Genomic DNA, 144,179 nt, shown 5'->3' with positions numbered 1-144,179 from the left:
ACTATAAATGGAAACATTTTCGTTAAGCAATTTTAAGAACATTTTAATGTAAGGCACTGATAGACTGAGGGAAGGAGAAAGTCATAAGTCGGTTTGAGATTCTAAAGACCTGCAAGAGTTTTACAATATTTTTCTGCAGTGACCAGAAGAAATAAAAGCTGCTGTTAAGTTTTATACTATCAAATTTACTGCCATTTACATAGCAGCAATCCTTGATAAAACCTTTTTAAAAAATTATTTAGGAGTGTTGCTAGTAAAAAACAAGCAAACAAAAAAGTGTTTTTAATGTTAGTGATCAAACACATTAGTCTTTAAGCTTCCTATCAACTGGGATTATATCTACCTGTGTCATATTTTCTTCCTAGGGCCTTGCATCGTACCTCGAATATGGTAATGGCACAGTATTTGTTGAATATTTTCAGGGAATACATGTGTAAAAAGGGTACTGTCTTCATTATTCATTTTCAAGAAATTTAGAAATATGAGCATATCTTGGTCTACCTTTACCCAGATTTTTACTGTCTGGGTACCACCTGTAAATCAAGAGTATGGATGGAGTTATTACGGGGTCAGGGAGGTGAGATCATGGATCAGACTGAGCCAGAAGAGACACCACACAGGGGTGTCACTGGTGAAAACACAGAGCCGAGAAAGAAAAAAGAAAGCCCTATCTAAGAAGATTGCTGGGTTTGAAAGGAAAAAAGGTAAGAGAAGAGGGAGAAGTGAGACAATATCTGGAAAGAAATCGCCCGTGAGTTCAGAAGGCAATGGAATAGGGAACACTTATTAATTTGTAGTGGGAAGGTATAAATCTATGCATATTGACCATGCAGTGTGCTGTTTTTATATGGAAGTGTCTACTTTGTGGCGCCTTCCCATTGGATGGACGCTGGTGGCAGAGGCAGGGAAAGAATTTATCCAAGGCCGAACAAAGAGATACAAGTTAACTGAATACACCTCCAGGGAGGGACAGGCAGGACAGCAAAGGAGAGACGGTCTGCCATGAGGTGATGGTGAGGGCCTATAGTAATAGGGGGCGGTGAGGAAGTATGGGAACGCATGGAATTTTCCCTTTTTGGTAATCTTAGGAACCGTCCGTGGCTCGTTGTAAGTAGTCCATTGGTCCGTTAGGACCTATGGCTGTTTCCAGGTGCATCACTTCATGAGACTGTTTGTGTCAGTTTGGTGGTCACTGTGGGCCCTTTTGCCTTGTTCAAGTTTTCATTGCTCAGACTTGTTGCCTAAAAGCAGCCTCTACATACCTCTTCCAAGGAATAGAAGAACTTCCAGTCGCACTAAACCAGACCAGACATTCACAGTTTACTCTGTGTAGTACTTTGATGGAGGAAACTATTTCTGAGAGCAAGAGACCACCCTCTGCTTGCCTGTGGGTCTAAGGAGAGTAAGAATCATGTCATTTCTCCAACCACAATCTAGTTTCTTCCACCCTCAGTGGATCTACACAAGCTTCTGCTGGGGAAACTCATCGGTATTAGAGAGGACAGGCCTGTTCATCTAAACCAAGAATGTCTTCCACCATCTTAGATCTGCCAATCCAGTTCTCTCCTCCATTCAGAGGATGGGGTCCATTTAATACCTAACCCTAAATTCCTCCCACTTCTCAAGTCTATAATACCTGAACTTGAAAAACACATAAGTCACACTTCCTTCACAAAAAGTTATTTGGCATGTCCATCCATCTATCCATCCATTGATGCACATATGCATGCATGAGTGAATTATTTTCAAAGTTAGGGCTCTTGCCATAAAGTCACAATAAAAGTGTGACTTTTAATAAATAAATAAATAAAATAAAACATAAAGTCTTGCCATAAAAAAGGTGACTTAAGTTATTTCAACATCTCCACCCTTTGCCTACACATATGAAGATGTGTTGTAGTTTCGAGAGTCATCACAATGAAATAAAGTAAGGGAAAATAAAGTACAAGAAAATGCCAAGTTTTATTACGACTTATTTGTTAGAGCAAGCTGTGAAGACAGAGTGCCTAGATTGGAATACTTGCTCTACCATTGACAAGTTATGTGAACATGTTAGATATAAATAACAAGAGAACCTCAGCTTATAAGGTTTGGGGACTATTACTTTAGAGCAATAGCTGATGCATAGCATTTGCTAATTTGTTAAACATTGTGATGGACAAAAGAATATAAGACAGCCTCAATTTTCTAGTAGGAAACAAGGTATTTGGAAAGGTAAGACATAGAAGTTCCGTCACAGAGAAGTTAAGTATCTGTCTAAAGGTACCAGGATGAAAATGAAGTCCAGTGCTGTTCAGTCCTTGTGTCTAGGGGATATTTATTTGTTCTGACACTGGGGGTATTTATTTGTTCTGACACTGTCTCTTTATTGGCTCTTCAATTTATTTTTACGTTTTTGCTTTTGACCATCCTCTATTACATGTCACATGTTCATGCCACCTCAGCCATTTCAATCATGACTGATCTCATGCAAAAATCACCTACTCTTATTTTCAGTGGGTTTTAGGCACAGGAAGACTGGTTAGATCTGAGTTCAGCAAGATGGCTTGGCTGGCATTCATAGCAGACATCCAGAAAGAGAAGCGATTGTCCCCCTTTAGTGCCACAATTTTAACAAACGTGAACCACTAAGTTGAACTTGAAAATGATTTGCTTTGAGAGAGCCAGGGTTCAGCGCTCTTACCTCTAAGAAACAGACCACTGCATTCCAGGGCTGTGCCAGAAACTCATCTTTCCCCCTCTGGGATTTGACTTGAGGCTGGAGATGTAGGGCAATTTCTGACAGAGGGCAGAATACCCATGTCAATCTTGTCTCTCTCCATAAACCAAGTTTCTCAATCTACCCAAACATCAGGAAATGTGCTCATTTCAAGTTCTGGATCATTTCAGCTCTGAATTACGGGATTGGCGTTCCTCTTGTGGATTTCAAAACACACACCCACACCCACACACTCCCGCGCCCCCCCTCCCCCAACACACAACTAATACAGGCTTTAGGTTAAGGCTTTTAAATGACGTGTCCTTCTTTCTCCAGCTCCTGTATGTCCTTCCTCCCCGCCCCCCACTTTGACCTCTTATTTGTTTACAAGCCTTGCACTTCAAGCCCACTGAAGAGCTCAGGTCTTTTTACTTGAAAAATGACTTTCCATTCAGGAAGGAAATTCATAGGAGCAAAAAGGCTTAGCTGAACCAGTACTAAACATCTTCGTGTCCCAGTGATTGAAAGAACTGGCACTTGGGCCATCCCTCACATTATTCTCTGAATGCCATGACCAAATGTAAAAGTGAGAGGATGCTTGGGGTTGGTTCTTGTCTTTGAAAAGCAATGCTCCAGGGACAAAGAGGCTCTTTTACTGGACAGTAATGACGGCCACGAGGTGGGAGCCATAAACCAGGCAAGGCTGGGCAGTGTGCATGCTGACATTTTTCATTCCTGATATCCCACAAATATTTCCAGCTTCAACAGAGCCTCTGTGCAGATGAAAGGAACGTTTTTGTTTCTTGATTTTGTTATATTATGTTTGAAAATTCCTACCAGCCTCCCAATGACCCATTTGGAGATAGCCTGGCAAAACTATTTTTCACCACCTTTATATCCTCCCTTTTATAAGCAAAAAGAAACACTAATATTGGTGTTGTTTCCTGTAGGTAAATGAAATCCATACTTCAGCCTTCCCCAGACTGCCTCGCCTTTTTGTGTGTGGGGCTTAGAAATCTCAGGAGCTATTGTTCAGCCCGGCCTGCCCACGAGCCAGTCTCAGTGATGTGCAAGTAAGCAGATTAGATCCCAGACATTAAAATTAAAGGGAAAAAATTAAAAAATAAAAGCCATGGCCAACTTCTGTAAACATGAATGACCTATTCTGAAAGAAAAAGAACAAGCATTTTGCACAAAGACAGATGGAGATGTGTGGGGGGCAAAACTACCCAAGTCAGCAGGGGATGGATGTATGGGATGGATGCACTTGTCAATGACTTCAAAAAGGAGCTACAGTGCAGTTTTTTTTTAATGGAAGAAGAATGCAGGATTATTCCATACCTTTGATACATTCATTCCTTATTTTTATTGTCTGTTGGCTTGTTTTTTCCATTTGGAGATAGTTTACAAGAATTTGTCCCCTTTGCTCCACACTCTCCCCATCCACCAAGTCATGCAACCTATCTTCTTTGATGGAAAACTCCATTTAGAGCCTCCCTTCCTCTCTCCCTCCCTCCCTTCCTTCCTTCTCTCCCTCTTTTCTTCAAATATTTTTTGAATGTGTGTTATATGACAGGCACGGGGCTCAGCTCAAAGGAACAAAACCATCAAAAATAATGACACAGGTCCTTCCCTTATAATTTATAAGCTGGTTGGGAGAGGATATAAAATAGATAATTATGTACATAAATACATCATTATAACTGCTATGAAGCAAAATCTAGGGTGTTATAGGAGTCTACACGGAAGATTTAACCTCATCACAGATGTCTGACCATTTTCCCTGAGGAATGGCATTTAAGCTGATACAGAAAGGGTGAGAAAGCACAATGAAGTATCACAGAATTTATGATAGAAATCTGTTTAGGACACCATGAAGGTGCAAAGAAAGGGAAATTCTACCTGGGAGAAGAAAAGAGGTATGGAGCTTTCTAAAGGAGGCTGTGTTTGAGCTGAATATTGAAACTCTGAAAGAACCTGAAATAAAATCATATTCAATCTCACCCGAAAATAATATTGACTTCCATTCAACAGGTGCACGCTTCTTCCCTGCATTTAGGCTGTCTTCACTTTGATGTCTGATCCTATGGATTTTTCCTGGTTTTCACCAGTGACTACCTCTTTCTTCACTTTGTGAACTCGTAGTAAGAGGAAGAAGTCACATGCACACTCATTTCCTTTTTTTTACTCACTTACAATAAACCCCAGTCATCCTGACTATGTTTGAAAAATATCACAAGGAAATGGTGGTAACAATAGTTGTTAGAATAGATTTATAGGTGAATTTTCCATTTTTTAGTTTGTTCCTATATTCTTCAAATATACATGCTTTTTTAAGCCAAAGGTTTATCTATTTCAATCTAAAATTTTTAGTGTTTATAAACAGTGCCACTATCAAGGCTTTTTACTATATTATCTTTGGTTGTATATAGGTCATCTGAAATGCATACTTCTTTAAAGCAAAGGTATTATGAACAAATTTCCAATAGTTGAGGCTTCCTTTACCTACCTCTCCTCTGAACTTTGTCCTGCTCTGTCAAATTAAATCCCCAAAACAGCCCAAAATTCCTATCCCCAAGCCATCTTGAACTCTTACTTTGGAGTGATAGTATTAACTGGATGACAGAGTCGGCTAAGTGATAATGTTCCACAAATGACCTTTCTCCCAGACTATGGCCTGTATATCACTGTACAGATTTTCCTCTTTGCCTTCACTCATGTGATTTATAGCAATCTTTTTGTTTTTTTCATTTAATTTAATTTTATTATGTTATGTTAGTCACCATACACTACATCATTAGTTTTTGATGTCGTGTTCCACGATTCATTGTTTTCGTATAACACCCAGTGCTCCATGCAGTATGTGTCCTCCTTAATACCCATCACCAAACTAACCCATTCCCCCCGCGGAAAGAGCCAAGATGCCCTTCAATAGACGAATGGATAAAGAAGATGTGGTCCGTATATACAATGGACTATTACTCAGCCATCAGAAAGGATGAATACTCAGATTTGCATCAACATGGATGGGACTGGAGGAGATTATGCTAAGTGAAATAAGTCAAGCAGAGAAAGTCAATTATAGCAATCTTTTTAATAAACAATTTGAGAATTTTTATTTAAAACTGTAAAATTAAGAGCATTTTTACTTAAAATTAAATTTATGCTATAAAGATAATGTGTTATATTTTTAATAGTAAAAATCATCAAGGAAAACCATTTTCTCATTTTACAGCCTTGTTATACTTTCCCCAACAGCTAAATTAAATCAGTTATTTCTCATTATTTTACCTCATCTGTGATATAAATAGCAATACTCAGCATTTCCTCAGTATTGGTTGAAAACTGACTATATATAAGGGCTATACCAGGTGCTGTGGGGTTGGCTCTGCCTTCTTAGTACAATGTCGTAGGTGAGTGGTAAGAACAGTTCTTGTCTGGCTCACAAGCTCAGTAAGAAATCATTAAAATTTGGCTAGAAAATGTCTATTAGCTGTTCTTTTTTTTTTTTTTTACTTTAATGTCATTTAACAGACTAAGGATGTTACTTTCTAAGAGTTTTTATCACTAAGTGGATTATAACTTTTGTCATTGCTTTGCATTCATTAAGATGGTTGTAAGTTGGGGCACCTGGGTGGCACAGTCAGTTCAGCATCCAATTCTTGGTTTCAATTCAGGTTGTGATCTCAAGGTCATGAGATCAAGCCCCAAGTCAGGCTCCCCACTCAGTGCAGAGTCTGCTTAGGTTTCTCTCTCTCCCTCTCCCTCTGCCCCTCCCCTTCCCCCACCACATGCTCTCCCTCTCTCTCTCTAAAATAAATACATAAATCTTTAAAAAGAAAAATATGGTTATAACTTTCTTTTCTCCTTTATTCTGTAATATAATAAATTACTTTGATTTATTTTCAAATAGTAAGTCCTTAAAGCTTTCATGCAATGAACCTGATTTTGTTGTGATTTACTATCCATTTGTATATCAGTGGATTTGATTTTTCTAAGATTTTGTTTAAGGGTTTTATGCCTATGTTCATGAGAGAGAAATTAGCTTGCAATTTTCATCTCTTGTAACGTTCTTTTAAGATTCAATGGGAGTCGGGCGGTTTGAACAAGACGAAGACAGAACCGAAGCCGGGCACAGGCTGTGGAGTGGTCCCACCGAGAGCCGAAGATGGCAGTGAACGTATATTCAACATCAGTCACCAGTGATAACCTAAGTCGACATGACATGCTGTCCTGGATCAATGAATCTCTGCAGCTGAATCTGACGAAGATTGAACAGTTGTGCTCAGGGGCTGCCTACTGTCAGTTTATGGACATGTTGTTCCCTGGCTCCATTACCTTGAAGAAAGTGAAATTCCAGGCTAAGCTAAAACATGAATACATCCAGAACTTCAAAATACTACAAGCAGGTTTTAAAAGAATGGGTGTTGACAAAATAATTCCTGTGGACAAATTAGTAAAAGGAAAGTTTCAGGACAATTTTGAATTTGTTCAGTGGTTCAAGAAGTTTTTTGATGCAAACTATGACGGAAAAGACTATGACCCCGTAGCTGCCAGACAAGGTCAAGAAACTGCAGTGGCTCCCTCCCTTTGTTGCTCCAGCTCTGAACAAACCGAAGAAACCTCTCAGCTCTAGCAGTGCAGCTCCACAGAGGCCCGTTGCAACACACAGAACTACTGCAACCCCTAAGGCTGGCCCGGGTGTGGTGCGAAAGAATCCTGGTGTGGGCAACGGGGATGACAAAGCAGCTGAATTGATGCAGCAGGTCAACGTATTGAAACTTACCATCGAAGACTTGGAGAAAGAAAGAGATTTCTACTTTGGAAAGCTAAGGAACATTGAATTGATTTGCCAGGAGAATGAGGGGGAAAACAATCCAGTATTGCAGAGGATCATGGACATTCTGTATGCTACAGGTGAAGGCTTTGTGATACCTGATGAAGGGGGCCCACAAGAGGAACAAGAAGAGTATTAATGGCCTGGACCAGCAGAGCAACATCCGAATTCTTCACTCCAAATCATGTGCTTAACTGTAAAATACCCCCTTTTATTATTCTTAGAGGACTCACTGGTTTCTTTTCATGAGCAAACAGTACCTCTTCTTGGTACTTGTTCTGCACTTTGCAGAAGTTTCACCCCTTTTCCAATGAGTTTGAGTTAGGAGCTTTTACCCTGTAGCAGAGCAGTATTAACATCTAGTTGGGTCACCTAGGGAACAAAGAGGCTGACCATGGGGCTCACCGTGTGGATACTGGTAACACTGAGTGCTGGAAAAGGTGTTTTTATGTGATACACTGAGGTGGAAACCTCAGTAGAGAAATGTAAAGACTGATTTGAATTTTAAGCTAATGTGAAATCTTGGCAGAGAATGTTTTAATAAATAAATGCCTTAAGAGTAAAAAAAAAAAAGATTCAATGGGAAATGTTCTTTTTTTAAAATTATCTGGTACAGGTGTATAAGATTAATGTTATCTTTTCCTTAAATATTTGGAAAAACTCACCCCTGAAATCATCTGAAATTGATGAATGAAATTGACAGATGACTAAACAGCACTGGAAGATAAAATCATGAGTCACCCAACAAGCTAACAGGAAAATTAATTTAGGAGCCCAGGTTTCTAGGCTTCCAGTTTAGTGCTATGCTCACACTTGTTCTCACTTCAGTTGCAACTTTTATTATGCTATCTAGAATAATCAGAATTTGTTCTGGAAAATAGAAGCCATTCTAGATATTTTTAAAAAATGTAATTCAGTATATGGTATTAGATTCCCGGAGCAGATGGTTAGAGCACTTTCAGTAATTCTGGAAGTCCAAGGATAGTGTATGACCACCAATGGTCTCAGTTTCCTGTAGCACTGGGGTAACAGATTCTCAAAAGGAACCAGGGAGCCAGGAAACAAACCCCATATTCACTGTCTGTCATGGACCAATTGATTACTGATAGCTGCTGCCATAAAGTATGGCTTACTACTCTTCTGCCATCCAGATCTCAAATGAATGCCTCCCATTGGCTAAGCTAATAGAACACTGCTGGCCAAAGAGACTGTGTAAATAGTTTCTGAGAGTATTACTGTGAGGTACAAGGAAGAGTGTAGGATATTTCTGAGCAACAACAATCAATATCTCGCTTAATATCAGAGTTCGAAATGGACATGACACCCTTTTTTTTCTTAATGTACTTTGCTAATGCACTTTAGAGATGGACAATAACAGCAAATAGTCTTATTATATTGTTAACTATTTAATAAAAACTATTCCTCTTAAACCCTTTCTTATATTTACACATTTCAATCTGTAGTTTTAGTATTTTTTTCAGCAAAGATCAGGTAGATGATGACATTATCGAATCATTCTTTCGTGCACAGGTGTGTGTGCTTGTGTAGGCTATTTGATCATCAACCTGACATTTAAAGTACTTGCAAAATGTCACCTAAGTTTTTCTGTATAGCTGATAATTACCAAAAGGTGGTACCTGAAAGTTTTTATGGCTATACAAAGAGACCTGGGAATTTCAACACTCTTAAAAATCTCTGTGAAATGATTTCATTTATATAAGACAAAAAGGTCTTGCCATGTAACCTATATCAAAACAAATAGTGTGGACAGAAATATAAGTAAGAGATTACTAAATTTCAGAGGTGAAGAATCTGGAAACAGTCTTGAAACTTCTCTCAGAGAGACAATGTCTATATCTATGTACAGATAAAAATTTGCTTATGATTCAGTAGTCATGGATTTCCTAAAACATATCTGGTCATAAACTTCTTTAACCCAGGTTTAAAAAAGCCCTGATAACAAATAATGAAAGACAATGATCAAAGTAAACTGCAAACAAAATACTTTAACATATTTCTTTTTTCTAAAGATTTGTTGTTTGACTTTTTGGAATAAATCTCTCAATTCTCCATATTTTGTTTATGTACAAAAACTATCTTTATAAGACAATGTCTCCAACCACAGGGAGTAGTTACTATTTGGGGACACTTGCTGTGCCTTTTTATATTAGTTATTAGGTTTAATTCTCATGGTAACCCTATTATTTGTCTCTTCATGTAGATGAAAATACTGAATTTTTAGATAGTTTACATATTTTACAAGTTTACACATCTTGTTGCTGTTGGTATAGCTATTCCTGAGCAGTTTCAACCCAAAACCCATGTTCTCAACCATTATGTGGAATTGCCTCCCAGAGGAAGGTAGTGACATGAAGACATCTAAACTTAGTAGAAAGAACACAGGATTTGGAGTCAGATAAACCTTGTTTTGATTCCAAATTAAGTGCACCTGGAACTCACAATTTTTTTATTTTATTTTATTTTATTTTATTTTATTTTATTTTATTTTATTTTATTTTATTTTATTTTATCACAGTAGGAACACAACATGAGCCTACCCTTGTCACATTTTAAGTATACTATAGAGTATTGTTGACCACGGGAACAATATTGGACAGCACGTCTCCAGAATTTATTCATCTTGCTTAACTAAAACTTTATGCCCATTGGTAGCTCAGGGTCTTTTTAATTTCCCTGAGATTCAGACAAGGAAAATAAGTCAGAAAATTATTTAGAAAATTATAGAACTCAGCACATCCACAGTCAACTTAAAAACTCAGTATTTAAACAATTCCCTCTCCTCCAACGCCTTTCCCAAACATGCCAAAAGGGGGTGAAACTTGAGGTGAGAGAAAATACTGACACTTTGTTTATATGGTTTTAAACCACATGCATTATAATATCACAATTTCCCAAACTGTGCTCCACAAACCATGAGAGTTTCTTGAAATATTTCTCGAACTACATTAATATTTTAAGAGGTCAAATATATATATAGGAAATTCTGGGTTTTATTTAACTCTTCTTTGGAGAATCACAATACATATTAAAACATTAAACTCATTCCTGAGAAGTCCCACAATAAGGAAACTGAGTTAACTTTTTAAACTTACTTTATCAGGGATCAAAATTTAATTTTTTAAATAAAGAACAGCAGTTAATATCTTACCTGTTACTCATGTCCTGCAGAAGTTATTTTGGTAAATTTGGTGCTTTGCATACTTTATTTGGACTGTGTGTCAACTTCAGAATAACTAAAATGACAGTTACTTCATTTTTAAAATAGAAAAATTCAGAAATTTGCTTCATGGATATTTTAAAGGCTAACTAGGGAAAATTCATTATGAACAGTGGGTCCTCGGAAAAGACATACCCCATTATTGCTGCTTCTGAGTGATTTATAAGCAGTGCTTGGCTGGCTCAAGAAAAAGAATAAGGCTGAGCTTGTGTTTGTATCCACAGATGTATTTTGGTCACAGATTCCAATAACCCATCCAATATTGAATCACAAAAAGATGATTTTCTTTGGTTTCCGTCTAATTCCCCTGAGTCACCATGATATTTTCTAGGAAATAGTAGGAATTTTATTCTTGGAGATAGCTTAAGCATCTTATAAATTTATTTTAAGTTAGATTGTATTTTAATTCTAAATGTTGTTAGCACAAATATTTTATACTTTATAATTCTTGTTCTATTATTCTGACTTAGTTGTGATTTCCTATGAAAAAATTAAGGTGTTTTATAATATTACTTTTCTAGGCAATCCTTAAATTTCTTTTAGAAATAAGCTTTTTCAAAGCCATATTTCTTTAACTACATTATCTTTCTTGCCAAGAAACTCACTGTTAAGCTAATTAATTAATTTGTGTGATCTTTCATATAATATTTGAATGCCTCATGTGTTCTAGGCACTGGGATAAATGTCAAGAATGGGGAGCAAAATTAAGTTTTGTCTGCTTTTATAAAGTCTACAACCTAATTGGGAGATAGCAGATATAAATATAAAATGATGACATTAATAAGAATAGGTACAGGGTATTTTGTAAGCTTATAATTAGGTAGTTTTACTTATTCAGGGAGGTCCACAAGATTTCCAAGAGGAGGTAATAACTAAGTTCAGACCCCCAAAATGAAAGATTATTACATAAAGATGAGGTGAAGAGAATTTTAGCTTGTGGGAACAGCACGTGCAAAGACCCTGTGGTAGAAATGAATATAGTATATTTTAGAGCTGTAAAAGTCCAGAGGATCTATAGTAGAGAGAGAGGGAAATATTGGTACAGTTGAAGTTAGAGAAACAAGTAGAGACCAAATTATTCAGGGCTATGTTGGCCATGTTAAGAATTGTGTTCTTTATCCCCCAAATAATGGGAAAGCATTGAAATATTTTAAGCATTATCGGATTTACATTCTGAAATGATCACTTTAGCTGCAATGTGGACAACAGACTGATAAAGCACATAAGTGGATATCCATGAAGTACCTTTAAGAGAAAGAATGGTAGCTTGCACCAGGATAATGGTGTTGCAGAAGGAAAGAAGTGGAAGGAACTCATGACATATTTAGGATGTAAAGTTTAAATTTCCACTTGATAATGGAAAAGGATGGGAGCACTGTGAGAGAAGAAGTTGTCAAGCTTGACTTGAATGACTCTTAATATTGTGTTTTGAGGAAATAAGAGTTTGTAAGAGGTCTAAGTTGGTTTGAGGGTTCAGACTTCTGGTATATTAAGAAGATGTATCTATACTGTACACCTAACTGGAAAGCAAGGTATGTGGTTGACTAAAAGACCAGGGTCATTACAGACAAAAAAGCTTGGGCTCACATCTTTTTTTTCTCTTTTAATGGCCCTTACATCAATTTGGTCTATTATAAATTCAAGATGGTGCTGTTGATCTCATGGGACTTTTCTAACTATGAAATGAGATCTAGTATTAATTGCCTCCTATTCAATGGCTTGAGGACATGTGGTTGAAGACACGATAACCTGGAAGGTTAATTAAAAGTGAATGTTCAGGGGGTGAGGGTGGTAACTGGGTGATGGGCATTAAGGAGGGCACGTGATGTGATGAGCACTGGGTGTTATATGCAACTGATGAATTGTTGAACACTATATCTGAAACTTATGATGTACTATTATGTGTTGGCTAATTGAATTTAAAGGAAAAAAAAAAGTGAATGTTCCTGGATGTCACTCTAGAACCACTCAATCATGCCCAGTAATCTGTATGATTAATTCTTCAAATGGCTCTTAAATGGATTAAAGTTGGAGATAACACTCACTAAGTACAAGCTAAATAGATTTCTATTTCATTATTCATTTTTTACCCTGTGTTAAAAGCAATCACCTCCTCCTTAGGGAATACTCACCCTTTATGTTGAGGTCTGACTGGCTTGCAGTGTTTGTTATATATGTTTGGGTCCTATATGAGTTTTTTTACAAAAAGCTTTAAAAAATGTTCTTAGTTCTCATGTGAGTGATTTCTTAAACTATGTCTCATATTGGAAACAGATGTTTGTAAAAAAACTACTGCCTAAGGACATTTTAACACCTTGCATGATCCTTTCATTTCATTTGGGTTCTTTTTTAGAAAATCGATTTGGCTTTCCACTTTATAGTATATTTTGGTGTATATTCGACACTAAAAGTACATAAATATGGTAAAATGTTATTCTCCCAACCTCTTTCCTTAGCTGAGTATAAGATATATGATATTAGAAAAGAACTATGACTTGTTTGATATCTAATATACATTGATGAGATTAGGCAGAATTTCTACCTCGGGCTTAAATAAATGTGAGCTATTAGCTCTTTTGGACAGGGATGCAATATATTCTAGATTTAGCTGTGATGTGGTTGGAAAAATTAAAGGATTGTATAAAAAAATCTACTGAAAAAATGCAGAGTGTCAGTAACCAATAATACACTGGATGAGCTTACAGTAAATTGAACACTGTAGAAGAAAAGCCCATTGAATTTAAAAACACATCAATAGGCTTATACAAACTAAAGAACAGAGAGAAATATGATTTTTAAAAGCAGCAGAAATTGATAAAATAGAAAGTAAAAAAAATTTTGAAAGCCAAAAGTTAGTTTTTTGAAAATATTAATAAAATTTCTTAAATCATAATAAATAAGGCATTAAAAACAGAGAATCCACATATTTCTTTGGTTTGCAATGAAAGAGGAAACATCACCACAGATCCTATAGATATTAAAAGATAAGAGAATTGTATAAAAAACTTTATGCTGATACATTTGACAACTTAGACAAAATAGACATATTTTTTGAAAAATGCCACTAATCAAACTGCACAATAAGAAATAGGAAATGTAAATAGTCCTATACCTAATTTTTTAAATTAGATTTTTAAATAAAACCTCCTCCCCAAAGAAAACCTTGGTCTCAGGGAGTTTCACTAGTTTTTCTATCAAACACCTAAGGAAGATTAACACCAATTCTAGATAAATTGTTTCAAAAAAAACAAGGTACTGGAGAACACTTTTGAACTAATTTTATAAGTCCAGCAAAATTTGGATAGCCAAATCTGACAAGCATATTACAAGCAAGGAAAACTAAGACTAATATCTCTTATGAACATAGACGAAAATGTTTTTAACTAAATATTTAAAAATATAAAATGCAGCAATAATTTAAAAGGACAATATATCACAGTTAAATTGGAATTATTCCAGGAATGCAAAGTTTGTTAAATATTCAAAATTCAATTAACATAACTTGCCAAATAACAGGGGGAAAACTCTCAAAGATATCAGATGACCATCTCAATGAATGAAGGAAAAGCATTTTTAAAACTCTTCTACCCATTATAAAATACCCGAGCAAAGATCAATATAAAACTATATAAAGAGGATCTACAAAAAAAATCTTAAGTTAATATCATACTTAACAGGGAAGAGATGGAGTGTTTTCCCCTATAAGACTGAGAAAAAACAAGGCACCTATTTGCACTACTTCTATTCAAGTATAGGGTCCTAGCCAGTGTAATAAGGCAAGAATAAGAAATAAAAGGCATTCGGATTGAAAGACAGAATTACAACTGTCTTTGTTCACAGATGAAATGATTGTTGTGTGAAGAAAATCCTTAGAAATATACAAAAAAGCTAACAAACAAGCAAATTTATCAATATCACAGGTTACAAGGTAAATATACCCAAAAGTCAAATATATGTCTATATAATAGCAGTGCCCAACAAAGTTAGAAAATGCCATTCACAATTGCACCAAAAAGCATAAAATACTTAGAGATAAAATTTCAAGAATTTGTGCAAGATTAGTGCCCTGGAAACTATAAAAAAATGTTGAGGGAAATTTACAAACGCCTAAATAAATGAAGAAATATACCATACTTGTGGATTGTGAGATTGTTACCTTTTGGATCCAAGTTAAAGAACACAAATCATAGACATCTAGAATTGAAAGACCAGAGAGTCAACTCCTCATGCCTGGGAATGCAGGCTGCGGTAGAGTAGAAAGAGTAGTACTTGAAGTCAGAATTACTAGACTCAAGTTTAATAAATGCTCAAGTTGGCATTAGTAGGAAACTAATTAGTAGGAAACTCTGAGACAGGACTCTGCTCTAGGTCTTTCTTTTTTCCCCACTCCTCCTTTCTTAGGTCTCTCTACCTTTGGGCTCTTGGATAAGGAACTTAAACAATATATCTTTTCAATAATTTTATCTGTAAAATTTAGAAAATAAGTAGCCTCACAGGATTGTGATGGGTGTCAAATGAAACAATTAAGTAAATCCTTTATAAGTGCAGACATTAGGCATCATTGTTTTTGTTACTGTTACCACTTTTACGTTGCTGACAATCCACCCTTACACATATTTATAGTAATACAATCTTCAGAGTAATTACTGATTGCATATCAGTAAATGGATGCATAACTTGAGTTTTTCTTCTGTTTGCTCGAGAAACAACCCAAGAATTATGTTGATTGTTTTATTCATATCCTGTAGGGAATCTTTTGGCAATCCTGTCAACACCGCTTCCAAAGGAGATACAAATTCCATCTTCTCCACTTACACAATTACCAATGTAGTGTTAACCATGACCGTATCTGCTCTGGATCACTGTATAAACTTCCCATATGATCTCTTTTCTATTCTCCCTGGAAATCCAGGTTCTAGTCACACTGCTCCTCTTGTCGTTTTTCTAGCACACTGAGCATCTTTCTCTCATTGCTCTCAGGCCTGTGCATAGGGGACATACTGTTTTCAGGCAGGTCTACCCTAATATTTGTTGGGTTGAGGGTAACCCACAGACCTCATGTCTAAATGACCAGCTGACAAGCTAAGAAGAATATGTCGTGTTATCTTATATCCTCCAGATATGTCCTTATAACACAGAAATTATACTGTACATATGTAGAGCAATAGGGTTTATGTGATTGCAGGTGGGCAAAATATCAGATAATTGAATATAATGTAATTATTATTGCATGTCTCAGTGTTCTGGTTGAAGGGCTGGTGATGTTTAGATTAGTAATAGAATAAAGGCATACATATTTTATAAATTATTATATAATAATTCCATGAATCTCATTTTCTTCCCTTTACTTTAGCAATATCATTTATTGTGTTGTTGTACTCAGTGTGTTCATACAATTTGGAATGAATTCACAATAATGATTAAAAGGATCAAAAGTAAAATTTAATTGATTTGAAGTATACCATATTTGAACGTATTTAAAAAATACAATATTTGAATATGCTTTTGTCAAAATTGTAAACATTTTAAATATAAATATCAGTAATAATATATTATTTGTCATGTTTTTAAACAGTTATTTTTAAGTAAAATTATTAAAATTAGAAAGAAAAGGAAAATGATAACTTATGGTTATTAATTTAAAATCAAAATTATATAACATTTTAATATATTTCCTATAAACATTTATATATTTAAATCAATTTGAATGTTTTAAGTAGATATTAAATTTATATATTTAAATAAATAGTAAATAATAAAATTACAACTTTTTCGATTCTAAAGTTTACAGACTATCTATATCTCAATGTAAAAAACTGATGTAAGACATCATGAATATTACATTAGATCCACCAGACATAGGTATACATATAATATGACATAGGTATATATTGATATAGGTGGGGATGTATGTACGTGTATATGCATATATTGCAAATACTATCCTGATTTGTGAACACCTCCAGAAACAAAAATTTAAAAACAAGTAGCAAGAAAATAGACCTTATGTTGCACTAAGAAATGATTCTTTCTATGAGAGAATCTATGCATTTAACTGAGAAGAATTTGTAATTTTTTTCTTACCTAAGTTAGTTAGTTGCTCAAATCCTCCATAGACTCCAAAACAGTGTCCACTTCAACATCAACAGTGGACAATGCCAAACCGCCCCTGTATTTTTTGGAGGACAAAAGGCAAAGAGAGTTGAAGCCTTTTCCAGGGACCTGAATCCCACTAGCCACAAAGGTAGGCGTTTAAGGGCAAAACCAACATTGTGTCTGCAATAATGGTTGCAAAGTGACTTGTGTTTGCGTGTGTGTGTGTGTCTATGTGTGTTGTGATATTCAGACCGCTAACGTACCAAGTCTTGATCTAAAGTCCTACAGTTGGACCATAGTACCTTCCTTGACTTCCAAACCAACTGCAACTTCCTCACTCTACTAATCACTTACTTTTCTATACTCTCTACTAATTGTACTTTAGTTTCTTTCTAGTACTTCTCATGATTTGCCTTATTACCTTATAGTTATTACCTTACACGACCTTATAGTTTTCCCTATTTATAATTGGACTCCTCTCCATAAAATGTAAGTATAGAGGAGGCATTTTTTTTCTGCGTTGCTCACCAAAGTAACTTTGATAAAACAGAGTTTTGCACATAGTAGGCTCTCAATAGTTATTAACTGAATGAAGAAATAAACTATATATTTATCTCTGATTTATTGGGCATCAGAAAGAACTATGCCTTTAAAATGAATCATTCTTTCCTCATGAATATGCTCTTCCCTTTATCCCAGTTTTGAAATGTCATTTCCCACAAATATAGTCTTTCATTCTTCTGAAATGGTCCTTAGAGTAAAACATGAAGCAAGCCATTGTTCCTAGAAGTAAGGGAATATGAAATTATCAGAATATGCTACGGAGGACATTGTGTAATGTTTTCTCCATAGTATATATAGTATATCACAAAATTTCACTCCTTAAAAACTAACTGGAATTGTCCTTTATACGTTCAAATGAGTAAAATGGAAAAGTTTTTAACTTCTTGCTTTATTCTTCAAAAATACAATTCTTACTCTTCTAAAGGAAGAATTCCCTAAGGAATCACAAAATCTGAGAATAATACATTTCCGTAAGAGAGACCAGTTTCCAAATCTGTGATCATTTGAACAAGAACAGGTCAAAATCTACCTTTTTATTTATCTGTGGAAAAGGATTTGCTAAGCATGTAATACTGCCAAGATTATTTCAAACAGGAGGTTTTGAAAAAGAACTGATTTCACACACTTAATAGCAATTTGTACAGCACGATAATATGCTAACTTCCAAGATGTTTACCTATTTCCAGTGCATATCTGTTCAGGCCACATCTGGAAATTTGGTAAATAATCTCTATTATTGTTTGTGTCTGAGAGTATTAACAAACTTGCTTAAGTAAGAAAGTACTGCTGTACAATGTAAGCCACAAATTCACCTTTGCCGTTTACACACATATGTGCACTAACACACACTCACAAAGTGATTTTTTCCTTTATGAAAAATGACTGTTCATATCCTCATATAATTTAACATTACAAGAGAAAATGGGTTATTTCTAGAAATAATGAGAGCTCAGCTTCTGAGAGATTTTTTTCTCCACTTTTTAAGTTCATTAGGTAAGGAGAAAGACCTGATTAAAAGAAGATTTAATGTTTTAAATACACAATATATTCACACAGATATATACAGAAACACACACATACATGCAGAATTTCTTTTTCATCAACCTAGCTAATAATAATTTTCATAAAATATAACCGTATTCTTCAAGAAGAGACCCCATACTTAAAACCCCCCAAATCTAAAAATTGGTGAGATCCTGGTATATAGCACTTGATTAAAATTATAACATAAATGGACACATGTCTATGATAAATATTTAATCCTTCTGACAACTAAATGTGGTTTAATAAAAGCTAGATTTGAAATACCAGGAAGCACTCTCTTATATCTTTGTTCCTGCTGATATTGGTGAAGCACTATCATACCATCCATTTCCATCTTCCTTCATTTTAGACCCACTACCCCACTGCATACAGAAACCCATGCTTAGAGGAAATTCAAGCATGTAAGTTATTTACAACTTTTATCCTCCTGGCCCCCCATAGGCAAAGTGTAGCAAAGAGGTTGAGTTTACTCTTATTTTTCTATACTTTCTTTTGGAGTGATTCAATCAGATATTCACCAGATATTTATTGAGAACATTACGTGGCAAATATAATGTTAGGTGCTAAAGAAACAAAATTGACATATTTTCTGATTTAAAGGAGCTCACCTTATAGTGGGCTTAAAAATATGTAAACAGCGTGTCAACTATACTTCAATAAAAAATAAATAAAAAGTGACTTCTTTAAGTGTGTGTATATATACACACACACATTTACACAAATAATAAATATTTAGTACAGAAATGTTTGATTAATGTATACATGCTAGGAAATGGCTTTGCCACGTTACCAAAATGAGTTCGCAAACTTCGTTCACTTAAATACCATCTTCCCGATATTTGCTCTTTTTGAATATCTGACCCTCATGTATTTATTATTTTTCCATAGGTTGAGCTATCATTTCTCCCTAATTACAAAAAAGGAACATTTTTATAAGACTTGTATATAGAAACTTACATCTTTTGCCACAAAGGAAAGTTCCTTAAAAATAAATGCCATTTTATACAGTTATAGGCAAATACTATCACCAAATGCTGTCACCAGCTATATCTCCGAGTCTGAGACCTGCTCTCTCTAGGTTAGAAAAGGTAAAGTTAGCAATATCAGAGAAGTGCCAAAGATTCCTGTCATTGGACTGGGACTTCTGCCTGATTTGATCAGAAGTTCGAGAGGCATTGAAAAGGAAGAGATTTTCTCACTATGTAATTCAATACTACCTTGGTTTTCAGTTTGTTCTCTCTGTTTCACTTTCTTTTTTTTTGTCTCTGTTTTCTTTTCCCTGTCTTCCTGTAAGTCACTTGAACATTTTCTAGAATTTCATTTTGATTTATCTGTAGTGTTTTTGAGTGCCTAGGTAAACTCAAAATAGTGTAACATTTCCGTGGGTGCTCTGTTACATTGTGTCATATTACCCGCTATACAACTGATCAGTCTATCTGTGTCCTCATTTTACCAGTTTCTGTGAAGTATGGAAAGCTTAGCACCCTTTACTGTCTTTAACTCTCTCCCATTCGTAAAATAATTTTCTTAAAATATTTCCTCTACAAACATTCAGAACCACATCAGGCAGTGTTATAATGTTTGCTTCACATGGCATAATTTAGAAAACATGATTTAGGAATTCAGGAAGAGAAAAAAAATATCTATTGTATTCACACATATTTTTGCTTACTGTGTTCCTTCTTCCTTCCAAGGTTTTTGTTGTTGTTGTTGTTGTTTTTACATTGTTTTCTTTCTGTGTAGACACCTTCCCTTCATCATTCTTTTTGAGCAGGTCTGTCAGCAACAAAGTACCTTAGTTCCCCTTCATCTGCGAATGTCTTAATTTCCCATTCATTTCTTTTTTTTATTATTATTATGTTATGTTAATCACCATACATTACATCATTAGTTTTTTTTTTTTTAAAGATTTTATTTATTTGAGGGCGCCTGGGTGGCTCAGTTGGTTAAGCGACTGCCTTCGGCTCAGGTCATGATCCTGGAGTCCCGGGATCGAGTCCCACATCGGGCTCCCTGCTCAGCAGGAAGTCTGCTTCTCCCTCTGACCCTTTCCCCTCTCATGCTCTCTCTCTATCTCATTCTCTCTCTCAAATAAATAAATAAAATCTTTTAAAAAAATAAAAAAATAAAAAAGATTTTATTTATTTGAGAGGGAGAAAGAGCAGGGGGAGTGGGAGAGGGAGACACAGACTCCCCGTCAAGCAGGAAGCCTGCTGTGGGACTTGATCCCAGGACCCTGAGATCATGACCTGAGCTGAAGGCAGATGCTTAACTGACTGAGCCATCCAGGCACCCCACATCATTGGTTTTTGATGTAGTGTTCCATGATTCATTTCTGAAGGGTATTTTCCCTGAAACTAGGATTCTTCAGCACTTGGAAAAATATTGTGCCACGTTTTCCAGACCTTTATGTTTTCTGATGAGCAATGGGTTGTCATTCTGATTTTTTCCCCTGAAGAAAAGTACCGTTTTTCTCTGGCTGTTTTCACAATTTTTTGTGTTTAGTTTTCAGAGGGTCCATTATCATGTGTCTAGGAATGATTTCTTTGGGCTAATCCTGTTTAGAGCTTGTTTCTTGAGTCTATAGGTTTGTCTTGTGCTAAATTCAAGAAGCTTTCAGCCATTATTTGTCTGAGTACTTTGTCAGCTGCGCTCTGTCAGTCTTCCCTTCTGAGACTCCGGTGACACAAATACTGTATCTCTTTATTATAGTCCCAGAGTTTCCTTAGGCTCTGCTCATTTTCTTTCCACTCTATTTTCTCTCTTTTGTTCAGATTGGGTGACTTCTATTGTTCTGTCTTCTAGTTCCCCAATTCTTTTCCTCTGTCCTCTCTATTTGGTTGTTGAACCCATACACTGATGTTTTTATTTTGGTTATCGTATATTTTAGTTCTAATATTTACCTTTGGTTCTTCTTTAGTCTTTTCTTTTGCTGAGATTTCGATTTTGAAAATTTATCTCAAGCATATTTATAATGGCTTTTTAAAGTGTTATGATGGCTGCTTTCAAATCTTTGTCACATAATTCTAACATCTGTGTTATCTCTAAATTGGCATTTACTATTTTTTTAAAGATTTTATTTATTTATTTGAGAGAGAGAATGAGAGAGAGAGCATGAGGGAGGGGGAGGGTCAGAGGGAGAAGCAGACTCCCCGCTGAGCAGGGAGCCCGATGCGGGACTCGATCCCGGGACTCCAGGATCATGACCTGAGCCGAAGGCAGTCGCTTAACCAACTGAGCCACCCAGGCGCCCAGCATTTACTAATTGTCTTTTTTCAGTCATCTTGAGATCCCCCTGGTTCTTAGTATGCTAAGTAATCTTTAATTGAAATTCAGAAATTTTTATATTATATTATGAGACTCTAGGTCCCTTTAAAGATTGATTGATTGATTTGAAAGAGACAGAGTGAGCGAGAGAGAGAGAGAGAGCACGAGCAGGGGGAAGGGGAGAAGCAGACTCCCTTGCTGAGCAGGGAGCCTGATGTGGGACTCTATCCCAGGACTCTGGGATCCTGAGCTGAGCTGAAGGCAATGGCTTAACCGACTGAGCCACTGAGGCGCCCCTCAGGATCTCTTTCAACCTTCTGTTTTTCCTGGCATTTCATGATATTGCCCCAACTGCAGAAGGCAGAAGGGATGCCACATTGTTACTTCCTGGTGGAGTCAGAAATCCAGATTCCTCACTCTGCCTCACACATAAGAAGGAGGATTCTTTATTACTGCTGGTTGGGGGTGTTAGTTTCAGATACTCATGTGGGCCCCACTGACACCACAGTGGTGGGTGCTTCATTAACACTGGGTGCTAGTGAAAGTCCTGACCATTTACTAGCTTCATTTGACACCATCTTGATGGCTCAGTAAAGGTGTACCTAATTAGCATGGATGAGGATGAAAGTTCAGGTTCCCCAGTAGTCATTGACACTACCTACTCAGCATCTCTACCACCACCCAGGTGGAAGGGCTAGGATGCCTCGTTACAGCCTCACAAGGGTAAAAGTCTAGGTTCTTCATTTTGCCTCTGTTGGTGTGGGTGGAGGAAGAACCAGAGATTTTTTTCTGTGGTGTTTGGTTGGAGTAGAGGGATTATTGCCTAAAAGTTTTTTTCTGTCTTGCTCATCTGCCTCTTTCCTGGTTCTTTGACTAAAGAGAGCAAGCCTTTTGGAGGAATTTTTTTGTGTGTGTCTATATCCATTGGCATTTCCAGGTTACAGCTGTCTTAGTCTGGTCAGGCTATCATGAAAGAACACCACAGACTGGGTGGTCTATAAACAATATAAACTTACTTTTCACCATTCTGGAGGTTGGGAAATCCAAGGTCAAAGTGCTCGCAGATAAGGTGTCTGATGAGAGCCCGCTTCCGGGTTCATAGACGCCATGTGCTCACTCTGTCCTCATCTGGTGGAAGGGATTGGGGAGCTCTCTAGGGTCTCTTTTGTAAAGGCCCTAATGCCATTGTGAGGGCTCCATCCTCACAACCTTGTCATCTCTCAAAGACCCCACCTCCTGATATCATCACATTGGGAGTTAGGACTTCACCATATGGTTTTTGGAGGACACAAACATTGTCTATAGTACCAGCTTCTTTGGTGCCAAGTGTAGGATCCATGAGGCAAAAAGAAGACCCAGGGAACTCGCCATCAAGTCATTCCTTGGGTATCAAGTCACTAGTCAGGTTGTCATCTCTCCACCTCTCAGAATCTTCTTGTCTTTGTTTTTATATAATGTCCAGGGATTTTAGTTATAGTTACTGAGATGAAGCACAAGTCCAATTCAATACTAGTGAACCCCTTGTTGGACACCACCCAAAATTATTTCAAGTACCACTAGTACCTGCATTCCAACTTTGACCATATTCGTCTGAACTCCTTAAGATTATTTGCTCTCACCCATCATGTCTTTTAAAATAGTGTATCGTTTGGGCCTACCTTCCTTATTTGACCTAATTTCTAAGCCTGTATAATAGCATTGTGAGAAGTATACCAGATTACAGCCAAACAAACTGGATTTGTGTTTAATTTCTACCATTGTTAAAATGAGCCATCTTGCAGAATTTATTTAACCACCCCATGAATTAGGGTCTCCTTTGTGCATTGATTTTTTCAATATTTCCCTCTATACAGATTTTTTTTTTTTGGTGAGGTTAAAATGTAACAATGTATATGGAGACATAATGTCCTTGCAACATAATAGATGTTTAACAAATATTTATGGATTCTGATGTCTTTAGCTGCCACTTTCCCCTGAAATAAATAAGATTACTTTTACTATAACTATTGAAAAGAACAGTAAGAAGGTCTAAGTTGAAGGAGGGATGGACTAGATGGTAGAACTGAGTAAGTTACATCATTTTCGTGGCTAGCACCCTCAGGAAAAAAAAATGGAGGTAACCTTACTTGACTAGTTCTAGCAGTTGAATTTAGCTGATATGCTGTAAAAACACAACTTCAGTGGCCTAAAACATTGAAGGTTTATCTCTCACTAATTCATGTGCTGCTATATATCTGGAAGACCCCCAAGTAGCTGTCTTCCATGAGATGGTTCTGGTTAATGCCTACATTTCCACAGCAGCTACCACACATTGCCAAGGAAGGCTGGGAGCACTAGCAATTAGTGTAGTAGTTAAATGCTCTTCGCTCAGAAGTAGCATCTGTCACGCACACTTAAATTTCATTGCGCAAAATGAGTCACATGACCTGGGTCTCAATAGGCATGGAATTTCATGCTTATCTGTGGCTAAACGAAGGAGAATCACACATGTTGGTGGGCATCATCAATGCCTTTCACAAAGCCCTTCTGTACTGCGCCATTGTGAGGGATAAAAATGAATGATGTCTGTGGGGCATGTGACTCTTGATCTCAGGGTAGTGAGTTCAAGCCCCACGTTGGGAGTAGAATTCACTTACTAAAAAATAAATGAATGATGTATATATGGCAGAGGTAGCAACTCACCCCCCCCCCTTTAATGTTAAAAGGAGCAGGACTTATGCAGTAGGTGTGCAGTAGATATTTACTTTAGGAGAGACAGGAATCCTCTTTTGCTCCTGGAGGTAAATCTTAATTAATCTTCCAATCACAGCAATTATTTGTCTTGGCTAATAAGTACTGAAAGTCTCTTGCTACAGATTGCTAGAAAATATTCATTGCCATTTAAAAACAACATGTTTTTTTTAAATAAAATAAATTTACGATAGTTATTTAAAGTGATATAGCATTTATTTGACTTTGATGTATTATAAACTTAAAGCAAATTAAATGTGTACTCATTTTTATAAGTTAACCTAGCAAAATATTATTACAATGAATTCTAAGACCTTAAAAAGTACTTGTCAAAATAGCCTGCTAATGAGTGAAGACTTCTATCTAGAATTAAAATGTTTAGAAACTATAGTAACTGTTTTTGGCCATTTAGTGTTTTCTAAAACATTGGAGCCATAACTAAATAAATACACTCTCTATCAGTGTGCTGAAAGTACTGATTTACCCTCAGGTAAACATTTTAAACCAGAGACTTCTTCCCCTTCTAAGCTTGACTACATTTGTATTACTTGTAATGTATTAGAAACTAGTAAACACATTTTAAGAATATTTTATATTCATTTAGTCAATCCAGGGTCCCCATCATAATGGGGTTTAATGGATTACCTGTGCCTGCCGAGGGAGGGTACACACATGCCCAGCTTCTGGTGTAGCGTGCAGCCCCGGACATCTAAGGGCATCACAGACCTGTTATTACTCAATCTCGGGTGGCTGAATGCTACTTGTAAAGTGAGGACGCCGACAGCTCTTGGGTTGCATAACTAGTTAGCATGCCAGAGTTTCGTTCTTTATTGAAATTAACCAGACAAATTGTTCCACCAACTAACAGTGATGCAACACCACCCTCTTCTTCCTTTCTCCCTTTCTGACTTGGTTGTATGATAGTAAGAACCTGGGAGCCGTAGCATTCACTTTGAGATCTTGGGTGGGCAAGCTGAGGACAAAGTCTACCATGCTAAGAATGGCAAAGCAAAGAGATATTAGCAACCTGGTCTCTGATGATGCTATGGAACCACTGAATTAACTGACCCTACATATTGACCACGTTGCTATGTGAGATCGCAATTTCTTGAGTCACTTTCAGCTGAGTCTTCTCTTATTTGGACAGGGTTTAGGAACATCTCATGAATTATTATGCATATATAGAAAGAATTATACAAACCATTGGAGATATAGAGAGACAGAGAGAGATATCTAGATATTTAGTATCAAAAGGTTTTGAAATAACATATAGAGGTATATTGTTTTCTCAATCTTGCCTCAAATAATGAAAAGGAAATTGCAGTGTCACCCTATCTCCCCAACTTTAGGACTGCAGTAATTTCCTGTCCCCAGAGCTAAATAAACACTATCATGAAAATAGACGGTGTTTAGTAAAGGAAAAGTGCACTGACAGTTCTGCCTTTATGAGCTGTGTAAATCCAGAGAAGAAATTCCATCACAGAGACCAGTTGTTGACTGATTAGCAAGTGGTAACATCGCTGTGTGAAGAAAGGGGCGGGTTGTTTTATGCAGATCCCCAAGGCCTAAGTCTTCTGGCATGGCTAACTGGTGGTGCTCCTCCCTCAAACATTAGCTTTACCCTTCGGAAGGTTGATACTCCCAGTGGGTAAGCATTGACGTACAGCCAGAATGGTGTGTGAGATCAGTAATGCACTTTTAATCATTTTGGAATTTAACTTTAAGCTAAAGCCTCAATTAAGGGGATTAAAGGTAACTAACACATGCCTTACTTAGTCATCTTTTCTTACATTCCCCTAATATCAGCAGAATCATTCTCATGTCAGACTCTCTAAAAACCCACTCAGAGGAGTGTTGATCAATTCTTCAGTTATTTAGCAGATATTTATCAGGCAGAATGCTGGGTCATTTAAATGAGACAGAGTTAATGAGACCTGGCCCCAGCCCTCGGGGGGGGGGGCGGAGAGGGAGGTCACAGGGAGCCTGCCAGAAATGTAGAGAGTAAGGGAAAATAATGCAAGGTGATACAAGAAGAGAAATGACAAGGGTCTCAGGAGTGGAGTAAATAAGAGAAGAAGATGTTTCAAATCTAGGGGTGACCTACTTAGGGGAATTATGAAAGCTTTGTGCAGGCAGTGATCTTGTGATGGGTCATGAAGGAAAGGCTAAATTGAAACATAAGGAGATGCAGACATAGAGGATTTTAGCATCACAACACCGACTAAGAACAAAGGATTCACATTTGAACCCAAATGGGTTTATAACTTGGATTTGCTCTTAGTGACTGGACTCACTTTAGGAAATGAGTTAATCACTTTGAGTCTGTTTCTTTATCTTAAAAATGGGGATAATAATATTCACCTTATAAACTAATTAGAAGAATTAATTTCTAAATCCTGAGTAAAGGTACTGGTGTCTGACCTAGTTTTTATCTAAAATATATTAACTATTATGATGATTTGTACAAGGTTTCCTGAAGAGATGACATTTGAGATTGGTTCTAGGAATTATAACAAATGGAAATGTGGGTGAAGAGCATTATACATGACCGAACAACGTATTTGAAGACCCAGAGAACTCAAAGAACAGGAACCAGTGAGTGGTCTTTTGGAGAAGAGTGTACAATTGGGAAGAAATGGGAGAAATGGAGATAAGAGCCTATAGTGCAGGTGTGCCTCCAAGAATGGGGCCTGGGGACACCAAAATTCCAGTCACGACATCAACATACAGCTTTGCTGAGCTGGTTGGATTAGCATCCTAACACTAGAGCATGAACAGTAATACAGAATGTCAAGGTCAACAGTCTAACCACAGATACAAGAGAACCGTTAGAGTTGACCAGCATCACTGGAACAACCTTCCAACTGTGACTTCATCTTCTAAGGAGCTCTAACATAGAAAGTAACTCAGAGAACAAACAAAGTCTATTTACGGAAAAATCTGTGGGTATGATAGGCTGTATGTTAGGTGCTGTACTGCACGTGACACCCGTGCTGAGACTTTCTCCATCCACCACCTGTAGATCCATACAAGTACACATAGGTGATGTCACCAAGTATTCGTTACAGCTTAGGTCTTGCTGAACTTCGTTAGAGACTCAGTATCCTGCTCTACACAGCATGTGTGGCAGCCACTGGCACTAAGTTGGAGTTAAAACCTACTCATGCCCCTGTTTTGGTCTTACTAACTTGTCGGACCTTGAATATACTGAGACCTGGCAAAAGTAAAATTTTTGGGCTGTGACACTGAACACCAGGCCGAGAGATGTGACGGAAGAGGAGGTCAGAGAGATTTGAAGTTTGACTTGATTTACCACTGCTGGCTTTGAAGATGGCAATAAAAGGCCAGGAGCTAAAGAATGTAAGTAGCTTCTCGAAGACAGGAATGAACCCCCTAGCAGGCAATCAGCAAGAAAATGGGGACGTCAGTCCTACAACCACTTGAAACTGAATTCTTCTAACCACCTGAATGAGTTTGAAGTGACTTACCTACAGGCCTTCCAGAAAGTAGTAAAGCCCTGCTGATACCTTGGTATCAGTCTTGTGAGACTCTAAGCAGAGAATTAGCTGACCCTTCCTTGTTTTGCCCAGAATTTGACCTTCAAAAACTGAAATAATAAATTTGCATTGTTTTAAGCTTCTAAGTGCATGGTAATTTCTTAGAATAACAATAAGAAACTAATGTACATTTAATTGAAACTTTCTAGGAAATTTGTCCTAACTCCCAAGCACCATGAGAAAATACCCCACCACAATACCTTCACACCAGGCCAAGAAAGCATTCACTGAACACTCAAATGGGCAGAAAATTTGAGTTACCTCCAGTACAGAATAAAGATTAATGTACATGGACGTTAGATTACTGAACTCATGGGGCCATGGAATTCCCTTCTGTAAGTGGAGCTCCATGGCATATGAACACAGCTGCAACTTTCTAGTATAAAATTCCCAGTGTCAGTTCTAAAGGAATGGGAAGCAGGAAACAAAGGAAGTAGAAAACCTAATTAGTAAGATTAATTACGATAAGACCCACAGCTAGTTTTGGGCTCTGTATAGCTCTGGATGATAAGGATACAATGCATGAAACTACAGATAAATCCCCATATTCATGAGAATGATTATGTAACAGATGTTTCCCAGCCTGGGGATACAAGAGCATGGAGGGAGAGGTGGGGTGGGAAGAGCTAAGCTCATTCTATGGCTCATTGCACTAGCTAGATGGCTGGGTTGCAAGAACTCCAGCTGGCTTCCTCTTCTTGACCCTCATCCATACTTCTAGCACTTTCTGCTCCTGCCAGATCACTGAGGAGAGAAATGAATAAACTTCACCGTGAAGCTGAGGTTGAATGCAGCAATGTCATGTACACATTCCCTGGCCTGTGTAATGCTGCTCTACCCCCATGATCATTAACATCAATCAGCCTGTACTGAGCACTTACCACATGCCAGGCACTTGGTGTACATTATCTCGTTTAATGCTAACAATAATACCCTATGAGGTAGGTACTATTATTATTCCATTTTGCAGATGAAGAAACTGAGGTTTAGAGAGGATAAATTATTTGCCCGAGGTCTCAAACCAGGAAGTGATGACTGACCCCAGAAGTCTGACTTCTTTATCTCATACCAAATTCTTTATCTCATACCAAATTTTCTCCTGGTACAGGTGTCCCGAATCCTCCAAAGTGGCACCCAGGGGCTGGTCTGCTTTTGACCAAGATGAGAAAGGGGAGCAACTGTGAGTTGCGGGAGGTGGAAGATGCCTTGGGCTCCTCCGCTAGTGCTCAATCAGAAGCCTGGGACAGGTGCTCCCGTGTACCAGCAGAGGGCCCGGAGCAAAGGTCTCAAAGGTTCCCAAGCCCCGGGCACCTCTCCAGATCTGCCTTCTAGCCTCCGTTCTGAACGTGGGGCTCTGTCCTGACATCTCATTCTCTCTGCCTACCCTCCTGCTCCTTGTCTGCTCCAGAGAGAGGGTCTCAGCTTCCTCCGCATCGTGGCCTTTGGATGCTGCCTGTAGCAGGACTCGATTCTAGAGGCTCCTTGTCCCAAGGACCTTCCCTCCACCGGTGCTTCACCCAGTCTAGCCCAGGACCTTGGACCCGGAACTTCTGTCTCTGTCTTATGTTCCAGGCTCACAGCTTATTTGAGAAAGCAACGTCACAGCCCTTGAAACCATCAAACATTGTTATCATCAAACCGTAACTTCTCGTTGCCATGATCCTGCTTCCCATCCTGGAAACTCCGGTGATTTTAATTTATTCTCAGTTGGATGTGAGAGCAACTCCTGTTCCAAAACTGGTTCAGCTGCTTCTCCCCACTTTAGGTGTGTCTCTGGAAATGTATTCACTGGAGTTTCATCTACACCAACCTCCTGGATTTTTCTCTCCTTCGTTCACACTTTCCTCACCCAGAGGGAGTGTTTTCTTTTCCGCAGCCATAGCGCATGCACCGGTTGGAATGCCACCGCTCTCGGTCTACACCACAACACTTCCTTTTTAACCTAATCTGGCCTTTTAAAACAACCATTTGTTTGAAAAGTAATACATACACATGGTAAAAAGTTAAAACAGGGCAGAAAGATATGTAATGGATAACATACTTCCTTCTCCCTTTGACCAAAGAAGCCACTATTGGCTCTTGCTCTAGCTATCTAGAAATTTTCCATGCAGGTATACAAACACAGGTACACACGTGTGTGTGTGTGTGTGTACATATATACATATGCAAATATATATTCTTTTGCTTTTTTATATAAATGAAACATTATTGTAATATGCAACATATGATATTTTGTGGGGTTTTTTCCTGTGTTGGAGATAGTACCTCATCAGCATATGCAAAAAGCCTTACTTCATTTTATGGGGCACCTGGGTCACTCAGCCAGTTAAGCGTCTGCCTTCAGCTCAGGTCATGATCCCAGGGTCCTGGGATTGAGCCCCAAGTCAGGCTCCCTGCTTAGTGGGGAGTCTGCTTCTCCCTCTCCTCCCTCTGCAGCTCCCCCTGCTTGTGCTCTCTCTCTCTGTCAAATAAATAAATAAAATCTTTAAAAAAAGCCTTACTTCATTTTTTAACAGCTATATGATAAACATTATTTACCTAGATATACTTTAGTTTTTTCAAACAATTCCATATTAACAGACCTTTTAGTTGGTTCCTGTTATTTTTTGCCACTGTAGCATTATTTTAATGAACACTTATGGATAGCATTATTATAATGGAAATACATGTATGTATGAACGTAAATGTTATATACATATAATGTCTCCATTTAGTCTTCCAATTCCCACTCTTATCCCTTTCATATTATTATAAATTTATCTAATTATATTTATCTCAGTTTATTTATTTATACTTTGCTTTCGCCCACTAACCTGTAATCTAAGTACAAAGACTTTATGTATGTATTTTGTTCACTCCTGTATCCTTGGCACGTAAATCAGTGTCTGAAACAAAGGAAATATCCAACCATTCTTTAAACAAATGATTCAGTGAAGAAAGGCGCTTTCTTGCACATGATTTAGCATTACGTGTGGGACAAAGTCCTCAAAGTGGAGATGTGAATTTACAACATTTGTTGGTATTGCCAACTGTCCCCTAGAAGAGATTGTAGTAATGTTTAGTTCATCAAGATTTCTGAAGTCTTGTTTTCAGATATCTCCAACTCTGGACTCAGCTTTGTACCTAAAGTTATAAGGGGAGGGCCCTTTCTCCTGCACTATCACCCCTACTGAGCTCAGTCTCTTACCTCCAGGATCTTGTGGGCATATGGACACCCCAGACACATCAGATCTCTGTCCGCCACTTCCGCCACAGACGCTCCTGGGCCTCACCTGGGCCTTTGGTTGCTCACACTTCTGTTGCAGTCACCTAAGGGCTATGGACTCAGGGAAGAGGGTCACACAGGAATCAGGCTCTAACTTAGGCTCCCCCGTTCCCAGAGCATGACCTAAGGGATGTGTGTGGGGGGACACATCCCTCAGGTGTACCAGCACGGGGATGTCTTTTTTAAAAAATAAATCCCCGAACACCATGCTTCCTTCCCTCATAGCTTCTAAAAAGAAGCAAAATAGAAATGTCCACAGGAATTAAGAATATTGGAAACAATGAAAAAAAAATTGCTCTCTAGTGTAAACATTGCCTATTATATTTTTGAAGCAAGTAAATTCCAGAAAAAACATAAGGATTTAGTGTGAACATTCTAGGTCATTAACATATGGGAACTCTAATCTCGAGAAGATGAGCAGACTGGAAATATAAAATGCTGTATAGTCCTCTCAGCTGAAGACTATAGTCCCACAAAGTTTTCTTGCAAAGAAATTGCTGTTAAAACTTATGTAATATAAATTTTAAGTTATGATTAGGAGATATAGCTACAAATGCAATTATCGAAATACTTATAATACATATTGTGTGTATATGAAATAAAAAGGATAAATTCAATGTATTACCTAATACGATTGTCAATGATATTTTGTATATCTTAAAATAAGAACACCGGACCATGTAAAATTACCTTCTCTTGCTTGGTGGTAACTTTTTAAATTTCCTTCCCCCACAGTTTTAATGTGATGATTGTAAATTTGCTACACTTTTTTGGAAAAAAAACCATTCAATCTAAGATAGTACTTCTCAAACTATCTATGGAAAGGTGTCAATTTTTTTTCCTTCCCCAATCCATCCTTGACTGATATTTTTGTAAAATAAAATAAAGAAGGAATCACTAGAAGCATAAAATGAAAAAGCAAGTAAATACGTAAGAAACAAAAGCAACACAAGAAACCGAAGGAAGGCATACATTATGGCCATTTTTTACAACCAAATGACAGAAACGTAACATTATTTCCAAACTGCTGTACAAATTTCTTACAGCTTGTTCTCAATGTCTATCCTTCTCCAGCAGACAGATAATAAACCTCAGCAATCAGCCCTGTCCACAGACTACAAGAGAGGACTCTCCCAAGGGACCTATTTATTTTCTAGGGCTGGATTCCTTGTCCATATATTCAATTCATTTCAGACATTTTATGAAGTTTTGACTCATCTTTGGCACCCTATTTAAATCCTTTCTTTATTCCTCCTAGAAATTCAAAGTAACTTTTGACAGAAAAAGATTTGGAGGACCTTGATTTAATCCAGTGTCCAGGACGGAGCTGGCAAATTCCAGTTAGTAATTTCACTTCCTTGCTGGGCCACAGTGCGCAGCACTCCAGCCCTCTGGGGCTCTCTCCACTCTGAGTCTGCTCATCACTGTGGGCAGGCCCTCAAAGGCATTTCTAAGATTTTTTTTATTATTATTAAAATTCCTTTCTTTCTCCCAAAGCTGAATTGCAATGACTCCTACAATCCCACTCTCTTTACCTTCATTTTTATTTCTCTAATATTTTACTTCTCCACAAGAGAAGTGATAAAAGATTAGTACATGATGAACACAAAACTCTCCTGGTTGAGGAAGATAGAAGCAGATGAAAACTACTTATGCTAGAATCTCAAGTAAAGGTAGAACTCATGGTCAAAGAAAATTCATTTTAGGCATAAAAACATTTTAGCTAAATTTACGGAAGACAGATCTTTAATGGACTATAACAAAAATCACATGTTTGTAGAACTTCCTTGAAGCTTTTGGTGTTGGCATCTGGTAAGACTAGGCACGTCTGTACTGGCCGAATGGATCTTGGGTCTGATGCAATTTGCCCAAACATATGTTCTTATAAGTAGTTGAAAGTGGACTTTTAAGCTCTCTACCACCATATACAGCCAGCTGTGAGCTCTCCCTTGGAGAGATTCAGTAGAAAGCGCTATGGGGAAATCAAAGCATCCCAGCTCTGAACCCAGCTCTGGTGCTAACAATCTGTGTGAATTTAGCACATCATTTAATTTGGAACTTCTGACTTGCCATTTGTTAAATAAAGACAGTGACACCCTTCAGAGAAAGAGTGAGGATTGAAAGAAGAGGTATTGCTGAAATTTAGAAGCCAAGTCACCTCCCTGCAATGAAACAGTCATTGTTAATGACTTAATGAGATTTTAATCTGAGCTGTTCGTTGAACATATGCTGTCTGCCAGGCTTTGTTCTAAGTGCTTTATGGGAATTAACTCCTGTAAGTCTCAGAACCACATGATGAGGTATGTACTATATTCTGCATTTGAGCAAACCAAAGCACAGATGGATTAAATCACTTGCCCGGGAGCACATGTCTAGGAAGTCAGGGTGCCAGGATTTGAGCTAAGATCATTCCTGAGCTTGCATCCTTAACACTATGCTATGCCTTGTCCTGGAGAGCGTGTGATCTAATTAATACAGGCACCCAGATGTTGTTTTTCATTTTGATTGGCAAGTCCCAGCATTTTTACATATTGAATATTTTAAAAATCAATCCCTTGCTCTGAACTAATTCATACTGCTTTTATTCAGGTCATGCACTCGTACATCAATAAATGGTTGTTCGTTAATAAGACATTCTCAGGCATTAGCTAAATGCTGGGACTATCAGAGTGAACCAGGCACATTTGCTTCCATAATCATGCTTATTATCTCACAAGGAGAGAGAAAAAGAGATTATTTATGACTATGACCAGTTCCTTCTTATATTCTTTGCCTCCAGATCGTGTGCTGCAGTAATTAAAATTGCCTCTAGTCCCTAGTCACCTATGCATGCACTGTGTTTCATAATTCTGTGCCTCTTTTCCAGTTTCCCTCTCCCTTCTCTTTTCTCTCCTGGGTTGTACTTCTTTCAAGAATCCCTTCCTTTAGAACCTCTACCCAGACACAAGTTAAGATAGTCTAAAAGCAAATTCATTCCTTGATCAAGTACTGTGTTTTTTCATCACTGAATAAAGATGCTGTCTTACTCTGTTCAGGCTGCTATAAGAAAATACCATGCCATCCACTTAAATGAAAGAAATTGTGGGGGCACTGGGCTGGCTCAGTGGTAGAGCATGCGAATCTTGGTCTCTGGGTTGTGAATTCAAGCCCCATGTTGGGCATACAGCTTACTTAAAAAAAAAAATAAATGACAGAAACTTATTTCTCATAATTCTGGAGGTTGAGAAGTCCAAGATCAAGGCCCCAGCAGATTGGGTATCTGATGAGGATCCACTTCCTTGTTCATCCATGGCATTTTTTCACTATGTTATCTCATCATGGAAGAGAAGAGAAATCTCTCTGGGGATTCTTTTATCAGGGCCCTAATCCCATTCATGAGGGCTCCACCCTCACAACCTAATCAGCTCTTGAAGGCCCCACTCCTTAATATCATCATCTTAGGGGCTAGGAATCAACATGTGATTTGGGGGGGACACAAACATTTAGCCCATAGGAAGTGCCAAGGGCAGTATCTAGTACACCATCAACACTCAGCACATGTCTATAGAAATGAACCAGAGAGGATCACATAGTCTACCCTCTCTCCCAAGTGTGTAGTCCCTGCCTTGTTTCCTTCCCTCTTGCCTGTGAAGGAGGCTATTTATAACTATATCATAGGGAGTATAATCAGTATTTTTTCCAACCACCATTCTCAGCGCTTGCTGAGTTCTTGCTTCACCCTAAATTAAGCACCTGAATTCTAAAGATCCCAGAAAATTCACAGTGCTGATATCCCCATCATCCATATATTTGAAGATGAGGAAAAGAATTACGCACTTTCAGCAGGCATAGAGGGGGGATAAAAGCAATTGAGATGAGTGTGCAACAATATTGCATTCTTTTTTTTAAATCTTGCTAGATTGGGAGGGGTTAAACATATAATACAGCACATAATAATTAAATTTTATCATATTCTAGAACCAGATTTCACATACACTATGGGTGTTTGACAAGCTAGTTCTATTAATTCTTCTATATAATCAGTACATATTCTCTTTGTTCAATATATTGGGAAAGACCCAGAAATATCCAGCAAAGATCATGGCTGAAATGGTTTCTCCTATTCTACCATGATTTTCTACCAAAAATGGAATAGAAATCATGAGTCAGAAAACAAGTTGAAATTACATTTGTAAACTAACTAAAGAATTTTCCAATCCATTTGTCAACTGTTTCCTTTATGGTTACACACCCATCAATGAGAAAATTGTCATTTACAAAAATCTAATATAGATTTCCAAGGCTATTATTTTTTATAAAATTGTTTATTGTTGTATATGAAATAAAAAATAATGTACTGAGCTTTTAGTTACATGAAAATATGTTTAATACTTAAAGCTTAAGGGCAAGAAACATCATCATGCTTTTCTGCCTCAGCCTGAGAAAATAGAAATTGAGAGTATTCTGCAAGTTTTAGAAAAGTCTTATGGGAAAAGCCAATAAAATCAAAGAATCAACAGAATTCCATAGTACTCTTGAAGTTAAAATTGTGAGCTATGTATTCCTGTTTTAAGTCAGAAGCAGTATCTACCCTTCCAAATATACAGAGAAGGGAATCATTCCCCCCAAAATCAGTCACCTCAATCCTTCTGTATCCTGCAATAAAATGCGCCACAAGCAAATAAGAGCTTATTTACTGCTGCATAAAACTTTGGCTGAACAGGCAAGAAGAGGAGGTCTGCTTTCGATTTCAACCATCTGGAAACATTACATGTCAAAGCTAAGATCTTTCCAATTTTCTTGTAGGATAAGGAGCGTGTCTTCTCCTTAACTCTTATTCTGGACTACAAAGTGGATATCTGAGAAATGATCATCCTAGGTAAATTAACCCATGTGAGTGTATTGGTCCTTCCGAACTTTCAAAAACTTGGAGAAAAATATGAATAATGGCCTTTTTCAATGTGAAATCCCCACACGTTTTAAATTAGAGAAATAATTTGCAAAGTCATCACTGCTGTGTTTTGTAATCCCTTGTAAATGTAGAACATAGCTCTTTTACATCTATTTACCCTCAAAATTATTTTTCTTCAAAATAAATAAGAACCACTTTTTCTCAAGAATATCTGGGTAAGGAGATGTGCTCTGAGTTTCTAGATCAGCCCTCTGAAGTATAGTTTGACACTCTCCAAGTTACTTAACTCCTATGGAACTTCTGTTTCTCTTTCTGTAAAATAATATTGACCACCCACCGAACCTAAGGACATAGAGGCAGCTTTGGACACTGGCGTGTGTCAGTGCTGAGGGTGACAGTGTCACATAAATTCCAGGGAGGCAGTGTGGTCCGGTGTGGAAAGGGCTCAGTGAACCATCAGGAGACCAAAGGGTTTTGTTTTCAATTCAAAGGCTAAGTGGCCCTTGAGACTGCATCTACTCTTAGAGCCTTAGCTTGCCCCACAAGACAGTGTCCAAACTCAATCACTACTCAGCTTGGTTTCAAACTCTTTTGTCTTGCTTATTTTAATTTTTTCTCTTATACTCTCAGTAACTATCCATTTTCTTTTCCCAACACATTTGAATTTATCTTTTTTTTTTTTGCTTATAAAATATTAAAATTGTTAGATGATCCCAGAGCCCTTCTTGGGAAAAGTTAATGGAAATAATAAACGTAAGTAGCAGTAACTGCTTGGAGAGTTCTCCAAACAGATGAAGTCCTTTTGCTATTTTCAAGGAATAGACCAAAATGAAATCAGGTTTCTTAATTTCTCCCTTTTATTGGTCCTCAATTTATTCTGACCTTGAAGGAAAAGGTACTATATTTATTTTTTTAAGGTTTTATTTATTTATTTGACAGAGAGAGAGAGACAGCAAGAGAGGGAACACAAGCAGGGGGAGTGGGAGAGGGAGAAGCAGGCTTCTTGCTGAGCAAGTAGCCCGATGCGGGGCTCGATCCCAGGACCCTGGGATCATGACCTGAGCCGAAGGCAGACGTGTAAAGACTGAGCCACCCAGGCACCCCGGAAAAGGTACTATATTTAATCCCCCATGTTATTTTAATCATGAATTAAGGCAAATAAAATTTTGCACTGAGAACTGAAAGATCAATTTTACTCAAGAGATAATGAATAAAACTCATCCAATAAAAAATTTTAAAATAAACAGCAGTAAAGATCTTCAAGGTAAAATAGTCATATGAGTCACCTCTGACTACAGTAAATTCAAAGACGCAATCCTCATTCATATTGTCTTTATTATGGTTAGGGACAATACTACTCAAAATAAGAGGACTTTTGTAAAGTGCTTAACAATTCTATTTATTATTTGATGGTTTGAGGTTTTCATAATATTTGCTGTTCAGGGACATGATCTTTTTTTAAAAGCTCTGCAGCGCTTACTCTTCCTAAGCCAAAATAATTACGACTGTGGGTTTCAGGATGATAGATATAATACACTTTCAGATTGTTTCTGCTGGGTGCTTCCCATTTGTTTCTTAGTATGTTGATTACATTTAGTCCTGGACGCCATGTATAGACCCCCAGACATTGAATGGAGTATAGAATAAACACCTGTGACAATAGCCCCAGGTAGGTGTCAAAGTGCTCAAATGACCAGCAGCAGAGAGTACGGCTCCTTGGCAGGAGATTTAAGAGGCTGTGTTGACTTGGATCCAGTTGTGCTTTTTTTGGAGTGAACCATTGCATCTAATTTCCCTATTGAGAGAGGAAAAATATAGAAAAAAGGCAGTGGAACCGTAGGATGTTTTTAGTTGACATCGAGAAGTACATATTTTAAAATGAAGTAGACAGATGTATTTGATATTTAAAAAGAAACAAGAATAGAAAATAAAAGAGAAGACTTTAAAAGACATAGAAATGAAAAAGTCCTTTGCAGAGAATCATAGTACATAAATCAGGACTGTGCAAATTCAGTACTTAGTTATGGAAAATTTGCCATGTTTTTCTGTCTTGCAGATTCACTCCAAAGAATGAATAGACACAGACCAGAAATACAGACTAGTCCCAGGGGTGATCGAAGCTATAAAAATAAGTGGCAAGAGAGAAAAAAAAAGTAGCTAAGAAAACAGCGAGAATCTAGCAAGTGTGACAGAAGAACACAAAGGCATGAGGTGTCCACATCTTTCATGAGACGAATGGACTAGAGAAGCTAAAACATATCATGAGCACCCAGAGGATTAAGGACTGAAAAATGGAAGGGGAAAGGAAATGGGGCGAAGGACAAAAAGGCGGAGAAGAGCTATCTGTGAGGTCCTCTGGATGGAGTCCAGATGAGGAGAACCAAGGTACCCCAGCTCACAGGCAGGCAGCACCATTTCCCAGATACATGAATGAAACCAGCTTGGTTCTCCCATCCAGTCAATCCGCTGTTACCTGATTGCAACCGCCCAAGAGAGTCCAGGTAAGACCAGTAGAATCACCCTTCAACCCACAGAATTGTGGGGGGGGGGGGGGAATAGATTGTTGTTCAAAAGAACAGATCTATCTTTTTCAGTCTGTATACTCCAAAGAAGAGGCAAAAAATCCGTTTGAACTCTGTTATTCTGCATGTAATAAGAGCAACATTTTTCTTTTATTGTTTTGTTTTGTTTTACACCCGTAATCAGTCCTTTTGGCAAAAATATCTAGAAATTCCAAATAAGATAATTTTTCACCAAAAACATTAATTTGGCATTCATCCAGAAAGCAAAGCAGGTTGACTATCAAGGACTTTACCAAGTTTCTTTTACAACAGTTGCTTTAAGCTGTGGAAATTCCAAAAATACAGGTTCAGTAAGGAATTGCAAAACCAGGGCATAAAGAAATGTGTTTCTCCATAAATCCTGGTGAAAGTTCTGAACTTCTTAATGAAATGATCTCCATGTTGTGAAAAGAACCAGCGATATGAAATAATGGACAAATGCTTCCATGATAGGAGCATGTTATAACTTAGGACACTGATTAATAACCACCTCCTTAGATCTTATAGAATCAAGTACATTCGTGAGATATGTAAGTGTGGGTTCTTTGCTGTTCATTTTGATGTTGAGCTTTTTAAGTCAGCTTGAAGAATCATTATTTTCTTTGTGAAATGGAAATTATGGTTCTCATATTACACAAGAGTTCTGCCATGACAACATAATAGTCACAGAAAGAAACAAATCCAATCTTAAGCTACAATAAAATATTAAACCTCCTATTGCAGAATCCTCACAGTTACAATGGGCAACAACAGCTGGGATGATAGTGGGGGAGGGGACGATCTTCAAGACCAAGACTAGAAGACCAAGGCTGGCCCCCAAAAATGCAAACCAAGGTTTTTTCAGAGTGACCATTAAAAATCAGTTAGTTACGCCAGTTCAAACATAAAATACACCATTGTGGTGCACCTGGGTGGCTCAGTTGGTTAAGCATCGGCCTTTGGCTCAGGTCATGATCCCAGGGTCCTGGGATGGAGCCCCACATCACATCGTGCTCCCTTCCCTGCTCAGCGGGGAGCCTGCTTCTCCCTCTGCCTCTGCCCCTCCGCCCTGCTTGCATACTATCTCTCTCTCTCTGCCAAATAAATAAATAAAATCTTCTAAAAAGATACACTCTTTTGCCCTTTTCTCTATCTTTTTATTTTTCATTGTAATATTTTTGCTTCTTTTCCAGAGACCCGTTCAGTATATTTAACAGGCTCTCTCTTTTGTGTGTTGGTGGTTATAATGGAAGGTCTATAAAAGTGGGTCTTAAACATACATACAAACAAACAAAAACCACTATTCATCATTTTTGTTTTTTTTTTTTCAAAATTACCCTGGTCAAAACCTAAGCTAACCATTGCAACAAACGACTTGGAGTCAAGAAAGATTGAAATCACTCATGGTGATCAATAGCAACACAGGATGCTGAACTTTTTTCTCCCAATATTAGACCAACCATGCCATTTGGCACCAGTGAACAGCACTCCTATTACCTACTTCCCTTTAACAGAGTTGGCTATAAACTCTTCTCTAGGTGTTGCTGCCATCGAGGATTTGTCTGCATATTTGAGGAGGAGAGCCAGGAAAAACAGTCATCTTTGCCCAAGAACATAAGTCTATCCAGTAGTGGAATAAGCCAGGGATATCTAAATGAGCTTTGGGTTTTGCACTCAGCTTAAAAGTGATCCTTCCCTTGATCTTCTCAATGCATTTTCTTAAAGGTATTGAAAGCTGAACGTCTCTGAAGAAAGGTTTCTGCAAACAAGGCCAAGAACACTAAAACCTCAAACCCACGTGAATGGGTTCAGCTGTTTGTTCTAAACCTCGTACTCAGCAGTAGCAAGTCGGCTAACTCCACTCTTTCGCACACACCCACATGTTCTTGGAATAGAACGATACCTTGGGAGGGTTAAATAAATGGCCAGAAACCCCATAGCTAATGATTAGACCAGCAGAGTGAGGGTTAGAATATATTCCATCCCCAACTCCCGATCCTCAGTGCCAGTCTGTTTCTTCAAGGGCAGGACTCCATGCCTTGTCTTTACAGCAAGTTTCAACAAGATAAAGGACTGTCCCAAAGGAGTTTCATTCTCCTTCAACAAGATGAAAACACATATCGATTAAATAATAAAATACTGAAGTGGTCCAAAAGGTCACACATGGCAGCAAAAGCATCTTTAATATCAGAATTTCAGAGAAGGTTCCAGCTGTAAAAAACACTTACTATGTATTCTGGAGATAGTAAGTTGAACAGGCTAGCTCCTAACTGGTTATTTCATTTAGGTAGAGCAGAGAAGAGCAGAGACAGTCGGGGACTGGACTGAGGAGAGCCTGGACTCGTTGCCTGGAGTCTGCGATCTCTGATCAGGACCTTCTGCTACCTTGAAAAACACACACTCTCCTCCCAACACCCTGTGTACATTTTCCACGATCTGTCTATGGTGGAGGTTTTCCCTGCGTTTTGAAGTGATAGTTACTAACTGAATAAAAAGACGGCAAATTTTTTAAAGGTCTCAGAAGTTGCATGCTCACTAATAAAAACATATATTTGAATCTTGCCTCTTGGAGTTGGTGCCCCCAAATTATTTTTTCCCCTATTGGTGATTCATAGGCAGGGAAAGTGAGCACTTTTGAAAGTGAGGTGATGGAATGCTTAAGTTAGAGAGAGCTTCCTGGGGTCCCTGGATGACATCCACAAGCCTCCCTTGTGCATAACATCACCATCTGGAGCGGTATCTACCGGGTACTGAAGTTCCAACGACCCATGGTGATTAACATAACATTTTAACTTGAGGTGTATTAAACTGACACAGAATAGTCATTTCCTTTTCAGAAGCCAATCCTTAAGCTCAGGAACTTCTAATTTATCAACGGAGCTGCTGAGCCATTTAGTCATTCCTTCCAATGCTGAAGTCCTTTTGTGATAAATTATTTTACCTATGTGTTTACTTCTTCACCCTTTTATGCAACCCCAAGCAACTCAGATACAGTTTAAGTAAGTCACAGGATGCCCTGCAGTTTTCACACTGCCCTCCCAGATTTGTAAAATAAAAACTACGTTGAACATTTGGATGGAGAACAGACATAGGAAGAAAAAGCATCATTGTATCCATATTATTTGATTTTTTTTTTGTTTTTCTTTTTGGTTAAAAATATGCACCATACTGTACCTTTTTAAAAAACAAAGCGCATAAAATGGAAACTAATGTTACACTACTCATTATTGCTTATTTTAGATACATAAATAACAATTGTTGAACTGTTAGCTTACTGAGAGTGTCACCTAATAGCTATACGTTTGACACACACTGTGTGGACCGTTCATAGAAATACTTTTACCAGATGTTTGATTTGCTTTTATTCCCACAGCCAGCAGTGAGGGATAGAGTAAGACACAATGTTATTAAACTGGCTTTTGCTTGAACTCTACAGGTATAATTGAAATGGGGGAAATATCTTTCAGGACTTGACTCTAAGAAAAGCTTTGTTTCCCCTGAGTAGCAAGTAAGAATTTATTGTGGGCTCTTTAATTTATGTTGTTGACATTTTTGCCTTGGCCATTGGGGGGTGCAGAGTTAACTTGAGTCACTGGAATTAGTCAGGACCTTCCTAGATACATTTATTTGCAGCAACTTAACCCCAGGCTTCATTTGCTAGTCTTCTGTTTTATCCCATAAGGTTTTATTTTTTTTTTTAAACATGACATCTACTGTTACGGACTGAATTGTGTCCCCTCAAAATTCATATGTTGACAGCCTAACCATCAATGTGACTATATTGCTGGGGCCTCTAAAGAGGTAATTGAGTGAAGTATGAGGGTGGGGCCCTAATCCCATAGGACTGGTTTCCCTGTAAGAAGAGGAAGAGGAACCCAAGAGTGCTCTCTCTGTGCACGTGCAAGGGAGCACCCCGTGAGAAGGCAGCTTCTGCAAGCCCGGAAGCAATGTCTCGCCAGAAACCAACCTTGCAGACACCTTGATCTTGGACTTCCAGCCTCCAGAACTGTCAGAAAATAAATTTCCTCTGCTGAATCCACCCAATCTCTGGTATTCTGTTACGGCAACTCAAAGAGACAAAAATCCCTACCATAACTGTTTTTTTTTTTTTTAAGTAGTCAAACAAACCTTCGAGGTAGAAGAGTGAAATTGCACGAGGTAAGCCATGTAAGCCATCCCTTCTTTCCCTGTCTCCTTAGAGATATTGGTCTGTTTCTATAACCTCCTTGAGTGGTTACTGTGAGTGCAATATGCTTCAGAGACATTTACCCCTACCATTCCGCCTAATGTGCAGAAGTACTCTCTCCCTTTAACCACATCTTCCTCTTTTATCTGCTGTGTGGGTGAGGGGAGGGGGGTGAATTTATTTATTCAAATAATAAAATCTCAGTCCATGTTAACCCATTCTCATGTCTTGTAAATGTTGCAGCCTGAGATGTCAGTGGCTTGCTTGGCTCTCCCTCCTAATAAAAGCTGTTCCATAAAGGCCAGGGATGGACTCTGTTTTTAGTGGTTTTCTGGCTCACTTATATAGAGGCAAGGATGAGATGAGGAGAACATGCACTTGGGGCTACCTCTGGTATTTTATAGAGCACCTAAAAGCAAACACATCTCGCCACTTCCTTCTGAAGCAACATAAATTTTCCCAAATAATCCAGGGACATAAGAAAGTCATATGCACTCTGCTCTGAAAACCTTGTTACTAATTCTTATGAATGAATAACCATGACCTTATTATGCCAAGAGAGCATTTGTCCCCCAAAATGTCATCTCTCTAATGAATTGGCAACTCCACTGACCAAGAGAGACGAGAGGAAACGTATAGTTCCTCTCGCCACAATTACTGATACAAACTGAGTCACTCCTAAGAAGTAAAGATGACGGACAGTTGCAAAATTGCTTTCATAGCACTGTGCTATCAACTTCCAACATTTATAACATAAATTTTGTATCCAAGTAGCTTGCTATGTTAGGAGTGCTTGGTTGATTGACTGCCATTTGTCTTAGCTGCTATAACAAAATACCATAGATTGGGTGGCTTAAACAATAAGCATTTATTTCTGGAGCCTGGGGAATTCAAGATGAAAGAGCTAGTAGATTCAGTGTGTCTGGTGAGAGCCCACTTCCTGGTTTGCAGACGGCTGTCTTCTTGCTACATCCTTACATGACAGAGAGTATCATCATCTTTCATGGCTCTTCTTACAAGGGTACTAGTCCCATTCATGAGACCTCCATCTTAATGACCTAATTACCTCCCAAGGGCTCTACCTCCAAATACTATTGCACTGGGGATGAGGGCTTACACTTAGGAATTTGGGGGAAACACAAATACTCAGACCATAGCACTGTTTTGAAAAATAATGAGGCAAAGCACTGCTGTTGGAAGGGTTTCCTTGAAGTAGAGAGTGAGCCATCACTAACACTAAAGCTAGATGAACACTTTCATCTAGCTTTAGTTGTGTTGAAATGTTGGCCTTGCCTTTTTAAAAGAATATTTGAAATTCTCACAAAGTGACCTAAAAGGTCAAACTTTTGATCAGATGATAGGGTGAGAACTTCTAGTGAGACATGGCCAAAAGTGCACTCAGTAGATGCTATTGTGACCAGAAGGTCCCAGAGAGCTTATAGCTGTCAACAGTTTCAAGATTTCAAAGGCCAGTCTTCCTATTGCTTTTAATCCTAGACTTTTAAGAGCCACCAAATTTTCAAAATGGATACATTCTAAAACGAGCCCTCGGGCGCTCTCGGTGAGCTTAAGAAAATTGACTCTTTGGCTTTGGTACCTGGAAAAGGACAAAAATTTTCTATCAAACCATGGAAAGAAGCATGTGGTCCTGATTTAACTCAGGAAAATGAGACCCAAGACCCTCATTTTTAGTTTGCAGCTAAGATTCACTTCAATTTTACCACAATCTCTTTCAGTTCGAGTGATAAATGAGTCTCTTGGATAAAAAAAAAAAAAATTCTGACTCAATAAAATAAATACCCAATATGTGTGTAAGTGTGCACATACATATTTGTGTATGCGTGCATCTATTCATGAATGTATGTGGAGATAAACATCTATCTCCCAGATGAAAATTCACATTTACTTATTTTTAAATTTTTTCCACGTAAAACTGAATCATTTTTTCTGTTTTTCTTTCTCAAACATCATGCTCATACATTACAGAACTTCAAGGATACTGAGTGTTTTAGAGAGTTCTATCTTCAGCCATGCATACTAACTGGTTTTATCCCTTGGTACTGACACTCTACTTTATGAAATCATTACTTGGGTATGGTGACCTATAGCAACTACAATTGGGTGAAGATCAGAAGAGATGTATGGCAATAGGATGCAACTAGCATTCATTTCTTGTCTTTTAGGACCTAGATATATGGATTAGATTTGTGAAAATAACAAGTCTGAGGGTATCCTATTAAAACCCTTAAATAGGGTATAAATTAAATAGCTCGTGATGACAATTTATTAACTAACCATATATTTCTGGTTAACTACCTCTAAATGGCTTTGATTGCTTCTTCATCAAGAAAAAACATCATGCAACCCAAATATATGTATACATTTAGAAATATATTATATGTAGTACAAGATGTGCAAAAATAGACATTTAAAAACTATTACATCAAGATGAAATAAAATTACACAATTTTATTATTTTTAATAATAGTACAAAAACATTTCTTTAAATTTATTTATTTGACAGAGAGAGACACAGCCAGAGAGGGAACACAAGCAGGGGGAGTGGGAGAGGGAGAAGCAGGCTTCCCACCGAGCAGGAATCCCGATACGGGGCTCGATACCAGGACCTTGGGATCATGACCCAAGCCAAAGGCAGACGCTTAATGACTGAGCCACCCAGGCGCCCCAGTACAAAAACATTTTGCTTTCATTAAAATATTATTAACAATTACATTAATCTGAGTAGTACTGTCTCCCTTGTAGTAACGACAATGACTTTTCATTGGCTTCTCATAATAAATTTTATTTCTGGCTTATATTAGAGTCCAATGTCAGTATGCTTTCTGGGGTAGTTTTCTTTCATAACTCCAGGCTGAGTTCATATTGCAACACTGCAATTTGTAGCCTCCACAATCACTTTGAAAAAGGGAAGTAAAGGGGCGCCTGGATGGCTCAGTTGTTAAACGTCTGCCTTCGGCTCAGGTCATGATCCCAGGGTCCTGGGATCGAGCCCCACATTGGGCTCCCTGCTCCACGGGAAGCCTGCTTCTCCGTCTCCCACTCCCCCTGCTTGTGTTCCTTCTCTCTCTGTCTCTCTCTCTCTCTCTCTCTGTCAAATAAATAAATAAAATTTAAAAAAAAAAAAAGGGAAGTAAAATCTAAAAGATTGCACTAGAAGTTTTAAGGGCCAGGCTCAGATATTAGTACACGACTCTTCAGCGTATATGTCATTGACCAGAATTCAGTCAAATGACCTGACCTTACAGTGAGCAAGGCTGGGAAATGAAGTCTTTACCTTGTGTCCAGAAAAAGAGAATGATGGAGCGAACACCTAACATTGTTTCTGTGATAACAGTACGTATTTTTGTTATTATTACTGCATTTGATTAATTTGATTAATTTAGCAAGAGCAAGACAAAATTAATAAGCTTAGTATTTTATAAAACATTGGTTTAATACACCATATTACAGAAATTCAAAGATTTGGTTCTAAATTTAATTTATTTCATAACTGGCTTTAAGGTCTTGTGATTACTGAAAAAGTTATTTCATAAAGATATATAGATTTGAATAGGAGAAGAGAATTTGAAAAAGATGTTTTTGTTTTATGAGCCTTAAAACTCTTTTGCCTGACAAGGAATGCATTTTACCTTCTGACCCTATTGTTGTCTCTTAAGTCTGCGGCAGGCAAAGTAACTGGAACTCCAATGATTTCAGTTTTTTGCTAGTAAAGAATCTCAAAAGTGGTCCCTAAGCATTTATTTTGCCTTGAGAAAAATTTTGAAGAGTGCCTGCTTTAGTTCCAAATTTCTTAAAGCTTTGTTAGAAAAATCAAAGGGCTACATCTTACTAATGATGACATCATGCTGTTATTGACTTACAAACTATCAAGGCACAATACGCCCTCAAGAAGATCTTCATAATTAATTGAAATGGATGCAAATCCATAGTTGGCATAGTCTCCCAAATAATTTTAAATATTCAGGTTAACATCTTACTTTTATTTCATAGAATGGGGAATAAAAAGCTTGTTCTGGTAGAATGGGTTAGCTTTTTTGTCCATGTTCGATGCTGTTGTGCTTACATTGTTAATACTATCTTCAATTTTCAGTTTCTTAATAGGAGTATTTTAAGGCACTTGCACATTTCATTAGCATTAGATTTTTAAAAACTATTTGATATAATTTATAAATTCACTTAAGCAGGTAAAAGTAAACTGCAAATTATTGCAATGCATTTAAAAAAAAAGAAAAACGGAAGTTTCACGGCAAATCCCTCCACATTTTGGGACTTCCTCTCTTCCCTCTGGACATCTCTTGAGTAATAGGTGACCACCTGCTAGGTGACCTGTGTGAGGCCTCCCTTGTCCATCTATGTTTTAAATATTTGTAAAATAATTGACATGTTAACAAATACATACAAGGCTGAAGTTATTTTCTTCCTTCAACCTAATGGAGCATCTTAAGCATTCCCCAAAAGTATATATCCCACATTTGAAGCCACTCTTTAGGAACCTACAGATGATAAAAGTTTTTAGGATAGGTTAATCCTAAAAGTTTTAGGCAGAAGATAGAACTATATGTTTTTGCCTGCGTGTTCATCTTAGTTTTCTAGGTTAGTACTATTTTCTTTTTATTGTTTATCATAATCTCTCAGTGTTTACATTTTCTAAAGTTTTAATCTCACTCTGCATATTAGTCTAGGTGAATTATTTTTATGTGAAAAGTTCAGGGCCAGGAGTGCGGGGGAGCATGGGGATTTCAGCATGGGCCAGTAAGGCTACTTCTGCCTATGTACTAAAATCAAGGTTGCTTAGCTTTAGACTCCCATCCGCTGGCAAATTTATGTAAAGAAACAGAAGATGCCCTGTGTTTTAATGTCCACACAGTTTGTCATTAAAAAATAAGAAGTAACTAACGGCTTTCTTTTTCAACATTCCTCTGGCTATTTGGGGTCTTTCTGGTTCCATCCAAATTTTAGGATTGTTTGTTCCAGCGCTGTGAGAAAAGTTCATGGTATTTTTTTTTTTTTAAGATTTCATTTATTTATTTGATAGAGAGAGAGACAACGAGAGAGGGAACACAAGCAGGGGGAGTGGGAGAGGGAGAAGCAGGCTTCCTGCCTAGCAGGGAGCCCGATGCAAGGTTCGATCCCAGGACTCCAAGATCATGACCTGAGCCGAAGGCAGTCGCTTAACAAACTGAGCCACCCAGGCACCCCAAAAGTTGTTAGTATTTTGATAGAGATTGCATTGAATGTGTAGATGGCTCTGGGTAGCAGAGACATTTTTAACAATATTTGTTCTTCCCATCCACGAGTATGGAATTTTTTTCCATTTCTTTGTGTCTTCCTTAATTTGTTTCATAAGTGTTCCGTAGTTTTTAGAGTACAGATCCTTTACCTCTTTGGTTAGGTTTATTCCTAGGTATCTTATGGTTTGTGGGGCAATAGTAAATGGGATCAGTTCCTTAATTTCTCTTTCTTCTGTCTCAGTTTATAGAAATGCAACTGATTTCTGTGCCTTGCTTTTATATCCTGCCACATTGCTGAATTGATGTATGAGTTCTAGCAATTTTGGAATGGTGTCTTTTGGGTTTTCTACAAAAAGTATCATGTCATCTGTGAAGAGTGAGAGTTTGACTTCTTTGCCAGTTTGAATGCCTTTTATTTCTTTTTGCTGTCTAATTGCTGAGGCCAGGACTTCTAGTAGTATGTTGAACAACAGTGGTGAGAGTGGGCATCCCTGTCATGTTCCTGACTGTAAGGGAAAAGCTCTCAGGTTTTCCCCATTGAGAATGATATTTGCTGTGGGCTTTTCCTATATGGCTTTTGTGATATTGAGGTATGTTCCCTCTATCCCTACACTGTGGAGAGTTTTAATCAAGAAAGTATTTTGTATTTTGTCAAATGCTTTTTCTGCATCAATTGAGAGGATCATATAGTTCTTGTCCTTTCTTTTATTGTGATCTTTCACGTTGATTGATTTGTGAATGTCGAACCACCCTTGCAGCCCAGAAATAAATCCCACTTTGTGGTGCTGAATAATCCTTTTAATGTACTATTGGATCCTATTGGCTGGTATCTTGGTGAGAATTTTGACATCCATGTTCATCAGGGATATTGGTCTGTAATTCTCCTTTTTGGTGGGGTCTTTGTCTGATTTAGGGATCAAGGTAATGCTGGCCTCATGGAACAACTTTGGAAGTTTTCTTTCTATTTCCATCTTTTGAAACAACTTCAGAAGATAAGTATTAGTTCTTTAAATGTTTGGTAGAATTCCCCTGGGAAGCCCTCTGGCCCTGGACTCTTGTTTTGGGGAGATTTTTTTAAATTTAATTTTATTATGTTATATTAATTACCATACATTTCATCATTAGTTTTTTTTATTAAATTATTTTTTTATTGTGTTATGTTAATCACCATACATTACATCATTAGTTTTTGATGTAGTGTTCCATGATTCATTGTTTACGTGTAACACCCAGTGTTCCATTCAATACATGCCCTCTTTAATACTCATCACCAGGCTAACCCATCCGCCCACCCCCCTCCCCTCTAGGACCCTCAGTTTGTTTCTCAGAGTCCATAGTCTCTCATGGTTCATCTCCCCCTCCGATTTCCCCCCATTCATTTTTCCCTTCCTACTATCTTCTTCTTCTTCTTCTTCTTCTTCTTCTTCTTCTTCTTCTTCTTCTTCTTCTTCTTCTTCTTCTTCCTCTTCTTCTTCTTTTAACATATAATGTATTATTTGTTTCAGAGGTACAGATCTGTGATTTCACAATTCACAGCGCTCACCATAGCACATACCCTCCTTTGGGGAGATTTTTGATTACTGCTTCAATTTCCTTGCTGGTTATGGATCTGTTCAGGTTTTCTCTTTCTTACTGTTTCAGTTTTGGTAGTTTATAAGTTTCTAGGAATGCATCCATTTCTTCCAGATTGCCTAATTTGTTGGCATATAGTTGCTCATGATATGTTCTTAAAATTGTCTGTATTTCCTTGGTGTTGGTCATGATCTCTCCTTTTTTACCCCAAAGATACAAATGTAATCATCCAAAGGGGCACATGCACCCCAATGTTTATAGCAGCAATGTCCACAATAGCCAAACTGTGGAAAGAGCTGAGATGTCCATTGACAGATGAATAGATAAAGAAGATGTGGTGTATACACACACACACACACACACACACACACACACACACACACTGGAATATTACTCAGCCATCAGAAAGAATGAATACTTACCATTTGCATCAATGTGGTTGGAAATGGAGGGCATTATGCTGAGCAAAATAAGTCAATCAGAGAAAGATAATTATCACATGGTTTCACTCATATGTGAAATATAAGAAACACTGCAGAGGATCGTAGGGGAAAGGAGGGAAAACTGAATGGGAAGAAATCAGAGAGAGAGACAAACTATGAGAGACTTAACTACAGGAAACAAACAGGGTAGCTGGAGGGGAGGCAGGTGTAGGGATGGGGTAATTGGGTGATGGGCATTAAGGAGGGCACGTGATGTGATGAGCACTGAGTGTTATACACGACTGATGAACTCTACATCTGAAAATAATGATGTACTATATGTTGGCTAATTGAATTTAATTTAAAAAAATAAATTAAAAAAAAAGTAATTAGGGGCGCCTGGGTGACTCAGTTAAGCATTGGACTCTCGATTTTAGCTCGAGTCATGATCTCGGGGTCCTAGGATCCAGTCCTGCATTGGGCTCCACGCTCAGCTCAGTTGGGAGTCTGATTGAGATTCTTTCCCTTTGCCCCTCCCCTCTGCTCAAGCTCCCTCTCTCTCTCTCAAATAAATAAATCTTTAAAAAAAATAAGAAGTAATTATAATTCATGTATATAGGGAATTTCCTAAATTTATATCAGATTTTACAATACTTTGGGTAAAATGTTATTATATCTACTGAATATACCAAATACACTGTGGTGATAAAGAGGGGCTCTGAAGTTGGACTTTCTGGGTTTGAATACTGGCCATGCTACTTAATATGTGCACAGCTTTGGCAATTTATTTAGTGTCCTCAATTTTCTATCTCATAAATTTATTTGAAGTATAAATAATACACAAACTTGTATGCAATGCCCAATAGACAATGTGTGTCCAATATGTAGTTTTATTATTATACTAATAGATATTTCTAATATCTATGACCACTGCCACTGAATAGTATAGGGATAAATATGTATGCATGTGTGTATGTATGTATCCTTTGCAAAATTTCATGCTATTTTAAAATGTTTAAGTTTCTTGATTCATCCTTAGGCCACTGATACTAAAATCCTCCATCTAACTTTCATCATGACCATTGTCCCTTTTGTGCTATATAAATCTAAGGGTAAGAGTATGGATGTCAGAATGTGGGTTTCAATGAATCTCTTAGAAGACTTTGATAAGTGCCTGGAGCATTTTATTTTTTAAGTACTATTGATTATTTATGTATTTATATATTTGTTTTAATTTTTTATGATACACCCCATTATTATTATTGGTGTTGTTGTTATTGATCCATTGATAAAGCATTTCTAGATTTTAGTGTGGAATACAAAAGTAAATGCAAGAACAACAAAAAATTGTCCTGTTTGTATCACAGTCTGGCCCATGACTCAAGGTCAGTATTGAAGCCAACAAAGAAAAGAAAAATAAGCCAAGGTCTGAATTCATATTTGGACTGTTGCATTCTGGGTGTGTCATGGGGCTTCACAACCTTTTAGGTTAGATTACTTACTCTGTTCTCATTTCCCCATGCTCCATGTGTTTTTCAGGAAGAGCTTCCAATGGAAAAGGCACTGGTCCATACCAGCTGCAAGAAGTTTGTTTATAATGATCAATTTAAATGAGCAAACAGAAATTGAACACCTATCCTATGACAGAATCTGTGCTAAGTGGCAGTACACAAAACTAGGTCTGCCACTCAAAGGTTCAAACTACAGTTGAAGAAAGAGGAAGCGGAGAGGCAGAGAGGGAGGGAAAGAAGGAAGGGAAACAGGGAGGGATGTCCCATAAGACTTCCACAAAGATAAGCACTAAACAGAAGAACAAACAAATTGCAGTAGAAGAAGGGATATGAGCTAAATTGTTTCAATAGTCCAAAGAAGAAAAGAGTCCTTTTTTGAACCCACCTATAAACTAAGTTTCCTACTTGATTTTGAAATAGCAGAGGGACATCCAGGTTTCCATTTCTTATTCCTTTTATTGTAAAATTAAAATTATTTTTTTAACTCCTGAAGACGTGATACTACAAGTGGAGGTTGATTATCCTTGCTGAGTTTATAGTATATCTCGCCACTTTAAACAAACCCACCTCATTATATCCAGGGTATTAATAAAGCCAGAGTTCATCTAGTCTCCCCTATCCCTTTCAGCTTAAAGCAGGGAAAGGCGGATACTAAGGGGGTCTTCTTGGCAGCAAGTCGGAGTTACTTTGGGAAAGGATGGGGTACGGACAGGTTCTGGCAATGGCTGCTCAGGCAGAGCACGTAACAAGTCATTGAGATATATGCACTTACATTCTCAATGTACAGATGAGGAAACAGAGTCGGGAGGTGCGTTGTTCAGGTTCATGTGGCTGGAAAGCTCTGAACTGGGATTTGAACCCTGCTGGTCTTATCCCTAAGAAGCCACTTCTCATTTCTACTGTATCATAAGCATCTCCTCACCACGATTACAATCCTCCCAATAGGAGAAAGTCTTTTTGGACATTGAATTGCAAATAATTTTTATTCTATGTAAATTATGTTCTTACAGATGCTAGTTTATTATGGCTCAATTATTAGAAATGAGCAATAATAATGAGAAAGTGGAACTAGGATTTCATCTGTTAGGAGATGAGACATAGAACTTCCTAACTTAACAGAAGGTCGACGCTCAAGTTCTGCCTCCTTCATCGATGGATGAAGTTCAGAGAGGGTGATGTGACGTACACTAGTTCTCAGCTGCCTTGTCACAAAGCTGGTGTTAGAATCTGTATCTCCTGAAACCTAATCTGTCAGCACAGATTCTTCCCCCAGTCGGTCTGGTGGTGGTAGCAGCCATGTTAGAACTGGCAATATGTCGATCTTTCTTCAGACTTCCCTTGTCTGGCTAGGTCTGTGCATCCAGGAGCAAGTAAGACTCGATGCTACGGAATCATCTTGCACCTAAAACTATGCTTGCTTAGGAGCACGGTGTGCGTGCACATATTTTAGCACAGTTTTCCAAGAAAACCTTTTTGTATTACACATCACTCAAGGGATCTGATTGTTTTAGGTCAACACAGGAAAGCATAATATATCGCTTAAGAGCAAAACATTTGGCACCCAACAGGGTTTGAGTCCTGGGTCTGTCCCTCCTTAGCGATCTGCGTTTAGGCAAATTATCATCTCTGTGCCTCAGACTTCTCATATCTAGAATAAGGGGAATAATGATATGTCACAGAGTTATGGACATTGAAATAGGTATTATATGGAAATATACATTGCTTATATTGGGAATTTGTTCTTTTTTGTTATCAATCACATTTATTTATTCTATTGATGGGCAGTAAAGCTGTTTCTAGTTTGGGGCTATAATAAGCAAAGTTGCTATGAACACTTTTGTACAAGTCTTTTTGTGAATATTTATTTTCACTTTTCTTGACTAACTACTTAGGAGTAGAATGTTTGGGTCGTAGGGTAGGTGTGTACTTTACACTACTAGAAAGAGCCAGATTTTTCCCCAAAGTGGTTGTACCATTTTATATTACCACCAACCAACAAGGTGTGAGAGTCGAGTTGGCTTTGTTCATTTTCTTTATTATACATGTTTTTTTTTTTTTCATTGATTTCTGCTGTTGTCTTTATAACTTCCCTCATTCTTCTTCTTTCGGGGTTACTCTTCGCTTTTTTTCCCTACCTTAAGGTATAATCTTAGGTCTTCAGGTTGAGTTCTTTTTTTCCTTTTTTACTAGAAGCATGTAAAGCTATCCATTTCTTTCTGAGCACTGCTTTAGCTGTATCCCTCAAATTTTGATACCTGTTTGCATTCTTTTGAGTTAAAACTATTTTCTCATTTCCCTTTTTAATAAACTTACATTCCAGAAATTTTTTGACTTACAGAAAAATCGAGAAGGTAATACAGAGAGTTCCCATGTACCCCACATTCTGCTTCCCCATTATCAACATCTACATTAGTTGGTAAATTAGGTACAATTAAGGAACTATCTTTGGTACAGTTATTATTAACTAAAGTCCATACTTTATTCACATCTCCTTAGTTTTTACATAACACCTTTTTTTCTGTTCTAGGACCCCACAGGATATTACCGTACATTTAGGGATCCTATTGGCTGTGACAGTTTCTCAGACTTTCCTTGTTTTGATAACCTTGACAGTTCTGAGGAGGACTGGTCCAGTATTTTATGGAATGTCTCCGAGATGGGATTTGGCTGATGTTTTCCTCATGATCAGACTGGAGTTATATGTGATTTCTTTTTTGGTAGTGGGCTCTTGGTAAGTGTGCTTATGTTGTCCACAGGTCTGGGATTATTTCCTTGATGTATTATTATTAATAATTTCTAAGTTTAATTTCATGTGTAAAGAAAGCATGTTATTAATTATTTTTTTAAAAAAACTGAGACTCGAGCTATGGCCCTGAATGGTACCATTTTTGATGTATCATTTTGAAGCATCTTTTTTTAGATCTTGGTGAGTATACCATGAGCAAGTGAAAAAAAATGTGTATTTGACAGTTACTGGGTTTATTCTTGCATAATTATCAGTTAGGGCCACAATGTTGTTCATCTTATCTCTTTTCTGATGCCTTTTTTGTTCCATTATTCTTTCAATGGCTGATAAAGGGGTAAGAAAAACTTTAACTATGATTATAGGATTGTCTATTCTCCCTTTCTGTCAGTGTTGAAACTTTGGTATTAAATACACACATTTATGGTCTCTGATTAACTGATTTTATTATCATTGCAGGATGTCTGTATTTTAACTTGGTGATACTATTTGCCTTAAAATGTATCTGATATTAATATGAGATAAAATGACTCTGCTTTCTTATGCTTTTTGCATGATATATTTATTTCCACTTACTTTTTTAATTCCTATTTGTGTCTTTTTATATAAATTGTGTCTCTGATAGAATATACAGCATATGGCTGGGGCTTACAGTTGTATGCAGTGTCACAAATCTTGCCCTTTAATATGAAGAGCATCTTAAAATTTTACATGGCAGGATTATAGACTACAACAAAGCACAGAATTACTAGTTTTTAGTTTCAAAAGCCACAGTTTAGGTTTTTTCAGGGTTCAGGTTAAAGTTTCCATAAGCTGAATAAGGTAAATAGGAGAACAACACACAGATGAGTAGAGTTTAACATTCTGAGATGCTATCAAGCTCACTGAGAGTTCAGCAACATTTGTCCCCAGGGCCAATAACGTTTAGAGCAGTTGTGTTATTGCAGAGAAACTTCCTGGGTTATCCACTTCTCCCTTGTACAACCTTGAGAAAGTTGTTTTATCTCTGCCTTTAATTTTTCTTTTCTGGAAAATCTCAAATTTCTTGGATTGATGAATTCTTAGCTGAAATAGTACTTTACTGGAGAGACCTGTCGCCATCCCATGATCAGAAGTTCATCTCTATGTTACTTTTCATAATATTATCTATCATGGTACTAATCATGATTTGCAATTATAATTTATTGATGTGTTAACTTTTTAATGTCTTACTCTTCAAATAGGCTGTAGTATACATAATGACATGTTTAATAAATATTTTTATCTCTGTGTGTACATATACATATATATATATATATATATATATAGTGTCTAGTCCAATGCCCTGACATAATAACAATCATCATTTGTTGTGTATTTATGATGTGACAGACATTTCTGTAGGTATTTATATGCAATTTTCACAGCAATCTTATGAGGCAGATATAATGATTTTTATGCTTATTTCACAAGTGAGGAAAACAACATAGGATCCAAAATGCTAAGTAATTTGCCTCAATTAAAGCTAGAAATGTAACATTCTGGGTCAACTGTACTAAAATAATAAAAAAATTAAAGAGATAAAAACTAGAATAAAGTATAGATAATTTGGCTCAATAATGTTACCTAACAAAATCTTAGAAATATTCTACAGTGATTCATAGGCGTATGGTTAAGTGCCCAGAGAGTAATTTTAAATGAATAAGAAAAGCTAATAATCTCAGCTTGTGCTAAATAATTTACACAAAATCATCTCATTTAATTCTCTCAGCAATGTCATGACACAGACGCTGTTGAAATCCTATCTAGTGATGAAATGGTAAATGGCTGGACCAAAGTCACACGACTAATTTTTTTAAATGCCTATCTTTATCATTGATCTTCCCTTCAAAATTTTTGAGAGAATGGAATAAAGAATGGTAGTAAAGGTTCTTTGTGAAATGCAAAACAACTTCTGGTAGAGAATTCTCACAGGATAGTGTCCTACATGGTCTGCGGTAGCGGGGAGATATCACCTCAGCTCTTTATGCCTCTTACCATGACAGTCTTTGCCATGAGACTTTGCAGCTCTTTCCACTGAGTCAAAGTTTATTTAACCACACCTCACTGTGAGCTTGCCTTCATGACCAGTTTGTCCTATGAGACAATCAACAATATGACACAAATAAAGGCTTGAAAATCACTTGTTTATCGGGACTTTCTGCTTGCTTCTCTTGGGAATCCTGCAACCAGCACCATGTGAATAAATCTGGGCGAGGCTGTGGGATAATGAGAGACATGTGGCCTGTCACCCTACTGACACTGAACCAACAACCAGACTTGTGAGTAATGCCATCCTGACCACCCCAGCCCCAGCCGAGCTGCTAAGTGGGCCCAGACTGGAACTACTCAGGCAACTCACCAAATTGTCAGGAATCATACATTTTGTTGTGTAAGCCAAAATGTTTTGAGGTGATAGTTACACAGCAAGGATTAACTGACACAATTACCACCTTTGGTCTACATGTTACATACTCTTTGGGTCTGCACCACTAGACGCATGTGCCACGTGGTGTTTGTGATGGTGAAGGAGGTGGTAGAGTGAAAATAAGATAAGCAGTTGAAATCAGTGTGCCCCATACTATGCAATAACCTGATTCACTTTTATTTAAAGTAAGAGAAATATGAATTCAACTGTGACTAAGCACATTCTACCCTTAAGTACAAATAACCACGGTGTAGATGAAATATTTTTGGTGATTATATTTTACTAAAAAGGATATTATAAAGGATCTTTTTTTCTATTATCCCAACACACTAGCTGGCTTATTTTGTAAGACATCTTGGAAAGAACATTAATTAATTTTCATGCTAAACTTGGTCTGCAACGTTGGCCTCATTGGAGGAATAAGGTTGTTAGGGAGCACTTCTGCAATGTTCCCTTCAGATCATTTTGTCTAATCCTCTTCTAACCATAAGACATCTTCTATAAATGCAAATATTTGTTGTTACTTAAAACTATAGATAGAATCTATTTAATATATAGCAAACACTGCCAGGATGATCGTGGTAAGCTCACAAATTCAAACATATGGTTGACTATCATCATTCAAAAATAAACTGGATATTTTTTATCACAAAACAAACAGAAATCCATTTAAAATATGCACTACTTAATGAGTTATAGCGTTCATTTGTCACTGTATGGGAAAGCTCATTCAGACGCCAAATGCCAGGGTTCTTTCTTCTTGGACAACTCAGTCCAGTCTTTTGTCTTTGGCCAAATAGCTTATGCCAGGCACATGGAAAGAACACAGGGTTCAGATTCCAAAAAATTCTGTTTGATTTTTAGTATTATAATTAATAAGCCATGTTTTGTGGGATAATTAGACTACTTAATATCTTTGCAAATAAACTTTCTTATCTCTAAAATAGCTTATATTTATTGAATATTTACTATGTGCCGGGACTGGACAATATGCTTTATATGGGATATCTCATTAATTCTCACAGAAACCATAGGAGGTAGACTTTTCATTATTTTCACTTTACTTACAAGGAAATTAAGGCTTGGAGAGTTTAAGTAATTTGTCTGAAGTGATAAAGACTGTGATTTGTAGAGCTGGGGTTCTAGACAGTTCTGACCCCAGAGCTCAAAACTGTAATTACTCTGCCATAATCATTATCCCCCCGCCCCATGCTACCTTCATCTCAGTTCTCTTGGGAATTTTGCTCCTTTTCAACATGAAAGCATTAAAATAAGGGTAAAATGTGAATGCATATGTAAGAGTTTATGTACTTTCAAGCTTAGTGCTTTCGAGCACTATACATATTAATATTCATTCAACAAATAATTATAAGCAGCTACCATGCAAGTAACAATCGCCAGACTGGATTTCAACCAACCCAGTGTATGGATACAGACAGTTACTCCAAGGAATGCACGCTAAAAGTTGGAATTGTCCTCCATGACACCAATATCCAAAAGTTCACAATGTACCCCAAATATTTTTGTTGCCTTTAATAACTCTGTTGATCGTCTGTGAATATATGTAAATATTTTTGAATTAGCATCTGTATCTTCATTCCCTACCTCTGGGGTAACAAGTTCCATATGTTTATTCTCAACTCAGTTGTCCTTTTGTTTGTTGCTTAAAGTCTCTCGAATTTCAAAGGATGTTTCTAGTATTCTGAGATCTCATGAACGAGTTATAGCCAACTTATTTAAATCCTTCATGATTGCATAGATTTCAATTATATCTTACTCGGTCTTTGTTTTCCCATCTTCCCAATCTGAAGAGTCATAGTATTTTTGAAACTCCTTTTAGAAACATTAGGTGTTGTCTCTGTGATGCCAAACATCTGGCTGAATATGGAATAAAGAAGGGAAGCATCAGGATGTATTCACATATCCAGCTGTTTGGCATTAGGTAAGTAAGTTTCTACTTCTCATTCAGATATATAGAGGCAGGGACTGTATGGCCATCTCTTCCTTCCTCTAAGGGTTACTGACTGGTGCAAGAGGGTAATAGGGTTTAGGAATGATAAATCAGGATGTCATGGTGTCAACACATCCAAAGAGGTGATTGAATTCAATTTCTGTTCTCTGGCTTTGAAACAATAAGATGATTTTCCTCTAGTGACTTGCAATGGCAGAGAACTGAAAATGAATTCCAAAAAGGAAGCCTCCAAGAGTGTTTAGCAACTAGATGGGGGCTTTGTTGCTGTTGTGGTAAGTTTTAAAGTTAGGACATCCTGTGGTTTGGGAGGGATCAGAAAAAGTGACCAGGAAGAACTATTAAGGAAGTGTTCTTGAAAACCCTTTTCTCAAACGAGGCCATAATTGTGTAACTTGTATAGAGTTGCAGTACTTTCATAGTGTACTGCACAAGACATCTTCCATGATAAATTACCTACAACACTTGGATAATGGAAGAAAAGGGCCATTTAATATTACATACAATAAGCAAAGTATTGCGGTTTCTAATTAAGTGCCCAAGTCTGTTGTACAATGAACTATTTGTTGAACTTTTAAAATATAATTTGGAACCTTTGAGTAAATGACTTACGGCCATGTGGTAAAAAACAGAGACATTTATGCTGGGACACATGGATTGCATTATCTTTTCTTGGGCTTGCTTGCTCTTCTACAGACTGGGAGAGACTACCTGGTATCGCCAGAAAGCAAGAATGCAGGTGATTTGGCAGGAAGGACCCTACTCTGCCTTAGCCAGCAGTAAGCCAAAGGTCATTCTGAAAGAAATCCTTAGATTAGCTATTGTCTGGGAGGTGGTACCTTCTGATTTTGAAATGCTAGTGACATCAAGGACAAAGAAATCCCAATAGGGCCCAGGGAACTGTGTACTAGTTTAAGAAGGGTTCCTTAGGTCATGTTGTGCAACAACCTGTTTCCTGAAATTTACCTTCAGGGAGAAATTGAAACCCTTCCTTGTGCCTGGTTATATAACTTAAGGACAAGAGCGCACATGCCAGCATGTTCATGCATATATTTTGATCCCTTTAATAGTCTTAAGTTATTTGAAGTTCCCATTTACTTGGATTTGGCCAGAAACAGTCTCAGTTCTCAGAAAAAAAAAAAATGTCTTAAAGAACCACCAAGAGGCTCAAGAGGCTTCTGGGACATCAAACATCTTTACAAACATTTTTGATGAGTCAAGTGTAAACAAATCAGATAGATAGAGGCCAATTTTTTTCTTGACAAACATGAACTTAATAATAAGGAAATGAGGCTTGGGAGGGAAAAAGAAAAGGTGGGAAGGTCTTGGGAAAACATGTTCTGAACTTTGATGATCACAAAGTGTTATACAAAGATTTCTTGATACATGAACACGACCAGAGCTGGATTCACTCAACACTGCTATTGTTCCAGCAGGAAATCTGGCGATAACATTTGGTTCAGTTGCTATTTAGTATCTGCCGAAAGTGACTCTGATATAAACTCCTCCATGATGTCACAGTTCTGCACAGTAATTGATCGTACTGTTTGGGGGTGCCCTTTTTTTTTTTGAGAATTAGAATACTTCCTTGCTTAGTAAATGTGAATATAATCACATCTAGAATTCAGGAAGTACAAGTAAGGATATCAGAAAAGACTTCTTGTATAAGAGGATGCTTAAAATAAGTTTTAAAGGATATGAAGAATTTAGCCATTCGTAGAAACATGGTCGAGCTAGTAGGAAAAATGCTTCAGAGCATGATAGAAGTGAAGGGCGTTTTCAGGAAACTACAAATAGTCTGGATTCCTAGAATGTCAAGTGGAAGGAGGTGGAAGGGGCTGAGATTGGAAAGGAAAGCGGGGCTCAGATCAGGACAATATTTGGAGGGTAATTATTAACTTTAGAGAGGTTGTAATGAGGAAGAGGAATGGTCACATTAGACCTGGTGCTTGGCTGCGATGTGGAAAATGAATGAGATGGAGCTAAGACTATAATTGGGTAAAAGATTTGAGTGATGTTGCACTATTTCAGGAAGGATCTTAAAAAGATCTCAAAAGTGGCCATGGAAATAGGGGTAGATGGCAGGATGGGAGAGTAAATAAAGAGAATCTCTTTTTCTAGCAACAATACTAAAAGCTAGGAAAGATGGAGAGGTGGTGGCTAGCCTTCCAATAAGCACAAACTCTGGAACACAGATTTTGGGTTCAGAAGTCTGGGTTCAAAACCCACCACCAAAACTTACCAGATGGGTGACCTTAGACAACTCACTTAATCTGTCTGTTCCTTAGTTTCTCCCTCTGTCTAATGGGAATAAAATAATCTAACTCAAAGGGTTGTTATAGGAGGAATAATTGAGTTAATATGTGAAGCATATAAGGAGTGTCTGGCAAAGAGTAAACATTACACATTCTATATTAATAGTGTGCTATGCACAGGTATTGTGCCCAGCTCTTAATATCTATCTTCTTGGTTAATCTTTAAAATAACCCCATGAAAAGGGCATGGCCTTCTTATTTTTCAGATGAGAATACTGCAGCTTGGAGGGTTTACACAACTTTTCATAACTTTTCCATAATCATAGAGCCAGTAAGTAATAAAAATGCAATATAAGTCCAGAGCTCCATGCCCTTAACATTTTGTTATGACTTCTGTGAAAGTTCAAGTCTTCTTGCCTCTGAAGAGGGAGAAACTCAGGCGTAACATACAATATATGATGCCTTCTCTCCCATTCGTGTCCAGAAGAGGGTGCATGCAGCAGTACGCTTCATGGGAGGTGGCGTGGTACCACAGAAAGTAGGGAAGTTCAAATTTAGGACACCTGGTTTAAATAACAACTCCTTAACTTATGATTATTGCTTTGAGAAATTTCTTCATCTGGGTGTGGTTGAAGATGGAAGATAATCAAACTGGAGAAAGCCCTTTATAAATGATAACATGCCAGATAAGCATTAGTCACTGATTGTCGCTTTAAAAAGAGTAAAATAATAGTCAGCCATGATTGTGACTCCATCTTTTCTCAACCAAGAAAGCCAGCAATAAATAAAAATCATCCCTCTCCAACATCATTAATTCTACATATTCAGGAAAAATATCTTTGTTACTCTCCATTGTACACAAACTTGAAAAGGTAATTCACTGTTGCTTCTTACTTCCTTCCAGTCAGCACTATGTTAGCATGACTCAAACATTATTCTAAATCATTTAGCATAAATGAATGCTTCTTCCAGATGGGAGGAGAGAGGAGTAAGACCAAAAGAGAGCAGCTCAGAACTTCCTAAACTAAGGTCTTTTTTCCTCTGGGGATCCTTGAGCATATTCCCAGTAGTCTATGAGATTTTTTAACTTGGGAATTTCATATCAATTGCAATCTAAAAATATGTACATAAGCATATTTTTGACCATCTGATGGCAACCTCACAACCAAGAATTGTCCCCATATTCAATAGTGTTTTTGTTTTGAGTTTGTTGTACCCAAGTAGTTCTACTTCATCCTGGGCTAGAGTGAAAAAAACATGGAGGCAGAATTACTATGTAAACGGTGCATTTCTGCCAAGTGAAGGCCAAATGACATCATGTTATGGTTCCACAGTAGTTGGAACAGAGAAGAGTGGTGGAAAAAATGACTGATCTCACAGCACACAGATGTATGGGCACGATGACCGCAAAAGAACTTGAACCTTAACAGTGAGTACCATGTTCCTTTGTGAGTGGTTTTAATTTCAAGAACACAACAACATCCTTCACATTAAATAAATGTTACTAAATTGAATTTCACTGCATTGCAACTTTTGTTTGTATTTAAGTAGTAAATGTGTTTAAATTTTATAGTTTAAATGATTTATAGACATAAGAAGTTACATCCAGGTTTAGAATTGGATATATTTTAGCAACATTTTAACAAAAATAATTTAAATCAACATGGACATTAAACAGAACTTCTGTTTCTTTTGAAAGGAGTCTAGCCATCACTCAAATTTGAGAAACACTGAAATAATGGGAAAGAACACAGGTTTTGGAATTAGGTAGAACTGGGTTCAAGACTCAATTCTTCTGCTCCTTGGCTGTGTCATCTTAGGTGGGTTGCTTTACTTTTCTAAGCCTTAGCTCCTTCCTTTCTAAAAGGTGTTCATGATAATAATCACAAGCACAAATTCAGTTCTTCCTATGTGTCAGAAATGCTAAAAGTACTGAGCCTACATTAATTCTTACCATTAAAACAATCCTATGAAGTATATACTAATATTTTTTTTCCATAGGTGAGGAAATGAAACAGAAAAATTAAGCAATTTGTATAAAATCACATGGCTGTACCTCTGAAACAAATAATATATTAGATGTTTTTTTATTTTTTTGTTTTTTTTAAAGTTTTTTTTTATTTATTTATTTGAGAGAGAGAGCACATGAGAGGGGGGAGGGTCAGAGAGAGAAGCAGACTCCCTGCTGAGCAGGGATCCCAATGCGGGACTCGATCCAGGGACTCCAGGATCATGACCTGAGCCGAAGGCACTCGCTTAACCAACTGAGCCACCCAGGCGCCCATGTTTTTTTTTTTTTTTAAAGAAGATAGTAGGAAGGGAAAAATTAAGGGGGGGGGAATAAAAAGGGGAGATGAACCATGAGAGACTATGGACTCTGAGAAACAAACAGGGTTCGCGGGAGGGATGGGTTAGCTGGGTGAGGGGTATTAGAGAGAGCACATATTGAATGGAGCACTGGGTGTTATACGCAAACAATGAATCATGGAACACTACATTAAAAACTAATGATGTGGGGCGCCTGGGTGGCTCAGTCGTTAGGCGTCTGCCTTCGGCTCAGGTCATGATCCCAGGGTCCTGGGATCGAGCCCCGCATCAGGCTCCCTGCTCAGCAGGAAGCCTGCTTCTCCCTCTCCCACTGCCCCTGCTTGTGTTCCCTCTCTCACTGTGTCTCTCTCTGTCAAATAAATAAATAAAATCTTTAAAAAAAAAACTAATGATGTAATGTATGGTGATTAACATAACATAATAAAATAAAATTTAAAAAAAATCACATGGCTATCAGAACATGGATCTAGGTCATCTGACTCTAGAGCTGAAGCTTAACCACTTTGTTACACTGCCTTTAGAACATCCACCATGGTTTCTTACATAAATTTGTGTTACATATATTCATATGCAGCTTTCCAGGATTAGTTTCTGAGCTCTCTCCTGACACAATCTAAGTTCCATGGTTGCCCTCCCTCCCCAGACTGGTAGAAGCACATTTGGGGAAAAGCTGGGAACAGTTCCAAAGACAACCCCTATTAGTGTCACAAGGTCTAACTCGTTCCTTCTCAATGTCTACTGAATGTCAGACACTGTGCCTAACAATTAGATGGTGACCTCATTCAAACATGAAACAACATGGTTAACAAATTAATTTCATTTAGGAAGGAAACTTTTTTAATGCTGAGTAATATTCCGTTTAATGTATATACCACATTATTTAATGCACTCATTCATAAATGGAAATTTAGGTTGATTCCATGTCTTGGCAAATATGAATAGTGCTGCAGCGAACATGGGAGTTCAGATACATATCTCTCAGGATCCTGATATCACTTCCTTCAGATACATAGCCAGAAATGAGAGCAATAGACCTTATGAAAATCCTGCCATTTGCAGCTACATGGATGAACATGGAGGTCATAAGGCTAAGTGAAATCAGCCAGACACAGAAAGACAACTGCTACAGGTTACCACTTATCTGAAAAATCTAAAATAATCAAACTCATAGAAGCAGAGAGTAGAATGGTGGTAGCCAGGGGCTGTGAGGAAGAGGAAGTGAAGATATGTCGGTCAAAGAGTACAAAATTGCAGTTATGCAAGATGAATGCGTTCTAGAAATCTAATGCACAGCATGGTGATGATAGATAACTATCCTATACAGTTTATAGTTGACCCTTGAACAATGCAGGGGTCAGGGGCACCAACACTCTCCTGCAATTGCAAATCTGTGTATAACTTCTGACTCCTTAAAAGCTCAACTACTAACAACTTTCCATTGCCTGGAAGCCTTACCAATAACATAAACAACCGATTGATACATATTGTGTATGTTATATGTATTAGACTGTATTCTTACAATGAAGTAAGCTAGAGAAGTATTATTAAGGAAATCACAACGAAGATAAAAATACATTTGCAATAGTCTGTGTGTGTATTTATTGAAAAAAATCGGCCTAGAGGTGCCCCGGCAGGCCAGGGACTGCGGAGGCAGCTGGCCTGGCCCCCCGATTGTGATGTTCTGCACCTGGGGGTCTGGATCTGCAGTAGCAGGCACAGGGCAGGCCCACAGGAGGTAACAGTGGCTGGGAGGCATAGTACATACAGCTGCCCCTTATGTGGAGGGGTACCCACAGGCAGTGGTTAGCAGCAGCTGCTGCCATACGTGGCTGCCTGGCTTCTGGAAGCCTCAGGATGGGAGGAGGGTCCTTGCCAGCACAGGAAGGGCGCAAGGCCAGCAACCCTGGAACCCCGAGAACTTGGAGTTTCTCTTGGGATTGCTCACCGGACCACTCCATCCTGCACACAGGGCGACCTGCAGCCCTGCCCGGTCCCGGCCCTGAAGGCTGCTAAAAGCTTTGGCTGGCCTCCGCGGATACTCAGGAGACAGCAGGTGAGATCTCTTGGCCAGTCGCCTTTGATTCAATCCTGTGAAAACTTGAACAGGCAGTTGTAAATAAATGCCTTGTGGCTTTTGCTGTCAACTCTGAAAAAAAATCCAGGTATAAGTGAATCTGTGAAGTTCAAATCCATGTTATTCAAAGGTCAACTGTGTATGTTTGTGTACATATATGTGTATATATACAGAAAGAGAGAGAGACAGACAAAGATTTATTGCTAAGGATTGCTTATGTGATTATAGAGACGGGTAAGTCCAGATCCAGGCAAGCTATTAGTATATGTGAGTATAGTTTCATGAGCCTGAGACCCAAGAAAGCCAATGCTTAAATTCTAGTCTGAGTGTGAGTCCAAGTGTTAGCTTTTATTACTTGAATTACAAGAGGAGACTCATTTTCTCAGCTTGAACACAGTCAAGGAGAGAGAGAAAACTCTTTTTTACTCAGCATCTTTTCTTTTATTCAGGCCTTCAGTGAATTGGATGAGGCCCATCCATTTGGAGAGTAAAAATGACTCAAATGTCTATCTCCTCCAGAAACACCTTCGCAAACATACACAAAATAATGTTTAAACAAATATCTGGGCACTTCATGGCCCCGTTGAATCGACATATAAAAATAGCCATCATAGTAATCCTTAAGATGACTGATTTATACACTGATGAACTTCATTCATGTACTCATTCAACCAGTGCATCAACAAATATTTTACTGGCCTCCATGCGCTAGGCACTATACCAAGCTGAATGTTCAAAGGTAAATAAATCTCATCCTGTCCTCAAGACTGCAAAATCTATTGGTCACATTGATAAATAACTATTACCTATGATATAATATAAAAATTATCCTCAGAAAGTATTCTGTGATCCTTAATCATTGAAACCTTTAGTGTTTTGTAAATATGTTTTAAATATACAGGTTTTTCACTTTATAAATGGAAGCCAAGCTCAAGCCACATCTTTATAGGGAAGGTCTTGAAATCCAAGAGTAAAAGCACTGATTAACTTCTGTGAGCTTTAGTTCTCGCCACTGGAGTTTCCTATAGGGTGTATCCCACAAAGCATGGATCCTCAATTATGCCCCACTGGATGTGTTCTGAGGAACTGGAAATTGGAGGAGGGAGGGTAAAATTCCTGTTCGGTTTCCCTATAAACATCTTTGACGCAGTGAGAATGGGAGGTGAAGGTAGTGCAGAAAGGGTTCATTTATCTAGCCAACCAATAAAATGGCAATGCCCCCTTCATATACAGGGCATTAAGTACCACAGGGAATCAATCAAATCACATTTAGCAGTGAATTGGAATTAAAATCTAATGCAAGGTGAGGGGGAGATAGAGATAAAGGATGGGGTATACCACGTACCATGTCTTTCCTGAGAAGTGAACTATTTTTAGGAGGGGAGCTCAGACTAATAATTTGGTTTACGTACCCCTCAACCCTTTCCAACCCTTAGCATGGAGGTTTTTGGAAAGAAAAACTGTGGGGGGCGGGTATTAAAAAAACATGGCTGAGAGGTAATTAGGTGGAACAGGTAAGAACCTGAGTTCTGGATTCAGAGATACGAGTTGGAACCCAGTTTTGCTATTGAATAGCTATGACACTTTGGGGGAGATATTTAATTCCCTGGTGTTAATTTCTTCATCTATAATATGGAAATGAGGATCATACTTAATTTTTAGGGATGATGCAAACATTACATGTGGTAAAAATCTGGAGGGTTACTGAACCAGAGGACACACTTGAGTAGTTAGCTTTTTTATTACTTGAATTAAACTAAGTCTAAATAGATGTCTTTCTTTTTATAGTGCCTGGCACAATGTAAACACTCAGTGAGTATTGCTAATTGCTAGTGATAATTATGGGTAATAGAAATATTATAACTGCTTTTTTAAATTTACATTATCATAATACAGAAAATTCATGAAGAAAAACTGAGATGGAGAAAAACAAATTGACATGGTCAAATGAGACTTCAACCAAAATCTCAGAGAGAGTGCTTTTTCCATCTTGAAAATGGCCGAATTTTGCCACAGGTTTCCTATATAGAAAGAAAGCTTACCTTGTCTCTACTTCATGTCACTCAACCTCACAATGCAGAAAGCCAGATTATCCACTGTGTCTCTTGTTCTTAGACCAAGAGTAGACATCATCTTCCATGTGCTTGTGGGAAGGTTTGAGGTTTGTCTGGCTCCAAAGAGCTAATCCAAGGAAACATCTTCCATTCTTCACCGGGATATTAACCCAAAAGAAAATTGGAGGCTGCTGTGGCTAAGCAATTGGAAACATTTTCCAGAAAATAGCGTGTTACAGCTCTGCATTAGCCCTTCTCCTTTCTAGAATTGTTAAGGCTGCCTTGCGTTGGCATGTGTCGAAATCACCACTTACTTGCTTTCTGTGTGCTAGGCTCTGGTAGGTGTTTTGTAAACATTATCTCATTTTCGTCTTATCAACAGGGCTGTGAAGTCAACACTAATACCCCATATTTACATGTGAGAAACTTGAAACTTAAAGAGGTGTACCTGAATGAGGAGTACCCCCTCACCACCACATTATGGTACAGAGTTTTGTTAACAAATTTGACTCTTGGGTGAGTTTGAAACGACTCAGTTTGGTGAGGAAAGCCAGGCTCGTAGGCTCACACCTCTGGCCATGGTGTTAATCCAAGTCTTTCTCAACCCTGGGAGCACGGCAGAAACTTGCTGAGAATGGGCTGGTTCTCTCCACAGAATGGACGGAATAGACAGCTTGTTGACTGTTCCTTGGGCCACAGAAAACCTGCAAGCCATGTGCTTCAAAGAAAAGCCAGACTTCTCAGGAGAAGTTATCTATTCCAGATTGTGCAAAACTCTGGAGAGTGGAGCTAGTCAGGTTAATGCAGTTGAACGCAAAGACAAAGTAGGAGGGGAAAGAAAGCAAAACTAATGAAGCTCAGCCTTTGATCTCTGCTAATCAAGGCATTTCACGAGGTACTTTATGATCATGTAGTACTCAGTTCCTAATGAAAATGCTTTAAGTATGATTTTACTGGAGAGATCTAAGAAGCAACCATTTAGGGAAGCAAGCCAGATATTAGGTAACTCAAGACCACTCAGGAAATCAAAACAAAGTTACAGCTCCATTAGCCAAGTGTAATGTTTTTGGAGGGAAGGCAAAGGGGCCCAGGTAGCCAGAAATTTTCCCTGCCTTCATTCTCCCCAGGGAAAATATCAAGTACATTGCACGTTCTGGGGCATCTCAATCCCTATTCTTAACCCTTATGCAAGCAGGGCTACAAGTCTTTTACCACCTTTGCACGCTAGCACTCAGCTGTTTACCTTAAAATAATTTGCCTTTCCACTCTTGGCAGAGTCTAACTTGCCAGATGGACACTTCATTGAGTGTACATGTTCTGGAAGGAAGGAAATGTCTCTCGGGATGTGTCTGATGGAATACAAAGATGTCCAGTGTATTACTCTACATTTCAATAGCGCTTCATATTTGCAAAGGGCTTTATCATAATGCTTCATTAGTGATTGCATAAAACAACCCAATGAGGGAGATGGTGATGTGTTTGCCGTACAAACAAAACTGAGACACATTCAGGCTAATTTGCTTCAGCCCACACAGCAAGGATTAGAAATTCCAGACTCAGAGCTGCATGTTTCCAGAGCCTCACTTGCCTTAGGTTCTCGGGGTTGTGGTTATGTCGATACAAGCACAAACTGATGTTAAATAGCAACCTATAGTGGTACTCTAAGTATCCATGCTAAATATAAACTTTATATAGGGCCCAATAAATACATCGTAATGGAAAGACCATGAAAGTGGTTTGCCACTTCCTTCTTTATTTGCACAATCTCACATTTTTCTGGTTCTCCCATTTGATCGTCAGTGACTCTTCGGTTCTGCCTCCCTTCTCCATTCGCCTCCCAACTGTGAACATCCCCAAGGGTCTAGTTCCTGTGTTTCTAATCCTACTACTCTCTCCAGCTTCAAATAACTCCACAAAATTCATAAATCCTAAATTACCAAATTGTTCTCTCTCTTCCAAATTCTTTCTGTCTTTTATTCATTTGTTGATTCAACACATATTTCTTCTAGCTACCACATCCTAGGGGCACACAACAAATAAATGGTTGAACATCAGAGCTTCCTTTCATCTAGTTCGTGGGCTATCAAGGCAAAGCCACATAGAGAGAATTCCAATATTCTATAGCAAATGTTGTAATAATCTTGGCATTATTAGAGCAGAGAGACATTTTGCCCTACCTGGACTGACAAATCAAGGAAGAAATCCGAGAGGAAATAAACTTGTTCCTAATTCCCAGTCCCAATTAATCACTCAATCACTCATATATCTGGTGATCAATTATTTAGCACTTGCTGAGTCCAAGTCCAGAGTGAGAACAAAAAACATTACGTAAGATACTTATCTTTGTGTGACCTCAAGGATTTTACTATATAGGCAGGAAGAAAGGCATTTCTACAAAACCAGAAGATATCCTCATCACGTTGGTATTTGTCTTCCCTTATGTGTCTGATTGAACAAATTTTATCTCCTACCTTCATTGTTTGTTTGTTTGTTTTTTAGTATGATCCTAGTGGAAAACTAGTTTTCAAAAAAGTTAGAACCTTAATGGAAAACTTTGTGTGCACTAACTAGTTACCATATAGCTGAAAGGAAATTGTATAGCCTCTTTGAATTTACTTCCTTTTGCTGCAAATGGGATTTACTAATAGTATTAATACTATAAGAATGTTGTGGCAATCAAATTGCAGGGATGCTATTACACAAAGTATTTTTCAAACTGTGGCCTGCCCACCATGTGAATAATGGTTAGATTTTTTTTAAGATTTCTTTATTTATTTGAGAGAGAGAAGGAAAGAGAGAGTGTGTGAGTGGGGGGGGAGGGGCAGAGGGAGAGAAGTAGACTCCCCATTGAGTGTGGAGCCCCACATGGGACTCCACCCCACGACCCTGAGATCACAACCTGAGTGGAAACCAAGAGTCAGAGGCTTAACTGACTGAGGCTTCCAGGCCCCGCTGGTTAGATTATTTTTACATTTTAAGTATGAGAGATTTATTTTAAATGTTTAAATTAAATTATTTGCAAATACATGAATAAAAGTGTTATCACATCTATTTCAAGCAGGATAGATTGTAAGATGTTTAACAATCTTGAATCTATTTTCATCATATGCTCCAAATAATTCGTACCGTGTTAGTAACTGTCAAAAGGCATTGGGAATCAGAATTTTAATTTTATGGGAAAGATTCTAGAAATCATCAAATGATATCTCCTGTTTTTTCAATAAGATAGTTGGGACTTACAGTGGTTTAGTATCTTTCTTAGGATCATAAAACTGATTAAATGTAGACATGAATTTGGAGCTCATGTCTGCTGGTTCCTCATGCATTAAATTGTACTTCATGAATTGAGTCAATTTCTTACTGGAGGCGAATTACTTAGGTCGTATTAGGCCAAGGAAAATAAGATCCCATCTGTGGGATATGTGATCCAATGGATTTTATTTCTCTGCTGTTCTGCTTTACTTAGCACCATGTTATACATGAGATAGAGAGGGAAACAGGTTGGCACCAGAAATAACAGACTCCCAGAGGGCAGGTATGGAAATTTATCTCCTGTTATGAAGTCCCAGAAGCTCAGATCACTTATTTCTTGGGACTCCATGCATTTCCATCTCCAAATCTCCCACCCACCACACACACACGCACACACACACACACACACACACACACACACACACACACAACCAAAGATCCTCTGAATGGTATCCTGAGAGATGGAAGAGGTAGGGATTTATTCAGCACCTCTCATTCCATACTGGTCAGGGGTTGCCACACAGGGAGATAATTCACTCACACCTCCACATATGATGCCTGGTGGGGGGCCACTAGGGGAGTTACACTCTAGTGTCAGGGAAGACCCAGGGTAGAAAATGAGAGTTGGGCGGTGCAGCTGTAGCATAAACTGAGCCATCACTGAGGGCCATGCTGGAGCGGGGCATGCCAAAATTTGGTGAGAGCAAACATAAGAGATCGGATCTTACTGTGTCTCATATATTCTCCTGTGTGAATATTGACCTAGTACTTACTATGCATCATATATTCTTCCATACAGACCCTAGCAAAGGTCTTAATATGCATCATATACTCTTTGGACTGCTTTCTACGTATTAAATTCATTTAATCCTCACAATAACTTATAATGTAGGCACTAGGACTATATCCATTGAGGGAGAAAGGTTAATTAAGTTGCCCAGGCTCACACATTACCAAGTGGTATCGCTGGGAGTTAAAGGCGGGCATTCTGGCTCCAAAGACCATGCTCAGACTATGTGTATGAGGCAGTGCTTCTGAGGTGAATACAGAAGAGAAATGTTTGACTTCTAAGCTGGCATAAAATGAGTAACTATGAAAGATACACCTGAGTCACTCTAATGAATGTAGGAAAGGGTAGTGTAAAACTTCAGAGAATGAATTTTGGGGTCAGACAGGCATTGGTTCACTTTTCCAGCCTCTTTCTGGCTACCTCGCATAGACCACTGAAACTTTAAACCTCAATTCTTTCTTCTGTATAATGAACCATATTTATTTTGTAAGGTCGTTATGAGAAGCAAGCTTTTTAAAAATGCAGAGTGTACTCAGTAAGTCCTTAAGAAATAAATGGTAGCTTAAAATTGTGTATTTTAGGGAATTCTGATTATGTCATATGTCTCTTCTGCTTTTGAAAGAAATGGGAAAAAACAAAGCTTGGTGCTGGCAGTCTATGCCTCAGAAGGAGGCAGGCACATTATTTATTTATATACTTGCCTTTTAGTTGAAATTCCTCTAAAATGTTTTTCCTGCCCTTGGCCAACACACACACAAAAAACAAACAATCCTAACACTGAACAGGACTGAGTTCTCTCTGAAGAATAATCCAGAGGCTGCAGCATGTATGGAGTCCTGGAGGGAGTGGATCTGAGTTAGAATCCCAGCTCCATGATTACTAACCTGCTGGGTAATTTTTTTTTTCTTAATGTCACTGAGTATTAGTTTTTGTATATTTGAACTGGGTATAATAATAATGCTTATTTAGCAGTGTTGTCCTAATGATCAAGTGATACGAAATAGGTAAAGCAACTGGCCCATACTACATGCTCAACTAAGACTGTCTTGTAGGAAAGAAAATATGGGTCCAAATTCTGTCCAAGTGAAAAAGAATCCTTGCTATGATTTTTTTCCACACTTATTATCCTTCTTATTCTATATTAGTGTTTCTAGGGTCGGGAGGGTATCCTCTAAGTATATTTAAGTTGGTATTTGTTTATTAGCCTAGTGAAATGGCAAGTGGCTAAAGAAAATGGGGCTAGTCTGTGACAGAATGGCTAGGTTTGGAGTGGACGATTGGTAAATAATAATGGAGCAATGCATGCAAGTTTAATTGGAATACAATTTTTGAAGAATCATTTTTGAAGCATGAAATGCATTGCCTTTTAAGAACACAGGGTGGCAAAGAACTAATAATCCAATCAAGAAATGGGCAGAAGACACGAACAGATGTTTTTCCAAAGAAGACATCCAAATGGCCAACAGACACACGAAAAAGTGCTCAACATCGCTCGGCATCAGGGAAATCCAAATCAAAACCTCAATGAGATACCACCTCGTATCAGTCAGAATGGCTAAAAATAACAAGTCAGGAAATGACAGATATTGGTGGGGATGTGGAGAAAGGGGAACCCTCCTACACTGTTGGTGGGAATGCAAGCTGGTGCAGCCACTCTGGAAAACAGTCTGGAGGTTCCTCAAGAAGTTGAAAATAGAACTACCCTACAACCCAGCAATTGTACTACTGGGTGTTTACAACAAAGGTACAAATATAGTGATCCGAAGGGGTACGTGCACCCCAATGTTTATGGCAGCAATGTCCACAATAACCAAACTATGGAAAGAACCAAGATGTCCATCAACAGATGAATGGATAAAGAAGAGGTGGTATATATTTACAATGGAATATTATGCAGCCATCAAAAAAAAAACAAAAATAAAAACAAAAACGAAATCTTCCCATTTGCAACAACATGGATGGAACTAGAGGGTATTATGCTAAGCAAAATAAGTCAATCAGAGAAAGACAAGTATCATATGACCTCACTGATATGAGGAATTCTTAATCTCAGGAAACAAACTGAGGGTTGCTGGAGTGGTGGGGGTGGGAAGGATGGGGTGGCTGGGTGATAGACATTGGGGAGGGTATGTGCTATGGTGAGTGCTGTGAATTGTGTTAAGACCGATGAATCACAGACCTGTACCTCTGAAACAAATAATATATTATATGTTTAAAAAAAAAAGAAAAGAAAATAGTAGGAAGGGAAAAATGAAGGGAGGGGAATCGGTGGGGGAGACGAACCATGAGAGACTGTGGACTCTGAGAAACAAACTGAGGGTTTTAGAGGGGAGTGATGTGGGGGGATGGGTTAGCCTGGTGATGGGTATTAAGGAGGGCACGTATTGAATGGAGCACTGGGTGTTATAAGCAAACAATGAATCATGGAACACTACATTGAAAACTAATGATGTAATGTATGGTAACTAACATAACATAATAAAATAAAATAAAATAAATAAAATGGAAAAAAAAAAAAAGAACAGAGGGTGGGCCAGAACCAAGTCTTATTGGTAGGTGATAAGAATATAGAGAAGAGAGGAGTTTTGAGGTAAGGGCTGTACTTAGTCTGTTTTCCAGGAGATTCAGATGAGACACATTTGGCCACAAAATTGCTTCTTGGGCACTACACCTACAAAATTGGTTGAGCAGCAGTTCTTGTAGTTATGAGGTCTGAGAATGAGGACTAGGTCATATATAAGACTGCTTATCTTTTGTTTAGGTCTTAGTTTGATATTTGGCCAAAGCCAACATTGGACAGGTGCCTAGTTGCCTCCCAGGAGGTGGTTGGATTCAGAGCATAGCATCTGGGTTACAGCAAAGATCACATCAGGGATATTGTGCATGAAATATCCTGGCGCTCACCATTATCTAAATCCATTTGGTACATGGTGTAGACTGGCTCTGGGATTTAGAAATGAAGTTGGCATTACTCAATTTCCCATGTAAATTTAGTGATATTATATTAATAGAAACAGCATATATTTCATAGTTCAAGACAAAGGACCACTCCCAAATAATTTCTGGGAAAACACCCCCCTCGGGGTGGGGGGAGTCTCATCCCTGCATATAATCTTCTCATGACTCATGCTCTTCCATGGTAGCCACCCACCTTCCTCCAGCCTGCACTCCTCATCCACACTAAGGTACCCTGCCAGTGAAGTCACTGCTTTAGAGTAGTACATCGTGCTGTTTGTTGTGACTTCTGAGAAATGCTACTAACTGTATCAAGAGTACTATTTCCCAACTCGCCCCAAGTTGTGACATTCTGGAGATTCCAAAATGATGTTTTGCCTAAGACTTCCTAGGCCAGGAAAAATCATCTATTTTATGCAGAAAGAGAGCAAATACCTTTCCCCTCTTACCGGGAGGCCAATGTACTCTAGGACACTAGAAGGGGCCCTAGCAATGTATTCCCATGATTCTATATTTTATAATATTCACGGCGTATATTTAAACTGCAATCAGTCAAGACTACTGTCTCTTTCTTCTACTCCTCAGTCATTTATAACCCTGTGTCTAGTGGTGTTGGAATGGCTAAGGGTATTTGGAGGATCCAGCTAAGGGAAAGTTGAAATCGAGGACTCTTCAGCTTGGACTTAGCATGTGGTTTGTAGATATTTCTGTGTTATGATTAATATATTTCTAGCCACCCAGTATAGAAATGGCTTTTAGAAATACTTCTGCTGCCCCATCTGCTGGCACACCATTGTGATATGGAGTTCCAGGCCAGATGATTTAATGTGATATTAATGGGTCGTCTGGCATGCAGAACTAGAATTATATGGCTAGAGGGAAAGAAGAAACAAGTTTGAAATGTATGACCCAGGAGCCAATTCTGGAAAATTCTACCATTTTTTTAAATGTGCAAAATTGCAAGCAGAGGATTTGGGTTTCATCAAAGCCGAGAGAAAATGGAAGCCCTCCACTGTCAGAAACATACTTGATGATGTAACATAGATAATTATAAATGTTCCATATGCTTTTTGTCTTGTACATGTAAATCACCCACAGTGGAATTTATCATAATTCTGTGTTTATAAGGGCAAAATTCCAAAAGATACTACAAAGAACGAGTATGCTTATAACTAAAGTTGCATGTTTTATGCATGCTATTGATAATAAAAAGGAATTTTGATCAGTTGCAATAGAGCAAAGGCTGAACTATCTTTCTATTCTATTGTAAAAATCACAAAAATGTCCTATGACTAGGTGGGGATCAAGGAGCATGTAGCCAAGAAATGTAGAAAAAAAGAATTATAGAAGTGTCAAACAGTTAAGAAAAATATCATTTTTGTGGATTGTTGGGGAATGTTTGAAGTGCTTATCAACTTTTTACATATTATAACTTATGGTGGCTCCTTTTCTCATACATAAACATTCACTTTTTTTCTTATTCTGTGCTGATAATTTGCATTCATTTCCTTGCAGTGGTACACCTCGACTGTATAAAATTCCAATGTCACAAAAGTTAGATCTGCTTCTGCCTCTGGCTGCTGTACCTTTTGTCATCCAGTCCCGGGGTGGCTGTGCATCGTTTGTGCCTCTGTGCGGCATGGTGAGCTTCCTTTAAACTGTTCACTCAGCTCCCACTGCCCCTTCTCCCCACAGTTTCCAACATGGTGTGTGGGGTTGAGCCGGGGAACAGGAATCATTCTGACCTCTTTCAAACCCAGTGACCTCATCATCTACCTCTAATCTGAATCATTGACCCCCCCAGACCACACCCTTTCAGGCTTTCCCGCCCCAGGCAATCAACACATAGATACCAGGGGAACCTGACTCCTCACACAGATGTGCGGGAATCTCAGGACTGGCTCATGCAGGACTCCTGCAACAGAGCATCTTCTAACCAAGGTAACAAAAAGAGGAAACAACTGTGTGGGTGTGAGAACCAAAATTCTTAAAAAATTCCTAGGAACAAGTTTAGGGAAGCTGAGTCACTAGCTTGACAATGGGCAAGAGAAATGCTCTTCTTTGAGCAATAAGTTGCATCACACCACTCTCTGGCCTAAAGCCTTTCTGTAACTTTCCTTTGCATCTGAAATAAAACTGAAAGACCTGGCAATGGTCTTCAAAGTCCTTCATGATCTGCCGCTCCCTCCAAACTTTCTAACCACATCTGTTGTGACTTTGAGCTTTGTTCACCAAATTCTGGGCGCCCTGGCCAATGTTCGGCCCATCTGACTTGCCCAGATTTCCACCTCTGTGCCTTAAAATATACACATCTTACTTTCTGGACATTCTTGTCCATGCTTTTCATCCAGTTTTTATTTTCTCATGCTTAGGATCTCCACTTACATGTCTCAAACTTCTCAAAAAAGTCTTTCATGACCACACTATCTAAACCAGATCCCATCCCTTACTTTCTACCTCAGCATCAAACACTTAGTATTTAGCACTTCTTATATTTATTTGATTAATCTATATACTTACTTGTACACTTTCACCACACTAGAAATTTTGTGGTACCTAGAGGTTCTCCGGAGATATTTGCCTATTATCTTCAAATGATATTATAAATAGAGCCATAGGAACTTATAAACACGCATGTGATACAACTTTAAACGTGTACAATTTCAGATCACACTGCCTGTTGATAGATAGTTGGATAGATGGATAGACAGACGATAGATGATAGAGATGATAGACAATAGATGACAGATAGAAAAATAAATATGTATTGAATTAATACATGGTACATGCATGAATGAATGATTCCATAAACTGAAGATATGGATCAGGAGCAGAGTCAGGTGAATCGGAGTGGGTATGAAGATAAGCATGTATTACCTAGGCCACAAAATTTAAGAAGACTCTCACTCTTGGATCCTGAAAGGTTCTTATAATGTTTCATATGCTGATTCTATACTTCTGTGAACCTAACAGAGAGCCTTCTTAAATTTTCAGCTCTAGCCCTTTCTCTTACCTCATCCTACTCTGAGCCCTGAAGTAGTGACCTGGTAGAGACTCCAAACAGAGACAGATGTCCTCTACTTGCCTTAACTGACTGTCATTTGGGGTGGGGATAATTTATGGTGACCTAAACATTCATGATTGGCATGGACGATTTCACTTCTTAGCCATGTTCTTGCTGGCACAGGTCTTGATAATTCATGGGCTGGTGGTTCTCCATATTCAGTGTGCATGGTGAATCCTGCAGGATGCTAATTTAAAAGTGTAGATTACCATCTTTTACCCCAGAAGTTCTGATTCAGTGATCCTCAGAGCACACTTTGAAACTCACTGCTCTAGTCCTTCTTAAGGTCAGCTGTATGTCCTTTAATCAGCTCAGTGTGAAAATACAACAGGAACTTGTGGCAGAAATCTCATTACAAGGTCACCAAACCCTGTTTTGTTTTCCTTCTAGAAACACAAGCCACAACTCCCACCTGCCTTGAGGTCACGTGAAGCCATGGGACTGATTTCTGGGCAGGAGGGATAAATGTCACATCTGGGTCAGGTTCATAAAACTGCCGAGGGGATCCTCTATGCTCTCTTCCTTCTGTCATTGAACAACCAGATGCAGAGCATAACAGGGCCAATCTAAAGACACAGGACATGAGAGAAACCACTGAACGGAAGGATCCCACATCTCTGACTGACTGTGTGGAGCAGCTTCCCTGGATCCAGCATGATCTGGTCTATAATGTGAGAGAAAACTAAACACTTAATTGTGCTAAGCCACCAAGATTGTGTGCTCAACAGTTAACATCACCTTCTCTGACAAATATGAAACTCAGTTTTCCCCTCTGATCAAGGTAAAAAAATGTAGTACTTGGCATTAGCATGCTGTATCACTTTTAAAATTTTCCTTTGTATTCAGCATATTAAATGTCCTGAAATTCACAGGAGATGACAAAGAAACGCATTAGATCCATATTGAAGATGAAGGTGTGGGCTCTAGAATCGGACTACTTGGGTCTGCATCCCAACTTCACCACTTACTAACTGATGCTTGGGAAGAGATATGTAATCTTTCTGAGCCATGGTTTCTCATTTATAAAATGAAGGGGATAATAGCACACTATAAATGGTAATGCTAGAATGGTAACTATTATTTCTGTAATCATCATCATCATCATTAGTACATAGTTAACATGAGAATTAATATTTATTTTTACTAAATATATAATAATAATGTAGTTATAGGATATAATAAACCTATTATATTATTATTACACATCAATAGTAACATTATTGATATTCATGTGTACTAATATTAGTATTATATATTATTATAATATTTTACATAACATATTAATATTAGTAATACATATTAGTAAATATACGTTATTGGTATTAGTAAAATTGGAAATGTCTTACGTGTATTTTTTTCTTGATCATATTTTCAGGTTTTGCAAATCCAGAGTTTTTATCCCATGTACTGGATATTGATATTATAATTCTAATTATGTTGAAAATACTCTCAGTTAATCCACAAGGTTATTTTATAGCATTTTTTAAAAGAATTAATGTCTTTTACTTTAGTAAATATGTGATCCTATCGAGACACACTAAGGTATAAGGATACTAGCCACTGACCCATAGCTGCACAGAGATTTTTTTATGTTGTTAGTTTCTACTTCATGAAGCTATGCCATGATCTGTTCTCCAGGCTTTTTGTATCTGATTAAAGTAAATAAGAAAATGCCTGAATTTTGTGTTAGTCCTAAGATATAAACAGATTTCAACAAGATGTCAAGTAAATCCAACAAATGTGCATCCACAATTTTTGCCAATATTATTGCAAGAGACACTGAAGTCTCTCTTATGAAAAATTTGACTCAGAAAAGTTTCATCTTTTAAAAAATTGAAGGGAAAAAAGTGACTCGTTTTACATATCAAAGATAGGCAATCTATATGTTGATACATATTACATTAAAAACGTGTACATGTGTATAACATTATAATTTAAGAGTTGACAAGAACAGATTTCCTTTTAACTGCTTTATTGAGGTATAAGTAGCATCCATTAAACTATGCATATTTCAAGTGTATCATTTGATAAATTTTGACAAATGCCTGCACCCATGAGCTTATCACCACAATCAAGATCAGAAATATATCCATCACCCCCCAAAATTTCCTTGTGACCTTTGAGAATCCCTCCCTCTTTCTTTTCCCCAGGAATCTGCTTTTAATTACTACAGATTAGTTGGCATTTTCTAGAATTTTATAGAAACAGAATTATATAGTATGAACTCTCTGTCTGGCTTTTTGCTTAGCAACATTATTTTGAGATTTACCCATGTTGTTGCATATGTAAATAGTCCATTCATTTTTACTGTTGAGCAGTATTCCATTGTATACATATACCACAATTTGTTTTCCCAATCACCTGATGGGCAGGATTGTTCCCAGGTTTGTGTTATTACAAAATAAACTGTTATGTATATTCATGTACGTGTCTTTGTATGGACATATGCTTTTATTTCTTTTTGGTAAATTCCTAGGGCTGGGATAGTTGGATAGTATGGGAGGTGTATGTTGAGTTTTTAGGAAACTGTCAAACTGTTTTCCGAAGTGGTTGTACCATTTTACATTCCCATACACAGTGTATAAGAATTCAAGTTCTTTCATATCCTCATCAGCACTTATGGTCACTGTTTTTATTTTAGCCATTCTAGTAGGTGTGTAGTGTTGTGTTTTAAATGTGCATTTCTCTAATAACTAGTGTTCGTGATAATCTTTACAGGTGCTTACTTCCATTTGAATATCTGTGCTAAGGTTTCTGTTCAACTCTTCTGTCCATTTTGGGGGGTTGTTTATTTTTAATGTAGGGTTTCAAAAGTTTTTTAAATATCCTGGATATAAGGGGTGCCTGTGTGGCTCAGTCAACTGGGTTTCTGACTCTTGATTTTGGCTCAGGTCATGATCTTGGGGTCATGGGATCGAGCCCCACGTTGGGCTCTGTGCTCAGCATAGAGTCTGCTCATCCCTCTCCCCCCTCCCCCACTTGTGCTCTCTCTCTCTCTAAAATAAATGGATAAATAGAATCTTAAAAAAAATTTTTTTAATATCCTGGATATAGGTCCTTTTTCAGATATGTGATTTACAAATATTTTCTCCTAGTTTGTGGCTTTTCTTTCTCTTCTTCACAGTGGGCACAAGGTTTAGGATTAGTCTTTTAAGAAAACAGGACACTGGCCTTAAGTCAGTTGTTAACGATATGAACTAAAACAGCAATTGTGCGGCTAAAGCATGCCATATTTACTCACATATGATTTCCACAAGGTTTGGTGGCACCCTGCTTACCTAATGGCCTTTGTTAACATGGGTACACTTTGTCTTTGACACTCTTCTCATTTTAACTATCTCAGTCTGCCTTATTCATCCTTTAGTACAGTTAGTCATTGAATGCTACCAGAGCATCCTTTCAAATATGTAAATACAATGACATCATTGTTATTTCTATCTCTGATCAAAAGATAAATAGCCAGGATTCTGAAGGCCCAGGCCCTTCACCACCTCGCAGAGTGGCGTGACACTTCAGGATATATGATACACAGAGCACAAGAATGTACATGTGACAGAACACAGCATCCCACAGACCTGTGAGAGAAACATACAAACCAGTGCAAGTGTCTCTGGTAGAAGGAAACCTACGAAACATGGGGTCTGCTTACCCCATAGAATGAATAAGGGATCAGGCCTTCATGTGCAAACATGTTCAAACCCTGACTGGGCCACATATCAATTCTGCAAATTTGGGTAAGTCATTTAGTATCTTTGTACCTCACTTTCCTTTTCTAAGATCTTACTCAAAGAATGAGATAATGAGATAATGTATCTAAAACTTACATAACATGGGATCAAATGATACATTTTTTTTGTTGTTGTCCATAAACAATCACAGCAGAACAGGAAAAAGCTGTTTGGATCAATAATTGTAACTGATAACATTTACAGAGAGCTTTCCATATGCTAGGGGTACATGCATTGTTATTCCTGTTTTACAGATGAGAAAACTGAGGGAGACAGATTAAAAAAAAAAAAAAACCCGTTCACATTGCTACATCTTGAACAAGGACTTTCCCAAAAGCCTTTTGACTGGAATGAAATCCATCAAGTAATCTTGTCTACTTATTGTCTGTCTGGTGAATTCTGTGTCAGGGTTTCTCAATACTACCAGTGTGGACATTTTGAGCCAGACAATTCTTTGTTGTATGAGACTGTCCTGTCCTTGTACAATGTTCAGCAACATCCCTGGCCTCTATCCACTGAATGCCAGTAGCACCTTTACTCCCAAGTGTGATAACCAAAAATATCTGTGGGCATTGCCAAATGTCCCCAAGAGGATACCAGCATCCCTCTTGAGAACCACTTCAGTAGATAAAACTGCCACTCTGTAAGTAGATAGAGTTTGGGCCTTTGTGTAAATGAGTTCATAGCACATCACACTAGACAGTTAATACAGTCCCCGAATTTTGTGCCTGAACCTTGTTAAGTTGTCAGACTGCAATCTGACCCACAAGGATTTCCTGACTATTTAGTGCCTTCCCTTAGAAGAAAATGGAGTTCTCAGTAAATCATCATCAGAAAATGCAGGAAGGCCTGAACTTTTTTTTTTTTTTAAGATTTTATTTATTTATTTGACAGAGAGAGACACAGTGAGAGAGGGAACACAAGCAGGGGGAGTGGGAGAGGGAGAAGCAGGCTTCCCCCTGAGCAGGGAGCCCCATGTGGGGCTTGATCCCAGGACCCCGGGATCATGACCTGAGCCAAAGGCAGATGCTTAATGACGGAGCCACCCAAGTACCCCAGGAGGGCCTGAACTTTGACTCCCACTTAAGAAATGGAGTTTTGCAGGTGGTTGTCTCAGTGGTGCATTCAGGATCCTCTGTCACTGTCATCAAAAGCTGGAACATGTCTTTGGGACACTTTCCTGGCTGAGTGCATCAGTAATGTTTCCAAGCTGTTGTATACAGGAGGCCAATACATTCAATTCAAGGGAAGAGAGCCCTCCAGAGAGCTGGAAGTAGGTCCCTGGGTCTTGGTGGGAGCTTTTGGCCAAAGGAGTCAAAACTGTGGCTTCTCTTGGGCTCCGTTGTGGCACCACTTGCAAATGTTATTAAAACATATTTTCTGGGATCTAGAGGAAGGTGAAAAATGAGACATGTGTCATAAAAATTGCCAGTGGGTCAACTAGGCCCTTATTGAATTGATTCTGTTAGGTAGGCACATCCTGTTGGACACTTGGTATTTTAAACAAATACATGTAGCCCAAAAGCCTGGGATAGCTTATTCTCCATCATGGATTTGGTCCTTTGTAAAAGAAGAACTGTGGGAACTGAAAATAAAGGAAGCACATTTGGTGGACTATGGTGGTCTGCTTCTTGGGGAATGAGGGTCAGAGTAAGTGGGAAGCTAAAGGTGTGTGTCCCACCAACTATTTGCTGAAGAAAAAATTTTAATGCTAAAAAGGACTTGGTGGTAATGGTAGGACTTGCTGGGTGAGCTTGGGAATGGCTTCTCCTCTGAAACTCACTCTCCTCCCTTGTAACTTAAAGGAGTCTGACAAGACAATGTCTGATGTCCTACTAATCAAAAGTTATCGGCAGCGGGGAGCCTGGGTGGCTCAGTCGGTCAAGTGTCCAACTCTTGGTTTTGGCTCAGGTCATTACCTCAGGGTCATGAGACTGAGTCCCGCAACAGGCTCCCCATTCAGTATAGAATCTGCTTGAGATTCTCTCCTTCTGCCTCTCCCTTCCATGCTCTCTCTCTCTCCAAAATAAATAAATAAAATCTTAAAAAAAATAAAGTTATTGTCCATGCTATGGCTAAAACCTGGGTTTCCTGACTATTTAGTGCCTTCTCTTAGAAGAAAATGGAGTTCTCAGTAAATCATCGTCAGAAAAGAAGTTTCAGCTCATACTTTTAAGGGTCTCATAGATTTGTTCTTGGATACCAATAATTCAAAGGAGGTGTCCTGAGAGCAAGTGAGATGGCTATCCACTGTCTATCCACTGAGATATTTTCATAACTCACTCCTGAGAGCTTCAGAGGAAATACTTTGATATTCTTGGCGCTGAGGAGGGCCTCTTTTGTTCAGGATAGTGATGGTTCCCTGCCTTTTTGGAACTTACAGCTTGGTGATTAAGAAAATATTGGACAGCAAACTCCAGGTTCCATGAACCCTCTGAGCCAGAGAATGCAATGATCAGGGGTAGAGAATATTTCATTTTCTTGAATTATAATTATTATTCTCTATTTTCTTTTCCTCTCTTCCCCAAAAAGTAAGTTAGAGATGAGAGGTGATATTAAACAGAAGAAACTGACATAGGTCTTGGAACAAACTAGGGGCACCCGGTGGCTCATTTGGTTAAGTGTCTGCCTTCGGCTCAGGTCATGATCCTGGGGTCCTGGGATCGAGCTCCGCGTCTCAATCCCCACTCAACGGGGATTCTGCTTCTCCCTCCCCCTCTGCCCTTCCCTCTGCCCTCTCAAATAAACTAATAAAATCTTTCTTAAAAATGTAAAAAAAAAAAAAAAGTCTTGGAATAGACTATATTTAAATGCAATACTACCATGACTCTTGCTATCTGTATAACCCTGATCCTCACTTTTCTCATTTGCAAAATAGGAACAACATTTTGCTGGGGCTATTGTGAGAATCATATTTAAAGCCAATACCTGGTCTGTAAAATGTGTACTAAACCGATAGTCTCAGAACCATGGGACAAATGAAAAGTCAATAGCAAAAGGGTCACTAACCGTTTTAAGCAGGAGAGACGTTCACAAATATTGGAGAATATTGGGTTCATGTAATTTGCAAAACCCAGGCAATAGCTGTCTCCATAATGCCAAATACTTTAAAACTTAGAACTTTATGGAGAGCTAAATTTTAATGTTTCCTTGCAGATGTTTGGCATTGTACAGACATAACCAAAGAACAGTTGGAGTATTTGCTCTTATTATAACATATTCTTTGTAATCGGTCATTGCACATCTTCTAAATTCTCTCAGACAAGTGGGATAATGATGACCAAAAGCACCTGAATCTACTCTGTTTTCCAGGGACAGTTTTAGATCTGGCACAGATCTGGGAAGTATGAGAAATATAAAATCTAACCCTGAACATTTCCAGGACTCCATTTTAGCATTCATTCATTCAAAAACAATCTATTGAATTCCTGCTATATGCCAAAAACAGTGCCAGCACTAGCGAAAGCCTAGTCCTTGCCCTTAGAAGGATAATTGTTTAATGGACAGAGCTATTAATTAAGTAATCAAACAAGCAAGCACAAGAGTCCAGTTATGATAAAGTCTTTTATCAAGAAAGCCATGGTGCTGTGAGCACTCAGCATAAGACTTCCTGATGGCTTCTCTGAGAAAACAGGATTCACATCTGGGAGAAGGTAAAAGAAAATTGAGTCAAGTGGGAGCAAAGAAGATTCCAGGCAGATGAATGTATTCAGACCCTGTGTTATGGGTGAGTATAGGAAGCATATAAAACTGAAGGAAGTCTCTGTGGCTAGAGAGGCTCAGTGACAGGAAGACTGTGGCAGTGACTCTGGACAGTAGGTGACAGTACGTGGTGGCTGGTGTAATTCAATCACATAGGATTGTTTCAGCTTTAGCAGGAGCCAAATCCTCCCCATTACCCTAAGGGCAATGGGAAGACACTGAAGACGGTTTTAAGGCAGAGGAGATGATTGATCAGATTTATGCTGCTTGGAAAGGCTGCTCTGGCTAGTTGGTGAAGAAAAGATTTTGGATGGAGGCGAGTAGAGAGCATGCAGGGAACCAGTTAGAATCTACTGATGTTTACGTGGAAGAGAATCATAGCTCAGAATGCTGTTTTGTTTGAGATCGAGAAGGAAAATGCAAACATAGGAGAGACACAGGAGATGTGAAATCCACAGCACGTGGTGTGCACCGACCATGACTCCGGGCTAAGTCAGAGAGGCTTCTGGTTATGCAGCCAGATCTAGAGTGGACCCTCTGTTGCCACAAGGATATGAGATAAGGAACAGCCTCAAGAGTATTAGAAAACCATAAATTATGTTTTGGACATATTAAGTTTAAGAAGTGTTTGGGATATTGAAGAGATATTCAAAATGATTCTGGAGGGGCGCCTGGCTGCCTCAGCTGGTATAGTGTGTGACTCTCAATCTTGGGGTTCTGAATTCAAGCCCCATGTTGGGTGTAGAGATTACTTTTAAAAAATGAAATAAAATCATAAGAATTTTGGAGATGAGCCCAAGCCAAAGTAAAAGTTTCTCCCGTATCACTACACTGGAGAAAGCGAACCGTGGTACCTGTAGGAGGCATGTGGATGAGAGATGGGTATTGGTTTCTAGCCAGCCAGCTCTACCTCCAAGGATGAGCAAGGAGCCGGGTGCTGAGCCTCATGAAGAGGCTTGGATGGTCTAGGCATTTTCCGAGACAACCACTCCCATTTCTTGTGTCATCCCTCCTGCTTTCTTCTAGCGGCCTGTTCCCTGAGATCGTGTGTGCCTGGGGCACCAGGGGGAGGGCTCTGTGCAAGGAGAGCCAGGAAGACCATCCCACCTTGCTCCAGAAAGGATGCCTCTGATTCAAAAGGTGCCCTTAGCCATTCAGAACTCATAATCAGACACAGGGCTCTTTGAGGGTGAGAGTGAAGTAAGATATAAGTGGCCTGCTGAAAGGAACATGTGCGGAAGAGGGAGTCTAGAAACGGTTATTTTTCCTTCCCTATATAGGAAATGACTTTATCCTGATTCGAGGAGAAAGAACAAACTGAAAAGCATTATTTGAGAGTGACATTTTTTATTGAAGTTACAAAACCTACATCTCATCTAATAGATAAGCTCACTTCCCGCTCGCTCACATTCTATTGTTACTTAACCGTATTCACTCTCCCACCCATTTTGAGAAAAAAAAAATTAAAGTGCATCGGTGTGATATCCTTCTCCCCACGACCACCACCTGTTATTTCTTTCATGGAAAATATAAACTGTCCCTTTTAGCAAGACTGAAGGGTCTTTATCTGTTATCTGTCACTGACACTTGAAAAGAAAGGTAGCTGGAAACGAAACATCTTATTTCAATCGCTCATAAAACTTCCCTCTTTCTGTTTGATAAGCATTCACTTTGTTTCACTTGAAGTAATACTTCACATGAACAGGGAGAAAGTGCTGAAGCAAAGGAGAAATCCTTCTATTAAAGGGTTTGCATGATACTTGAGATTGGCTTGCTCAACATCTTTTCCATCCTCCTCGGGTGTGTTTTCCAGGCTCAGAGGCTGCAAAGCTGGGTTCCAGATGTGATTTAAGTTCTGCCAGTTGGGTGCAGTGATTGGCAGCAAAACTGAATTCCCAATGGAATTAAGTACAGAGAGAGGCGGCAGCATGCGAGACACTCGTTCCGCTTGTGCAATAGAGTAGACCCAGCATCGCTCTGGAGACGATTCTAGAAGCGGTTACTTATCTCTTGACATCGTTATCCTGAAGGCAGGTGTCATTTCCAACTCTCAGCTCCTGCCTGGACTAGAGCTTGACATCTCCTTGACAAGCCGGTTCTGCCGTGTTATCCCAGAAGTCAAGGCTGGAGGCACAGCTGTTCCGGTCCTTTCAGGAATTTGGAAAATACCTTGAAGTACCTTATTCTCTCTGTGGAGTAGAGCATAGTCATTTGGCAGGTACACTCTGGGACCAGAACAGTTGGGTTGTAATCCCAGCTCAGCTAATCAGTAGCTGTGTTACTTCGGACAACTCTCTAAACCTCAGGGTTTCATCGGAAAAAATGGAGAAGTCACTTACTGCCAGGGCTGTTGTGAGGACTGAATCAGTGTGCGTACACAACACACTCAGAGCAGAGCCCAGGACACAGGAGGTACTCAATACATCTTAGTTGTTACCTCGATCAAATCCTTTACCGCTTACAATAATGAAAGAGTTTCCTTCTTCCTGTGTCTGAATCCTGACTGACGATACAAAGTGCATTCAAGTTTGTCATCAATTGTGCAACTCTGGTTGAATTGCATTTTTAGTTACAAGGTTCACAGTCTCAAAGATGAACATGACTTTGATGGCCAACTAACTACATTTGAATACTTGCAAAATATATTTCTCCAAGCCCGGAACTATACAAGAAATATTAAGGAAATAAGTGGTGAGAATAAAAGGGTAAATGCAGTATTTCGTAGGATAATAAGGAAAGAAAATGTGGTGTTTTTTTCCCCATATAGATACCCTCAATTTTAAATAGATACCCTCAATTTTCATGAAATCCACATGGAAGTTACGATTTACACTTCTGCACCCACAATTGGAAACAATATTCTGAAGTGCCACCCTTTCTCCCCTTTGTAAAATATTTATTCATTTCTGCTTGGTACATGCTGCCAGTTGCAGGAAGCATTTAGAAGCAAAAGAAGGGAGTTTATGTAAAGTTGCACCTAAAGATTATTCTGGGTCATTAAGAACTAGAGTAAGAACAATAGACAAGCAACTGAAGGGACTTTCCTCTCCCTTTTGAGAGGTGTCTTGTGCTCTATCAAGATCAGATAAAAAGGAAAAGAGTGAACAATATTAATAACAGCGCGTGCTGTCGACTATAGGCTTACCATTGGTCAGGCCCTGTCCTCTGAACACAAACAAGATCCCTGTGACGCAGTATTATTATTATTATTACCCCCACTTTACAGATGAGGAAACCAAAGCACAGAGTCCCACAGTTACAAGGGACACAGAGTCAGGGCTGAACACAAGATATATGCAGTACCAAAGTCCACACATTTAATCCCTGCATCTTACTGCCTTGTATTATTCGGGTAGCCTTGTCATTTATTTTTTTTAAAGATTTTATTTATTTATTTCAGAGAGAGAGAGTGAGAGAGAGAGCACGAGCAGGGGGAGAGGGTGCAGGGGGAGAGAGAGAAGCAGACTCTCTGCTGAGCCGGGAAGCCCAAGATAATGGGCTCAATCCCAGGACCCTGAGATCATGACCTGAGCCGAAGTCAGACACTTAAGACAGATGTTTAACCCACTGAGGCACCGAGGCACCCCACCAGTTTTTTATCTTTAAATCTAAGATGGAGTTCCCAATATATAGGGACCCATGCTCATCCGATGCAGGACAAAGAGAAGGGACAGTCTGGAGATTAGGTGTAGGCAGCCACAAATCTCTTTTTAAATACAGCAGAAGCCAATTTCCTTGTTTAATTGTGCGTGAGATGTAGCAGTTTATAAACTATGATATATTCAGCCATCCATACACAGGTAAACTCCTCAAAGTGAAGAGTGAAATTATATCTGTCTTCTCACAAGTCATGTGTCTTCTGAAATGCTTTTCAAACTAATTACTGTAGGTAGAGACAAAAGAGCTTGAGTTTCTCAAGGTCTGATCTTCATATTTCTAACACATGAAAACATCCTGACATCATTGTTAGGTATTGATGCTTATTACCAGAGAAGAGCCTATAATTTTTCATCGTTTGGCAAGTGTTCAGGTATTGCTAACCTTCAAGTTTTAGAAACAAAGCAGGCATTTTCTCATGAAAATATATATGTTTATTATTATGAAATGGAACGAAATTTCTATTAGCATGTTGGGCTGCATTTATATAATATTAATTATTTCTTTTTTCTTCCCTATCCAGTGGAGACCTTAATTAGGTACCATGAAAAATATTTTTGAAATTCTCATTTTGCTTTTCAGTGGTAAATAAAGGCCCTCTTTGAAAACACACGCACACACACAGAGCCATCATAATTATGAAGGGGATATATTTCTGAAAATATCATTATATATAAAATTCAAAATAATACAAAACAAATTCTTATAAAGAATGGTAATTTGCTCTGCGTATTTATCTGAATCGCTTGGTGTATCAGTTTTAAATTACATAAATGTTCATACTTCTTTCAAGGTATACCAATAAAATGAAGCTCTATTAATATCTACATTGCCTTATTGAAAACATTTTAAACCAAATTCATATCAAATATGGAAACAAAAAACAAAAGAAGAACTGCATTTGATTTTCCAATGCCATATGCATATCTATATTAAAGCCTATGGGTAGAAACCAGCCTATTTATCAGCAAATAGATCAGTCTGCAGTTGGGTCAAATGACGTGAGTGCAATATGAAAGTACAGAAAGTATTCTTCAAAAACAACTTAAATATGCATATACTCTGATGGAAGTCTGTCCACTAGTGATTCAGACAGACGGACACCTGAGCAATTTAGGCTTTAATCTTGTGGCCGGGATTGAGTTGGAACTGGTTGGAGCAGAGTTTGTTTATCCGAAATATCTGGAGTCAGAGCTGGTAAGTCTCCTAGTTCTGAATAGCTTTAAATGCCTATTCCCATTTGGACAGGGTTGATAAGCCTATCTGCAGATAATTAGTCCTCGCATATGAGCTGCTGCATGCACATTGGCTGGACCAAGCCATGTTTTGAAAAAACCTCCTCTGCAATAGTATCTATATTTGGATTTCAGGCTTGTGAGCTTTCCTTCTTTCTTGAGTGTTTGAGGTAAATGTATACACTGGCAAATGTGACTGTTGGCCTATCAACCAGGAGATTAACGAGGGACAACTGAACAATAGACCAAAAGCGAGTTACACTGCTCTGTGTTCCTAGGGAAGGATGGATAGGTCGGGTCACAGTGAGACAACCTAGGTTTCAGGCTGTTTCACTCAGGGAGAAAAACGGGGAAGAAGAACAGGTTGGTAGGAAGGTAGCCAGCCAGCAGAAACCTCCTGGAGCATGGGGAAGCAGTATGAGGGAGTTAGCTGAGACAATTTTGAAGAAAGAAGTGAAAGGGATAAAACTTTTGTAGGGAGAACCAAAGAGAATCACAGAATCCAGAATGGGGGTGTTGGGGGTCATGTTAATCTTCACGAACCCTGGGGCGCCTGGGTGGCTCAGTCCGTTAAGCGGCTGCCTTCGGCTCAGGTCATGATCCTGGGGTCCTGGGATGGAGCCCCACGTCCGGCTCCCTGCTCAGCGGAGAGCCCGCTTCTCCCTCTCCCTCTGCCTGCCACTCTGCCTACTTGAGCTCTCTCTCTATCTCTCTGTCAAATAAATAAATAAAATCTTTAAAAAATTAAAAAAAGATCTTCATGAACACTTTAAGTGGTTTTTCAGAACAATAGTGGTTGTTCTTAACGTTAAGAGTTGGGGATTTTTCTTTTTTGGTGGAATGTTTTTGTTTTGTTCTGTTTTGCTCTCTTCCTCCCCACTGATGATACTCAACTGATATTCAGAAACCCCAATATGTCTGCATCTGTAATCTCATCGTTTGCAAAAATTGACTCGTCACCAGATTAGAACAATTCGTTTGAGATTTAGTTTTCATTTATTCAGTTTATCAATATTAAAGCCAGGGTCAACTCCATGGATACGCAAGCTATGCAATTTTCACCAGACACCACACTCAGAAGGTCCCTCCTTGAGGTTTAGTGCTCTGAGGACACCATCTTGGAATTCTTAATAATTCTCTTTGGAGTTTTGTAGGTCAAGTCAGACAGGACACTGGCACATGAGCCAGGGGCCTGCGGCCTCAGCACCCAAGCAAACCTCTTCCCTCGGCCTCCATCTCTGCCTTCCTGCCCCCCGAGGATGCGTTCTTAGCCACCTGCTCCCCTCCTTCCCTCAGCAGTCACTGCCAACCTCCACCTGCTGAGTGTCAGTGCAGCAGGGGCTGGGATCAGGGGCACATGCTCTGTGTGCTGAGTAGTCGGGTGCGGGCCTGAGGGCCTGTGAGGGTCTGACTCACCCTCAAATGTCCCTGTGCCCAAGGGACCATGTGCTTAAATAGAAAATTAAAACTACCCTCAGAAAGAGATAGACAATGACTACAAAGGACATGGGGAAACCTTTGTACTGCTTTTTGAACAAGGGGTCCACATTTTCATTTTGAACTGGGCCCCACAAGTTATGTAGCTGCTTCTGATTAGAGATTCCTTGTTTTTTTTTTTTTTCAACGAGAAAAAAAGTGATTAGTCCAGCGCTATTCAAACATCGTTTAAAGGACAGGACTCATTGTTCAAGGAAACATTACGGGCATCAGCCATACTTAAAAGAGATCGGAGCGAAGCTGTCTTTTCCTGCTCTTCTATGAAGTGCAAGGCTCCATGGATTCTGTTTCCTCACTCCCCCTCCTCCCACAGGACACCGCCACCCAGTTGTGCGATCCTACACCTCCAAAACAGACCACCCGACAGCCAGCCAGCTATCCCATACTCTTCATTGACAGAGGTGGAAACCCAGGCCCAGAAATTAACTAGCTTCTCCAGATTCACAAAATGTTTCATGGTCGAATCCTGGTTAGTATCCAGATGACTTGATATCCAGTGCCATGCTTTTCTTCCTTTGTTGCCTCCCCTCAGATACTTCCTTGCCATTTTTGGAAGAACAACCTGCCTCGATGATGTTTAAGGATGCCCAAGATGGCATCCACCACGAGCAGGTTGGTTGTGGCTGACCACGTGTACTAAGAGGATGTTCCATGCCCGGGACCCAAGTCCTACTCATTCACCTAAATGTCCCCTCTTCCCACTTCTGCTTTTTCACTCTGTACTTTCCATAAGCTAGGCACCGAGCTAAGAGCTTTGCTGAGAATAACACCACACTTAATTCCCATGGTACCTCTCTAAGTGGTCAGAATCTGTGCTCCTTATTTCAGACATGAGGACACGGATCCCTAAAAGGGCTAAGTGAAGCCCATCCAGCTAGGGGTGGCGAAGCTCGCATTTGAGCACACACCTGGCTGTCTCCACAGTCCTGTGCACCTATCGGCAGGCAAGCCATCTCCTTTCCTGAAAAGAGGCAAAATCAGGACTAGTCACGCCTGTGCTCCCTAGTGCTCCTAACCTCTTTCCGCCAGCAACCTAGAGATGTGAGGACCTAACGGGCCTGTCTCTCTCCAGTGAGGTAACAAGGCTCGCCCGTTGCAGGAGACTGCCTGTGGTTTAGCATCTCCTGGATTCCCAAGGACGGGATGGGACTCACTATGCGTGGGACCTCAGATAGAGTTGCTCAAGGTGCATATCTCGGGAGTATATTCCAGAGGGAAACAAATCATCATTTTTAAAGACTGTGCAAGCTTCTGAGGCTGCAGTCCCAGCTGGAGCTGTAGAGTTGCCAGAGCCCGCTGCTCCCCTGGGCCGCTTTCCAGCAGCCTCTCTTGGCAGGTTGACAAGTCTTACCCATGAGTGGCAACTCTGTTGTCGCTTCTTATTTTGATCAATCATAGCACTTAAGGAATTTGCTACAGCTGATGCCACGAACCACTGGATTCTGGATACAAAGTTTGTCCCTCCACTAAGGAGAGGAAGAAGTTGACAGTTGTCATGTTTTATTAAGACTGTCCTGGGGCGCCTGGGTGGCTCAGTCGTTAAGCATCTGCTTTCGGCTCAGGTCATGATCCCAGGGTCCTGGGATCGAGCCCCGCATCGGGCTCCCTGCTCAGCGGGGAGCCTGCTTCTCCCTCTCCCACTCCCCTTGCTTGTGTTCCCTCTGTCGCTGTGTCTCTCTCTCTCCATCAAAATAAATAAATAAAATGTTAAAAAAAAGATTGTCCTTTTTCTGCCTCAAATAATTGAGATACTTGCTTTCATAGCCTCTAATCTTAATCTTCAAATACATCTTTAAAAAAAATTAGCTGAGGTTTAGAGATATCATTAGCCAAATTTTAACCTATTTTACAGTGATTGTGCTTGACTTCTGTGCTTAAGTAAGTGGTCATTTGGGGTGCTCTGTTATTTTGGAGGCAAGTCTCTCAGCTTAATTAACACTGACAATTTTCTTCCCAGACACACAAAGAAATTTGAAATTATTACATTGCAAGATAAATAGTATTTACAATATAATATCTGTAGGCCATAGAAGTGCTCAATTTATGTGAAAGGCAGTTTCCTGATTTTAAAATTTTTTTTGAAGATTTTATTTATTTATTTGACAGAGAGAGCAGGAGAGCACAAGCAGGGGAGAGAGGCAGAGGGAGAGGGAGAAGCAGGCTCCCCGCTGAGCACGGGGGAGTCCCAGGACCCTGAGATCATGATCTGAGCCAAAGGCAGTAGCTTAACCAACTGAGCCACCCAGGTGACCCTAATTTTAAAATTTATATCAGATTTCTAGGGCCCAAAACTGCCCTTTCCCTAAGAGTTTCAACAGAGCAATACAAAACAATAGTATACACTACGTCATATGCATTCATGCATTTGTGCCACCATATTTATTGCATATGTGTTATTTCTAAACTTTGCACTAAGTGTGGAGGACACGGGACTATATTGGCTGCATCCCCTTCCCCGAATATAACTGGACCAAGAATTTCATGTGTTGTGATTCAAACATGTTCTGGGTACAGGAAAGGCAATAAGGAAAGAGTGGTTGCTACTACCTGGGGTTGGTAAATGTGAGGCTGGGAGAGACAAAGTTTAAGAAAGCTTCATAGAATGGGAAAGTACATAGCAGATAAGGGAAAACACCAGGCAACATTCAATTAATTTATGTGAAGTGCCTTATTAGTTACTACCTTATTTAATTCACATGATCTCATTTGGCTTTTGTACTTAACCAAGAGTTATATAACAAAGGAATCATCTCTATTTTACCAGCAACATCGTTCCGGGGAAAGATCAAATAGAAGGTAAGATACACTAACCAGGACTCAAACCTCAGTGTTTTTTGTTTTTGTTATTAATCTTAGTTATATTCTCTTTCCATTATGTAAGAGTGGGGCAGGGCACATGGCTGCTCATTGTTACTATAATAAACACAATACCCAGGGCATGGTCTATCTCAATGACTCAGTGACACCCCAGCAAGAACACAGTAACTCATTGAAGCTACAGCACAACTCTGTTGTCATAAAACTAAAGAAGCCATTGGAGTTGGGACACCAAATTCAAATCGCCACGCTGTCACTAACTAACAGGATGACCAGGGGTAAATCACTTGGCCCATTTGCAACTTTCTTATCCTGTACAATCAGATAGTCATGTCCACGCCCACAGAATTACTGCAAGGGAACATTTCTGTTGGAAACACACATTTGATTTTAGTTGAATCTAAATTTCAATCCCCCAGTAGCTCATTCCAGACTCCTCTACCACTCCTGTAATCCATAACAGCCACCCCCAGCAGCCTCCAAACCCATCAAAGATGGTGGACCTATGGAAAATTGGTGAGCAGTGGAGCGACAAGGTCAAAACTGTTTTTAAATTCATCTTTCTTCTTTAGGTCACCTTTCTTTTATACCTTTATTCATCTCCTTTTAAAATTCTTTTTCAGAAAAGTTTACCGTCCCACTTTTGATATACAAACCCTCACTTGAGTGTTTTCTTCCATCTCAATCCCACCTATTGAAAGGAGGAGGTCCAACATTTCACGGCAGCGGGTTCATAGCCAAAGTGAAAATCATATCCAGAAATAAAGTCAGGAGTGATTTTAGGCGATTTGTTTTCCTTAACGGATCTATTTCTGATCATTCCGTGCCCATTGGAGCAACGGCTCTGAACGTGGGAATTTCTTTAACATCCGGGTCTGGCAGGGTCCTCAGAAATCAAGCGAACAAGGATCCATGAGGCAGGAGAACTAATACCAGGCAGCAGCCAGACCCCGCTAAGTCAGCGTTTCGGGGAATGGGGCAGTTCCACAGAAGGGGGTGGGGGTGGCTTTGTAAATGTCAGGAGGAGCAGGGAGGGGAAACCGGATGACCTAAGTGCCTGAACAGTCCAAGCTCTCTCCATCACTATGACTAAGGATTTGATAAATGAAAAAACGAATGTCAGCGGACAGGTCACTACATAACTGTTGTGTTTTCTTTTAAACCCTGAGAGCCAGAGAGGAGGTTCCTTATGCTGTTTGCAGCTAGAAATTAATGATTTATTTTCTCACACGCGGACTTGGAAGCAGGGATCGCATCACTGTTTTCCAAATTCTAAGTTGCCTTCTCACGTGGCCGGGCAGGCATTCCGAGCATAGCTCGCCGCCACCTTCAGCCTCTCCTGTGTATATTCCTGCTATGATGATTTTGGGTCATTTACATTATGGAAAGAAACAGAGAAGGATTAAGTGTGACCACTTAGGATGTCTGTCTTCCTAAGATTCTATAGCACGCTGCATCAAATTTGAAAGCAAAAACATAATTTCAATGAAGTGATTTGTTAAAAGATTAGAATGTGTAAAAGGCATCTTTTGTGATGTTAGAAGAGACTTGACAGATGTAAATGATCAAATTGCATGTTTTCATAAGATTAATGCACTATATAATGTATGGTGATTAACATAACATAATAATTAAAAATAAAATAAAAAGATTAATGCACTATAGATACCTGAGAACACATTTTTCTTTTTTTACTCATCTTCCAGGAAAAGTAGGTTTCAAATAACTCACCCCTCTTTGAACGGTATCACATAACTATCAGCCAGTTACATACATGAGTGGATCAGAATCCAAATCATGTCGCCAGTATCTTGGCACCGGATTAACAATGACCACATCTTAATGGCACTTTAAATCTACTTTCATTGCTTAAATGTCAAATGCCATTTCGTCACTCGAATCAGCAAAGTAGTGATAAAGGTGTTCCAATTCCGAGTCCAAATCTCCCTCCACAATATTGATATAATGAATTCATGACGAATTTATTTCCAATCACAAATTTTATATGTGGGGTTCAAACAAATATAAACCTTTCACTAGAAGTTGCCATGGAGGTGGTGAAATATTTAGGCTCATTAGCTTTGTTTTGCTTTCCTTTAGCATGCAGAACTAATATCTTGATCAATAGCCCAAATTCAGAATATTCCTGTAGTCTAAAACAGAATTTCCTGCTGGGAAATTTGCTCAAGAGAATTTCTTGTAAAATCTCACTAATCCAGGAGATTTGGGTTCAAATTTGCATATTCATCCATTTTTTAACGCTTCCAAAACCATTATTACGGCACACTTTGTTAGTTCCCTGAGTTAGAGTTTAATTATAGTGGTCACTTGCTGGATTTTGTTTGAAGACTATTTAAAGAAAGGTTGTATCAGGTGGTAAGGCGTTAAAAAATGAGGAGAAAATCCAGTTTTGGCAAGGACTTGGAAGACAGGGCTGCTCTCACATTCCCTGTTAAAAGTAGTAATTAGTACAATCTCTCTGGAGGGCAATTTGGCAACAGGTATGAGAAGCTGTAAACATAGGCATTCTCTTTCATCCATTAGTTCTACTTCTAAGAATTTAATTCATTGAATTAGACAAGTCTTTATGCAAAGATGTGCATAAAAAGATTTCAACTCAGCATTCTTCATTCCAGTGAAAATTAGAAACAATCTAAATGCCCATTAATTAAAGATTGGTCAAATAAATTACGGTACCTTCAAAAAAGGAAACAATGTTATGAAAGTAATGATATAAATCAGAATGAAATGATATTGAAATTGGTTTCAATATTGTTAAGTGAAAAAGCAGGTTACAAGGCAGTGCATTTATGATTCTACTCTAGTAGTAACTTGATGTGAGCATGAGTGTGTGTGTTTGCTTATACATATTCATATGGATTGTAGCAAAGTGAACAGAGTATAAGCAATAGTTATACAGGGGTGGTAGGAGGATGATGAGAAAGATGATGATTGCTCTTTAATTTTTATTTTTTAATTTTCTATTTAAACTTCTTAACTCAGATTACTTGTATCAAAATAAATACATGAAAGTAGAGTAGGCTAATTCAATTGAGTATATTTCCCTAAAGCAGAAATGAGACGGCTGCCCAGATAATTCATTGTACAGGCTAGCCTGGCTGATAAAGAACCCTTGAGGCTATCTGAATAACTTATGCTAAGGAAGTTAGGTAGCTAATACAGACAGTATCAGATGATTTATCTCAAGTTATTCTTATAGAGATTTTCTCAATAACAACTTTTCCTTGTCTCTTCCAAGTTTCCTTTTATCCAGAACATTGTGACCACTTTTTTTTTTTTTTTTTTCCTCTGTCCTGGTGATTAGTTTGTGCTTGTCTGTTAGGAAAGAGACATGGATCCCGCTCCGCATAAATAACATTGCTCAGCACACTTAAACAGCCTTTTCGTTCACGGTGACCCAAATTCTCTAGCTGTATTTTTCGTATAAAACCTCTTCTGTCCTCACAGTCTCTGCCTCAGACTGAGAAGGAGGAAGAATATTTAGGTTTCCAAAGTGCAGCAAGAATTTGGATAGAGTCCTCAGACAACTTACTCATTTTTTTTTCTCTTCCTGGTTTCTGGCTGAGATACGTGATGTTGGAACATTATAAATCCACATCCCAGTCTTTTAAAAAATGGGGAAATACCTCTGTAAAGAAACAAAAGCTCCTGAATTGGATGCCTGTAGGAATCTATCTAGCTGTAAATAGTCTTTAGAAGAAGCAGCCTGGGTGCTGAGAGTAAATAATTTGGCTGGGGTTACAGTATTTGAATGCGGCCCAGCCAGAATTTGACCTGAACGCCTCACACTCTTGGTCAGATTTGGAGTGCGGTGCGGGGCAGAACTAGGGAGAAGAACATTAAAAGAGTGAAAGGATGGTATATAAAATATTTGTTAAAATGAGAGCCAATAATAAATCTCTTCATGGACCAAGGTCGGAACGAATTAACAAATAAGAATAAGGCAATGGGATGGCAAAGATGGCCCTTATTACTGGTAAAGCTGGTATGGGGGGCAGTGGCTAATATATTTGGGAAAGTGAACTTATCAATACTGAGCCCAGAATTAGGGCAGGCATCCTCATCCAGATACAGAACATTCTAGAAAACCATACCCTCCTCTCTGGGAGCAGGCAGGAAACAAAAAGTAACCCTTGTTCTCTGTAGGCAGGCTACCTCCAAGGAAAAGAGAAAGGGGGAAGTGAGCTGGGTATGCCCACTTCACTTTTCCTTAACTTACCAGTAAGGAAGTCTCTCCTCCTCCCCTACAGAGCAGTAAGTAAGAAGGCAAGAGAGACCAGGAATGTTACACTAGGAGAGCTTCCTCCAAGTGGTAGGAAACATCAGGGGTATGGAAGAATCATTCCCATACAACAGTCTGTGGTGTGCCGTCTGGTAACGTCAAGCACCAAATAGTGTTTTCTTTTTCAGCTATCATGAATTTGATGGATTCCTTGGGAAAAAAACAAAGACGATATGACAAACCAGGAGAGCTGGCTCTTCACATTCCTCCTCCCTCCATCCCATCACTTCCTGTCACTTCCTGTCCCAGATGAAGTATATATGGCCCTGAGTTAGAGGAAGAAAACTTAAATTGTAAAGGAAGGAGACTTTTGGAAGATGAGATTCTCAGGTAGAAAGGCAGTGGAGGAGAACCTAACTGATATCCCCTTCAGGTTGGAAGGACCCACGAGGTAGAAGAGGCCAAGATTTTTCTCCACAATTGAGTATGATGAGAGAGAGCCCAGCAGATGTGTCCTGGGACTCTGGGACATGAGAGAGGGTAAAAAAGAGAAGGTAGCATAGTCCATCCAGTAACACCTCTAGTACCCATAACCCACCAAGTGAATAGAGGAGATTCAGAGTGCCAGCTTGACAACAAGGTCAGTGTATATCAGTTGACAATAAGTTTTGGGTCACAGGCCCTGGAACATGGGCAGAAGAGGTGAGGAGAGTATTATCAGTTTGTTTCACAGCTGAAAAGTCTGAGGAGAATCAACAAGGTTGAGAATGCTCTGTCAAAACTGAAATAGCCTCTCAACATAGCCAGGTAGAGCAACCATGGGTATCCTCAACCATAACACGAAGTGGGCAAGAGTAGAAATTGAATCCCGCCTTCAGTATATCAGTGTATGGCCTGTCATGAAGAAATTGCCCCCTACTTGCACCAGAGACTCCCCTTTCTTCCCCTCTGCTTCATTCTTGAGAATTTAGGATTGAGGTCAAGTGGAAGAAAAGGAATATCTAAGGGAAAGCTTTGAACTGGACTGAGCCTGAGGAAGCAATCTTGAATTTATTCAAAAAGTGCTAGATTGAACTAATAATTAAAAAAATTATATCGGGGGCACCTGGGTGGCTCAGTCATTAAGCGCCTGCCTTCAGCTCAGGTCATGATCCCAGGGTCCTGGGATCGAGCCTCACATCAGGCTCCCTGCTCCACGGGAAGCCTGCTTCTCCCTCTCCCGCTCCCCCTGCTTGTGTTCCCTCTCTCACTGTGTCTCTTTCTGTCAAATAAATAAATAAAAAATCTTTAAAAAAATTATATCAGTTATTCCGTGAAAGACCAGAAATGGGGGCTCATGAGCTCAAGTAAGAAAAGTTCCCTTTTGCATATGTGGGTTTTGTGAATTATTTTGACTATGGCTCAGTATAACCATATCCATAATTTCATTGTGTTATTGTGTTGTTTTTTTCTTCTAACCACTTCAACTTCAGGTGAGGGCCATTGAGTAGAAAAATTATAATCTTATCACATGCACTATAATTAACAGAGAAGCAGATTTTTACAGACCTGATTGTAAAGTGCTCCAAGGAAGGCAATTCTAAGTCCTTCCATGAGAGAATAATATTTCTCAGTTGTTCTTTGGCATTTTACCAAGACCCTCAAATGAGATAAATCTAGAATCACAGCTCTTGATCGCAGTAGCTGAGAAGTGGTTGTTTGGAGGATGTAATCTCTATGACAACCTTGTGTTTGAGAGAGTTCTTTTTAGATTACAAATTTCCTTGAAGAATGACATAATGGGTTTTAATACTCATTTTTTATTTACTTATTTTTTTTTATTTTGTGCAGATGACGTAAAAGGCTGAACCAAACATGACAACTAGTCTTCTCTCTACCCTTTCACTGCTAGGCATTGGTAATGGTGAAGAGTTGAGAGGCCAACATTTTTTGTATTTATGTTGGCAATCTGCTTGCGTACAGATATTTATCGGGATGGAGGGGAGATGTAACATTGGTAAGAAAGACTAAGAATTCTGAGTAATTCAGCCCCTTAATTTTGGATATTACCCTTTGTTCTCTCAGATATTTTTAGCCCTTTCTTACCATTTCTAAAATAATAAGGAAAGTTTTAAAGGAAAAGAGAAAATTAAGAGCAGCTGATAGAATTCTGCTGGCTCCTTTATTGACCACTCTGAAAATGTAGAAAGGGTGACCTAAATTCAAAACATCCCATGGATATCTTAGAATCCCCTTTTCCCTGATTAGCATTATGCTCCTACCCTGAGTCTCTCAGCTGGGGAATTCCTATTTGCTAATTTCAATGTGTCCTCATTTGGATGAATCCTGGGAACCCAGACATATCACACAGCATCTGGGAAACATGGGAAACCCGTCAGTTTGCCTCCCCAGAGCTATCCAGGGATGAGAAACATCTGTTATCATCTTTTCAGTGACAGGGTATTTGATGGGTTTATTTTTCTGCTTTGCTTGGGATATTCTCAGCCGAGCAAAATATTTTCCAGAAAGAAGTCATCACAAATAAGGTATGATAAACTTATGAACTTGAGGTGTTATCAATCATAAAAATACTGTAAAACATCCCAGCTATAATCATCTCCCATTATTGAAAAAAATGTACTTACGATTTTCAAAAGATTAAAAAGAGAAGATATTCAGAAGATCGTGTTTAGGGCTCTTTGCAGAACAGCGCCCAAGAAGCAAGTTATCTGTGAGCGTGGTTTGAATACAACTGGAAGAAATAAAAAATGCAACGAAGCAGGTGCAAAGGGTGTTATAGTCATTGAGGCATTGATGTAACTGTCTTAAGTCCCATTAAAGAGTAGCATTTGGCATGTCTCTATATAAATGAGGTTAAGTTTGCCAGAAAAGTAAAGTAACACTACTGGTAAGTTAAAAAAATCATATCCTATCAGAATTTCCCTGCATTCCATCCAAAACTTCTATGAAACTTTAGTAATAGGCTGATTCATCACATATAAATTCCATTCCAAAAAATAAAAAAGGAACTATTACTTTCCCACTATTGCTCTGTAGAAAAGCAAAGGGCAACATTAAAAACATGTTTGCTAGTTTCTTGTTCATAAAGAAACATGGCATTTTGCTTAGTGACTATTTCTCCCTTAGGCTCCACCTCACTAAGGTAGGAGTGTGATAATAAACAGAGTATCTACAATGATAAAACTGGACTATAAAATATTCTTTTTCTTAATTAAATGGCTTTGGTTACTTGATACAAATGAATATAGAGGAGCTTGCCTGATTGTAAACAGTCATTCATCTGAGTTTCAAATTGTTCACCCATGTAAGCAGCTGACTTAAAATAAATTTAAGACTGCACATCAAGTGGGTGGCTTTAATCAGGGTTTAAACTACATGAAATTCATAGATCATAAGATCTAGAATTTTTTTCCTTATGGCTGTGAGGAGAGAACATTCTAGAAAATAAGTCTTTGGGTGGAGTACTGGGAACATTTTTTTTTTTAACTATTAAAGATCTGTTTATAGTCTACAATGTCACTTTCGGGCTGCATTTTAGCTAAATAAAATGATAACCATCCTCTGTTTATATCTTACAGATTCCTGTGGCTGTGGACCTTCAACTCTGGTACTAACCTCACAGAGACCCCTCCCAACTCCCACTCCATTTTTTCTTACCCATAAGATTTTGCAATGATTCCACTTCCAGTTCAGGAACGGATGCTCTAGAAATATTGCTTAGGAGTATGAACTGGTGTGTGTGAAAATGATAACGTGGAAAGTTATTTGCTTAGCTGGTAACTATAAATAAAAGTGCATTAGTTAAACTTGTTAAGCATAGATCGGGTTAGGCTAGTGCCCGAGGGAAAACAATCTATAATAATACAAGCTATCTCACTTTCAAGAGAAGGAGTCCCGAAGATAGAGACGGTGAGGGAGAGGTCCTACCCTGGGAACAATTAAAGTTTCCGATTATTGGTTCACATGAAACAACTCCCCCAATTGGGTGGATAAAACTTCCAGTAAGCCACCCTAGGGAGGAGCCTCACAGACCATTCCCCTGCCAACTCTTGGCATCCCCCTGACATTTGCTCATCTGCCTGAAGAATTGACTAGAAAGCTGCTGGGATATGATGAGTCCTTCATGATGAAAAAGAAGGGTGGTGGGTGAACTGAGAGAAGTCAGTGGCTCCATCTTTGTTCAGAAAGGAGACAAGAGGGTCCAGGAGAGGTTGTTGGTCCTTCTTCTGACTGGTTTCTCCACTTTTGTTCTCCAGATAAAATAGAGCTTGAAACAGGAATGAAAATAAATACTTGACATGTCATGCATATCTACCTTTGCTCTGTTTGTTGGCCAGGGTCAAAATTGTACGCTACGAGCAAAGGGATTTTTGGTATGCAGTGCTATGTGAAAACAATTCAGGTTTTGATATTCAAACTAAAAAGACAATTTTGTTGTCATTAATAAAGCATGGTGTTTATCTATGTCTGGAAAAAAAAGTGTCTAGGAAGGACTTGTGTCTTCTGAAATATTGGTAGTTCTTCATTAAAAAAAATCTGTTGTCTAATTAGTTTGGAAATCACATGAAACAAAGTTAAGTGGATTTATTTTCTGTAGAAAATCTCATAACCTTTAATGCACTATTAATTTGCTATCATAGCTAATTAATTATCCCAGCTAAGAGTATTATCAGACAGAGAAAGAGAAGAGACACGGAGAAGAAAAACATAATAAATTGCTTAAGGGAGGCAATCAACCACATCTGCTGAAATGTAATCCGCATGCATTACAGTCCCCCTATGGCCAGGAAAAAGCGATAAATAATACTGCATTAAACATCAGTTTATCTTTTTTAATCTCACAGTTACATCGTTCGGGAAAGACACCAGGCACAGCCCTGGTGTCAAATCTCACAGATCACTGTCATGTGAGTTTGTGCAAATTTAACTTCTCAAAGCCTGAAATTTCTCAGCCATAAAAGTGAGCTAATACCTAGCTCTTGGGTTATTGTAAAGGTTGCATGCAATTATGAATGCAGCGCCAGGTACAGAAATGATCTGTTGTTTCCTTCTTCCTCTCCTGGATCGTCACACTTTCCCTAGCCTCAGTCAGCCATTTGAACATAAAGTGCCTCACACGAGAATGAGGGTCACTCTCCTGCTACAGTGTTCCACTTCTCTGTGGGAACTGTGTCCAAGAGTGATTGTCCCTAAAATGTCTTCTGCTATTCATTCCATGTATCTCTTCAGCTAGGCAGCCAACACATTCCTATGAGGTATCTACTATGGATCAGGCACTAGGGATAAAGGTAGGCATGCTTCATTCCCTTCCTGAGCTTCCTGTCTGGCAGTGAAAACCATCATGAAATAAGCACCAGATCTGATGGGAAATGTTCAGGGTGCTAATTGTGCACCTGGGAATCCAGGAGAAGCAATAGAGACGTGGTACCGCCGCTCTTCCTCTGATACACAATGAAGGAGCCAGCATAAAAATCACATCCACAGTGAAACAGGAAGTGAAGCCAGGAGTGAAGAAAAGAATGGGAAGGACTGTGCCTTCAGGTTTTCTCACTTGACCTCCACAGCGACTCACAAAGGTGGTAAAGCAAAGAAAGGAATTTTTCCCAAGGGCGAAGAGCCAGTTGCCAGTGGATCCAAGACCATTGTCCAGGATTTCTGAGTTCTAGCCCAGACTCTTCACCATTGTATGGTGGTAAGTGACCACAAGTGGGATAAACCTAGAGGAACGTCCTTAAAATCTCCAACTAAGGATGACTCTACTATTAGTTTCTTCAAACAACACTTCCTCAGAATTCTGTTGTTTTCCTTCTCACTTCTCATCCAATCCCAAAATTTCACTTTGGTCTTACCAATGTCATAACATATTGGAGTGTACTTCCAAGGCCAAGGACAATGTCATTTTTCTCCCTATATTCTCAGCTTATGTTGATTGATATAATTAATTAATTGACATGTTAACTGAGATTAGTTGATGCTACTTTATATAAATAATTAATAAAACCCTAGTTTTGTTTATTTTTTTAAAGTTTTACTTATTTAAGTAATCTCTACACCCCACATGGGGCTCTAACTCACGACCTCAGGATCAAGAGTTGCATATTCCTCTGACTGAGCCAACCAGGGCCCCAACAAAACCGAGTTTTAAACTGGATGTCCTTTTGTGAAATGTAGTAAGCTCTTACTGAAATTATTTTGACCTTCAATTTTGCTACCACTCTGTCTGTTCACATAAATGACTAGGGCAGAGAAACTATAGTAGTAAGAGGAAAGGTCTCCTCTTTGAGGGATGTATTAGAATCTAAAGAGTTTATAGTCTTTTTCTCACAAGTGCCTTCTGGGAAAAAACAATTAAAGACCAGCAGAAATTATTCTTTATCTCCTCTCCCCCATTTCTGCACAATTGGTGAATCAGGTATCTTTTAGTGTAGTGAAGATCATCAAGCTAAAAATTCTGGAAAAATTATCAAGACAAGTCAAATAGAACTCAACTCAGCTCAAGCACATAAAGTCTTATTAATTTCAAATATCTTTTTGGAAATAAAACTTATTCTTCAAAAAAAGAAAAGGAACACATTAGATAAGTCTTGAGCTTAAAATAGTCATATTAATTGTGGATTTACAAATCTGTAAGAAGGGTTCTTTACTGATGATGACTGAGGACTGGGGGGTATGTTTCAACAAGCTTTATGATCCTATAGTTGTGTCTCAATTTTGAAGACTTGAAGTTCACCTTAGAGTCTGGTGATTCTATTCATGGAAGTTGTCTGGTCACTTAGCAAAGGATGAACAAACTAATTTTATTGCTAAAATTGTTTTAGCACTGCCTTGAATGATGCACATTAACTCTTTTAAACTAGAATTGGAAAATGGTTTGCTCACTTGTTCTTGGGGAGCATCTTCTATGAATTCATTGAGATCTTCCTTCATTTGGCTTAGCAGTCAAAATTTGGTTAAATAAATATTCTCACTAAAGAGCTAATGTACATAACACAAGTCAGGGAAAAAAATTTGTCTTTGGGGGCACCAGGGTGGCTCAATTGGTTAAGTGTCCTACTCTTGATTTCAGCTCAGATCACTATTACAGGGTCCTGGGATCGAGCCCCATGTCGGGCTCTGCACTCAGCAGGGAGTCTGCTTGAGGATTCTCTCTCCCTTTCCCTCTGCCCCCACTCGTGCTCTCTCTCTCTTTCCTGCTCTCCCTAAAATAAATGAATAAGTAAAGTGCCTTAGAACATAGCTTTTCTAGAATATTTTGACACAATTTTGATTTAAGTTGAGCATTGTCACCAAGGGTGGAAATGAAAATCTCTCCTTTACTCATCTTCCAAGGATGTTTATATGATTCCATTTGTCTGCCTCTAATTCCTTAGGGATAGAATTATATTATTGGGTTTCTTGAAGGGTGTTTCACATACTTATATGGTTAGTTTAATTTCACATTGCCCTTTGTGGACAGGATTATTTGTCTTGCCAAATGGAGAGCCCACACAAAAGTCTCATGCACAAGTTTAAGGAAAAAAATTTAAGATTATTTGCTTGAAGAAGAGACACCACTTCTTATTCTAAAAAGATATAGAAGAAATCAACTCTCCTAGACTATAACTGGTTATTAAGAAGATCCGCTTGAATTATCTCAGTACACATGAAAAACTTGCCCATCAACCAGATACCTTTTAATCACAAGGTTTTATTTATTGATTTACTTTTTATTATTTATTATTGAAGTATAATTAACGGTGTTATATATTGATGTACTTTTTGAGCCAAGAGTGAGAATATTAAGCCAAATCTACCATGGAGCTAGTGAAAACAAAAATATTTGATAATTTGGGATGCCAAAAAACCTCTGAATGGGCGGGATACACAGTCGCTATTGCAGAGTGATATGAAAGATAGGGAATTGTTTGGTAATTCTGGTGCTGGGTCTTTCTTATCTCATGTGGTTTTTCTGTAGGTCTGAGACCTAGATATACATAGAAGTCAGATGCAAGTCAGAACCCCTAGAACCAAAGACTGAATTCCCAGAAAACTTGATTATGCACAGGCAAGAAGCACCCCACTGCTGAAAATCTGCTCTTGTTATCCAGACAAGACCAAAAGACCCTATCCAGATGAGACAAAAACACACGCACACATATTCTTCTCTCTTTCACTGACCATACAGAGTGATAAAACTCACCTTGTCTGGATTTAAAAAAAACATAAAAGCTTTTGGATTCCAAAGGTTTCAGACAAATTCCAGCTCCCAGAAAGTCTCAGCCACAATGACTCAAGAATACCCTTGGCCACTTCCTAATTTGTTTTTACTTTGAAATACATGCCTGCCTGCTTGCCTCTCCCATTAAAATATAAATCCTATGACATCAAGGACTTGGTTGTGTTCTTTACTATCTAGCCAGTGCTTAGAGCAATGCCAAGAACATGGTGGGTACTCAATAAATATTTGTCGAATGAATGAATGCTATCATTTGATTTTCACAGCCATCATGCAAAATAACCAGGAAGGCTAAATTCCCTGAGGCCAAGAGCAAGTTCTGTCCTTGTGTAGCATTGTCTCTAGCTCCTAGCACAGGACCTGGCCCATGGAAGTTGGGGCTGGAAAATATTTGTTGACTGGCTGTTGCTACTGTGATTTTACAGATGAAAAAGCTGAATGTTGAGGTGCTAATTGACTGACCCAAGGACCTATAACTACTGTTAAAGCTAGATTTAAAATATAGACTTTCTGTCTTGAAATTTGATGTTCTTGGGCGCCTGGGTAGCTCAGAGGGTTAAGCGTCTGTCTTCGGCTCAGGTCATGATCCTAGAGTCCTGGGATCGAGTCCCGCACTGGGCTCCCTGCTCCTTGGGAGCCTGCTTCTCGCTCTGCCTCTCTCTCTCCCTGTCTCTCATGAATAAATAAATAAAATCTTAAAAAAAAAAAGAAATTTGATGTTCTTTTTAACAACCTATTCCATATTCATCTCACCAAATTACATCGTGTGCCTACAGTGGATCAAGCATACTACTAGGAGTTAGAAATACAATGAAGAGGAAAAAATTTAATCCCTGGACTCAAGACATTTACTATGCACTGAGGGAGTTAGACATTGGTTAAATAGGCACACAAACCATGTAGAAGTGGCACTATGGGCACTATGATGGGTTCTACAAAAGATAGTGCTAGGACCACAATAATAATTTTTGATACTGTAGAAACAACAGTGACCCAAAAAGATATTCTTTTTTGCCTAGTAGAGCCTGTAGGTACATTATAAAGGCAATACTTTAGTGATATAAGCACTGTGCTTTGATTTATAAGACCTGGTCATAATAACTTAGTATAACCTGGGAAAAACACTTAACCCTCTGCTACGTAGGGATACTCATACATGCCTCAATTTGGGAAGAATGTGGGGTACTGATATTATTGAGAATGTCCACCCTCTTGCCATACTCATCTACTAGATTCTGGTAAGTGCCCAATTCTTTTTAAAAGATTTTATTTATTTATTTGTTTGAGAGCAAGAGAGAGAGAGAGCACAAGCAGGGGGAGCAGCAGAGGGAGAGGGAAGCAGACTTCCTGCTGATCAGGGAGCTGGACATGGGGCTCGATTCCAGGACCCTGGGATCATGACCTGAGCCGAAGGCAGATGCTTAACCAACAGAGACACCCAGGCGCCCCCATTTTTTTTTCTCCCACTGGACTGAGCTTGAAGTAGACTTGACCTCTTAAATACTATCATAGCACAGTTCCCAGAAGGAGTAGTCAATTCTGCAGAGGAAACACCCTGATTCTAGCTCTGGCTCAGCTCCTGGTGAGTGGTTGCCCTTGTATAAATTAGGCCGACTTAAGACCTCAGTGTCTTCTTCTCTCAATGAAGAGACTTGGCTGGGTTAGTTCTAAGGGCTGATTCTCATGAGGGTCTTCTACTCACCACCACTGTTCTCCAGCACATACATACCTCCCCCTACACACACACACTTTATAATCCTCTTTAAGAATCTACCTCTCCTATTGTTCTATCAGCATCTGGTTACATGTCTATCATAGGCAGAAGAGGAAAAAAATGGAAAATAGGAAGAAGTAGCTTCAGGCACAGAAACTGACATCATCCAATTACCCCCATGCTAAGATAGTGCCCACTTTCCAGTTCCATAGACTCCCTGTAGCTTCTAACAAGTGCTCTCTTGGGGTGGGGGTAAAGGTCTCTAAGTTCATTTAGCATCGTGCTAACAAGACTTTTCAGCATTGGTTCCTTGGATCAGGCTTTGTCTCTGAGCTGCCTCCATAAATAAAGCTCATGGTGACTCTCTACAGTCTCAGCTTTAGAGGAAATTTGTTCCAGGAAGGAAAATGCTATTAACTACAGAATGCAAGAGTAAGCAGAGTCCTCTGCAAATAACTCCTAATAAACAGACATGGCCAGGTGTGAAGCCTGATTTACATCCTCCCATGGTACAAAGCCTTATAGTGCCTTGGCTGCTGATGGTCATCTTGGAAATGTGCCATTATCCTCCAGGACATAGTTAACAGTCTAGCATTCCAGGTGGGGAGCAGCAATTCCTTGGTTTTTATTCACCTCGAGAAAGAAAGTTCTGGGCCAAAATTAATAAAGGCAAAAGAGCATGAGGGGAAAAGGAGATATGTGACAAATGGTGAAAGATATCTCTTCATGATTGAAAGTCATCTGGGCTGAGGACCCCACTGGCCTGGGAAAATGTCCTCCTTTTAGTTGCAACCAAAAGCAGAGTTCCTCCCCACTTTCAAAAATCTTTCTTCCAGGGTTTGTGATAGTCCGGACTGTTTGACTCTAGACAAGACTGGCCTTATGCTAGGTCATAGAGCTGACAAACTGGATGACATTATTCCATCTTCAGCCTAGCCTGTCCATCTTTTTTTTTTTTAACATTTTATATGCAGTTTCAGGGGATTTTTTTTTTTACTTAAAATTAATTAATAAAAATATTGTGTACTATTAGTTTCAGAGGTAGAGTTTAAAAATTCATCAGTTGCATATCACACCCAGTGCTCATTACATCATGTGCCCTTCTTCATGCCCATCACCCAGTTACCCCATCCCCCCATCCACCTCTCCTCCAACAACCCTCAGTTTGTTTCCTATGGTTAAGAGTCTCTTATGGTTTGTCTCCCTCTCTGATTTCATCTTATTTTATTTTTCCTTCCCTTCCCCTATGTTCATCTGTTTTCTTTCTTAAATTCCACATAGGAGTGAAATCATATGATAATTGTCTTTCTCTGATTGATTTATTTTGCTTAGCATAATCCCCTCTAGTTCCATTCAGGTAGTTGCAAATGGTGAGATTTCTTTCTTTCTTTTTTTTTTTTTTTTTTGATGGTTGAGTAGTATCCCATTGTGTGTGTGTGTGTGTGTGTGCGTGTGTGTGTGTGCGTGTATAACCACACATCCCCTTTCTCCGCATCCTCGTCAATGTCTGCAGCCTTCCCATCTTATATATGGTAGGGGGAAAGTCCTAGAGGGGGAGGAAATGAACAGATGGTGGAAAAGATCAGGGGAGAAATGATAGGAGAGACCGGTTGGGAGAGAGTAAATACGAAGAAAAGAAAAAATAGAAATTTAGCATGGTAGAATGACCCTGGTTGAGCAATCAGACCTAGGCTAGTCCTAGTTCTAGTTATATGTGACCCTCAACATTCACTTCTTATTTCTAAACCCCAGTTTTCTCATCTATAAAATGGGTTTTATAATATAGAAGTACCTACCATTGCTTGGATTATGAAAGCTAAATTATTCCATCTTTCTAAAAGATGGAATAATTACACCAGTCTGAAGGAGACTCAGGAGCCATGATGATTAAATGCAATGTGGTATGCAGGGCTGGATCCTGGACCAGATAGAGGAGGAGTTAAGATGGCAGAGCAGTCAGAGGATCTTGTGCTTGGCTCCTGGAACAGAAAAAAGGACATTATTGGGAAAACTGTTGAAATCTGAAGTCTGTAGTTTAATTAATGGTATTATGCTGTTATTTATTTCATGGTGATAAGTGCACTGTGAAAAAGAAGATACTGACATTAGGAGAAACTGGGCAAAAGGTATACAGGAACTCTTTGTACTATCTTTGAAACCCTTAGGTGAATTGAAAATTATCTCAAGATTAAAAGTTAAAAAAAATCAAGTCCCTGCCCTTGCTTTGCAGCCTGATCCAGTTCTATTTGTCTTGCAAAGCCCAGCTCATGTCATGTCACAGGTAATGTCTCATCCAGCTTCTTCAAGAATTCCTGCCTCATTCCTCAGTTTCCTTAACTGTTATGTATCACAAAGCCTGAAAGTTGTCATTTCTCTTAAACTCCTGATCCAGCACTCATTAGAAATTCACTTGGATAAAAGACAGCTTATTTTAAAATGCAAGTTTAGGGACACCTGTGGGGCTCAGTCTATTAAGCGTCTAATTTTTGGTTTCTGATCTGGTCATGATCTCAGGGTTGTGAGATCCAGCCTGACGTTAAGTTCAGAGCTCAGTGCTCAGCGCGGGGTCTGCTTGGGATACTTTCCTTCTTCCTCTTCCTCCCCCTGTGCTCCCCCCAACTTGTACTCTTTCTCTCTAAAAATAAAATAGGAAATAAATAAAAATATAAACATGTATCCCTTTAAAAATGCAAATTTATTTGACATCGTGAAGAGCTATCTACCACTCGTGACTGAGGTTGATTCGCTTTGATGGGGTTAGACTCTCCCCACCACAGAGAAAAATCGGGGTTTTGTTTGTGCAGGAGAGAAATGAGGAAGGGGGAGGCGGCAGGCAGCAGGAAGGCACACGGTGACCTCTCGGATGGAGACAGAGGAATCCAGAAGGACGGAGAAACGTGAAGAAAGGACGGTGAGAGGCAGCACTTATAAACATGCCTCATGAGTTATCTTTCATATGCCTTTGAGAATAAGTGCAGCTTTGAAGTGTTCCCTAGTTTGGGTTTCCCCAGAAAGGAAAGCTATGTCCCCAGAAATTGCTTGATTCCCCATCAAGCAATTTATGTGGGAGGTGATTGCAAGAAATACTCAGAGCGGGGTGGGAAGGTAGACAGGGAAGATAAAGTGAGCAGTATGAAGGCAGTTTCCAGTGCAGAGCAGAAGCTTTGTCCCACTGGAGACCGCTAAGCTTCAATAATGTATACGTCTCAGAGTTTTCCCATCGAGAAGATATTGGACTCAGAGTACTTAGTTTATATAGTGCCTGCCATCATTCATCATTGGCGGCTGCCGGGTGTGTGTGTGTGTGTGCGTGTGTGTGTGGCACAGGGGATATTCTCTGGGACTCCTAGCCGACCTTGGGGCTGCCACTGAAAGTTCTCAGGCAGGGCGATAGCTGGTTTGCGCCCAGAAGGAGGGGTTGTAGACAGGCATCAGGAACTTCTGCTACAGGGAACCAATCTGCTCACTTCAAATTTCAATTTTTCTGCTTACTAACTGGGGGAGCTTTGACAAGTTACACCGCGCCCTTTTCCTTGGGTTGTTGTGAAAATAAAGAGATTGATTGTGTAACAGCATTTAACTCATGGTCTCTGACATGAAAGGTACCCAGGAACTATTCTCTCCACACCTCTCCTCTCAGACCATACCCACTTTCTGTGGTACAGGCCCAGAGCTACAGCCTCAGAGATTGTTCTGGGTCATAGAAACCAAATACTCCTATGACTGCAGAATGCCACGCTGATAGAGGGGATGTCTCCCTTCGTTCAAAGGGAAAGGAGGGTAAAGGAGGGAAGAGAGTAGCAAACGGAAATCAACATCATGGCAGCTGAATGACTCTTTCACTGAATGTTTAAGGCCCATGTGAAGAAGCAGGAAAGTCTGTTTCCATGAGTACCTTTCTCATGGGGTCTCCCAGGGATGACTCCCACTAAGGCCCCATTAGCCCCTGGACATATGTATTACATATTCCAGACTGTGGGTTTGAGGCACCAAGATGTTTTTAACAAAGTGCATTTGTGGTGCTTTGCCAAAGCTCCTCATAGAAAAACTAATATCTTTTCCATTTCTTGGGTCCCTGGGGAAAGATAATATTATAAACCATTATCCAGAGATTCTTCGTAAGACTTTCACAGCCTGACAACCCTTCCAGACTGAAGGCTGAGTTTCAGTTGTTTACACACCAGTGTTTTCTGAAGTCCCCTTTTCATCCCCAATTGAACAAAGTTAAACATGAACCATACATTTTGGACAGGAACCTCATGTTGCTAAACCTGACATAGCTTCTACTGAACAAGCAGGACCCTCAAATAACTGAAATTTGGCGAGCAGTTCCTTTGAGAGCAAAGAAGAAAATATCAGTATATCACTCTACTAGGAGAATTTTTTTCCGAAGCAGCCTCTTACAGGGAACGGTCTGAGGTAAGTGACACTCAAGTTTCATCGCTCAACCAACCGCCCTATATTTATATCTCCGATGACCCGAAGAAAACTACACAGCATCATTTATGCTAACGATAATGACCTGCCAATGAAGACAAGGAAACCAATCCTCTCTAGTGACTTAACTGAGAAAATGAATCTGATTGGCTTCTCCTGGTCAAATCTGAGACTGAACAGAGCTTATCCCTCCACAAGACAGGAACAAGCGACGAGAGGAAAATTCAAGAACTAATTATACCCAATCAGTTACAAAATGTGGGCCATTTTCTTCTTTGAGTGTTTTCACACCGACACTTTCCTTTCCATTCTTTTCACCATGCTCACTTTCGAACTCTCACTCCCACACCATCTGGATATGTCTGTGGATACTTAACTAGTCGCCCTGCCTCTGTGGACCCAGACCCCTGACTTGATTCCTTCAGTTCCTCATCTTCCCGCTTTTCCTCAGAAATCCATGGTGACTCCTAGAGCTGGGATGCTGATCCCAGCCTCAGTATGGGCTGCTTCCCTGCATAAATCTTCCCCCTTTTCAGGCTAGTATCTTTATAGTCTCTCAAACACAATTCATGGTTTCCTATTTCTACATGTTTGGCATTTCTTCTTTGCTCTTATGCAAATATCACCCACTTATCAAAGGCTGACTAAAATCGCACCTCCTCCATAAACCTCCCTGAGGCATTAAGCCCTGCTGAGAGGCAAGGAGGGGGAAGGGGGAGGGAGAGACAGAGAGAGACAGAGAGAAAGAGAGGGAACGATTGAGAGAGAGACTGAGCCAGACAGAGAAAGAGTTACAGGTTCTAGAGACACATTAAAGTGGTCTTGAATCTCACCTTTGCAATTTACAAGTGATGAAAGTACGTAGCTTCATTTCTTTGAATCTCCTTTGGAAACAGTTATGCATATTTTATTGAGTTTTTGATTGGATTAAGAAGATGAGATGCAAAAAAAAAAAATCCAGGAAAAAGTGAATCAATTTATTTATTCAAAAAATTTTTTAAGATTTTATTTGAGAGGGAGACAGAGAGAGAGAGAGCACACATGAGCAGAAGGAGGGGCAGAGGGAGAGGGAGAAGCAGACTCCCCGCTGAGCAGGGAGCCCAGAGGATGCAAGGGCTCCATCCCAAGACCCTGAGATCATGACCTGAGTGGAAGGCAAATATTTAACAGACTGAGCCACCCAGGCGTACCTTTATTCAACAATTTTCAATTCAATGCCTCGTAATATTTAAGCACTGATGCAATGTGAGGCTACCACTAAATCTGTTTGTGTGATTTAGCTTCACCGAATACTCAGTCACTGAGTCATACTACTACAATATTACTTAGTCATTGCACTCTTAGGTATTTGCCAAAAAGAAATGAAGATACATGTCCATACAAAGATTGTACCCAAATATTCATAGTGGCTTTATTTATAATAATCCCGAGGTAGAAACAACCCAAATGTCCACAAACAGGTGAATGGTATATCCATGCAATAAGATACTAATTAGCAATAAAAAGGAATAAACTGTGGCTAGAAGGAACAACATGGATGAATCAAAATATTTATGCCAAGATAATGAAGTCAGATCCCCCCCCCCAAAAAGAGTGCATATAATGATTCCATTTACATAGAATTCTAGAAAATGAGAATGAATATATAGTGGCAAAAGACAGGTGGTTGCTCGGGGGGCAGGGGTGATCAGGAAGGGGGGGTTGCAAAGTGACAGGAGAAACCAATTTCAAAATGGATGTAGACATGTCGACATTTATCAAATTACACACGTTGGCTTTGTGCAAATTATCGTATGTCATTTATACACCAATATATCTGTTTTTAAAAATTAAAAATACCTCTATTACTTGTTTGGTGCAAACCCCCTGTGGAACTATGCAAAGGCAGAATATAGCCTTTTGGCAACATCTTCATAACCCCCAAATTTCTAGGACTGTTTGTCTTTATTGGGATGGATGGTAGGCACAGGGGGAAGAGAAAAGAATATTTCATTAGAGGAGGAAGGATCTTCATTCTCCTTTTGGAAATTTAAGTGAGAATCCACACATTGGATGTTCAAAATTCAGGAAAACTCTGGAAGATTAGAATTTTAAAAAATTCATTTATGACTGAGCTTTAGCACGTATGGCCTTCAAGTGGCATTATTAAAATACTGAAAAAGTTAAATACTGTTCTCAGAGAAAGTTAAATACTATTCTCATTTTTACTATTGTTTGAGGGTATATTTACGATAATGAAAATGTAACTCCTAGCAGATCTTCCCCTTTTCTCATTCCTACACACAGGGGCTCCAAGTTCCAGAAGAGAAATCTTTCCACGAAGAATAAAGAACAGTGAGTAGAATCCACAGAGAGGATTTTGGCTGACCCTAAAGGAGAACTTTTAACAGTCAAAAATGTCACCAAGTGTTGTGAACTGCTTCAGTATGGAGTGAATTTCCTGTCACTGGAGGTATTTGAAATATGCTACATTCAGCAAGATAATATTGCAGGGGAATGATGACCTGGGGAGGCCTCAGAAGCAAGATGGGAACAGAAGATCTCATTCTGTGGGGAGCTCCATCCTAAGGCACGGCCTCAGCAATCATGTTATGAAGTTGCAATGGTAGAATTACAGTAGCGTGTTGCAGAGATTCTCGCCATTTCTCCATAGTAAGGAAGAGGTCCCAGGAGATCTGTCATCCTCCTCCAGACTGCCACTAATTCCTAGGATATTTTCACCTCACTCTCCATGGCATAGAGTGGATACTTTTAACATAGGAGAGACGCTGTGCACATTGCTTCTCCTTGGCATTTAGGGAAACACATTTGGCATCTTTTCTCAAGTTGCAAAAGGGGGAAAATCCAGAGGGACCTGGCTGGGCCAACCCTGTCCAGTACACTCGTATATCTATCTTTGGCTCGTCTTACACCAGAGTAAAGGGAAAAGATTCTGTGAGTGCCCTACTAACTACTCGCATTTTCTAAGTGTAAATGTTTCCTGGAGAAGGGAATTGAAATCGCTGATAACCTGACACCTCTTCCCCTTCTCCCTCTCCCCATTCCCAGGCCATTCTCTGCCTTGAGGAGATTCTTCTCATCTGTAATAATACCTTCCAGGTGGGAAAGTTGACATGTTCAAGTTTGTTTCCTCTTCTCAATCCTGTACCATCGCTACCCACCCATTAGCCCACCCACCCTGAATCTTCCTTATCTGGGTTCCCCGAAAAATGCATAACCATGAAGGATTGGTGCTATGATTTTATCTTATTTTTTTAAAGATTTGATTCATTTATTTGAGATAGAGTGAGAGTGAGAGAGAGAGCACAAGCGGGGGGGGGGGGGGAGCTGCAGGCAGAGAGAGAAGCAGAAGCAGGCTCTCCACCGAGCAGGGAGCCTGACCCAGAATTCCAAGATCATGACCTGAGCGGAAGGCAGACGCTCTAACCGACTGAGCCACCCAGGTGCCCCTGGCGCTATGATTTTAAATGGGAAGACAAAAAGAGGAAGCATGAAAACACAGGGCTCTGAAAGAGAAGACAATATCCACAGATGGGCCCGCAAACAAGTCCTATTTGTGAATAATGTCGTATACAGTCCTAAATTCCTGCTCGTGCTGGAGAAGGAACGAAGCTGCAGAACAGAAATGACCTAGATCTATTCAGTTCTGTCCCAAACTGGCTCTGTGACCTTGAGTAATTCCTTTCATCCGTCTGGGTCTCAGTGTTTTTCTCTGTAAAGTGTTGAGTTAGAAAATTTCTTAAATAATGCAAATTTAAGACAAGCATGTATGAGGAAAAAAAAGAAAAGAGTAGACAATTGGGAGGGGACATTCAGCCACTCGGCAGCGGTGACATATTCTGTTTGTTTAGCAGGGTGGTGGAGGGGTTGAAATGTCATTGGCACAGAACTCCCCAGACTGTGAAAATTTACCAATGTCTCCTTTTCTGTGTATGAGGAAATGGCAAGGGATTGGCGGGGGGCGGGGGGGGGGCAGTGGAGGGAAGGTCTGATAAAGATCCAAAGTAGAATATTACTGAGAAATTGCAGCTTCTATTGACGCTGGTAAAGCCTGAGGATCTCTTTGTAAGACTAACAATTCCAGCGTCACGGCTGTGTTTTAAATTATTTCTGAACTATCTGAGCCAAAGTTATCGTAATAGCTTTATGAGGTAAAACTTATCAGCCTCTCCCAACCTTGTTTTTTATTAGTGATTAGAGGTTTCAATGTGAAAACTTTGCACTCCGCTTCTTTGGAGGTAGTGTTTCCATCTGTATCACCCCCTGGACGTGTCAGTCTCATACAGAAACACACATGCATACAATTTCCACAGGTACACACATGACAATGCACACTCACACACAATCTTGGATCAGATCGCTAGCCAAATTCAACCCTTAAATGTCATGACCTTCATTATGTCTCTACATTTGCTCTTTGCCTCATCCTAAGAAGGATGTTAAAGCTTCTCTCTCACCACCAATTGTCCTGTTTGACTGCTTAGCCACACAAAAATGTTCTTTGTCTAAAGGAATTGCATCCAAAATCCCACAAAAAATCATCTACTCATCTTTGGTCATTTGTTCCAGGAATGCTGAGCCTCTGAGTCTCTTCAAATCTGAGAAATAAGATTTCTTTAAATAATTTTTTGAAAGCAGCCTCTGAAACCAAACTAAGAAAGAAGATGATGTAAGGCATGAGGAAAAGAGAATGAAGACTAGGAAAGGAAGCAAAGGTCTCTGCTCTCAAGGAGCCACCAAGATCACCAGAAAGGCAGAATAAGAAAGAAAGAAAAGAAAGAAAGAAAGAGAGAGAGAGAGAGAGAGAGAGAGAGAGAGAGAGAGAAAGAAAGAAAGAAAGAAAGAAAGAAAGAAAGAAAGAAAGAAAGAAAGAAAGAAAGAAAGAAAGAAAGAAAGAAAGAAAGAAAGAAAGAAAGAAAAGAAAGAGAAGAGAAGAGAAGAGAGAAACAACATCACATAACAGATACACAGTCTCATTAGCCCAAAGGACAAAGCACAGCACTTAAGTGATGGATAGTCAACAGCAGAAAGGCTTGTAGATTTGGGTCTGTCTTGGCTCTAGTTGGGTCTCCTGTGATTTCTGTTCCATTTCCAGCCACACATTCACTCCCACATCTTCGCACCATACCCAAGTCCCTCCCCGTCTTTCCTCGCCACTCTTCTCTCTCCCTGATGCCCTCTCCCTCCTTTGGATGCTTCTGCCCTGAATACTCTTTACCTTCTCAAGTGCCCGGTAGATGTCCACTCAGCTGCGCAAACTTCTCTGATGAAGCCTTCACTGACTAATGAAGTTTCAAGTCAATGCCATTTTTTTTCTCATTGTCCCCAGAGCACCTTGTGCCTGGCTATCAATGCTGGCATTTCAACAGTTTATTATGATTGCTTGTTTCCATGTTGCTGCTCCCCAAAACTCCGCGCTTGTCTTTTTTCCTGGGAATTTTCATTCACTCCAACCATGACCACTTATGAACTGATGCTGACTCATAGACATGTAACTCTGGCCAAAGCCTCACTCTTGATTCCCTGGCTGTCCTACACAGATGCATGCTCACTGAACATTTCCACGTGGATAGGATCACTATTGGTCTTTCACTGTAGAACATGATCCTGTTTATGTATGTATTAGGAGTTTATTTTATTTGTCCCCAAGCCCCTGCTCTTATGGAGCACATATTTATTGCTTAAATGAGAGTCTGACCTATAATTACGCACTCAATACATTTTTCTATTTTTTTTAAGATTTTACTTATTTATTCGGGAAAGTGAGCGAGAGAGAGCACGAGTGGGGGGTGGGCAGAGGGAGAAGGAGAAGCAGACTCTCCTGCTGAGCAGGGAGCCCGACATGGGGCTCGATCCCAGGACTCCAGGATCATGACCTGGGGCGAAGGCAGATGCTTAACCAACGGAACCACCCAGGGGCCCCTCAATACATATTTTTAAAGTATTTACCCCAGCATGAACTTATCTTTCTTGTAAAGTGTGTATCATCTCCTGAGCTCCCTACTTTGATCAATGATATAACCATTTATTCATTCACTCAAAACAGGGGTCATTTTAAATAACTCTCTGTCTTATTCTTAAAGTCTAGTTGGAAGATAAATGCTTCTTAACATTTTCTTACTTCTTTTCCTAATGACGGCCTCAACTCAGGCATTAATCATCCCCTGAAACAAGGGCTTTGTCCCAAAACTGCTCTCCTTGCCTCTTAACTCTCTCCACCCTTAACTCACTGTGCAGCAGAGTGATATTTTTGAACACCAAATGTCCTATTCATTTTTTAAAATCTCTGTTGTCTAGTACAGCTTGAACCAATAGCAAGGGCTTTAGAAAAGTGCACTGAGAAAACATTGACTGTTAAGAATAGGAAGAGGTAAAAGAACATGGCTTTCTGAAGGAGACAAACACAAAGCTCAAAGGATATGAAAGGAAGATATATTACTATATTATGTGCAGAGGATAAAAACCCAGCAGATTTTTTTGGAAGAGACAAGTCTTTTAAAGGAGGAATACAATTAGGATATGGTCAAATAACCTATCTGACCATGTCACCATGCTCTTTATAATTTACCCCTGCTTTTCCAGTGCATAGCGAGGGATCCTAGAATCCCAGCCAAGACTTGGCCTACAGGGTTTCTGCTTGGACATTGTATTTCACAATGGCCAATAAATCTTTCAGCCAAAGTAGGTGGCAACTTGTCTTTTGAAGATAGAATGAGACTGCTAAAACTTATCTAGCTCAACACATTTTCCTTATAACTGTTGATTTTTGTTAGCTGTATAGAATGACTGTTTGCTTTGGCTAATTCTTAATTAATTGTCTCTGGAACACCCTTCATTCTTAAACCTCTTCTTGGACAAACATTCACTTATAAATACCAGTGGGTGGATTGTGTATTAAAAACACAGAAGTGCTAATACATATATTGAAGGGGTTGATGAATCTACCCGTGCATCAAACATTATATGATTAAATTTGTAGAAGGATCTGACATGTAAAGTGCAGACATAGCTAAATGAATACAAATTCATTTGAAAAGGATTGACTTCATAGCAGCTCTCCATCAGTATATTCTTTGGAAATCAGTTGATCCCAAAAATCACAAAACTATTGTGTTAATGTCATGGGACAAGACCTGTGATATATGTTGGTATTATAAAGTGATTCGCAGACTAAAAAAATCAGCTATAAAAGAATTCCAAACTACGGGCTGGAGCCACAATGTTGCTCAGGTTCCGGTTCATTTATCTGCTGTATGTACAAACTGTCTAACAATCTGTCTAACAAAAACCTAAACAAGTAATTGGCTAGCTACTACTTTCCTGCTCCCTCATTTTGTCTGGCTGTCTACCTTCCTATTTGCCTCTCTGCCTTTGTGTCCCTATTATCTCCACCCTTTGGTATAAAATAGTCCAAGTCCTTGGTGACTGAGAATTCAGTATTACATTCAATAGCTCATTCCACGCCTCATTCTGAAATCTCTTTCTTTCCCCATCTTCACACTTGCTTCTCCTGAATGGTGCCTATGTCAGTTGACGGTAACCCCATCTGCTCAGTTGCTTTTCCTGAAAACCTTGGACTCACCTGACTCACTTTCTTGACTCACCTGTTGATTCTCTTTCCAAATGATACCCTAAAATCTGCTCACTTCTCACTATCCCCACTGCCAACATGCTGGGGCCAAGTCCTACCTCTGGGTGGCTTCTGGATGGCCGCAATGACCTCACAACAGTTCTCTCCGCCTCCATTCTTGTTCTGCTAAGGTTTGTCCTCCACCCAGAATCCCATTGGATCAACACTCTTCAATAACTCAACTTTTCAGTACTGTGTTTAATCATGCCCATCTGGCTCAGAGTAAAAGCTGAAACTCCTATATAGCCTACAGGGCCTGACATCCTTTGGCCATGCTACTTTTCCTCCTTCATCTCTTCCAACAACCTCCCTTGTTCACTCTGTTCAGCTACACTAACTCACTTGCTATGTTGAACATGTCAAGAATGCCCCCTTCCAAAGGGCTGTTGTGTAGGGACTATTTCCTCAGCCTTAAACCCTCTTCCTTCATATATCTTCATGCTAATTCTTGTGCCCTTCAAATCCTGGCCGATTTGTGTGAGCTCTCCTATAATCACCTTACTTAAAATTGCTACCCCTGACTATTTTACCAGAGACTAACCTATTGGGGTTTATCAGAGCCTAACTGACCTAAAAGAAAGGACAGAGCAAACTTTAGCCCCTCTAGCCATTCTGTGTCACCTAAGAAAAGAGGGAAGGATTATTAGGCGTTTGTGACATTCACAGCCCAGGGACACAGGCTCACCAAAAAACTGAAACCTAATTGCAGACTTCTAGCGTGCTTCTCGTCCCCCCCATTCCTACTCCCACCTCAGCAGGCAGTCTACTTCTCTCTCTTTCTCCCTCTGCCCCTCCTCCCCCCCACTTGTGCTCTCTCTCACTGTCTCTCTTCCTCAAGTAGATAAGTAAATCTTAAAAATAAAATAAAATATAAAGACTAAATACAAAGGATATCAATATAAAATACATGGTATTATACAACACGCCTTTAGAGAATACTAGAGTCAAAGAAGAACTCTCAAGAGAAGTTTAAATTTACCTTGAACTAAAGGAAAATGAAAATATAACTTATCTAAATTTTGAGATGCAGAGAAAGCAGTGCTTGGAGGGAAATTTTTAGCATTGAATGCATATATTTAAAAAGAAGATCTAAATTCAATAATTTAAACTTCTAGCTTGTGTAACTAGAAAAAGAAGAGCAGGTTAAGTCCAAAATAACAGAAACAAAAGTAAAGGAAGAAACAACATAATAAAAATTAGGACAAAATCAGTGAAATTGTAAACAAGAAATCAATAAAGAAAACAACAAAATGAAAAGTTGGTTCTTTGAAAAGATCAATAAAATCAATAATAATAGTAATTGTCAAATCATTATGTCGTACAGCTGAAACTAATATAATGTTATATGTCAGCTATATTTCAATTAAAAGGTTTTTTTTTTTTTTAATGGGCAAAAGACCTAAACAGGCAGACACCTCACCAAAGAAGATGTAGAGATAGAAAGTAAACATATGAAAAGAGCAACATTCCATTCTGCATTGGAGAATAGTAACAATTTCTACATACCATGTTTATGGAACTCTCAGAATGGATCACTTCTTCTATCATGGTATAATCACTCTAAAATAGAATAAGATAATCAATGTAATTTTACTGGGTAAAAGGAAGATATTGCCAAGACAGCATGAAACCATGAAATGGACATCTAATTGCTGAGGTCAGATGTTTCAGCAGCATTCAGGGAAAAAACTTATTTAGAAGTTACAAGAGTTGTTGATTATAACTGATTCAAATTATATCAGTGATCTTAACAGAACTAAAACACAGTGCGTCAATCAGAGGGGGAATGTCAGCATAAGATGTTGGAGAAAGAAGCATCACAGACAAAATCTTTGGAAGTATTTGTCCAGTACTGTGAGGAGGAAGGGAGTCCTGGCCTTCAGACTTGACGTTGCCAAACCTTAGGACCAGCACGGCCTAATTTTGTATTGAGAAATAACTTGCACACTGACTAGGAGTATCAGCTATGAAGTCAACTTTCCTGGATGTGATATGGATTTTACCTATCTTAGCAGAGTGATGTTACATCAGAGGTTCAACCCACTTAACACTCAATTTTTATATATGAAGAACATAATTGCTGAACATAACGTATATAACTGCTGTTATGGTTAAGCAATTTGGCAAATGCCTAGCAAAGAGTAATTTCTCAGTAGATGTTAACTGTGAATTTTATTTTTGGCTGTATAGGCTATGAATTTACTGTACTGGTATATTCTTGCATGGTTCCACTTATTACCATCTCACGAGGGTACCTTGAAGTGAGGGTCAAGACCATGCAATAATATTTTCATGGGTTCTTAGGTGTCTATGTGTTTATGTGTTTTAATATCTGGCCTCAGACTCATCAAACAGCAAGTGCTCAATAAAGGTAAAATTTTCATTGGTCTTCCCGAGTAAATCTGCCCCTGAGACGAGATTATAAAAAATTAGTATTTTGATTACACATCTGCATCTTGTAAACGTGGTTTTAATAACAAAAAAAGTGTAATAGTTTAGGGAACTGAGAAGGGAGAGGGAAGATGGTCCTGAAAAATTTGAGAGAATAAAAATAGTTAGTGGATATATGTTCACCACACTGGAATTAAAATAAAAAATAGTTATTGGAGGTTAATCAGTCAATAGCTGTCTAAAGTCGAGAGAGAGGTCAAGAGAACAGACAATTATGTTTAGATTTTGTCTTTGCCTTATTTTAATGAACATATAAATATCCGTAATTATATTACAGGTTTATGCCTGATACGAGACTTCATCCTATCATTCTTATAAGAGGTAGAATTTCGAGGCGCTTGGGTGGCTCAGTGGGTTAAGCATCTGTCTTCGGCTCAGGTCATGATCCCAGGGTCTTGGGATCGAGCTCCACGACGGGCTCCTCCCCGCCCCCCGCTTGTGTGCTCCCTCTCTCTCTCTCTCTCTCAAATAAATAAAATCTTAAAAAAAAAGAGGTGAAATTTCTAAATTATCCTCTTTTGGAGGATTTTACTTCCCCAACTCCTATGTTTGCGGAGAATCTATCATATTTTGGCAGTAAATTTTATGGAATCGAAACGAGGAGGGCAGTGACTCTGGGAGCAGAAAAGTGTAGTAGAAATGCCTTTGTGCTGGGAGTCAGGAGACCGGGTCCCAATAAGGACTGGGCAGGAGCGAGTCACACACCCAAGGGTGGGCTCCATTTCATGTCTGTAAAATAAAAGGGTTTGAATTTCCATAAAGCGATTTATGTTCTCACTTTCTGGGATTCCATTACTCAATTTAGGAAAGACTCTAAGAAAGGTATAACACTTAAATTCCCTGGGTTTTAATAGGCTCAGAAAGAAACAAGAACTTTATTAGATTTTTACGGTTGCTGTAACAAATTACCACAAATTTGGTGACTTGAAACAACGCAAATTTAATCTCTTTTAGTTCTAGAGGCGAGAATTCCAAAATCCGTTTCAACACACCAAAGTCAAGACACTGGTAGGGCTGGTTCTTTTTGAAGGCTTTAGGGGAGAATCTGTTTCCTTGCTCTGTCCAGCTTCTAGAAGCTGCCTGAATTCCTCATGAATTCCTGACACATCACTCCAGCTTCTTGCTTCCAATATCATCTCTCGCACTCCTGTACTCAAATCTCCCTCTGCTTCGCTCACATGAGGACACTTGTGATTACATTTAGGGCACACCAGGATAATCCAGGATAATCTCTCCACCTCAAAAGGCTTCACTCAATCACACCAGCACAATCTCTTTTTCCATATAAGGTAATATTCAGAGGTTCCAGGGATGAGGACTTAGATATCTTTGAGGGCTGCTATTCAGCCTATCACAAGAACCATCCCAAGAATCCAATAAATGAAGTCCTACTGGAGCCAGTGGAGAGAGAAAGAGTAGGGGTTTATTGGCATCAGATTATGAAAGAGTTTTAAAGGCCGTGGAATTTTAACCTGCCCAACTAGGGGAAAATGGACCTCTGATAAAATCTAGTGCTAACAAGTGTACGGGAATATGGAAGACCTTCTCGTATTAGTTTGGGGAGTATAAATAGCTACAGCCTTTTTGGAGGACAATTTGGCAATATCTGTCTAAATGTATAATGTTTGATCCAGTAATCCCACTGTTTTAAATTTATCCTGCAAATCTGCCAGTATGATTGCCTTTCTATTGAAAGACGTTCACTATAACTTTGTTTATAATAGGAAAATTTGGAGAGTCCAATACACGCATTGCTGGAGGGCTGTTTAATCAATTTTGGTATGAACACACAAAAGAGGACTCTTTGGTTATTAAAACAAATGATGTAATAAAAATATTTACAAGATACATTATTGCACAGCAAAGTTAAGATGCACAGAGAAGTATATATCATGATCCATTTTATGTAAAAAATATAGGTTATTCATAAATTGGAATGGGCACAATCCCCCCCCCACCAGAAGCATGTATAAGAAATTATCAATAGCAACTTGCCTTGAGAAGAGGGACTCTGGGGAAGGAGGACTGTGGTTCCTTTCTGCCTTACGCTTTTTCTGTTCACTTTGAAGTTTCTAGCTATGTGCATAAGTAGTACAGTTTTAAAAGGGCAGCCTCTGATACCAGTCTGCCAGAGTTTGGATTATGACATGAATAAGACCAGTTAATCACCTGCCTGTGCCACAGTTTCCCCAACCGTAAAATGGGGATAATAGTAGTTCATCGACAGGCTTGTTAAAAGGATTAAGAGCAAAATGCGTCTAAAACACTCAACACAGTGCCTGCCACATTGCAGGTTCCTAAAATGTTTATCTATGAATGCATGTTGCTTTTATTTACCCGAAGTCAATAAATGTTAGCTAGGCAGTAAAATTATGGGATATGTTTGGGTCTTCTGAGTATTTTCTGTATGTTAACTAAAGCCTAATAAGTGCTATTTTAAAAAAATAGAATAAATCATCCTGGGTCTGGAAGGTTCAGGAATCCTTTAGAGGTATTTGAGCAGAGGAAGCCCAAAGAAAACAGGCACATGGCGCAAAAGAACATAGATAGGGGCGCCTGGGTGGCTCAGTCGGTTAAACGTCTGCCTTCGGCTCAGGTCATGATCCCAGGGTCCTGGGATCGAGCCCCACATCGGGCTCCCTGCTCAGCGGGGAGCCTGCTTCTCCCTTTGCCTCTGCCTGCCTGCCTGCCCCCTTGTGCTCTCTCTCTCTCTGTGTCAAATAAATAAATAAAATCTTAAAAAAAAAAAGAACATAGATAACACTTATTCAATCTTTTACAGTCAACAAAGTACTTTCAGGAATCACTTGACATTTTAGGTTTAGGAGCATGCCCTGCCAATAGAAGACCAATAAATAGGAATGGGTCAGAAGTAGAGGTACAGCACTTCAGGTATGAGATATCATGAGTCCTGCCTGGGTGATGGAAGCAGGGGAGAATAAGATTGAATAGGAATGGGACCTGGTAATTAGTTGTATAAGGGTGATCCAAGAGAAGGATGAGTCAAGGAGTTCCAGCATGGGAATCAGTTAGAATGGTGGTACCAGCAATACAGAGAAAATTTAGTAACATGTAAGAAGGTGGAGGTGAAGTGTCTGAGTCTCACCGATGGGATTGTGATTAGTTCAAATAAATGTTGTCATTGAGAAGCTATGTAATTAGAGAGAAATTCATAAAATACAAAAGTGCATGAATCAAATAACATTTTAGAGCAAGAAATATCTTCATTATAAAGCCCAGCATCTTTTTTTGTATACCTTAGAGTGGATTCATTTGGTCTCATGTTTTGAACCTTTCAGGTTACGATATCAGGTGAACGTGCTCTGTTATATAATCAGTAGTGATATGTCACCAAAGTCATTTAACTGCTTTGAGTCTTGATTTCCTGGTGCATAAGATGGGGGTAATAATACTATCTATTTTAAAGGGTTGTTATATTAAGATAATATTTGTCAAATGCTTGGAGGTGATAATGCTCAATAAATTTAAACGGAGGTGAGAATGGGTATGGGTGGAAGTGTTTTTCATGCTGCTTTCTGACTATATGTAGAGTCTTTGACCAATCATCTAAATTGTCCGGACAAATTTGCTACATATTCTGTTTCAGCTGTGAGTAGGGAAGCAAGATACTGAATAATCAAGAATCACTGTATTCCGACGTAGGTCAGTAAAGAGCAAGCACAGCTGACTTTCTCCTTTCCTTCGTAGATGTGATAATGCAGCATGGTTCTATTACCTAATTTGAACCTGAGCCATGAGCTTCCTGGAAAGTAAGTGTTAGATGGAAGTTTTCTCATCATGAGGCTTTCTGCTAAGGCCTTATGCTTAAGTGTGAGCATGTTTTATGCAATTAGCCAGATGTTTGGGCAGCTCAAAGACAGGGACAGCCCTCTGATCCCGGTCACTGGAATTTGGCAGTTTGATCACCACCCCAAGTTATAGGAAAAGGAATTTAGCAAAACATGAAGGAGTTTTAAAAAGCAGGGGAAGAGAGAGAGAATTTTTTCCCTTTTTAAAAATCGATTAAATGTGATCTTTCCTACCCTTACTGCAGTCTCCCACACACAAAATTCCAAAGAACATTCAGACACCACAATCTGAGAAAGAACCAAAGAACGTAAATCTCTTTGTTGACGAGGAAATGATTAACTCCATTCCCACTCATCCCTTCAACATGAGAAAGCCTAATAAAGCAATCCACACGTACATGTGTGCACATACATGTGTGCAGATAAGTACATACGTATAAAAGATGAGACTGTTCTAGTGCTTTCTGTACCTTCTGTCTCTAATTCCACAGTGTCCAAGGTGACAGAGTCAGTGAATTTCCGGCACGGTTTATGCAGTTCACCCAAATAGCAGTGTTCCCTGGCTCCTAGACTAATAGACATCCACATTTATGATTTTGATGACACATTTCTCTGCCTTGGAGAGAGAACTATAAAAGTGTGGATGTCTGTGTCAGATTGATCATGAACCTATGCACAAAAGTAACCCATCACCATGCTACCAGCAGTGCCTAGGAATGAGACCAAGTCTTTTATTAGAAGTCAAGAGACCTCGGTCTTATGTGTGACTTTGCCATTATGTGACGTTGCCCGTCTTCTGATCCTACTGGGGCCTCAGTCTGCTCATCTGTAAAATAGGGTTCACAATGACTATCTCATCAAGTTGTTCTGAGGTGACTGGCTCCTCTCTCTTTACCTTGTTCCATTTAATCTCTATCCAGAGTTTAATATTTTCTAATATTTATTCAAAACATTCTGTATCAGTAAACAGATTTGAGGCAAACTTTCTTCCTTCAAGGATAGAGAGGGTAGGTAGAAGATTACGATCACAAGGGAATGTGCCAAAACACAGTTTAGGAAACTCTTGGCATTACCCAATCTACAGTGATACTCTGAAAACATGTTTTTAACAGATGTCAGTAGCTAGAATAATGAAATACTATCAAAACCAAGAAAAATTTAATGTTCAAATCAGTGGTAAATGTGTATTTACACAAATCCCTATTTCAAAAGTCACATTTTGGGGCACCTGGGTGGCTCAGTCGTTAAGCATCTGCCTTCGGCTCGGGTCATGATCCCAGGGTCCTGGGATCGAGCCCCACATCCAGCCCCGCATTGGGCTCCCTGCTTGGTGGGAAACGTGCTTCACCCTCTCCCACTCCCCCTGCTTGTGTTCCCTCTCTCTGTTTCTCTTTCTGTCAAATAAATAAATAAAAGAAAAAAAGAAAAGAAAAGAAAAAAATAAAAATCACATTTTCATCATCTCTTATCCTAAGTCAGAGTAGAACTCCACCTCCAGAGCCCCACCCACTCCTTGAGTCTGAGAGGAGAGCAGCCCCTTGCCTCACAACCACAGCACTGGAGAAATACCAGGAGAGAGGAAAGATGAGGGGAGAACAGCAGATTTAAGATTTCATAGTCTAGTTAAATAGGGCAATTATACCTTGTCTCTCCAGTTCTTCCAAGTTTTGGAAGTGGGAGGCAATTGTAAAAGGAAAAATTCTTATTTGTTCCTGATGATGAAAGGCAACTCCTTCTCTCTCTCCGTTCTTATTAATGCCACATGCAGATCTATCCCTTCTTTTCTTACACGAAAGAGAACTAAGGATGTGGCTAATCATAAAAGTATGCTCTGTCTGTAGACTTTCTTTTTAAGTAAATGAAATTTTAAAATGCTAATTGTTTTGTTAAATTGAGCACTCATTAATAGTTACTGAATGTAATTAATTGTTAAGTGCTAATAGACACTAGATTTTTTTAATTAATATAGAGCTTTTCATAAATTAGATTTCAATAATTAACTCTCCTGTTAATGGAGAGAAGACCTGATGAGCACGGGGTGGGGGCGGGGGGGTGGTGCGGGGCAGGGTGTTGTGGAGATAGCATTGTATGTCAAAACTTCTTTTTAAAAAAAGTTTATTGGGGGCTCCTGGATGGCTCAGTTGGTTAAGCATCCAACTCTTGATTTCAGCTCAGGGTCGTGAGATCGAGCCCCAAGTCAGGGCTTAAGATTCTCTTAAGATTCTCTCTCTCCCTCCGCCCCTCCCTCCCTCCCCCGCTTGCTCTCATTCACTCTCTGCCTCAAAAAAATAAAACAAAACAAAAGTTAAGTTCTTAGTTATAAGCCAGAGACTCTTTTAAGTGTTTTACATGCACCTCATTTAATCTTCACTTTAGATTTATGAGGTAGATTTGAGTATCCCTATTTGACCAACAAGCAAACTAAGACACAAGTCACACAGGTGGTAAGGGACAGAGTAGGAGTCTTAGCATGAAAAGTACTGTGGGGGATATTACTGACTGGGAATAAGGAAAACCATGTTTGGTGGGGGGCAACAGAACATAAAAATCCTGCCCTGCTCACAGAGAAAGCATGGACTTTCTTTCTTTAATGACAATAAAACTCTGGTTGAACAGTGTGTTTCTCACTTCCTTTAATTCATGCTTCTCAACCTCTACACTATTGACACCTTGGGCCAGATAATTCTTTGTTGTGGGGACTGTCCTGTATGTCGTAAAATGTTTACGGCATCCTTGGATGCCAGTAGCAATCCTCCACCAGAGCTGTGACAGCCAAAAATGTCTCCAGACATTTCTAAATGTCTCATTGGAGGCAAAAATCACCTCTTTGAGAACCACTACTTGAATCTACTCAAAACATTCCCTTTGCTTTGGTATCTCTGCCTTCAAGTCTCATGTGCCTGGTATAGAAAATGCTGAACTCTGAGAGTATTTGAAATCTTATTTATTTTAGGTACATTTCATAAACATGTCTAATTTTCAGAATATTTAAATAAGTACCTTACTCTCAAATACACAGGAAAAGTACTTTAAATCCCATGTTGCAAATAAGGACTTCGAAACACAAATGTTTGAAAGCATGCATCAAGTTAGTAGAACTCAAAACACAGAACAGGGTTCGAATTTTACATCTGCAAACTCATGAGCAGACATGGAGCAACTCTTGGCTTCTCCATCTCTGTTTTCCTCATCTATTAAATTAAATTGTAATCCTGGTTCTGCCCCCTCACAAAGCTCTTGGATGGATCACGTCAAAAGATGCATATAAAAGTACAAAGTGTTACCAGCGTTTATTACTGCTGATTTGCCCTCCCTGGACACCCAGAAAAGTAAGGTTACAGCTGAGACTAAAAATATCACCACTAATATTCTCTTTCCTTAAACTAAGTGTGACAAACGTGTGGGCCCCACTCTCCTGACTGGGCAGATACTGCTAATTAATCACAGATCCGCTTCCTGGTGTGACCCCAGAACTCAGCAGCACACTCCAAGCAACTGTAAACTAAAGGTCAGATTTTGAACTTGAAACTAAATCTAGGGCGCCTGGGTGGCTCAGTCGTTAAGCGTCTGCTTTCAGCTCAGGTCATGATCCCAGGCTCCTGGGATCGAGTCCCACGTCGGGCTCTCTGCTCAGCAAGGAGCCTGCTTCTCCCCCTGCTTGTGCTCTCTCTCTCTCTCTCTGTCAAATAAATAAATCAAATCTTAAAAAAAAAAAGAAGAAACTAAATCTATTCGTTATTTCTATATTTGGCAATGCTGCCACTTGGTTCCAAATCCTTCAGGGATCAGCTACTTTATACCTTATTTTTTACATGAAATATTAATATATGGGTGTTTATTCAGGTACTGTGACAAGCAAGTCAGGTATAATCCACAAATCCAATGTTTATCTCAGACCTTCCAAATGTGAGCTTGTGATGAGTCAAATCTCAAGCGCCATTTGGGAACCAGGTGTCAAAACACTAGTTCTCAGACTCTAGAGGACATCTGATGTACCTGTAGAGCTTGTAGAAATGCAGATTGCTGGGCACACCTTCAGAATTTCTGATTCAATGAGTCTTTGATGGGCTGGAGAATTTGCATTCCTAACGCATTCCCCAATAAAGCTCTTGCGTACTGCTGGTCCAGGGATCACATTTTGAAAACCACTGCACTAGTGAAAAGACAGCAGTCTTAGAGCAAGAAGATTTCAGCTTGAGAAGTCCTTCTGGTTTTTTCTAATTTCTGTAATCTTGGGGAAAATGGTAGGCCTTTCTGGCTTGAGGCTAGTGCTTTTGTAAAGTGGCTAATGAAAACTGATCTGCTTACCTCAAAGAGTTGTTTTAAAGATTAAATTACATAGAGGATGTGGAAGAGTCTTACAAATGGAAAAAGCTCTAGATGAGTAAATGCTTATTAGTTCTTTTGTTGTTATTTGGGGAAGGTGCCTTTTTAGCCTGGGCATTCAACCATCTATTTATGGACCCATGTCCTCCTGGGTGGCTGACCAGGCTTTCTCTCCTCTCCCACAGTCCTGGGATGACTGCAGCAAGGAGCTGTATGAAGCATGTCTCTACACAATATTCCTGCATCTTTCTCAGGCTTAACCAGAGTCTACATGAAGGAAATGGTTTCAGAATGTTCTGGATGTTTGGCCCATGGCATTGTTCCCCTTTGCTGGTCTGCAGGGACTAAAGGAAATCTGTCAATCAGAAATGAACTAGGGTGGAACTGTCAGCCATTGGCAGTCACTCCTCAGAGATTTGCCTGTGACTCATGACAGCAACTTGCCAGGAAGAGGGGGAGGAAATCATCTGGAAAACTCCCTCCCTCAATAAAACTGAAACAAACATTCTGGAAAAGAGAGAGAAAAGTGAAAATAATGGTGAAACAAACTCAAGGTCCCCCTTAGGATCTCTATCAGTCTCAGGGTAAATTTTTTCACTGGTAGTAGAAAGATCTTGACGTTCAAGTTCCTGGTTCAGACACTGGTTTGATCGTGTGTCATCGGAGATGTTACTTCCCGATTCTTACAGTCTAAAGAACTCCACGGAGGCAAAGACCACCTCTTTATCAGAGCTGTATCCACAGTGACAGATCAGTGACAAACATGGCTGCTCAATAAATATTTATTCGGTAAAACTCTCCTAGCCTCAGGCCCCTCGATGTCAAATAAGGCTAAGAAGGCACAGTTCTCAGGGCTCCTATAAACAGCCAGTGAGCTAACGAACAATGTCCAGAACACAGTAGGCCCTCAATAAGAAGAGGCTGCAGTTCATGGAAGTGAATGTACCAGTAAAACATATTTTTTTGTTCTTAAGGTCTATTCATTTAACTCACAGGCATTAACTCCTTTGAAATCTTTTGGGGACTAATGTTTTGATTATCTTTTAATAATCTTAGAAGGAAAAGAATTAACTTAAGCACAATACATCACTGTTTTGACTTTAAGCTCATGGCACAATTAACTGTCCCTAATGAGATAAACAGAAACATTTATTCACAAGTCAACTGCACCTTTCCGTTTTAATATAATTCTGTTAATTTTATGTTAATTGCATGATTTTCAGAACCTCACTTTTTTTTCCCAGGAGACAGGGTCCAGGGGAAGGAACAGAATGAAAATCAACCCAGAGCTCTGAAAGAAAATAAAAGCAGTAAGCCCCTGAGAAACTAACTGTGGTCATTGAGTCCACAGTCTGCTTAAATAAATGTAGAGGAATAATTCTTCACCTACCACCATCTCTGAAAGGTCTGGAGGGTCAGGAATCACTAAAAGAGGCTTTAAATGGCTAGAAAAAAACTTGTTCTAATCACAGGACTTAGCTGGAAAACTTGCACTTTGTTCACCTAGAAGGACCATGGGGAGTTATAACATTCTCTCTCAAGCCAGACCCACTCGTTCCTTTATTCATTGATTCCCCTCCCCTTGTCTAGTTACTGGGAAGAAGCCTTGTTACGTGATCTTCAGAATCCTTTGCAATGCCAAAGGGCAAGCCCCAGGAGCGTCTACTCCTGGAAGTTCTGAGAGTCCCGGGGTTATATATACTCATGAGCAAATTCAATCAGGTAGGATGTGGTATTAACCTTTTCCTTTTACTCTGGTCCCTGTCTAACGGATCTGTTGCCTTTGCCTCCAGACGTGGGCATATTCATCTTCCCCTGAAATCCCTGAGGTACCAAAGTGCACGCAGTTCTTGCTTTCAGTGATTGGTTCTTTTCTACGTGGAGACCAAAGCATGGCCCAGGGGCTTTCAAAGTTCCCTGTAAAATAATATTTTGCAATTGTTCCTTCTAGGACTCTTCTTGGAAAAACATGGACACATCTCTATACGAACCAGAGTGATACCATCAGAAGGGCAGACACTGGGAGTCATTCTTCCTAAAACCTGACTTTCTTGAGGCGACTTGTCTTCCAGGACACTCCACTATGGACAAATCTGAAGCTCATGCTGGAACACACTTTTCCGTTCCAAATTATGCTTGCTATCTCAGCCTTGAGCCCCAGCTTTTGTCTTTTCAGCATCTGTGGACCACCCCCTACTCACTTGCCAATTATATCTATACTTCCATTGCCCGCTAATTCAGCCTTGATTCCCTTTAATGGCTAATTTCCCAGCCCGGATGGTCATTTCGTAAGACCATAGTCATAATCCCTCCAAGTGGCACAGATTTGGGTCTGGTCCCAAAACTAAGATAAAGCCGGCCTTATAATCGGCTGAACTTTACTGAGGTCTCTGTATCAAGCCCAGCACTAATAGTAACAGGAAACCTTGATAGTGTGCTTACTGCTGCCACACCCTGTGTGCTTTATGTTAGTTAACTCAGTTTTCTTTATAGCAATCCTATGAGGCCGGCACTATTATTATCCCCATTTTGCAGATGAGAAAACTGAGGTGCATACAGCTAGCAAGTGGCACTGCGGTGGATCTAAGGCCAGACAATCTCCCTCCAGAGTCCATATTCTTCCCTACGTCCCAGTACTGCCCAGGAAAGGGTGATGCGCTTTCTAAGGCTTAGCTCAATGAATCATCATCACAACTCTATGAGATAATTACTGTTGTCATTCTCATTTTAATTTGGAAAAACAAAGGTGCAAAAAAGTAAAGTCCTGCAATTTATTCAGCATGGAAGTGGAACGGAAATTCACGTATGACTGATACCCAAGCCCACGCCCTGAACTGTGGCTCTGTTTTATGTTCATCCACAGACATCTCCCTCGTTAGCCCTGACTGTGACAGCTGACCCCAGTGTTGCTCAAACTTAAGTAATGTCTGATATCATGAGACATGTAAGAAAAAAGTATTTTGAACCCCAATGTTGATTTAAAATACTATGTTTTATAAATATATACAAATATAAAACTAGATACATACTTTCTATGCTTCAGTTCTTTTATGATGACAAACCCAAAATTCATTTACAAATCAAATAAGAATAAAACCAAAAAATCAATATAATTTCAATTAGTATGAATAACCCCCACTGTCATTTCAGTGCAAGGTTTTGATGGGTAAAGTGTGTCCTGAAATGACACTTGCAATGTGCCCGTGGTGACGATTGCTATGAAGCACTCACTTTGAACTTGGAGCTCCCAACCAGCATATATCCTGTGATAATGCAAGTCCTGAGGAACTTTGGTGCATTCAACATCATTTGGTTTTCACATGCACAAAGGCGTTTGCATAGTAAGTTCATCTTTGTTCCTACATAATTGGGCCACTGTAATGAAAATAGCTTAATTTGGTGTTGATCTGTCCACGACACACGGCACATCAGGCTAGTCCCTTAACAAACTCCCGTGGAGGGTGAAGACAAGTTTGATCCCTTAGTGAACTTCATTTGAAGGTCACCTAAAATGGAAAGGTCTCCCTGCAGCTCTGAGTCTTCAACAGCAGGAAATACTTCAGGGCCTTTAAAAAACAAGACAAAAACTTAAAATGCTATCTCAAAGTAGACCTGTAGAAAATACCCAATATACATTATTGCACAAGCGTGTACACACAAACACACACACACTACTCTTTATGGTGTATTAAATGCTAAGTTAAATTTAAGTTTAATGTTAAATGTTCAGTGTAATGTTCAAACATTAACTCTGGATGAAGGGAAACACATTTTTAAAAATCAGAATTGGTTCCATAGGTAAGAAAATGGAATGCCTGCTAGTTCCATTACCAGCAAACACAGCAACACTTTGATATTAATGTGTAAGATTCTGATTCAAAATTGAGTTGCATGTTCTGGCTTCTAAGTCAAGAAAGAAAGGGACCTGGAAGGGAATCAGGTGGAGGTCAGTCATGGAAGTCGTTTTTTTTCTTTTTGCCATGGTGCATGGAAAAGAGCAGACTGACCAGGAGAAAAGGAGCTAATGTAGTCCTCTGAACATGAACTTCTGTGACCACAGGAGCATGGAGTTTCCAGAGTGGAGCAAGGTGTGGGATAATTGCACTCCTGGGAACAGGGAGCTTTGTATACCTTCTGGAAGGACTGAGAACCCTGTAGTTAGAAGAATTAACCTGTAGGAAATTGAGGGAAAAAGAATTCAAATTGATAAAGCTTCTGTTTTCAAAATGGAAAATGTCATTTCAGGAGATTTTGATCATTAGTGTATACTAAATAGTCGTGGCACTCTTAATAATAGCAATAAACTAATATTTATTTGCATTTTCTATGATAATTTCACTACTAATATTTATTTGCCTTTTTCTTTACATAGATTATTTTATTTGGTCCTCTTGATGTCAACAACCACATGAGGTGTACACAATTAATAGGTAAGGAAATTTGGCCATGCAGGGGTTAAAGAATTTGCTCAAGGTTACACATCTATCAGATGACAGAGCCAGGATTGGGATCGAGGTCTCCACAATCCCTAAACCAGAGCTCTTAATCCCTAGCACCAAATTTCCTTCCAAAAAACACACCCCAGGTAATCAAATCCTAACAATATAATGCACCGTAGCAATTAGCTGTCAAGCCTGCTTATAATAGAGTTGACACACCTGAGACCCAGAGATATTAAATGAATTTCTCAAGGTTATACAATCAGAGGTAAAACCGGTTTCAAATTTCCGGGAACTTCTATTACATATATTGTTATTTAATATAAAAACTATTCACATTCTGTGTTTTAGGTATAATTTAATTCCCACAATTCTGTGCTTCCCGTAGACAATTTTTTTATATAAATATTTTATTTATTTATTTGAGAGAGAGCAAGCGAGCATGAGCAGGGGGAGGGGCAGAAGGAGAGGGAGAAGCAGATTCCCCGCTGAGCAGGGAGCCCAGCTTGATCCCAGGACCTTGGGATTGTAACCTGAGCCAAAGGCAGTTGCTTAACCGACTGAGCCACCCAGGGGCCCCAATAACTTTTTTAAATATTAATTTCATAGATGAGAAAATGGAGGCCTAGAATTTGTAAAGCAAATTCTTAGTAATCTCAAATTTTATGGTTTTGACTTCTGTTAAAACAATCATAGTTGAACATAAAATGGAATTATCCCTGCCTTTTCTGTTAACTTTGGCCAAGCACAGCTGTCTCAGGCTGCCATGCTGGCCATCAAGCTAATTCAGCTTCCTGATGGGTTTTGTTCATATCTGAATGCCTTCTGGCTGGTTTCCAGTTTTCCTAAGCCCCGTTACCTCTCATCGCCACAATCCAACAGTCCCTGAAAGCATTTGAGTGTAAGTTTGTACCAGCAGAATACTTAGAAACTAGAGTGACAGGCTATCTTGTTTCGTCCAGGACTAAGAGGAAGGAAGTTTGCAGGACACAGCATTTTTAGTGCTGAAACCATGAAAGGGTAGGGAAAACCAGAGTAGGTTAGTAATCTTTTTAGGTATCTGTAATGTATAGTGGGGGGGGGGGTACATTGGAGTCTAGCTTGATAAATACATTCCAAGTATCATTCATTCCTTCATTTCAATGAACATTTATTTTCTCCTCTATGCCACACAACTGCTAAGCACAAGTGATCAGGGTAGGACAGAGAACCTCTGTCTTCAACAACTCCAGCATCTGGGAGATGGAGATAAGGCAAATTTACAATCACCTAGAACCCCAGGCAGAATGATGAAAATAGCACTGGACATCCAAACTCATGTTTGTGTCTCTCTATTCACAACATGGTGATGTGGCTCCCACTTGGCAGCCACCTTGTATCGTTGAAGTTCCTGGGAATCTGAACTCTCCACCTGACAAGGTCAATATGATGAAGGCTACATTGCTAATGGCAAGCATAAGTTCTTAGCTGTTTCTAGGGGAATCCAACTTTTAATAGGAAACCCAAGCCTTTAACAGAAAAGTCATTCTTATAGGGAAATCAATAATTATGAGATAGTTTCTGTTTTACATACATGCAAATGCCTCTTAGTTGATTTTACACAGGCACTGACAGCTTTGTTGAACATGAGCTGTTTTTTCAGGTGAGCCCGTGGGGTGAGTGAGCCTCGGAAGACCTCTCAGGGGTATTAGCTGTGGAAGACTAGTAAAGCATAGGGCAACTAAGCTATGAAAAGGAAACTTATTACCATTTTCCAAGCTGCCACAAGCTCTGTACATCTGCTGGTAAAGACGAAGGAAACAAGTCAGTTAGGGGCCCCATGTATCCATCTGTATCATGGGCCATATCCACTTAACAATCCAACAAACCTTCATGAATCGAATCTATCAACAGAGAGGGAAGTAATAGAGTGAAGAACCAAGAGGAAGTCTTCGCGGAGGAGGTCACACTTGACTGGAGAATTGATGGCTCAGTAGTTGTTCACTGAGAGGGCAAGGGTAGAACTGTCAACTTGGCTAATCAAGAGGTGAGCAGAAGCTATGGATGAAAAAAGTAGGAAAGAAACAGCTATGGCCAAAAGCGGAAAAGAGTTGGCCAGACAGAGGGGAAAGGGTGGGGATAAAAACACAAAATGTAGCAGGTACTGGTTATTGAACTTGAACTCTGTGCCAACCCCGGCTGTAAGCTTTACATGTATTATCTCACCGAAGCCCTGACATCAACCCTAGGAAGCCAGAACCATCCCAGTTTGCAGATGAAAAGCAGACGGAGAGTGATTTGCCTGAGGCCATGCAGATGCCTGGCATGAAGAACTGGGGGTGGACCCCACCCCTTGAACTCAGCTGGTGCACCGTAATGCGCTTTCTCTCTCTCTCTTTCTCTCTCTCTCTTTCTCTCTCTCTTCATAGCCACTGCACCGTAATGCACTCACTCTCTCTCTCTCTCTTCATGGCCACATTGCACCGTAATGCGTGCGCTCTCTCTCTCTTTCTTCCTGGCCACACTGCACCATAATGCACTCACTCTCTCTCTCTCTTCATGGCCACACTGCACCGTATTGCGTGCACTCTCTCGCTCTCTCTCTCTCTTCATAGCCACACTGCACCGTAATGCGCTCACTCTCTCTCTCTCTCTCTTCATGGCCACACTGCACCGTAATGCGCTCACTCTCTCTCTCTCTTCATGGCCACACTGCACCGTAATGCGTTCACTCTCTGTCTCACACTGGGGACACCAGGGTCCCAGCCTAGTGAAAAGAGAAGTCCCTTCCCCAATGTCATCCTTATTTTCCTATCTTCCTGCAGATGGGGATCTCTTTCTGGCGCCGTGGAAGTGCCCTTGAACAGCTGTGTCACACTATGCTCAGAAATAAGAGGCCAGCCAGTTGGTATAAGGCCATATGATTGGTCACAACATCCTGAAAGCAAGAATCTGTACAGATGTTTTGCTGTAACATTGGCCCCCAAACTTCCCACATGACGCCCTCCCAGCCAAAGTCACCATTCATTCTCAACGCTCACGGACCGGGCGACTCTAGTTTCCATCCCCAAAAGGGGAAGCAGAGGAAGTGAGCTTGAGAGTCCGTTAGTCTTCAAAGCACAGTGCCAAGGCATCAAACAAACAAGTAAATTTCAAAATGGAAAGCCCCCCCCCCCAACTAGGACGGGGGGAACCTGCTCCGGGGGCATGTGAGAGTGGCGGCTGAGCTGCTCGGCACAGCTGGACCTAATTGGGCTTAAGTCTGGGAAGCCTCTGGTTGCTGCAGGCTGCCTGGCATGCTGCTGAGAGGTGAGATCCAGCGAGACAAGAGTATGACTCTGCATTCCATCGGAAGCCGCCCGGGATACACTCCCTGCTAGGGGACATGGAAACATTCTAACCTACAAAGAAAGGGGCTTTCCATGGATTTCCCAACAATACACATTTATCTGAACAGGAAAGTAAGAAAAAGCCCCCGCGGTCAGACAGAAAGCAAGTTCTGTCCTCTGCACAGTGCAGTTACTGTTCTGACTTCATTCTTATGGAAGAGACGCCCATGAGACACACTGTTTTAAATAACTGACTATTTGCTTCTCATTTGAGATGCGTAATCTACTCAATGAAATGGGCACTTAATAACCCTCTTTTTGAAACAAAACAATTGAGTTAGTTGCTAGTCACATTTCTGCCTCTCACCCTGAACAAACATCCACGGAGTGAAAGAGGAAACTTTTCGGGGTTCTTCCACCACGGAAGGCTCCTTTCTGCCTTTCTGCCTTTGCTTAAGATGGTCACTTTGTCTAGAAAACTGCTTTCTCTCTGTTTCATGCTTAAGAATCCTTCCAGATAGCAATGATGGTGGTGGTGTGGTGATGGTGATGATGATTGGAATGTAAGATTTGTGAGAGTATATTCTGTGCCTGATGATGCACCCCCAAATCTGCATGGGTTGTTTCATTTATTTCTCAAAGATAAAGGGCTCTTGGTATCCACCCCCTTTTACATGCAAGAAAACTCAGGCAGAGGAGGGTGTATTCTTCAAGGCATATAGCAAGTAAGTGCAAAAACACTGCACTCCACATCAACTAAAAATTTGAAAAATACAGCACACAGCAAATGTGGGGAACGAAATTCTCATGTGTTGCTGGTGCTAGTGCAAACTGGTAGAACTACATTGGAAAATTATTTGGTAGCATTTAGTAAAGTTGACAATAAACATACAAGTAATTCTACTTGAAGGTATATAGAGCTCCCCCCCCCCGCCAAACCGACCCCACCAAAAGGCAAATACATGTTTATCTACCAAAGATGAAAATATGGGTAACACCAATTCCATCCCAGGGTATGTAGACCCAATTGAAATGCAAGTGTATGTTCACTAAGAGATTCATATGGTAATGTTAATAATAGCACTATTTATAATAGTCCCAAATTTGAACTATTCAAATGTCATCAACAGTAGAATAAATAAGATTGGGTATAATTACACAATTGGATAATAGAAGACAGCGTGAAAGTAAACAAATCACAACTAAGTGTAACAATATAGAAAAGCTCACAAAAGTATGTAGAAAGGGGCACCTGGATGGCTCAGTCAGTAAAGTCTGTGACTCTTCATCTTGGAGTTGTGAGTTCAAGCCCCATGTTGGGTATAGAGATTTCTTAAAAATAAAATCTTAAAAAAAAAAGGTAATACAGAAAGAAAGAAGCTTAACACACAAAAGTACATACATCATGATTTCACTTACATAAAGTTCAAAAACAAAGTGAAGTGAATCTATAGTGCTGGAAGTTAGGGTAGCAGTTTCCCTTGGAAGATTAACTATAATGGAAGCTTCTGGAGTGCTGATTATTTTTCTGTTCTTGATCTTGGGGTTGGTTACACAAGTGTGTTCATCCAATGGTACACTTACAATTTTTTTTCTTCTCTGTCTAAATGTATGAAACACATATTTCAAAAAAAGTTCAAAATGAAAAAAAATAAAAGTCTAAGCAAATTCAAAGCTTACACTTTAACCCCTGAGTATATACCCTTACTTTAAAAATAATCCAGGGGCGGGGGGCGGAGCAAGATGGCGGAGGAGTAGGAGACCTAGATTTTGTCTGGTCTCAGGAATTCAGCTGAATAGAGATCAAACCATTCTGAACACCTACGAACTCAACAGGAGATCGAAGAGGAGAGTAGCAACAACTCTCTGAACAGAGAAGCGACCACTTACTGGAAGGTAGGACGTGCGGAGAAGTGAATCCGAGGCGATATTCGGGAGGATAGACAGCGGGGGAGGAGGCCTCAGTCGGCCGCTTCTGGCAAGTGCTAGAGCCGCGGAGCACAAAATCGGACCTTTTAGAAGTTGGCTCGGCGGAGGGACGTCGCTGCAGTGGCTAAGCGGGGGTGGAATCCTCCCGGGACAGTGTGGTCTCAGGACCCTCGGGGTCACAGAAAGACCGGGGGTGCCTGAGTGTGGCAGAGCTCCCAGGTATCAGAGCGGGGAAGCCAGCTGCAGAGACGGAGCCGAGGCGCGGGCTCTCAGCTCGGGGTGGCCATAAACTGTGGTCCGCGGCCCAGTCGGGCCACTGCTCCTCCAGCAGGGACCCAACAAGCGGCAGATCCGGGGAGACTCCCCTTCCTCCCCCGAGAGGAGCGGCGCGGGAGCGCACCGCAGGGATCTGCTGGGTTTGGAGACTCCACACGGGGTCGGGTGCCAGAGACGGCAACGCTCGATCACAGGCCGGGTGAGCACGGAGTGCGGCCGGAGACCGGGCAGACGGGAGTGATTGACTGCTTTTCTCTGGGGGCGCACTGAGGAGCGGGGCCCCGAGTTCTCAGCTCCTCCGGGTGGAGATTGGGAGGCCGCAATTTTCGCCCTGGTCCTCCAAAGCTGTACCGAGAGCTTGCAGGGAACAAAAGCTCCTGAGAGCAAACCGGAGCAGCTTCCTTAGCCCGGACCGACAAGGGCGGGGCAATTCAGCCTCCGGCAAAGACCTTTGGAAACCACAGCAACAGGCCCCTCCCCCAGAAGATCAGCACGAACAGCCAGCAAGCCAAGACCAAGTTTACCGATCAAGGAGAACGGGAGAACTCCAGCGTTAGGGGAACACTGCACGTAGAATTCATGTTTTTTTTTTTTCCCATGATTCATTAGTTCATCAAAGTTAAATTTTGTTGACTTTTTTTTCTTTTTCCCTTTTTCAACCAACATCTTATCAATCCCTTTTAAAAAAAAAAACATTTTTTATTTTTCATTTTTAGAGTCATATTTTATCCCTTCATAGTAGTTATTTTTGGCACATATATATAAGTTGTTCTCTCTTTAAAATTTTGAGGTACAGTTTCTTGTAACAGATCAAAATATACCCTAAATCACTAGTGTATGGCTTTGTTCTAGTCTCCTGCCTGATCACATTCTCTCCCTTTTTCCTTTTTTTTTCTTAAATCTTCTTTCTTTTTTCAAACAACTTCTTATCTTATCAAGTCCTTTTATAAAATCTTTTATAATTTTCATCTTTACAGTCATCTTCCATCCCTTCATTGTATCAACCCTTATTTTGTACATATATGTCTTTCTTCCTTTAAAATTTTAGGAGGCACTTTTTTCTAACAGACCAAAATACGCCCAAAATCTAGTGTGTGGCACTGATCTATCCACTAGCCTGATCATATTAGATCATATTCTGCTTTTTTTGTATTGTTTTCATTTTATCTATTTTTCTTTTTTTTTTTTCCTCTTTCTTTTTTCTTTCTTTCCCTTTCTTTTCCCCTAGATTCAGGTCTTTTCTGATTTGTATACAGTATATTTGCTGGGGACGTTGTAAACCTGTTAGCATTTTGTTCTCTCATTCATCTATTCTCCTCTGGACAAAATGACAAGACGAAAAAAATCACCTCAGCAAAAAGAACAAGAGGTAGTACCGTCTGCCAGGGACCTACTCAATACAGACATTAGTACCATGTCGGACCTAGAGTTCAGAATCATGACTTTAAAGATACTAGCTGGGCTTGAAAAAAGCGTGGAAGTTATTAGAGAAACCCTTTCTGGAGAAATAAAAGAACTAAAATCTAACCAAATCGAAATCAAAAAGGCTATTGATGAGGTGCAATCAAAAATGGGGGCACTAAATGCTAGGATAAATGAGGCAGAAGAGAGAATCAGCGATATAGAAGACCAAATGATGGAAAATTAAGAAGCTGAGAAAAAGAGAGAGAAACAACTACAGGATCACGAGGGCAGAATTCGAGAGATAAGTGATACGATAAGATGAAACAACATTAGAATAATTGGGATCCCAGAAGAAGAAGAGAGAGAGAGAGGGGCAGAAGGTATATTGGAGCAAATAATAGCAGAGAACTTCCCTAATGTGAGGAAGGAAACAGGCATCAAAATCCAGGAGGTACAGAGAACCCCTCTCAAAATCAATAAAAATAGGTCAACACCCCGACATCTAATAGTAAAACTTACGAGTCTCAGAGACAAAGAGAAAATCCTGAAAGCAGCTCGGGAGAAGAGATATGTAACCTACAATGGTAGAAACATTAGATGGGCAACAGACCTATCCACAGAGACCTGGCAGGCCAGAAAGGACTGGCAAGATATCTTCAGAGCACTAAACGAGAAAAATATGCAGCCAAGAATACTATATCCAGCTAGGCTGTCATTGAAAATAGAAGGAGAGATAAAAAGCTTCCAGAACAAACAAAAACTAAAGGAATTTGCAAACACGAAACCAGCCCTCCAAGAAATATTGAAAGGAGTCCTCTAAGCAAAGAGAGAACCTAAAAGCAGCAAAGATCAGAAAGGAACACAGACAACATACAGTTAACAGTCACCTTACAGGCAATACAATGGCACTAAATTCATACCTTTCAATAGTTACCCTGAATGTAAATGGGCTAAATGCCCCAATCAAAAGACACAGGCTATCAGATTGGATTAAAAAACAAGAGCCATCCATATGCTGTCTGCAAGAGACTCATTTTAGACCCAAAGACACCCCCAGATTGAAAGTGAGGGGGTGGAAAACAATTTACCATGCTAATGGACACCAAAAGAAAGCTGGGGTGGCAATCCTTATATCAGACAAACTAGATTTTAAAACAAAGACTGTAATAAGAGATGAGGAAGGACACTATATCCTACTTAAAGGGTCTATCCAACAAGAAGATCTAACAATTGTAAATATCTATGCCCCGAACATGGGAGTAGCTAATTATATGAGGCAATTAATAACAAAAGCAAAGAAACACATTGACAACAATACAATAATAGTGGGGGACTTTAACACCCCCCTGACTGAAATGGACAGATTATCTAAGCAAAAGATCAACAAGGAAATAAAGACTTTAAATGACACACTGGACCAAATGGACTTCACAGACATATTCAGAACATTCCATCCCAAAGCAACGGAATACACATTCTTCTCTAGTGCCCATGGAACATTCTCCAGAATTGATCACATCCTAGGTCACAAATCAGGTCTCAACCGGTACCAAAAGATTGGGATCATTCCCTGCATATTTTCAGACCACAATGCTTTGAAACTAGAAGTCAATCACAAGAGGAAAGTCGGAAAGAACTCAAATACATGGAGGCTAAAGAGCATCCTACTAAAGAATGAATGGGTCAACCAGGAAATTAAAGAAGAATTAAAAAAATTCATGGAAACCAATGAAAATGAAAACACAACTGTTCAAAATCTTTG

General features: G+C 39.3%; 1 long non-coding RNA gene and 1 pseudogene across 1 annotated transcript; both read left to right on the top strand.

The window, feature by feature from the left end:
- Nucleotides 1-6,859: 6,859 nt before the first annotated feature.
- LOC114211150 (microtubule-associated protein RP/EB family member 1 pseudogene) lies at nucleotides 6,860-7,965 on the top strand (annotated as a pseudogene).
- Nucleotides 7,966-46,132: 38,167 nt separating this feature from the next.
- LOC148164604 (uncharacterized) lies at nucleotides 46,133-78,719 on the top strand. The gene is made up of 5 exons (XR_015768089.1): nucleotides 46,133-46,267; nucleotides 54,198-54,401; nucleotides 58,700-62,512; nucleotides 76,052-76,178; nucleotides 77,991-78,719. It is a non-coding gene; the product is annotated as an uncharacterized LOC148164604 (long non-coding RNA).
- The last annotated feature ends 65,460 nt before the right edge of the window (nucleotides 78,720-144,179 follow it).

Source organism: Eumetopias jubatus, unplaced genomic scaffold, assembly GCF_037043125.1.
Source record: "Eumetopias jubatus isolate StellerSeaLion01/CBP00866 unplaced genomic scaffold, mEumJub1_p1.0 scaffold_4, whole genome shotgun sequence".
NCBI classification, from domain to species: Eukaryota; Metazoa; Chordata; class Mammalia; order Carnivora; family Otariidae; genus Eumetopias; species Eumetopias jubatus.
The sequence above is the reverse complement of the archived record's forward strand: the minus strand, read 5'-3'. Positions and strand labels throughout refer to the sequence as shown.